Consider the following 124055-nt stretch of genomic DNA (forward strand, 5'->3'; position numbering starts at 1 on the left):
GTACTGGCGAACTCGGCTCAATCTTTGCTCGAATTATGCTCAAAATGGCCTAAGCTGCTAATCGAACTAGGCCGAGTTGGCCAATCAGGCTCGAGGTCCGAGCCAAGCTGAATTCAAGCTGGGTCGGCAAGTGGCCGAGTAGAGTCGAGCTATGGCATCTTGACTCGGTTCAACTCGTGTACACCTATATCAGAGTCAAGCTATGGCATCTCCACTCGGTTCAACTCGTGTACACCTATATCAGAGTCACGCTATAAAATTTTATTTTATTTTTAAGGCAATCAACATGTTGTCAGGTTGTATGACACCACACGGCAATACAATTCTCGATTTTATTGATTTGTTTAAACAACAACAACAACAACAGGGCATTTCGGTAATTCTTACTCGCCAGAAAATTCCATCCACAAAGGCATTATTTCTTGAAATAGGGATTTCTGAGGAATTTTGCCCTAAAAATCCCGACTTTAAATATTTAAATTTCTACCGCCAGCTAACGGCCATGCCAACTGCCAGTCTTCTCTCTGCAACTACCTCATTTTGTTTCTTTTTCATTTTTATCCCCAAAACCTCCATAAACACCACACCTGATAAAAATCCAATTCCCAAATACTCACCATTCCCAATCATCTCCTCTCCAATCCCAATCTCGGATGCTAATCGCTGATCCGCAAGTCGGGTAATGGCTATCTCCCTTCCGTTATCCGTTCTGTTTCCAAAGCTTACCGTATCTTACAGTTTCGGCACGTCTACCGTCGTCTCTCTGACGCTATTCTTCATCCTCCTATGCGCTTGTATCGTCATCGGTCATTTCCTCGAAGAGAATCAATGGGCTAACGAGTCGATCACCGCCCTTCTTTTGGTGCATCCTTTTAATCACAACTCCAGTAAATCATCAGTCGTTTTTTAATTTTTTTTGGTAATGAATGGAAATGATAGGGAGATCCTTGCGAAGTGGATTGTGGGTTTCTGTTACAGCACAGTGGCGAGAGGAAAATGGATGGTCAGGAAAAAAAGACCGACGGGCCTACCCGTCAAGTGGACCAGCCTGATTTGGCCCCAGTTGATGAAGGGGCCAGACTCCACATGTGTGCTGTGAAGAAACTTCAATCCTTTATTGGGGAATCTACTAATTAGGCCTGTTTGGATGCAACCTCTGCAAAAGGGGTTTCAGTGAAAAAGGGTTTTTCCAAAATTTTTGTTGGTTGATTTGCTGAAAACCAATATGATTTGTGTCCACTGCGTGGGCTTTTTAGCGGCCATTTCGATGAGCAGGGGATCAAAATAGCATTCGTGAAAGTGCATCCAAACGCACTTTGCAAAGTGGGGTTTGGCTTAAAACAGCATTTAGGCACCAAACGATTGTTTTGAGGGTACATCCAAACAGGCCCTTATGGGTTTTTGATCTTAGTACTCATTCCTTATGTAGTTTTCTTTTTCAGTGGTAGTTGTTTGGATTAAGATTTAGAGAATTGTATGTATGGTTATAGGGTTTATGCGCTGGAGTAGTGGTTTTGGTAGCCAGCAAAGGGAAGAACTCTCGTATACTCGTTTTCAGCGAGGAGCTTTTCTTCATCTATCTTCTTCCTCCGATAATCTTCAATGCTGGGTATGTCCTCATTTTGCAAAACTGGGTTTCTTGTGATTTGTCTTGTTAGTGAGTTTGAAAGAGGAAATATACAGATCTTGCATTTGTTCAGCTTGACAAGCTCTACATGTGGGTCCGTTTCTTGTGATCAAGATTGTTAGTTTGGTTGGCCTATGATGGATTTGGGACACTCCACCAAACCCAACTGCCAGATGCTGCTCCCGCTCTAATACCAATTTGATGGAGGACAATTAAACAATTGCTCTAAAAGCTCGAACTGATAGAGCATGGAGAATTAATCCCTTTATCTCATAGCCCAGGCCCTACATCGCATGGGTTAGGACTTAGGACCTCGGCCGAATCCCCCTCTTGGGCCCCATTTCACATGGATTCCGCTTCACATGAGCTACCCGCTTCACACGGGCCGCCCACCCCGAGTGTGCCCCTGCATCCCACAGGCAATCCCACTCCGGCCCGGTGTGAAAATGCCCCTGCATTAATATGAAATGGCAAGATCGTAGTCCAAAGCCTACAATGGTTAAGATCATTGGAAGGAGGTGATTTCAGTGGCATGCCAAATTGCCCTCCATTATGAGGCTACCAGATTAATAGTCTGGATCATCAAAAGATGGGCACCACCATCCGACAAAAGCATGTTATTTCTATTTCTTTATTCCAATACTATCCCATGTTTTCTTGCATGTACGCTATCCAATTCCCAGTCAGATGGTGATGGAATGTGAGGCCCAGTTCATCCCATCACCTGCTAAAATATTAGAGGTTAGCATATCAGGCCCCACACCCATTTCCATCCAATGACGAAACTGAAGGTTAGAAAATCTCACATGCTGTTATGATATGCAAATCAAACATATGTTCAGTCTCCTTTTTTGTTATACCTTAGTCACAGCTTTTTTGAATGCATATCATTTCAAATAAGTGCCATTTGAAAAGAGACATGCCAAAATTACATTCCAATGCAGTCAGTATAAGTTCTAGTGCTTGTTATTTTGCTTGTAAGTCCTAATGATCCTTGTAAAAGGAAAAATTTCAATTTCCAGATTTCTATAACATTTTCTTCTCACATTTGTTCAATCCCTTTTCCAACTAAAGTATCATATGATGCTTAATCATAAAAAACCAAATCATTTGTTTTACCTATAAAGGAGAAACATTGTGCCCACATTTTGTTAGTATAATATTTTGATCTGGCGGGCCCACCTTGGGATGCAACCAATGTTCGAGTTATCGGTATTGCTACAAGTGTTGCTGGCCGGAGATAAAGATATGATATCGTTATCGTTGATAACTGGAAATGCTAGTAAACATGGGGAAAATTGTGGAATTTTTTAATGAGACTTCATAAGATGCCTAAATATTAATATTTGCATATTTATGAATAAAAAAATTGTAAAAAGAATGCATATATAATAAAATTTCTTTTAATAAGGGCTTAACAGCATGTGCTAATGTAAGAAATCAGTCTAATAGTAACACAACAATCACTAAAATCTCATTAAACCAATTAACAAGCAAACAAACAGGCATAGTACATTCATACATTTTTACATCCATGCATAATTAAGCATATAATTTATAAATACAATACATATGCATGATGGTCTAACCATCATCCATCCATATAACCATCCAACCACCCATCCATCTATTCATCCCATTCAACCTACCAACCAACTATCCATTCAACCACCCATCCATCCATCCATCCAACCATCCATCCAACAATCCAACCATCCCATCCAATCTTCCATCTATTGATCCATCCATCCAACAATCCAACCATCCCATCTATCCAGCCAAACATCCAACCATCACATCTATCTAACTATCCAAACATTCACCAACCGTCCCATCCATCGAACTATCCAAACATTCATCCATCCATCACATCAAATCATCTAAACATCCATCTCATCCAAACATTCATCCATCCAACCCATTTTTTTGTCTAACCATCAATCCACCCCATCAAATCATCCAAACATCCATCCATCCATTCCATCTATCTATCCAATCATTCAAACATCCGTCAATCCCATATATCCATTCAACCATCAAACCATCACATCCAATCATCCAATCATCCATCTATCCATCCAACCATCCCATCCATCCCATCAAATCACCCAAACATCCATCCATCCATCACATCTATCCATCCAACCAACCATCTAGTCATCCCATCCAACCAACCATCCTGCAACAAGCACCTATATCTCCCCTGTCGGTTGAGCCTAGCCATCCAATGAAAATAGACAACTATAACAAATGGTCCAAATACAACAGAGGGAAAATCAGATGGTTATGATCATCTGAAGTCGAAGGTTTTTGGAGTGTTTTTCCACTTTCCAAAGAGCAACCTTTGCTACTTCTCGCATGAAATTAAGATCCTTTCTTACATAATCATGCAATTGAGTTTGACATTTTGAAACTGCAAACATGTTTCTAGTTTTCAGGTCAAGAAAAAGCAATTTTTTCATAACTTCTCGACAATCTTGCTATTTGGAGTGGTTGGCACACTGATATCTTTCTGCATCATTTCGTTGGGTAAGTTCTGCAATCTCCTCTAGTGTTCTGTGGATGCCTTTGGATGCATAAGTCAGTTGATTCCGTGGATGCGTTTGGATGCATAAGTCAATTGATTTGCAATTTTTCTGTTTATTTGAGTGAAACTTACAAAAGCCATTGATGTTTCAAAGTATTTGTAATGAGGGAGTAGCCCTTAAATTGCGTCTGATTCATTTTAATTCCAACTTGAAAGTTTTTAATTCCATTTTACTAGATTAATTATTGCAATTTAATTCATTAGCGCATCCAGATGCACCTTAAACTTATATTATGAGACTTTATCTCACTTAAGCATTGAAAAATTGTTGAACTAGTAGGTGAATGGGTTTTGGTTGGAAGTGTTTACTGCTCTCTGGGAGTATGAGACAATCTTTTTGATGTGAAAGGTTTGCTAGAAATGGATGCATGTCATGCTAAGAGGTTTGCTGAGCACGCACACATGTACAAGGCAGCTGTCTACATGCCTGCAAATGTGCCAGCCTGGCACATCCAATCCACCCATCAGTTGGGTTCGACTGTGCAAATGCTCTGGCCCAAAATCTAGTTGGTCCACTCATCAAGTTGCCCAAAGCATTACAAATAGGCAGACACCTCTGAAAAACCTTGGCCAATTTTTTTTTTCAGCCATCCAATTGTTCCATAAACTGCAGCGAACCTGATGAGTGGACAGGCCTGATTTTGGGCCAAGGCATCTAAACAGCGGGACCCACATGAGATCAAGCTCGGATCTCACACCCGTGACCTTGCCGGCACGTGCTGTTTCATTGGGCTGACTAATACACTTGTGTGGGCTTAACAAAGTTGCTATTTTAAAAGGAAATACAGGTTATTCTAGATAAACTTGCTTGTCCTGATTAGAAGGTATTTGTATTGGGTTAGAAACACACATCTACACAAAAGGTAGCAGACCAGTAGTAGCAGTGTTTTGAAAAAAAATGATAGTCCCTTGTGGTGAATGAGAGAAGTCGCCACATTAAGTCACTACAAAACCAAAGGCCCACCAACAGCTATGAACATTTGACAAGTTAAAGCAACAAAAAGAAAAGAAAAAAAGGAGAAGAATTATTTGAAACCCAAAAAGAAATATCTGAATTAACAAAAATATTGCCTTTGTGGGAGATCATGATGATTCATATGTTAGTATGTTGGGCCAACCAAAAATATAATGGGCTACAATGAAAACTGGTTTGACCGATCTGTCTGGCTTATGGAAAACTGGGAAACAATTTGTTTAGTTAAATCAGGACAGTCCCAACTTGTTTTCATAATGTAAATAAATAAATAAAAATACAATACAATATATTGTATCAAATGCTAATGATTATAATCACATATTCACCCTGTGGCATAGTATGAGGAATCGTTGATATTAATACATCAACTTCTTCTTCTTATTATTATTTTGTTTTGTTTTCCACACAGTTCTAAAACTCGGTGATTCAACTCAGCGAGATTTTGAGCCAAGTCACCATGAAACTCGATCGAAAGCTTGACTCGTCGAGTCAACTCGATGACTTGGTTGACTAAGACTGGAACTGATTCGCTAACTTTGGAAGAGATTTTTCAAAAAAGTAAGAAGTGGGCTTGGAACCCTGAATGCCTAACAAAGCACTTTCTCTAACCAAGACGCCAAACTCCATCTATCTGCAACTTCTTCCATTATTTTTATATTTTATCAATACATCACTATCCAAAATTATAAAAATATTAATTTAGTAGTTAAATATTAAGTTGAGTCAAGTAAAGACTCATCCTAGTTTTAGAGTCAACCTGATCCTGCTAAACATCGAGTTGAGTCGAGTTCTTAAGTTTTTGAATTATGGTTTTCCATTGCAATGACTTGCTCAGTTCTAGGTACTAGTAGGACTTGGATATGCTATGCAATTTGTTATTTCGAGCTACAGCTCTGAAGTACTGGGATGGCATTCTTTCTTCGATTAGTATGGAAGTGTTTGCATTCTTGCAAGAATCTTCCGTGACCCATTTTTGCTTTCTGAGATTGATAAAGACTAACATATTATAGCTTGCATTGATATATCTCAGTGATTAGAAATGCATAATATATAACTCCATTACAAAGTTCAACTTCATTTATGCTTCTCCCGAACTTTTGTAGGCGTGTTTTTTCTATTTAAAAAGATTGGTGTGTCATCCTTGGGGCTTCAAGATTATCTAGGTATGTAGGTGATTCATATATCAAGTTTCCTACTTTCTAGTGATTTTGCATCTGTGTATATTGAAAGTGATATATTTGCAGCTCTTGGTGCCATCTTTTCTGCCACGGATTCAGTTTGCACATTGCAGGTAATATCCGATTGATCTAAATGAGAGAAAAAAAAAAATATAATCTTTGAATTTCATACATATTGATTGATGCTTGTGGTTGACGTTTGATCCTTTTTCATGTTAAAGGTCCTCAATCAAGAAGAAACACCCTTGCTTTACAGTCTCGTATTTGGGGAGGGGGTAGTGAATGATGCTACTTCCATTGTACTTTTTAATGCAGTCCAAACACTCGACTTCAACAACTTTGATGCTATGACAGCCTTAAAACTGTTTGGGACCTTCCTCTACCTGTTCTTCACGAGTACTGCACTTGGTATTGCAGTAAGTTTGTAGTTCTTTGATTGTTTAAGTAGTAGTCTATAATCTGTGAGAGATGCATATAGTATGGGATTGACATACGGTCTATCATACATTTTCTATACATGTACAACACGTCTCTCTCTCATAATCATACTTCACAAACTTGCAGATTCGACCAAGGAATCATTGCTAGTCATCTCCGGTACCATATGAACTTGTCAACATATGTGTTGACTCAAAACTGAGTCCTGTATTTTTAATGATCAAAGCCTGACTCAGGCCAACTTGAATGTATTTGTTTCCCTATCGTACTTTTATTCGTGCCCGTAGCATAATGGTAGATGGAATCTTTCAAAAGAAAAATGTTTTACATAATACTTTCAAAAGGGATTTTTTTTTTTCCTTTATATTATATCGTTCTAATTTCAACCTTTTCTGTGTTTTGTATCTCTCATTTCTTTCCATTTTAAATTATTCCTAAACCACATTTTGTCATTTTAGTTCGTGAGTGGCAACTAGGTCATCATCAATACAGTTCAATTCAATTCCGCATGTCTTTCCATGTAGTTCACCTTTTGTTAAATATGTTTTACATTTATATAATTTTTTTTACTATTTTTGTAATACTAGAAGTGATTTATTTTCCTTTCCTTTTCCTTTTTTTGAACTTAACAGAAAAAGTTTAGGCCCTGTTTGGTAGAAGCCTAAAAATGAGTTCAGCTCATTTTAGTAAAGAAGGATTATGTACAATACATAATCTCTTTTTTGAATAAAATGAGATGAACTTCATTTTTAGGGGTCTACCAAACAGCCCCTAATATCTAGTATATATTTATTTAGTTAGGTCATGAGAATCATAATTCACCCAATTGTCCAAGTCAACAAGTCCCCTGTTTTACTCTTTGGATTTTGACAAACTAGAGTTCGACGATAGAGTTTGTGAACTTGTCAGAACATTTAAGTTTTATCGGTTGTATGGTACTTTAAAGTGTATGTTTTCATAACTTATGTTTGTGTGGAAGCATACACTCATCTAATTATGTCAATTGTTTGTTGGAATTGTTTCAGGTGGGTCTTTTAAGTGCATATGGCATAAAGACATTATACTTTGGAAGGTTTAATTGTGTGCTTTTACTTGCTATTCTAGTTTAATGTTGTTCTACTTAATTTTCATATAATTATGTTGCTCCTTGCTTATTTTCATATACTTATGTTGCTTCTTCTTTTTTTTTTTGGTTAGCTTGTTAGTACACACACTCCATGTTAGCCACACCCGCTAGGGATCGATACCAAGACCTCAAGTGTTGAAACGAGGTATCTCCACTTCTTGGTTATGCACCATTTCCTTCAAAAGGAAGATGTTGAGAGGAAATAAATACATCATATGTTTAACAATGCCATATTGCAAATCGACTTTGATAGGGAAATAAGTATTTTTGAAACAAAAGGACTACGTTGTCAGGTTTAAAGATGGGCATTTTCATCCTCGAGGTCTAACTAATCCTATTGTTAGGCGATAAATTTGATTACTTTACGTGCTTAATGTTCAGGTTTTTCACTAGAACCTCGCATTTTACTTATCCTCATGCAAATTCATTTTTTAGTATGAAGGTAAAAGCCCAAATGGTTAAAATGATTTTTAAAAAAAAAGGGTTTTGTGTAATTTTGCTCTATGGAGCATTTTAGTAATTGAATGACCAATGCATTTGTGATTAATGAGTCCCATGACCAGGAAGACTTATGGCACAAGTTTGAAGACATATTCGTAGATCTTGATGTAGGACAAGCTGAACTGATGGAGCATGGCGAATTAATCCCTTTATCTCATAGCCCAGGCTCCACATCGCATGCGTTAGGACCTCGGCCAAACCCCCCTCGTGGGCCCTACTTGTCATGCCCCAAAATCCGGGTACAGAGTGTGCACCTTCAGACCCGAGTTTAAGTTCGTAACTTGTACACAAAGTATACTAATTTAATTCCTTAATCAGTTTATTCAAAGATGATAATCATATTCAGTCTAAGTTCCACTGTAATTTCAATCACACATACATAACACTTAGCATCAATCAACCAGGCATATATAAATCTTGACAACCCTTAAAATAAAATAAACCTAAAAAAATCATTCATTTATTATATCATCGTACTATAATTATGTTTATTCCATACTAACATTGTGTTAATGAAATAAATCTAAATAATTTCTTAAAATATCAAAATCAATACCAATATACATTTTACGTTAATCAAACTATGCTAGCAAGTAATCAGAAATGGTCTTATGCCGCCACTTCATCTTCAGATAAGTATGGCCATGTTTCACATTGATCGTGTTCAAGTACGGTGTATCCTTCCGGTTCTTACACCACATCATCTGCTAATGACTCCTCTATACAGTTTTTCCATCAATAAAAATGTAAGCTGGCCAGGCTTAGTGAAATAACCCAGCATGGTTCATAATCATAGCAATTAAAATAACATAAAAATGTATGTACAATGATATGGATGCAAATAATGTATGAATGCATCAGATGAGATGATCGTCCATCTGCTTGGGTTGGAGGTCGTCAACCCGCATCCACCCATTGGGTAGGCTTGGGCATAGCCCGCATTTGGTAACGCTCTACCAGGATCGACATTTCTTCCAAGGAGGGCCCCTAGGATCGACCATGCATTATGTAAAAGTAATGAATGATGGATGATATGTAAATGCATATTTTTCATATTTAACATAGTTGTCTTGATCAAAATATTCACATATGAATTTAGCGTACAATTATCATAACAAAATACTCAAATCAGTATATCAATCAATCAAACAATCACAAACGATTTATTTTAATTTTAATGAATTATGAGACAAGTTGGGTTACTCACCTGAGTCTGGTAGTGTAGAATCCACAAGGTAAATGGGTTGGTTTGAATTCAGAGATCCTATCAGTTATATCAATAACATTATTATTCATCTAGTTATTTTACATGGTGGGGCTCACCTTTGATTAACATCCTAGGTGACCAGATCTAAAATAATCAAATAATTAAAAATTTTATTTTATATTTCTATCTTTTATTTCCTTTTTAAGATTATAAAATTGATTGAAAATTATTTGATCGGGGTGGCCCATCGGACGATCAGATCATTCAAATATTTGAGGTTTGGTTATGTTTTGCCTCTACACATTTGATAAATGGTGTGGATCTAACCACACATACACCAATGGCCCATCTCAACCTTCTACGCCAAGTGATACCAACACTTGTGCAAAAATCTAAGATTCTTTATTAAACATTTATAGATTTGACTAGTGTGGCCCATCTGATGGTTAGATTTATCTGAAAATTAGGGCCCTTGTATATTTTGGCCTTAGGGATCATATGATTCGTATAGATCTATCTTAACACAATCAGATTCCATCTATTTTATTTATTCTTAAAATATTACTAATTAGATCAGAAATCATAAAAACATCACTTTATTAAAATTGACTCTACACACCTATACGATGATGGTGTGGATCATCCACACCATCCATTATATAGATTAAGAAAAAATTAACAACATAATAAAAAATTAAAAAGATCTAACGATTAGGACTTCCCTAATCGAGCCTTCTTAGAATTTCCTCTTCCTTTTACTTTAGGGCTTCCTATCTCCTTCTTCTTCTTCTTCTTTTTTTTTTTTAAATTTTTTTTTTTTATAAATATGTAGAAACCTTCTGTATCCCTTTTTAAAGAAATTTCTCATAAGATAGGATGAGCACATCCTCCCTTATCCTAAATTAATTTTTTTAAAAAAAAAACATTTGATAAAAATTATTATTACTACTTCAAGAATTAATCCCTAAACCTCTCTCTCAACTAAAAACATCTTCACCAACTCAACTATTGACTTGTTTTTATTTTTTAAATTTAAAAATAAAATCTTTAAATATTTATTTTAATTTTTTTAAATGCACCAAAATTTAGGGTTGTTACACTACTTCACACGGGCCGCCCACCCCGACTGTGCCCTTGCATCCCACAGGCCACCCCACTCAAGCCCGGTGTGAAAATGCCCTTGCATTAGATCTCTTCTCTCACAAATGTGGCTAAAGCGATTACTTGCTCTGTACAAGATGTTGGATAGAGAAACTGTGCATCTACATGATTCTTGGATCATTAAAACAATTAGTGCTAAGTTGTATACTCAACTAATTGGAATCAAGGATAAGTTATTTCCTTTTCTCCAAGACTCGAAGTCTAGATCTGCCTGGGTTTTGAGTGCTATACCTGCTAGTTAGAATTTAGGTTGGACTAATGTTGGCTTTTATGCCCTTGAAAGCCAATCACACCATTCGCTTAGTCCATAATTGTTGAAATTGTTTCCAGCTGCATCTCATACATCATATGGGTCGTATATTGTTCGTGTATTGGTTCAACCAACATGTGTCCATAGGTTGACATTGTAGCCAACTAAGTACATTGGTTCTATGACAATGAAACATAAGATCTGGTTGGGCTATTCCTTGCCTATCTGGCATGATTTGCAACTAATGATAGATCTGGACAATCTGTTTATATGGTTGTTATGGGGCTTGATGACTGTTCAAGCTGTGTGTTAAATTTTAGCCAATTTGAGTGGTTTCTCAACATCAGTACATAGGTGGGTACATGCCTTAACATGGCACACCAAAGGTGATCATGAAGGAACGCTCTTTGTCCATAATAAATACATGACTGTTCAAGCTGTTTTACTTATCCCCTACCCGACGTTCGAAATGATCAATTGGCATTTTTATAGATGGCTTTAGTTCACTAAAAGTGACTCTTACATGGTTGGGCCCAATTTTTTCAATATCAGTATCAATGGACGTATCGTGCCCTTCGAATATGAAAATATATCGGGTATCATATCGGTATGTATCGCTGTTTTTGGGAAACATTGGGAAATTGGTTGAATTTTTCAATGAAACTTCAGGATATGTTAAAAAATACATCATTTCACATTTAGAACCCAAAAGATTACAAAAATCAAGCACACAATAAGTTTTGTTTGTGTAGGGTACTAAACTATGCGTTGTCAGATAGAAGTGATGCAACTGTATTAAAAATCAGTTCTTATAAAATAATAAATAAATAAATCACTAATATTACTATAATTCATATCACTTATTAGCACATTCAATGTATAAAATACTGACACTAGATATGTCGTACAATACATAGTGCATTTATTTAAAAGTATATTCTTTAATTACATTTTATGATTTTTTAAAAATAAATAAACAAATGTGGTTGATTTTAAGATCAATATACACTCATAAATTAAAAAATATATATATTAGGCATACATAACATCTGGTCAATCTAATTGTTTTCAGATAAAATTATTTTTAATTAAATTTCAACATTTTTTTAAGAGTTTTTTTTTTTTTTTTTTTAAATTTCAAAAAGCTCCGTTAATCTATAGATCAGCCTCCAAGCACTCTGATGTGATTTTTTCAACCTCTAATCACAAGTTAAATGGGTGAAATGGAGAATATTTTAGATTTCCCCTATTTTTCCAAATTCAAAAATCGAAGGTTGAAAACCTTGATCGAGCACGCAAAACATGCAAAATCATAAATTATGAACTTCATTCCATTAATTCTAAGGAATTTAAACTAGAAAAAAACTGTTCAAATTTGCAAAAACTCACCAATTTGGGTTATGGTACTGCACGCTCTCTGATCTTGATTTTCGCCACCAAATCCCTTTTCGTTTCTAAACAATTAAAAATGAGCGGTCGAAATTCCTTAGTAATGTAATGAAAGAAAAAAAATATAATAATAATAAATAAATAAATAATCTGGAAAATAGATTTTTTTTGGGATTTTTGGCAAACTTTTCAATATTTTCACAAAGGGGATTGGCGAACTTAAGGTATTGTCTATACATTGCAATACATTGCAATATATTGACCGTTACTGGAAAGTTTCCCAACTAAAGCCTAGTATCGTTTCATTTTTGTGTGATATTGTTAATATCGGTTGATATTATGGATATTGCAATCATTGGTTGGACCATAACTAAGTGATTTGGGTCATCAACAAAGAGACTTGGTTGTGTTTTCACAAAATGGAATCCACGTTAATAATATTTGAAAGCTTGATCACTAGTGACTATTAATCAACATGTTGATCATACACGTCTTTCAGGTCCAAAGGATGTTTTTGAAAGTATTTTTGGAAAGACCTAAGTTTTTGAACTTTTCAAGTTGTTTAAAGTATAATCGAGTGATGGTGGTAGATCTTCAAATCCTACATGTGTGGCCCACTTTTATGGCCTTAGGCCACCTAATGGAAGGTGATGTACTGTGGAGGGATGGGGTTTATTGAGAGCAGCAAATGGTTACATATGAAAGGACATGATCCCTCACTAGACTAAAGGGAGTGATGAAACCTTTATTTTTGAGAGTGGGCATTTTGGTCTTTTGACCATATTTCTCTATAAATATGTCCATAAGGACACATGTCGAAGCCTTAACCATTCCTTTTCCTCTCTCAAAATTTCATAAGGGAAAACCTTATGAGAGAAAAAAAAAAAAAAGGTGAGGATCATCACTCCCTTGAAGAAGAGTGCCGAAGACATTGGGTGTGACTTGTGAGAGTCCTTTGGGGGCTAGAGCTTCGATCACAAGGATTGCAACTTATCCTCATCCGTTCTTTCGATGAAGTTAATCTTACAAGTACAAATCATATTTCAGATTATGCTATTTGAGCATGCTCTCTCTCTTTCTCACACTTTTGCAATTGATTTCCATCCTAGATGCCCGTAGTGTTACAAGCTTAGAAATGGTGCCTCCAAGCCCACCTTATATTTTGAGTTCTAACCAATCACTATCATTGTTTGGAGTATCCCCAATATTATGGAAATATCCCTGATATTATCCATATCTCTAGTTTCGCGATACCGGTAACACTGGTAGTCTCAGAAATTTTTAGTATTGGCAATGTATCGCTAAGTATTACCAATATATTGATATCACCATTGTATTACCATTATTTTCAACTGTGTAAATTACAGGTATTGCTTGTATTGCCAATGTATCGATATCGCCAAAAATTTGTTTATTAAAAAAATTATTTCAATTTTTTATGGGCGCATGGTTGTATGCAGTTTCAAATTGTTGGCAATAATATCAATCATATTGTGATATTATCATTATTGCAACATGGGCGATATCGAGACCACGGTCATTTCCTTTCTAGTTGTCAACGATTTCTCGGCAAAATATCGTGTGTTGTTGATATTTTGAAATATCGATGGATGTTTAGATGGAAGGTTGGATGGATGGGATGGTTGGACAGGTTTCATATGAAAACACACGTTTTTAGGCCCCCATTATATGGAAATGTATTATGTGTGCATTCTTTTTGCAAATTTTTTATTCCTAAATATGCAAATATGTGATTTTACCATCTACCAAAGTTTCATTGAAAAATTCCACTGTTTCCCCAATGTTTCCCTGCATTTTCCATTGTCAGCGATATTATCAATGATATTGATATTGTTTCTGTATCCCCAGCCAGTGAAACTTGTAGCAATACTGATACTTCGAACATTGATCGCTCTTATGGTGTAGCAAGAGTTTGGGATTTAGAAAATCCACCAAAACCTAATCCTTGCGATATTGAATACTTGAACCCATAATTGGTTAACATAGTAGTGCGCATTTAGTGTGCATGCATGGGAACTAACCTTTCACTTGATGCATGGTTTCGCAACTCAAACCCTTTTATTAAATCTAATTTCCTATACTAATTCAAATTTGAAAGTGCGATTGCTCTTGGATGCCTCCCCCTTGGTTGCTTAATATATACTACTATGAAGTATGAACAATCCTAAGTTTACTCCACCATCTCAAGTAATGCTCAAACATAAAAGATCTTCAAACAAATACGAGGGCTTTCTTCAACCCTTTTGAAGGTTCATTTGCAGCCATAAAAAACTTCCTACCGATTCAATCCTTTACTTCACTCTGGTTTGAAGTACAATGTACAAGCTCATGTCATTGACAAATCAATTGATTGAAAATGTGACTCAAGTGACTAATTATTCTCTAACTTCAAAGAGTAATACATAGTGCAAGTATTAGAATTACACACAAAGAAAATGGTGAATATAGGGAACGTATATGGAAAATCTAAAAGTTATTATAGAAGATCTATGAAAAAGAAAGAAAAAAGAGGGAAATATGTCAGTGTATGAAAGGTGGAAAAAAATCGAACAATACCATATTTCCATTCAGAATAATGGAATTTGACTCAAATGATGGGATTGGGTAGGATTTACATGTAATTATTTGACTGAGGGTGAGGCAATCCAGTTTATATCTAGTTTCTTGCTCAAGTTAGGATGACTTGGAGTTTGAACCCATAGATTAGTTGGATGCAGCTCTATGCTGCAACCACAGGTCATGAGTTCAATCCGAACCTACCCATTAGAGAAAGAAGTTTACTTGACTTGGATGGTGTACAAGTTAACTCTTCAGGTTTTTAAATCTTATTTTGAAATCTGTATGTTGGGTCCTATGTTTTAAAAACCAGATGGCTAGTAATGTCACTGTTAGAGTCAGATCAGACCAATTTGGAAAACCATTAGTGGTACCTACCCCAATGAATCATTGATTGGTGGATGTCATGATTGAATTAGACTGTCTGGTTAGTGGGCACATATTGGATGAAAGATAGCCTGAGAATCACACTGCTTAGAAGTTCATAACTAATATGATATGTTACTCATTTAAGGATTGGTTCATAAAATGGAGCCGACTTTGGTATGTGGTATAGTAAAAGGAGAACACACACACACACACACACACAAACACACACACACACATTACTCATTTAAGGATTGGTTTATAAAATGGAGCCAACTTTGGTATGTGTTATACTAAAAGGAGAACGCACGCACTCACGCATGACGCGCACGCGTGCGCACATGCACACACCATGCTTAGGTCACATACAAGTTTGTTTTTATCATTTTATATTTCCTCAAAAAATGCAACAAATATACACATAAGTCATTGCGGTTTGCCGGTTAGCTCCCTATGTGATTAGACAATTGACTGAATAATAAATCATGATAAAATCAAATATTTACAAACGAACTATGTGACCATTGGTCCAGGTCAAACTGCATAAACATGGTGTTTTAATCTAAACTGTCCCGTTCCAAGGTTTATAGCTCAAAAGCTGCAAAAACAGTCCATGGAGGTTAACTAGATTGTCTATCCCATAGGTTCAGCTCAACAAAGTCTGACTGGCCACTCTGATCCAATTTTTATAAACTTTCTTACGTAACATATTCATCATAGTTTTGGAAAGCAGCTACGTATCAGCCATACTGGCTAATAAATAATGAAAGCAGTCATCCCTGTTATGCAATACACAGATGAATCAATCATTATGAAAGAAGGGGCTGTATTGGCCAATACATCTGACATTTTAATTGGTCGATACCTCTATTATAGATCCATATGGGGCCATAAAGGTCCATTTTGAACATTTTCATTTTCAATTTTCTTTTGTCTTTCCACTTCTTTCTTCATTTCAACCATAAAAGAAGCATAGAGACATTTTAAACTAGATCTAGGCATATTTTGAGGATCAAAACGAAAATTAGAGTGGGATTTGATGAATTGAAATGGAGTGGACCATTTTGGAAAATATCAGAAGAAGGGTTAAACCATCACTTTTTTTTTTTGTCGATCTTCTTTTTGGTGTATTTATAAGTCACAGGTCCTAATCTATCAAATCATGCTTGATTTGTGTTCGGTTAGGGCCTATTAGGTTGACTGTCAGCTGGTCAAGTTGACACTTCCCGACCAACATCCTTCTTACCAAAGAATGACTAGTTTACACAATCAAATACATGTCCTCAACAAAACAAAAAAAAAAAAAAAAAAAAAGAGAGAGAGAGAGAGAGAGAGAGAGAGAGAGAGAGAGAGAGAGAGAGAGAGAGAGAGAGAGAACATATTCGGGATTACATCTTTTAAAATCTCACCAATAAGTTTTAGATTTTCCCCAAAAAATTGGGCCATTAGGGGGTCGTATTATATCAGCCAACAAGCTAGCCACTACACAGGGCCGATGCCATTATGTAATACCTTGATATTCATAGATACAACAAATATATTTAATTGTTGAGGGAATATTTTAAAGGAATTTTCAAACCCAAACTCATTAAAGGTAGATTAAGAGGAGGGTTCCTGTTGGTCCAGAGATCAAATAGTTAAATTTGTTTAAATTCATATATTCACTTATGTATTTCTATGCATGTTTTAAGTGTAAATACTTTCTAATTAAAGAAATAATTCCATTTGTTGATTTAATTCACCTCATTATATTTAGGTTTTGGTCCTAATATGTTTCGTTAATTCTTTTTCAGGCATTCAACAGACCGTGAAGTTGCAATCATGATGCTTATGGCTTATTTGTCTTACATGTTGGCAGAGGTATTTGGCTTTAATTTTAATTATTTTTTCAAAACCCTAACTTGATAAAATTTTACTAATTTTTAGGCAATTTATTTTGCCATCATTCACATCTTTTTCTAAGTTTTTATGATGCGTAATAAATGTACTCCATTTCTCATCCATATAATTCCGTTAGAATTATACATGTATTTATTGTGCTTATATTTCAGTGCTCCTTTAGGGCACCATATCTTTGTATTATGGGTCATTTGGATGCCTATAAAATCCTTAGTTGTAAAGGGTTTATAGGTGTGTTTGAATGGCAAAATTTGGCTAAACACTTTACAAATGAACTTGCCCTTTATTTTCTTGGCAAAAAAGTATGTTTCATATTATGGATAAAGTCTTTACAGCTGAAAAGATATTATGAATAGAAGAACACGATGATTGATACACACTCATGCTGTATTGGGCCCACGGAGATGCATACAGTACTTCCAGTATGTCCATCATGTGCATCCATTGATGCTCTCCTACGACCTTGAAAATGCAACTTGATTGATCGTCAGATGGGCCACACGATAGGGATAGTTTGGAATGGTACTCCCACCATTAAAAACCTTCTAGATTATGTGGCTGCCTATTATGATGGGTGTTGGATTTCCAATCCATCTAGCATGTGCATACTTTGATGTTCTCCTAGTGCCCTAAAAAATCAAGCCCTTTTTATTTAATTGCAGATTTTGGCAGGTTTTTCCGTCCCAAGTTCTATGTGGTGTGAAGACCTATTTTATTTATTGTAAACACTTAACAGTTTAGCCCAACACATAATCTGTTTAACCTGTAAACACTTTACCACTTAAAAGCGAAAAATAATAGCATGTAAACAGTTTACACTTGAAATTCTTTTCAAGTGTTAAAGTGTTTACTACTTCAAACTTTATAGGCATCCAAACGACCCTTTAGGTTATCCTTAACAAAGTAAAGTTAGAGAGATCATTTTCTCTTTTACTCAAAAATTTCCCATATCTCTCTTTCTTTCTTCACATGATATCAGAGCTAGAGTGTTCCCAGTGCTAGTTAATAGTGTACTATGTCATCTCCTTTCTTCCCCTTCTTTCCTTCCCTCTCCACTATACCAACCAGCAACCACACCAACCAGTGTTGTAGCCTACAACAACAATACCAACAAGTGCCGCCACCAGAGAAAACTATGCTAGACGACATAGTTGCCCCTAGTGCAAGCACCAACCAGTGTGGTGCCTATAATGACAGCACTATCAACAGCTGCCACAGCATCAGTTGGCTAGGCCTCCTAGGTCAGGGTTGCGGAGCAACGTCACCACTTCTATGGGCAGTTTGTTTTGTCTCAGATGGGCTCTCCTTTGGTGTAGCCAGATCCCTCAGGAGAGCTCCACCATTGTCTGTCCTTCATTGGTTTTTTTTTTTTTGAAAAGCTCGGTGCTACTTGAACTCACAATTTGCTGAAGTTGTGATGCTTGTAATATAAGAAGCCATGGCTTCGCCTGGTATTTTTGCTGATTGTTTGTGATTCGGTTCCTATTTGTTGTATTTTCCCTAGTTGTGTATATAAGATAGTTTGGGAATGAGAGATTGAAAAGTTACCACAATCGTGGTGGTCTTTTCATTAAGATCAACATCTCGGATTCATGATTACAAAGGTGGAGTTAGTTGGAACAAACTACCTGTCTTGGGTCTCTTCTTCGGGATCTTGGAGTAGACATTTCTATGTGTATTCCTCTCTATTGTGATAATCATATCACCTCGAATCCTGTCTATCATGAAAGAACAAAGCACATCGAGGTGGATTGTCACTTCATCCATGAAAAGGTCACATGCAGGTTGTTGTCCATACCTCGTGTTCATTCCAAGGGTTAACTTGTAACGCCCTGAAAATCGGGAGTCGAGTAAAAGTCTAACTCCCGAGTTCCAACGCATCACTTATGCAACATATTTAATGATGATTAAATATTGTCTGTATTAGTACATAAAACATGAATAAGATTAAGTCAAATCAGCAAAACATAATCCAAGGACAGTTGTAATATGCAAGCAGAAGACTGACTCAAATATGTATAACTCTACAAATCAGTATAAGTCCCCAAAGTATGTATGTATCGCCAGGTCAATAATTACATGTATTGTTTCAAATTTCAAAATATCAAAATGTAATAGGCCACTACAAGTATGACCCTGAAGCCCCGTCGATTCAGAACGGTCTATGAGAACGCGCCTGAATACTGCATGTATGAGAATGCCTCCTCATCATCCTCAAAGTCCGGCTCCACCTTGCAGGCTACGCCATCATCTGAACCTACAATAGGGTCTGGTTGGTGTTCAAGACACCGTCCCGTAACGTGGGAGTGAGTGATCAACTCAGTGGAACAATAAAGCAAAGGTTAACATGTTATCAATTCAGTTAAGCAGTAATGATAAAGCAGACATATCAGACATTCCTAGATACTCTTATTAATGCAAGGATGAAATGTAAGCATGATGCATGCCCTCGCCTACACTTCCTCGTGCGACACCATCTTACGGTCGCGACATGCTTTCTTCCCTCTGTACTCTTCAACCCGGGGCACATGCAGTGCGATGGAATGAGCGTGATTATCGAGTTATTATTAGTCCCTTTCATACAACAGGATTGGGAATCTAAGGTACCTCCCTTGTATCATTCCCAAACAAGGATTCATTCTAGGGTCGTTAGTCCTAGTTAATCTCATACGATGTTGCGGTTCTAGGTTACTGCAAAGGGCTCGTCAACAGATCAGTGCAGGCTTAGTTATACTCTGATTACTACGGAAAGGTTCGCCGCCTCACCGCTAATTCAGAGTATGCTCAAGGTCACTACAAAGGGCTCGTCACCTTATCAGTGTAGGCCGACAGCTCGAATACGGTGTCCCATACCACCGTATTCGGCTCACGAGTCTGAGTTGCTCACTGGTCACTATGAGGAGGCTTGTCACCCCAGCGTAGGCCGACAGCTCTACCACGGTGTCCCATACCACCATGCCCAGCTCATGAGTCTTAGCGAATCGAGGTACCAAGGTTAAAGGGGTTTTCACTGGTGAGTTTGGTACCCTAGATTCAAGCAGTAGCGTCCATACATGGTGAACATTCATCGAGTCAATCGGGTTACTTGACGAGCTCGACTAGCACGAGCGCACATCGAATTGATCGACATGAAGTGCATGAGCACTCCGTGTGGCCTAACCACTGTCGACAACTGAAGTACGGCTCGGACTCATCGAACACGTCCTGTGGGCGAAAACAACCTCAGCCACCAAATCAGAACCTGTTACCGATTGCCTGGACTATTACATAGTCCCAACCACACTCAGTACCAACAAGAGTTCATGTGAGATAATCAAGCAGTAAGTAATTCAAATCCTACAACCATTTAAGCATTTTATGAAATACAATATAAACATGAATTCACACATATGTATTTCATAAGTAATCAGACAATATAATATATGGTACATAGAGGGATTTATACACATAGTTAAGGTAGTTGAGAACCTTATCTCAACGCCCATATACAATACAATTCACCAATTACTTGTTCATACAGACAATTTATCAAACACTTATACTACACCTATCGACATACATGACATATGTTGATTTTTAACATATACTTGGACAAATCCTTCCGACAAAGAGTTGTCACATACACCATCATCATGCACTTACATCCCATAGCCATGGTAGGCATAAATCATGATTTTATATTCATTCAGTCATTTCAACAAACACTTAAATTGCACCCTTCAACATACATGACATACATCGGTCATAACATGTATTTGGGCAGATCCTTTCGCCAAGGAGTTGTTACAAATGCAACTATCTCCTATCCATGACAGATAATCATGGCAAACACGAATCCCAATTCTACACGCATTCAATCATTTCAACAAATACCTAGAATACACTATAGTCAATATAGTTCATATATATCTGAAACGCAAAACAAACGACGCATTTGGCGTGTGAAATAGCACCCACGTCAGTAATAAACCATTAACAGACATTGAAAGCCTTGAAAACCATAAACTATACGTTTATAGTCCGCACCTTTCGCTGGTAAATGCGTAACGAACTCAGTTTAAACACTAAGTCTTTGTTTACGGCACAACGGCAACCTATAACATAAAACAGGTTAGCCATTTTACCATTTACTCTACCCGAATCCCTAAAACAGATTAGGGTTAGGATTTCTTACCCGAAAATAGAATCAGAATCACCGATATAGCGATACAGATAGGTCGATTCAGCACGTGGAGCGATGGGCTCAGATACCAGGAACTCTCTCCCACTTTTCTCTCACGTTCTCTCTTTTTCCTTCTCTCTTTGCTCTATCATCTCTCCTAAGATTGCAAAATCATATGAAATGAGAGAGAGAGAGTTTAAGGCCCTTATATAGGCCCAAAACTGATGGGAATGGCCCCAGGGCCAAGGTATACTTAGGTTATATTCAAAGGGCATCTATTTCAGCCCAACGGAGCACTTCTGGTAGCCACTTTTCCACGTGCGGTTGGACTTAAGCTCTCTGACATTGGATCTAGGTCAGGCTGAGCTTTCGTTCTGATCGGGTGTGCAGATCGACCGTGGCGGACCAGTTTCAGTTTAACGGTCACGGTCACTCGATCAGGGTCACAAGTACACCGACATGTGTGGGACATTTCTCCTAATCCGATGGTGTATTTGGGTCAGATTTTGATGGTCTGAATCCTTATATTTAGTGCGCAAGCGACACGACTTAGATTACTTAAATTCGGATTTTATTTCTAAATATTTTCATATTTCTCACACACTTCGCTCCAGGCTCAAGTTGTGCATTTTTAAATATAATTAAGACTTGATTTCTGAGAGAGTTGTCAAGTCTAGTAATGCAGTCATAACTGTATAGTTTCGTGATCATCGGACACTCGATGTGCGGTTCAGGTCCAATACGAAGTTTCAAGGTGCTCCCGAGAGCAACTGAGTTTAGAGATTGATCCTAAGTTTTAGGATATTGTAGCGGTATCGATTTTACTCGTTTTGGGTCTTGCAGTTTGTATTTAAAGTGATTAGGGCCCATTGCACAGAGAATCTAGTTTAACGCTAAATTAATTCTCATTTAGTTTCTAAAGGATTTGGTCCTATTTGATTTCTGTCTGAGGTGGTACTTGGCCCTTTGTAGTTTGTATAAAAAGTGATCCAAGCTATTAATACTTAACTAAATTACGTCCTAATTACAACAGAATAAGGTCTAAGGGCAGTTCTACGTCCAAGGACATCCATTGCCAAGTTAGGAAAAATCCGGGATGTTACATAACTAGTTGATATTCTCAGTAAGAAAGGTTGTTCAATCTTCTCACCTTCATGACATCTTGAGCAAGTTGGGCATGTGTGACATCTATGCTCTAGCTTGAGGGGAGTGTTAAGAGTATATGAATTTATTGTTTTTATGTTTCAGTGCTCCCTCAAGACACCATATCTTTCCATTAGGCTTATTCTTAATAAAATAAGATTAGAGAGATCATTCCCTCTAACTCAAAAATTTCCCCTAATTTCTCTCTTTTCTCTCTACAAATTTCTCTCCTCTCTCTATATTTACAACTTTATTTATATTCCTTAAATGCTCCTAGAATGCATTGAGCTTGCTTCCTCTGCAAAATTGAAGATTATAAAGGTTTGACTTCTAAGTGTGGGTCATTTCAGTAATCTTTATATCCCCTCTTCCTTGTGATTACCAGCCTCATTTTTTCGTCCTCCCATCTAACAATGATGAAAATGACATCTTTAAATCATTAAAAGCATCAGTTTTTCAACTTTTGTGTGATGCAGTTCTTGAATACTAGATGTTAATGATTAAAACATTTTTTGCAGCTATGTTCTCTCAGCGGGATTCTAACAGTTTTCTTTTGCGGCATTGTTATGTCACATTATACGTGGCATAATGTTACTGAAAGCTCGCGGATAACAACTAAGTACGCACCCTTTCTCTCGAAGCTTCATTTCTTATTAAATAATTTTAAACGGGTATACTTTTCCCTATTGTTCGCATTTATTTATAGAACTTCTTCTGATATTGTCACTTGTTGTACCTTGACATCTTGGTAAAATGTTTATATGGAATATTTGTTTAAGAATAAGTTGGGAAAACAAAGCCTAAATACATGTGTCATTTTCTTGCATAAGCCACATGGAACCCTTTGATTTATGCCAAATGTCACAGTCAAAACGACAATGGTAAATGATAAAGCATTTTAGGGCCTGTTTGATTTTCTAATTACAGAGGTAATTCAAGGTAAATGAGTAATAATTATTTACCAGTGTATTTCTGGTTGGATTTCCAAGGTGATGTTGACCGCCACCTTTCATTTATAACTCTCTTCACGTCACCCGAAGAGAAAAATGTTAAATCATGGGGCCCACCATGATGTGTGTGTCTTATCCACACCGTCCATCCCTTTAGCCAACTCATTTTAGGGCATGAGCCGAAAAATGAAGCAGATCCCAAGATCAAGTGGACCACAACACAGGAAACAATGGGAATTGAACTCCTACCATTGAAAGCTTCTTGAGGACCCCAAAAGTTTTGGATCAAACTGATATTTTTGTTTCCCCTTTATCCATGACTGTGTGACCATATGAACAGGTTGGATGACAAATAAACATCAATGTGGGCCCTAGGGAGAAAACAACTTTCAACCATTGACGTCTTAATGATCATTGTTCCTTAAGGTGTGGTCCACTTGAGCTTTTGATTTTCTTAATTTTTGGGTTCATGCCTTAAAATGTATTTTTTAAAAGGATGGATGGTGTGGATAACTCACATATTTCATGGTGGGGCCCACATATTTAAATCAGTAATAACAAATATTGTATGGACCGCTTTTCGAAACAGAATTCCGGTGAGTTTCAAACAGGTGGGGTAAGTAATAATTACTTATTTCCCTGTATTTACTGGGGAAATTAAAAATCAAACAGCCCCTTAGTGTTACATTTATTTTTTATTGTTCTAGCTATGCGCTTTATTCGACTTCTAATCTTGAATGACATAATAGACCTTTTATCTTGTAGAGAAATGCATGTGTGCATGCGTGTGTTTTTGTAATCCTGTGGAATGCCATTTTTTAGGTTCATGATAATACAAGAATGTTAGTTGTTGGGGCTAACATTAGTGGCTATTGTGCCCTAAAAGTCTTTCCCTTCTCTTCCTCTTTTGTTCTCTCTCTCTCTCTCTCTCTCTCTCTCTCTCTCTCTCTCTCTCTCTCTCTCTCTCTCTCTCTTCTTTCCACTTTCTCCTTTCTCTATTCATACTTTCTACTTGGTATCAAAGCCAAGCTTTAGTGTTTGTTGAAGGCGTTCTTAGTTGGGCCCACTGGCCATTGCTAATGTCATCACACCATATGGGTGACGTAAGCAGTGTACTGTCAAATGGCCAAATGAAGAAGAAAAGTGCAAGATCTAGAAGAGGATGAAATTAGAAGAATTATTGATGCAGGATATGTGATTTAATGCTAGCATGCAACGTGGAGATTATGAAAGAGTCCATAAAGTATTTCAATTAACAAAAGATGCTAACTTACCAAGTAATTAAGAGTAAACAATAGGAAATAAAATCTGATTTAACCTAAATCACATATTTGCATGCTAAGAAATTGCATAAATCAATTAAAACTAGGATCGATGGAAGGATAAAACTTCCAATTTAGCATAGGCACGTTCCACATTCAAGGGACAGATTTATAGGTTTTATGATTAGGGTTTGGATGGGGAAAATCTGAAATTTGAAGAACTAGGGTTCATAGGAATTGAGAATTTTCAAATTAGGGTTTTTTTAGAAATTAGGAAAAATCTATTAAAGTTAGGAATTTGAGGTTTAGGGTTAGGGTTTTAGGAATAGAAGAAAGGGGTTTTGATATAAGGATAATAGAAAGCCAAAAGGGGCTAGGTGGGATTCACACGTGTGGCTGTATGGTCACACGTGTGGCATGGGGTGGATGGGTTTAGGTCGGTTAGGGTTTGGATTGTGAATAAGTATGAGAAAGTTGGGTTTGTGAGAAGACAAAGATCTGAGATGGGGGAGAAAAGAGAAGATGATGTGGGGATAGATGGAGACCTCGCGGTTCTGTTGATGAAGATTAGCCTTGCACTAATCTTCCTTCCAAATCGCATGGAAATATCTTCAAATCGCATGAAGATGGGAGAAGAAAGCAATAGCTTTTCTCCTCTTTTTTTAATCACAAAATCCAATAAGGTTGGAACTCACCCCTATGTGCTTTTATTATTAAAAATTCGGCATAATTACAACTATGCCACTCACTTAAGTGAAGTGACCCATCATAAAAAATAAGAAAACTAAAATATATATTATCAATCTCAACCATCAAATAACTCCTAAAAATAACAAAAAACATAAAGAAAGCTAAATCAGAGTCAAGGGGCCCGGATCTAAAAAATTCGGTGGCCTGATGGCCTGATTGACAAGATCCAACGGTTGGATCGACACGAAATAGAAATCCTATGACTAAAATGATCTCCTAAGCATCCCACATGCATTATCCCAAGGTGGGGTCTTTCTGATGCACATCCAATGCATGTGGGGTCTTCAAAATGGCCCAGCGGGCCTCATTTGGAACTCGTCTCTCATCTACAAAGAAAGTTGCGCTGATGTGGGGTAGTCGTCTGCGTCTCTGGTACACTTGAGTAGGTCCTCCGATGTTCCCATTAATCATGGTGATTTTTTCTAGGTATTTTGGTAAGTATTTGGTGGTTCTATTTGAAATAGATTTTTTTTGGAAAAGGGGTCCGATCCGTTTTTTTTTTTTTTTAATGTTGTTCTTATGGGGTCTTTTCGCATTGGTTTGATGTGATTGTGCATGTAGTCTCTGGAATAAAAAATTGTGACATTTCATTGAGATTTGAGAGAGTTTAGATGATTTTTTTATAGAGGGAAGTTGACGTACAACCCATGTTAAAGCTCTTTCGCTAGTGTTTTAGGTTGATGTTCTCATATAGAGACTTTATGGTGTGTTCGGGTTGTGTAGGCTCCGATATTTGATTAGTTATGAGCACCTTATGCATATTCTTATGTAGTTTCATGTAGTTGGAGAGTTAACACAGCCAGTGTTCGAGTTGTCGGTGTCGCTACAAGTTTCGTTGGCCGGAGATAAAGATATAATATTGTTATCGCCGATAATATCGCCGATAACCGGAAATGCAGGAAAAAAGGGGGAAACATGGAGAAAATAGTGGAATTTTTCAATGAAACTTCAGGACATGCCTAAACACATATATTTACATATTTAGGAATAAAAAATTTACAAAAAGAATACATTAAATTAAAAGTTTTCATTTAATGGGGGCCAAAAAGCATGCGCTGACCCAATCAGCAAAATATCATTTTTGGAGCTTTCTATTTTTTGCCCAAAAATAGAAGTTGAGTAGAAATTTAAAGAAATTATCCCCATTCAACTGAACCAGGGCCTGCCTGGATGTTATTTTCTGATACAATGATTTCTTTCTAGCAAAAGTGTCACAATTGTACAAAATCGGTTACGTGCCAAAGGTGGACCACACCATGATGATCAACTGGAATGAAAATCAGATCAATCTACTCTTTTGGCTGGCACACATGTACACTAAGTATTCCATCAGCTGCCCATTGATTTTGAAGTTGTGGCCCACCCAAAAATCGGTTCATCTTGATCATCATGGTGTGTCCCACCATTTTCATGGATCTGATATACTATCAAAGACATGTTTACAGTAAAAAAAGAGGCGAGATGTTCATTGGATGGCCCCAAAAAGTTTTATGGGCCCCAAAAAGTTTTAAATGGTCAATGTTCATTCAACACTGTTTCCTGTAATGTGGTCCACTTAAGATTGGGATATACCTCATTTTTGGTCTCATACCGTAAAATTATCTATAAAATAGATGAACGGCATGGATGAAACATATACATCATGGTGGGACCCACAGTGCAATGGCTGGTGGCAGGGGAATAGCCAATCCGTTTCCAATCCGCGCAGACGCGGCTTAGATACTGACAGGTTGAGTAGCGGTCGGCTGCTGAGGTGACGTCACCATGTTCTGTAGGCCCCACTACGATGTATGTGTTGTATCCACACCGTCCATCCATTTTGAGATATCATTTTAGGCCATGAGCGAAAGGACCACAGAAAACAGTTCAAGAGTGATTCCTACAATTGAAACTCTCCTAATGCTGGCCATAACGTTATTTGAAATCCAACCCGTTCAAAAGTTAAAAATGACACGAAAGAAGGGAAAACACGAATATTAGCTTGATCCAAAACTTACGTGGCCCTCCAAATATTTTTCAACGGTAGACATTCAATTCAACTATTTCTTATGGTGTGGTCCATTTGAACATTGGATATGCCTCAAATTTTTTTATATAAAGGCCTGAAATTATCTTTTAACGTGTATGGACGGAGTGGATAAAATAAATAAATCATGGTGGGCCTTACATGCGGTGGCCGGGCTGCCTTTATACACGCGCAGATTGTTTTCCGCGTAATGCGTTGATATATGCTCACTGCGTTCGTACGTAACTGGTGCGAACTTTTTGGTGGGCCATCATACATGATGGGAGTATAAAATCTGAACGGTCCACGTGATGCAGAACCCCATGAAACCTGTAAGGCCCAACTTTTACTTTGATCCAAAACTTTGGTGGGCCATGAAAGAAGAAAAATGTTTCATCTATTGATTTGCATTTCTCTTTTCTATAGCCTACCAGAGTTTTAGATCGGTATGAAATTTGCCCCTACGAGGTTTCATGTGATTCCGCATCACATGGACCGTCCGGATTACACTCCCATGACACGTGTACAAAGGTGCGCATGTGCGTAGGTGCGCATGCCTCATTAGGCTGGTAAGAAAAGAAAAGAAAAAAAAAACCCGATATCTATTACGGGTTTTTCTTTACGAAAAGCAAAAAAAACCCCAAAATTTCGTGGAAGAGATATCTCCGCCGAAGAAATGAGATATTTGAAAGAGGGTTGATGCAGAAAGGGGATTTTCAAACCTGAAAATCCGAACGGAATGGCACCGGGTGCTGTTGATCGATGCGTTCTTCCGAGCTCCAACTTCCGATCCGATCAACAAGTAGGCAATCTTCTCGATTCCGATATTTTTTCCGAAAGATGGGTTTTCTTATTTCCGATATTTTTTTCGATTTTTTCAAAGAGGGGTTTTCTCACGGATTTATGGGTTGTTGGCCACAGTTTTCCCGTGATAGGGATCGTGGTTGGTAGCTACAGTGCGAAAATCTCGATATTATCGGCGATAATCCAGGATTTTCGCCGATATCTCCGATTTTTCACCGATATCTGCGATATTTCGCCGATAATCCAAAGAGAAACGAAATAAGGGGGTTTCGGTATCGCAAGACTAGCGATACCGATATTATCGGCGATATTTCGATAATATCGCCGACAACTTGAACACTGAACACAGCAATATGGAATGTACTTCTTCTCATTCAAGTGATAACTTAAGTTCTTCGATGATTCCAAAAGGAGTCAGTGTTGTTAAATTGAATGATTTGCATATCACCACTATTAAGTTTGATAGTAAAAATTATTTGGCATGGTTTAATTCAGCTTATATGTTCATTAGAGGCTGGAGGAAGCTAGGATATCTAGATAGGACAATTTTGGAACTTGAGAAACCTAATCCTACTCATGAGATTGGGTAGCTGACAATATGATGATAATGGTGGTTACTTCACTTGATGAAGCTTGAAATTAGTGACATGTTTATGTACTGCAACTCTACTACCATTGTAGCTACATAAGAATTTGGCATCATTTGTCACCATTTGTAATAATATATCAATTTAATCTTCTCCTTTTGGAGTTTAATAGGAATCATAAAGCTTTAACTCCTTTTCCAATTTGGCATGGTATCATAGTAGGTTATCATTTGATCTTTGATATATATGTAGAATTCAGAGGCTTTGAGTATTATGGTCACCCCTCCCTCTCTTATGTCGGCTTCATGTCCTCGGACCCATGTGTATAATCATGTATATATTTTCATTTAAGGCCTCTGAAGTTCTTTAAGAATACACTCCCAGGCCTAGTCTTGACTGTAAGCCCCAGCTTTTCATCATTTTAAGCGCCTAATCAAGATTATCAAGAAGTTGGCTATTGATCAAATGACTACGCTTAATCAAACAAAAGATCCAAGACATCAATAAATTGAGAATTCCCCTATGCGGATACAATCTTCTTGGGTTGCCAAGCAATGAAGGCATCCGGGTTGTTTGATTGGCCCCATTGAATTTCACTCAAGAGAGGAACCTTATTTCATTGTTTCAGCTAGGTTTGTTCATTTTGAATTTTCTGAAGATTATGACATTGCATCTATAATTCACCAACTTCACATAATGGTTGGGTTTGACGAAATTGAGTTGAGGTAGCATCTATCTAGAAGACATCTAGTTTTTGCAATTATAGAAATACGAGACGTAGATTACTTCCTTGAAATTGGCATCGCTGGTTCAAATAGTAAAATTTAATGAATAAAGAACATATAAGTTACGTACTATCCCAGTTCCTAGCAGGAACTTGTCCATGTCCAGTGTAAGGGACTTGAACCTAGGCAACCAAGCATGAATCAAACCCAAGCCAGCCAAAGGCCATAGTCATAGGGTCCATGTCCAACCGATTGGAGGAAAAGGAAACCTACCCAGCTTAACAAAACCTGTTAATCTTTTTAGTCTAAGCCTTAGCCTGACCTAGCCCAAATCAACCTGAATCTAGCCAGTAGCCCTGTACCCTATCAAAATCCGACCCTGAATTAAACACAATAGTCATACAATATCTATAATTTAATTAACTGTATTGTGACCAAGCTATGCCATCAGATTTTAGCATGCATCGTGCAAACCTAGCCTAAACCTGGCTTGGTTAACAACTGAGCTCAAAAACCTAGGCTCAATCCCAATCCACGGATCTAAATACCTAGCCCAAATCCGGCAGTAGGCAGACTGGACCCAGGCTGGGCTTGGGATAGCTAACCCACTGGCCACCCTGCTAGTGCCACATCAAACAAAATCACATGCTATCTAAAGAGAAGGGTGAGCCAACTGAAGATATTTTCATGCACAAAAAACTTGTAAGAGGACTTTGTATATCTCCTGTAACTCATCTAGGCATATAATAGTCATAGTAAGTCAATTCATGGCAGCATCCAAGAAGCCACATATAAATTCTTTACATGCAAAAGCCTTTTTTTTAAGGAAAAAAGATGTCTTCCTGTTGGCCAAACAAGATTTGAATATTAGCACCAACACTGCAGATTTTGTAGGATAACCTAGCAATAGAAGGTTTATAAAGTTATTATGCCTTTCTGGAAGCGATTATACTCTCGTTGAAGTAAAAGAAGCAGTTATCATTCATGTCTAAATCAAAGGAAAATGAGAAATAACAAACCATCAAGCTTCTTTTGAATCAGATACCATATAATATTTTCTAATATTTGAAGCGCTATTCATATTATCACACATCTAATTATTTTTGAAATAACAGCACACGATAAGGTTAATATTCAATTTGTGATAGATGAACTCATTTCTAAGGAAACTATCGCATTTCCCATTGGAAGTTAACGGCAAATGTTGACATGTTCACTAATAAGTGTTGGAGGAACTCCCAAGAGTGAATGAATGATGTTCATGCTACAAAGTGAGTGAAAATGTTAGATTAAGATGATAAGTTATGCTTACGCATTTATTTATTTTTAATTATTGTTGATTGCTTAATTAATTAATTTGATTTCCCTTTACTTGATTTAAGGTACAATTATATCTTTAGACTATGGGGCTTCAATGTTAAGCTTTTAAATGGGAATGTTGATTTTTTTATTTTTTTATTTTTTTATTTTTTTTCTTTTGAGTAAATTTAGAGAGCTTAACATGCAAAATGACAACAAAATTGCATTGCAAAACAATATATCTAAGAAAAAATAATTTTATGTTATGATGACATATTGCTCTTGTAATATATATATATATATATATATTGTATATGGAAAGATGGTTCCCTTTCTTGTGCAGAAAAGAAATTATTTCACTTGAAACTTCTTTGCCTTCTACATTTATGTGAAAGTAATTCCTCTGTAATTTGATGAACACAGGCATGCATTTGCGACAATTTCATTTATTGCGGAAACATTTATTTTTCTATATGTTGGTATGGATGCCCTAGACATCGACAAATGGAGAACAAGCAAGGCAAGGTAATACAATTTAACACATTTTTTTATTTTAAGTGTGAAAGGCAGTAGGTGATTGTTAATTGGTGGAAGTTCTTTAATTTTTATTAAACTTTACCATTTCACTAGTGGATGCACATGGTTTGAGTTTTAAATTTTGATGAAAGCTATCACTTTGAGAGCTTTTTGGTCCAATATTGGAAGAATAAAGTTGAGAAAGGCATGTTTTATTTACTAACAAGGTATTGTTATCGTTTGTAAAGCAAAAAAAAAAGGTTTGGAATGACCCTTCAAAAGATATCATCATTGTTTAAATGCTTCTTCAAGGCTTTTTCTATACTTCCATCATCACAACATTTCGGTAACCTAGACATGTATGTTGTTGTGGCAGTGGTATCTTTTGCATATATGTTCATTTTGATTCTTTATTGGAGAATGAATGTGGTTGCGGGTGGTTGCGTGCATCCACAAGGAATAGTCTCGCCTTAAAATGGGGCGGGGACACCCTGGCGTCATTAAAAAAAAAAAAGGAAATCAGTTAACTAGCTTCTTTCTACTATGTAGTTTTCAATGAAGCTAAGAACATAAGTTGTAGGCATAGCCAGTAGTCACCCAATTACTTTCATCTAACAACTGTTGTGTACTTTAATTTACAAAATACGTCACATACCATATGTTTAAAAAGAAATGAAAATAAATGTGTTGAAGATGCACAAATCCATCATGTTTTTTTTTTTTTTTAAATAAAAATTTTAATTTTAATATATCATGTTCCTAAAACACTACATCATCATCTAAGCCTTATCCCATCTTCCTAAAATACTACATATATCTCCTAATGCAGAGGCGTTTTCACACCAGGCTCGAGTGGGGTGGCCAGTGGGATGCGAGGGCACACTCAAGGTGGGTGGCCCGTGAAACCCATGTGATTTGGGGCCCGGTGGCTTGTGTGAAGTGGAACCCATGGATTTGGGGCCCACGAAGAGGGTTCAGCCGAGGACCTAACCCATGGATTTGGGGCCTAGGCTATGAGATAAAGGGATTGATTTGTTATGCTCTATCAATTCAAGCTTTTAGAGCAAGTGGTTAATTGTCCTGCATCATCTCCAAATTCCAGTCCCTCACTAATATGATTCCCTACTTTTCTCCATGTAAAGAAGTACAGGTAAACTTGTTATTTCAAGATAGAGCATGAAGTAATCGAATTTTTACACCATGAGGCTTAGTCTTCTTTTTAATAATTCATAAGACTATTCCCATCTAGAGTAATAGAGCGAATAGTATGGTTGTAGACATCATAATTTTGTATATATTTCTTGGACCTTTAAACTTCCTAGAATTTGGCATCTTTAATATCTCAAAAACAAAAAATCAAAGTGAATTCCTTGATCAATACATACAACTCCAGGCGATTCAACCTTCCCAAGACAAACCTAATCTTTACCCCACCAAACTAGTTGAGCATTCATTTTATTTCTATCACGTATTCTTAAAATGGGGTCCATCACATCATAGTTTCTTATTAAATATTGGCAAGTAATACCTCATTGGGAATGTTTAAAGCCTAAACTTGCATGTCTCTCTGATGGGGACATCACGTGCACACGCACACGCACGCCGCCCCCCTACGCACGTATGCAAGGAGGGCCCCACCGTCAATCTGGATCGATGACGACGTCCAGGGAAAACCTTCTAGTTAGAAGACTGAGTTTTGGTTCGTTGGAGTGGGCCCGATAGTCAAGTAAAGCCCATCATGGGTTCTCATGATCGTGGCCCACTAGTCTGATTAATCTCATATTTTAAGTCTTGCTTATTAATGTTATTTAGAATATCATGGACGGTTTAGATTACTTTGATTAGTTATTATTTTTTATTACTTCATCGCGAAGTAATAAGTTGCGCACATGGCGTGAGTTTTGGGGTATAGTGTTTTCTTATAAATAGGCACCCCTTGTAGGTTTATTTTCTCATTGAATATTAATAAAAATTCTACGTTTTTTTTTACTCCTCTGAGTTCTTGAGTTGTGGAAATCCAATTGGGTGCGAAGCCCTCCTTTCATCGAAGGGCTTACTACTGTGGTGCGAAGCCACATCTATCCTGATTCGCCCCCATCCACTACCATCTCTACTTCTCATCTCCTACAACTATCCGCACTTCAAATCTATCCGTTATCGCAGCAATTTTCCTCTCTTCAGCAGAATTTCATAATCTGGCTCTGCAAGAAGGCTGAAACTTTGGTGGAGCACCACGCACAGACCGCGCATCCGATCAACACGAAACTCGGGAGTTTTGAAGCCCTCCCCTGGCCAACCAGAGCCAAGGAGGCGTTTTCCCCATTCGGGACCCCCTCGCACGTGCGGCCAGGCCTGACCCGCTGTCCGCGCACGTGGACTATCGTCGGGTTCAGAATTTCCGCTTATTTTATCGCTCTCATACCTCTTTTCTATAATCCTAACCCTAGATTGCATTATTTCAATTTGTTTGCCTTTTTTTCTAATCCTAGGGTTCTCTAATTGAAACTGGTGAATCCTTGGATTAGGGACTGATTACTGTGCATGTGTGGATGAGTTTTACTTCCCTTGCTTGAACGTTTGAACTTTTGTGTGGGATGTGAAAAGTTTATGTGAATGTTTCTGAATTAGTTTGATCTAAAGCCTGAGATCTTGCATATCATAGTTAATTTTCATGTCCTGCATCAAATTTGGTATCAGAGCACAAGGTTTTTATAGGGGAATGCATGACATGTTTAAAGTTTAATTTATTTGTGTCCATTATGCATTAAGTATCATCATATAGAGTTGTTTAAAGGTCCATAATTTTTTATATAAGCTGCTAAATTTTCTGCTATCAGAAAATCTGCATATCTCTTTGCTGGATTTTCTATTGATAGATTTTTTTGACAGAAAGGTTGCTGGAAATTGAGTAGTATTGTGTCGTTTTCTCTATATGGAGTCCTATGGGAGCATTTAGTCATATCTAGGCGCATATAGTCGTAGTAGAAGGTCCTCAGATTGAGTTAGTGGTTGTATGCCCACACGTACGGGTCATGGTTTTGGCTTGCACCCTACACTAAACATGGAGCAATTGCAAAAGTCAATGAACAAGTTGACCCACCCAGCAGTTTAAGTCTTTGGGTAGGCGCGTGGAACAACGTATGGACCAACACTTTAAACAGCTTGATGTGCACATTACCCAACTAGAGACCTCCGCCAGGGCAAACCCCACCATTAGGGAAGATGCCCAATCTCGGGCAGGTGGTCAGGAGGATAAATCAAGGAATGGAGGTAGCCAAGGAATCGGTTATGGGCGCGCACCCGTGCACCCACCCCGTGAGGTACATCAAGACCACTATGACCTCGATGCGCAACTTCTTAAAGAAGTTAGAGTAGATGCCCCCACGTTTGATGACCACTTAGACCGTAAAGTTTTTCAAGATTGGTTAACAGAAATGGAACACCTTTTTGAGTGGTACGACATGTACGGCCTTGTGGCTAGAGAGAGTGCACCAGAGGCTAGTGTAGAGTTACCTACTGAGGCCATTCCGGTAGTGGATGAGTTTCGTGATATCTTTCCTGATGATCTATTGGATGAGTTTCCCCCTATGAGGGATATACAACACATCAGGACGTAGGACACTGTACTACCTATCGCTGAGTTTGCATTTAATAGTTCTGTCAATAGATCTACAGGTCTAAGTCCTTTTGAAGTCGTTACTAGTTATAAACCTAGGAAACCTATTGATCTTGTCCCTATGTCACTGTCCCATAGGTCGTCAGAGCCTGCAGAGTCTTTTGCGCATCACATTCATTCATGGCATCAAGAAATCAGGCAGAAGATCATGACTAGTAATGAACATTACACACTTTCTGCAGACCAGCATAAATGTTTCAAGGAATTCAATGTAAGAGACTCTGTGTTGGTTCACATTAGGCCAGAGCGGTACCCTCAGGGAGCCGTTCATAAATTACACGCGTGTAGCGCTGGACCATTCAAAATTATAAAATGAAACGATCTCAATGCGTATGTGGTTGATCTTCCACCTTTCATGGGAATTAGTTCCACATTCAATGTGGAGGATCTAGTTGCATTTCAGGGGACTACTGATACATTGTTCAGCCTGTCACCTAACTATCTGATTCCCCAAACCTTTCCCTTAATCCATGGCCCCCTCCCGACCCATCTTCCCAGCCTCTACCTCCCATACCTACCCTTCCCACACCCAGAGAGGAGATAGAAGATATTCTGGACCATCAGATAATATCTACGTCGGACGGTGGGTTTCAGAAGTTCTTGGTCAAGTGGAAGTCATGCCTAGCTTCAGACAGTATGTGGCTCACTGAGGAGGAACTTCAGAGACTTGATCCTTACATCTTGGAACGGTCCAAGAGTTTTATTTCGCCAGTGGCGAAACCTTCGCAGCCGCGGAGAATTGATGGGGACATTTCGCGCACATGCACCCCCCTTCTACACACATACGCAAGGAGGGCCCCACCATCGATCTGGATCGATGACGATGTCCAGGGAGGGCCTCCTAGTTAGAGGACTGTATTTTGGTTCGTTGGAGTGGACCCGATAGTTATGTGAATCCCACCATGGTTCTCATGGTCATGGCCCACTATTCTAATTAATCTAGTACTTTGGGTTTTGTTTATTATTGTTATTAGGAATATCATAGACGGTTTAAATTGCTTTGATTAGTTATTATTTTTTATTACTTCGTCGTCAAGTAATAGGTTGCGCACATGGCGCAAGTTTTGGGGTATAGGGTTTTATTATAAATAGGCACTACTTGTAGTCTCTTTAATTCATTGAAGATTGATAAAATTTCTACGTTTGCGCACATGGCGCGAGTTTTGGGGTATAGGGTTTTATTATAAATAGGCACCCCTTGTAGTCTTTTTAATTTATTGAAGATTAATAAAATTTCTACGTTTTCCTGCTCCTTTCTGAGTTATGAAAACCTAATTGGGTGCGAAGCCCTCCCTTCTTCGAAGGACTAACTACCGTGGTGTGAAGCCACATCTATCCCGATTCGCCCACACCTTCTTCCATCCATATTTCTCTTCTCCTACTATCATTTATGCTTCAAATCCATCTTCTATTGCAGCCGTTTTTCTCTCTACAGCAGATTTTTAGATTCGGGACCTGCAGGAGGGTTGAAACTTCGGCGGAGCACCACGCACAAACTGTGCATCGGATCAAGCTGATATTTGGGCATTTTAGAGTCCACCCCTCGCCGACCAGGGCTAAGCTGGCTCTTTTTTGAATAGTGGGCCCCACACACATGCGGCCGGGATCACATGCACGTGCGTCTAGGCCATTGCTGTTGTCCACACGTGCGGTACTTCTCTGGTTCGTCTTTTTCCTCTCTTTCACTCCTCTTTCACCCAAAATCCCTAAACCTAACCCTAAATTATTCAAATCTCCAATTTTATGCCCTTTCTTCAACCTTAGGGTTCCCTGAATTTAAATTTATGAATCCCTTGGATTGGGGGAATTATTTTCGTCCATGTATGGATGAATTTACCCTCCTTTGATTATTGTTTGGTCTATAATTTTGATTGATCCGGCCCTAGTATGTGTAGGCCTGGATCCACATAAAATTCCCCTTGATTGAGTGTTTGAACTTTTGTGTGGGATGCGGAATTTTGTGTAATTGTTTCTGAACTAATGTGATCTAAAGCCTGAAATTCTTGCACATCATATTTGAATTTCATGTCCTGCATCACTCTCACTAACCCATATTTGAGAATGGGATTGAAGTTTAGTGGCATCTTTGCAAAATTATTCAAACATTGAAAAACATGCATTTTTGTCATCCAACGTTTCAACCTCGTCATTTCTTATTCAAACATTGGTATATTATAGGATTTATGTATATAACAAGTCAATCATCTCATAACACTAGTGCATCTATAAAATTTTCCTATAAGATTAAGATTTTCTAACAGCAAAATGTGAAGTTAAAGATGCTAGGCCCTATGGCAAGGCAAACAAATGAATGAAACTTCAAAATTTTTATTATAACAAATTAATGAAAATAATGAAATTAAGGATTGAAAGTAAATGAAAAAGGTTAAAAACTTAGGATTTATAAACAATAAAAATGAAACAACCATGAATTAAAATCCGGAAATTGTTTATTTCAACCTTTCGATGTCAGCTAAATCACTCTAGAATGTCATTTGTTGAATTTTCCATCTGTTAAATGGTGTATATTACAAACTGTCAGACATGCCTGTTCTTGGGACACATTTATCGTATTTCCTGTAAATATTTCCACCAAAATAATGTTCATCATTGTTTGTAACTATTAAATTAACAACTACGATAATACAAATTATATCAAAACATCATCATCTAATCCCTACCCAACTAATTGGGGTTGGCTACATGAATCCTTTTCTGCAATTCCGCTCTATGATTCAAGGGCCATAACTTCAGTTAGACCATATATAGGTCATCAAATCTTTTCTTACTACCTCCAACCATATCCTTAACCTGCACACAAATTGCATGAAATCAAGTCTAAAAACATGCATAAATATCAATAGAGGTTGTACTAAAAGACCTCTTTTATTTGTTGTATTTGTTAATATTTTTACTTGTATTTGTTTGATTCAGCGTAGGAACTTCAGCTGCTGTTAGTGCAACGCTACTAACTCTGGTTCTAATTGGGAGGGCTGCCTTTGTATACCCTCTTGCAATTATTGCAAATTGTTTTAAAACCAGAGTCAGCACAATTGTTGATCTCCGTCAACAGGTAATATTTTTAGATAATTATAAATAATTCAACTGGAAGTTTATCATAAGGAAGTTATACTTGAATGTTACTTACTACTCCTTTCACTATTTTAATCAGTTTATAATTTGGTGGGCGGGCTTAATGAGAGGTGCAGTTACTATCGCTTTATCCTACAACAAGGTAGATCTTAAAATGTGTCAAGCCCTTTCTTATTGTGATTAGTTTTTTGGGTATAGGAGATTATGTGTGCGTATGGATGCGAGTGTGTGTGGAGTATGGGGCTATTATTGCTCATGTGGTGTACAGTTTTAGGCTTTCCTATGGAAAACCATGTTATTTGGTTGTTAGATTTTTATTAGTAATATGCGAGAGAGAGAGAGAGAGAGAGAGAGAGAGAGAGAGAGAGAGAGAGAGAGAGAGTATCTACATCCTTTTAGAGAGAGAGTATCTACATCCTTTTCTATCCCACACCTTTCTCTCTTTTCCCTTCAACCTAGCATGTAATCTAACATGATATCAAAGTAGGTTGAGGAATAATAACCCTATACTCCACCATACACTCACATCCATACATCACATACACAATTTCCTACACTGAGAAATGCTTAAAATTATTTTGTTGATTCTATAATGGGTGATGGGTGCAGTTCTCTTCATCTAGTTCTTCAACAGCACAAGATCGTGCACTTATGATTACCTCCACCATAATTGTGGTCCTCTTCAGCACAGTGGTATGCTTGTTATTGCTTTAATTTGATTTCCAATCTATCACATGTGCTTTTGTATGAATTTGGTAAGCTTATAAAGGAATTGGGATACAAAGTGGATTATATTTTGATAATCTAATTACATGAATACTCCCTTTTACCATTTGGTTTTGATAGATCATACTTTGTAAGTGTTACTCTAGATTGAAATTTTACAACATAACCAGTTTTAACTTTTTTATTATTCTGAAATGTCAATTTGCTCAATAAATAAACAGTGCACTCTATTCATTTCACATTACTTCAAACAATAATACAGATTGTCCTTTGCCTTCTCATGTATTGAAGGCTATATGAAGTTCTAAATTTAGCAATACAAATGTCATTTATTTTAGTGATGACCAACAGACTGTTTTGCATTTCTCATAACACAAGTTAGCTATTGTTTTAGTATGTTACTAATTATAATATGTATGTTTTTACTATTAATTTCATTTGATCTTTTAAGTAGTTTGTCGTTTTATTAATTTTTATAGTACACGCAATATTTACCGTTTTGACATACTTCCTTATATGTATGGTTAACCCTTTCCGTTTTATTAACACAAATTTGACTTTTAATTAGAGTGGATTGACAGAATGGGACTCGTGTAGTCGACCACAATTAGTTGGGATAAGGCTTGTAAATGATTTAGATGATGATGACGACGATGATAATTTGTGACTTTTAATACAGTTATCTGAAGTTAACATATGTTAAAGTGAATAGCTAATAGTTATATGTATGATATCGTTTCATTGTTGATTTTTTCCAAGGTTTGGTGCACTCAATTAAATTGTGTTCTATGGACAGGTGTTTGGGTCAATAACAAAGCCTTTGATTAATGCAATGTTGTTTCGACGAATGAAACCAGAAAATCCAGATTCTGAACCAGCCAGCTTGGAAGATATACGACTCCTATTTCTCGAAAGGGAAAATGCAACTGCAGCTGGACACCCATTACCAAATCCTATGAGAAGTAGCTTAAGCTTACTAATAAGACATCCCACCTCAACTGTTCACTACTTTTGGAGGAAATTTGATGATAGATTCATGAGACCCGTGTTTGGGGGACGCGGCTTTGTTCCATTTATTCCTGGTTCACCAACTGATGCTGCAGATGAGAGTGTTTGAAATTGAGGGTAGGCTAAATGCTTTAATTTTTTGTTATTATTTTAGTATAGGGAGGCCATGTTTTTCATACTTTTTTGGTATTGCTCAACAATTCATTACACTGCATTATTATAAAATGAGGTTTGTGATGCCATACTTGGAAGAGGCTTATGTAGAATTTTAGGTGTAAGTCCATGGATCAAGGTTTTGTACAATTCATTTTTGTATCATATCAAATAAGTCAAATTCTTCAAATGGAGCTTTGATTATATTGATTAGGTTTCTTTGCATCAAGATAAGTGATGCCCATGTTTTTTCTTTTAAAGAATGAGCAGCACTAATTTGTTAGCAGTATCCAAATCATATTCAAGTTCTTAAGTTTTGTTGAAGGACCATGAATTTCTAGGAAGTAGCATATAAATGATTATGCATATATGTGAATTTTTGTTCATCTCTTAAGGATCAGGTGTTGTGATAGTTCTTCCTTGGATATTCATCCAAGTTTTTTATACAAACCACACGGATATGATCTAGATTGTTAACCTAATGAGCTCTACCATGGATCACATACCCTAAAACCCATATCTATTGGATATCATAACTATCCAATTGAAGGAACATATAAATGAACCCATGATTTTCATGTTGATAGATTTTATTTTTTTTGGTTAACTGCTTGGCATTAAAATACTTAGTATGATTCTCTATGACAAGTTGCAAAACGCTTGCGCAAAGAATTATAGCTTTCTGTTTGATAATCCACACACATTAATACGTGAATGTCCGATTAATCAGAATTGTCTGTTGTACATATGTATCAAATAGAAATACCCTAAACTAACCACAAATAAGAGTAAAACATTTGGATCTCCGTTGATTTATATGACCCATCAGATGATCGGATTGATCCGATCCTTGAGATCCTAACATATTTCGATATCAGAAAATTGATGGATTGTATGGATTGATTCATCCAGGTCCAAATTATAAGAGAGAATCTCCAACACCAAATGCCAAAGACACTTGCACAAAAAACCCAAATTTCTCTACAACAATCACACCAAGGGATTTCACGTATAAGAGTATCTCTTCATTATAATTACTGAATAGAGCAATGCAATGAACGTACGGCCAATCCAACCAGTTCATTGCAGAGATCTAATAAAAATACCTAAATTAACATAAATAGAACTCATGAAAAAACTACTGGAATTGAGCTCTCTCTCTCTCTCTCTCTCTCTCTCTATGTTCTCTTTTCTTTTCTTTTGTTTCCTTCAGTTTTCTCTCTCTCAAGCCTTCTCCTGTAGGAAAGAGAGTTTGTTGGAGAAAGGAGAGATACGAGGGAGATAGAAATAGGTTAAGAGGGATGAGAGAGAGATAAGGAGGATTCTCTCTCTCATTCAAATTAAAGTTTTACGTTAAAACTAACATTTTTTTTTCTTCAAAATATAGGGCAGTTACAATTGACATGGATGATGAGATTGATACAGTGATCTTTGTTGTTAATTGATTTTATCTTTGGTAGAAGGCCAATAAGTTTTTTAATTTAATGTTTTAAGATTTATAACTTTATATTAGTTAATTGTGTTATAAAAACTACAATCTTTTACTTGCCTAGTTTTTTTATATCGGATTTTTTATTTAATTTATTTTTTAACTCTTAACTAAATGTTGATGGGATTTCTAATCATTCAAATAAGCTACTTCTTCAAATAATATCCATATCGAGCTTCTTTGGATAATATCTAAATCTGTATTCGTATCTAATGTTCAAGTCAAATATTAGATGACATTGGACATGGATATTGCAACATTTTACCTAACCTTATCTAACCCATTTACAGCCCTAAAAAACCATCCAAACAGTATATGAAAATATAATATAAATTGCAGATTTGCTTGAATACATTTGGATGTATTGCAATGTAATATATTGGGACTTTAGCCTTTGAATCTGCATAGTCTTCTCATGATCCAAATTGTTCACATGATGAGAACTTGTTCGATGGATATATGATAAATAAAATCTCTTAAATTCAGTTATTTTAACCCATGAAATTTGTGTCTCTTGCTTCAAAAATCTATAACATTTGTGTAATCAAAAGATTGAAATATTCCATCAGATAAACTTTTCAGGCATCCCATGGGAAGACCTACCACGTAAAAAATTCAATTTGAATGGCGAAAGTCTCACACATCACATTGCAATACAGTGGGATGTATTTTATCAAACCTTGGTAAATTAAGACAAATCTCAGTTAATCATACGGTTGCGAACGTAAAATGAAATCCACCCCATCCATCATCATCACACCCATTGTTTGGCCTTGATTCCAACAATCAGGCTGATTAACAGTCAGCTAGCCACACAAATACGTTTAAAAACCTCTCAATTCATATGGTGTGGTCCACCTGAGTTTTGGAATACTATGATTTTAGGGTAAATATTTCATCGTGATGAGGCACATTAAATGAATGAATTAGATGGTATCTAAACACCATGGTGAGGCCTGCACAACAAGTGTTAATGGAGGCATCCCATCCCAACTTTTTCCTAGCGTGTGACCTATCCAAGTTCTGGATGGTTATGATTTTTGGATTCTAAGGTGAACATGAGACGGCCTACATGATGGACGGGATGGATCTTATCAAAAGTTCTACCCAAATGGCTCTTCTTGTGCTATGTACAATAGAAAAGAAAAAAGAAAAAAGAATCACCAGATATTACTTTTTCTGCACAAATCCTCCTAACCGGGCGGTAAGTAATGGTGTTGGAGTACACATGTTGTGCGTGTATGACATCCAAACCGTCAAAAAGCTGAGCCCCACCAGGATGTGCACTTAACTCAAATATCAGGCTAAAGTAATCATTTAATGGGCGACAGAATAGATTACAACCGTCCAAAAATACCAAAATTCAAGAAAGCCGTGTGGCCCACCATGACGATGACATGGCTCAGAAATCAGAGCTGATGGAATCATAAGTGGGTGCACCACTTGAATTTGGAGATTTTCATGCATTTTTCATTTTTTTTTTTTTTTATGATGGGCCCACTTGATGACTGGATCACCACCACGCGTCTGTCGGACGCGGATTAGCTACTGAGAAGTTGAGCAGCGAGACTCCGTATTGAATGACGTCACCAAGTTCCGTGGGCCCCACAATGATGTATGTGTTGTATCAACACCGTCCATCCATTTTTAGAGATGATTTTTGTGCATGAGAAAAAGAATGAGGCAGATCGAAATCTGGAGTGGACCCCACCACAGAAAATAATGGGGAGAGTGATGCCTACCGTTGAAACCTTCCTAATGTCCACCGTGATGTTTATTTGAGATCCAACCTGTTATTAAGTTAACATAGACATTAAAGAAGGTAAAACACTAATATCAGCTTGATCTAAAACTTCTGTGGCGCTTAAAAAGTTTTTAAGGGTGAGCGTCACTCTCTCCACTGTTTTCTGCGGCGGGGTCCACTAGAGCTTTGGATCTGATTTATTTTTTGGATTATCCCTTAAAATGATCTCTCAAAATGGATGGACGGTGTGGATACAAAACATACATCATGGTGAGACTCACAGAATTAGGTGACGTCACTTCAGCAGCGAGTCTCGCTGCTCAACCTGTCGTAGCTAATCCGCGTCCGCGTCTGTCATCTGGAAGCGGATTGGCTGGTGTACCATACACCACTCACCAGCTATATAGCTGCAGTAGGTACGTGTCGTGCGAAGACGAGCATGCTCTTCGAGTTCCAGTTGTACGGAAGGTTCAAAGGAGATCAAAGTTACATGGCCTCACAATGATGTATTTATTATATCTACACCGTTCATCTATTTTTAGAGATCACTTTATAGCATTGCCCAAAAAATAAATCATATCCAAAGATCATCTGGACCACACTACAAATAGCAGCGGAGATAATGATTTTCACTGTTAAGCAATTCATAGGGCTCACCATAATGTTTATTTTCCATTCAATCTGTTCATAAGGTCACAAACACCTGAATTATGAGGAAAAACAAATTTTATATTGATCCAAAACTTCTGTGACACCAAAAAGGGTTTCAATGGTATATGACCAATCTCCCACTACTTTTTGCACCGTAGGCCACTTGATAGTTAGATCTGTCTTATTTTTCGTCTCAAGACTTAAGATGTTCTAGTCAAATGGATGGACGGTTTGGATATAACACATAGCTCATGATCAGACCCACAGAACTTGCTAACGTCAATAAATCGGATATATAGGTGGTGTGAGGTACAGTAGCCAATCCGCTTCCCATCCGCACCCCTATGCTACGCAGACGCGTGGAGATTGCCCATAGAGTGGGGAAGCTGGAAGTTCCTGCGCTGGGAAGATATGTGGGGCCATCGTGATGTTTATGTGATAAATCCACTCCGTCCATCTGTTTTGCCTATTCATTTTAGGGCATAAAGCCAAAAATGTAGCAGATTTAAAACTCAAATAGGCCACACCAAAGGGAAATTTGAGTAAAGAAATGCCTACTGTTGAAACCTTCCAAGGTGCGGCCCCAGCCTCACCCAAAATGGTGCGGCCCTTAACATCGGGCCCAGCTTGATGTATGTATTCTATATCTATGCCGTCCATCCAGTTTTCCATATCATTTTAGGCATGAGCTCAAAAATGAAGAAGATCCCGACTCAAGTAGACCATACTATAGGAAACAGTGGTGATCGAACACCCTACCATTAAAAATTCTTAAGCCCCACCTCAACGTTTTCGTAACATTTATTTGCCATTCAACCTGTTTACAAGGTCACATGAGCATAGTCCACCTGGGCTAACGTTTATTTGCCATTCAACCTGTTTATAAGGTCACATGAGCATAGTCCACCTGGGCTAAAATGATTTGGAAAAATGAATGGACAATGTAGATATAAAATACATACATCAAGGTGGGCTTGTAGTAGGGCCCCGCCTAATCCATTAACGTGATCTATGTGTATCCAGTATACTCACTGGATTTTTATGAGCCTGAGCCGGACACTTTATTCCCCTTAAGAAATCAAGTTTGGCTTAGGTATCACCTTCAACTAGTTAAATTCGAGCTAGTCAAGTCCATGTAGGGTCCATTAACTTAGACCGGGTTAAAATCGCGTCATCTGGTCAAATTATTAAGCAAGTCGGGTCTGATTAGTTTTAGTTTTAATATTATATATTTCAAATATATAGTGTTTTGTGCCTTAAAAAGTTAATATGATGATCGTTATTGTTGAATTGATGGTCATGTATGCGGATTATGATAACCATGAAGCCTATGTGGACATGTTACTAATGACATAGTTTATTTGCAAATTTATTTTAAACATATGTAAACATGTGTTAAAGAAAATGATTTCCTTTGTTGTCCATGGGACCCTGAGTTTCTTTACCGTGGTTATTGACCAAGTGAGAGTTGTGTTCACACCCTAATCTATGGCTAAATTGGTAGATTGAGTGAAGATAACAATGTTGCAACACTGATGTCTTGGTATCAATCCCCTAGCGTAAATGGTTGATAGTGTGGAGTATACAAAAAAACTAACTAAAAAAAGTGAGAGTTGTGGTTAATAGATCTCAATATTTTATTAGTTCACGATCATTTAATAGATTTTAGGACAAGCCTATGTTTATTCTCAAGTCGGCATCCTTTATGTGGGAATTGATGAAAGATCTCCATCACTGGGCTGATGACAAGTTGGTGCTACTTTTATCTTATTCTAAATGTAAGTGTTAGCACCATGATATGAGATATTGTTATTAGACTTATTAGACACTTATATTAAATGATCATTTCAAGTCTCTAGATTAGAGTGCATGCAACTTGTGTATGTATTGGCTCTGACTAATTTGTGGACTTAAGGACATATGAGAAGTTTAAATTTTTTATATATTGTGCCTTTGTTCACCTGAGTCAATTGAAGTGACTCAAATGTAGGTACCATTGGTTACATGCATTACGATATAATTAAAGTCCAAATGATCTATCAAAAGATTTAACGGTTACCCAAGGCCATTATTATAACTTAGATTTAAGAGACTAGACATTCCATTAAGTTGTTTTTCACCAAGCCTTACAATGAAAAAGGTTTGAGATTATTTTATGAATGTTTTAAATCTTTAATCTTTTGTTTTAACCATTAAAAAATTTTAAGTACACTTGATAGTAATTTCAATGACTGAGATCTTGTGGTCTATCACCTTTTGTTTTAAATGTGTATTAGATCAATTGTGGATAACTATAGTCAATAGAATGATTGAATTAATTTTGGTACATGAATAAGTTGGATTGCAGACTTTAGATGTAATATGATATATTAAAATTAGTAGGATAGTGGAGCACCACACAAATATCTCTTTGAAACTTTTGACTAATTATAAATAGATTTTATACTAGAAGGAAAATAAGAGAGAACTTTAAACATGTTAGCCTTTTGGACATTACCACTAAGGAGAACTTTAGACATTTTAGCGTCATTGGCATTACCATTATAGAGAGAGAAAGAGGAGTGAGAAGAGGGGGGGGGGGGGGGGTGTTGGACTAGTGTATAGGGTCCACCCTAAATTTCTTTTTTGTGCATTGCCTCAATTTGTTCCTGAGTTGACATGTTGACTTCTCTTCCCTCCTTATTAGTAATAGATATAGAAGTGTTGGAGTAAATCGGCTCGTTATCACACAATAATAATGTAAACTCGAACCACAATAAACTTGGATTAAACTCTAGTGTCAGAAATTTGGATCTAATACCACTACTAATTTGTGCGTTTTGCGAAACATGATAAATGAAGATAGAACAATATAATAAAGTAGATGACCAAACTAAAAGCAAAACAATTACAAACACACGATATTTTAATGTAGAAAATCTTTGTGAGAAAAAATCACCGCACACAAAAATCTCTACTATAATCAAAACCTTAGAGTTTTACAAACTCACCTTTTTCGATCACATGATCACCCAATTTTCCTTCGCAATACGCATCTTTAAAAATTTCTAGATTCCTTGAGAAAATCTATTCTCAAACCCTTGCGTAGAAACCCCTTAGCAAAACTCCTACATCTTAAGAGAAAACACTCGTATTATTGTAACGCCCTAAAAATCAAGGGTCGAGCATAGACTCAACTCCCGAGTTCCAACGCATCACTTATGCAACATAGATAATGAGATTTAATGTTGTCTGTGTTAGTGCATTAAAGATGAATGAGATTAAGCCAAACAGCATATCATACTCAAGAGACGAATAAATTTGCACAAGCGAAAGACTGTGATTGATAAATATAACGTATAAGCTGTTGTAGATCTCCAGAATGTGAAAATGTCACCAGGTTAACCATATACATATATACTCCCAAAGTGATCAAAATGAATATACAAGTGTGTCCCAAAATACAGAACAACAGTGCAATGGCATTTAGTCAGTGTCCCTGTAGCCTCGGCGATCAGGTCACAGCTCACATGAACCCGCCCAATAACTGTATGTAGGAGAACGCCTCCTCGTCATCCTCGAAGTTTGGCTCCGCCTCGTAGGCATCGCCATCACCTGCAGCTAAGATAGAGTCTGGTTGGTGTTTAAAACACCGTCCCGGAACGTGGGAGTGAGTGATCAACTCAGTGGAACTATAAAGCAAATGTTAACATGTTATCAATTCAATCAAGCAGTAATGATAAAGTAGTACAACAAACATGTTCTAGATACTCTTGTTAATTCAAGAATGATATGCGATAATGATGCATGCCCTCGCCTGCACTCCCTCAGCATCTTCATCTTACGACGCGCATGGCAACCACCCGAAAGTGCTCTTCCTCGCCAAAGCACATGCAATGCGGTGCATGCTCATGTTAGCCAATACTTAATTAGATTTATTCATACAACAGTTTTGAGAAGCTAAGGTACCTCCCTTGTATCATTTCCCAAACAATGATCCATTCTAGGGTCGTCAGTCCTAGCTAGTCTCATAGGATGTTGCGGTTTTATGTCGTTACAAAGGGCTAGTCACCTGATCAGTGTAGGCCTAGTTTATACTCTACTTGCTATGGAAAGACTCGTCGCCTCAACGCAGTCTCAGAGTATGCTCGAGGTTATTACAAAGGGCTCGTCACCTGATCAGTGTAGGCCGACAGCTCGAATACAGTGTCTCATACCACCGTATTCGGCTCACGAGATGGTGTTGCTCACTGGTCACTACGGGGAGGCTCGTCGTCCCAGTGTAGGTCGACAGCTCGACCACGGTGTCCCATACCACCATGTCCGGCTCATGAATCTTAGTGGATCGAGGTACCAAGGTTAACGAAATTTTCACTGGTGAGTTTGCTACCTTAGGTTCAAGCAATAACGTCCATATATGGTGAACATATATTGAGTCAATCGGGTTACTTGATGAGCTCGACTGGTATGAGCGGACGTCAAGATGATCGACATAAAGTGTGTAAGCACTCCGTGTGGCCTAACCACTGTTGACAAACTCCGTGCGACTCGGATTCCTCGAACACATCTGTTGTGGCGAAGCTAACTCAGCTACTCGTTCGGGAATCGTTACCGATAGCCTGGACTACGTAGTAGTCCCAAACGCATGTAAATATAACAGGATAACACATGTGGTAGGCATATCAAAGTTAAACAATTAATTCAAGTAACATAACCAATTGAACATTTCACAAAATACAAGGTAAACATAATTTGCACAAATGCATTTCATGCTTAATGTAACACTCTGAAAATCGGGGGTCACGCATACGCTTAACTCCCGAGTTCGCGAGAGCCACTTTTAACCTATTTCGTTAATGCGCTTATTTAGGTTAAGTTGCGCAGCTTGGAAGTTCCTGGAGCATGAAACATAACCACACCAGTCTACTGAAATGAGCGAAAAATAAACATACATTCATATACAAGTCCAAAAGTACAAAAGGGGCACATGACGCTACCCAATCAATATCTAAAAGAATAGTAAGTCCAAAAGAATAGAACTGAGCTCCCCCGCTTAGTGACCCAGCTCCGCCAATCAAGCTGGCGGAGAACCCTCCATCAGCTGGAAGTATGATAGCTCGTCCTCCTCATCCAGGCACACCTCGCCAGGCTCCTCCAATCCCAAGTCACCTGCATCTAAGAATAGGTCTGGTTGGTGTTTTAAAACACCGTCCCAGAGTGGGAGTGAGTGATCAACTCAGTGGATACTATTAGTCTCAAGTTATCACAGGCATCAATTATAATATGGTCTTAATGAAAAGCAGACAATCACATACGTCAAAGTAATCTTATTAATGCGCATGTATGCAGCATGACATGATGCATGCCCTCGCCCCAACGCTCCCTCGTGCGACACCATCTAACGATCGCAAATGCCAACACTCCCTCAGTACGACCTCGACTGCCGAGTCGCCACCCTAACTAGTGCGATGCAATGCGATCGTATTAGCCGAGTTATTAGTTAGGTCCTTTCATCCAGTAAATTGGGGATTCTGATACACCCCACGTATCAACGCCCTAAACTGGTTGCGAGGCCAAGACTCCCCAATGCGTGAGGCCGAGGCCCCGCGATCCATGATCTCGTCGGGTTCCTCATCCCCGACTTCAAGCACATGAGGAGTGCCAAGAGAAAAGGGATCGCTCGAGGTCACTACGGGGAAGCGCGGTACCCCAGCGTAGGCCGATAGCTCGGACACAGTGTCTCATTCCACCATGCCCGGCTCACGAGGCTGTGGACCAATTTCAAGTGGGTTATTGATGAGCTACAATGGTTTTAGGGTGTCCCAAGTTCCATACAAGTGTGAGCAAACAGGGTTAATAATCAAGGTTGGTCAGATAGTAGGTTAGACCGCACGAGCCCAGGCAAGCGCATGGCGGAACGACATCAGGTGCAAGCAACCCATGTAATCTAACTACTGTCGCCCACACTCACTCGCCCAAATCCACAGGTTTAGCCTCAAGGCGGTCCTACCAACGGGACCGCCTTAACTCTCCTTATTTTCTTGACCAACCCTAGGGTTTGGATGGTGGTCCACAACATGTCAACGGATAGGGTTATCAACTAGCAAAATCATCATCATGTTCTTACACCTCAACATATAATTCAGATTCTTTAAATAAGCAAGCTAACCCAATTTGTGAGCAATGGTGCATGTGTGTTGTGGGTGTTGGTGAGGAAGTTACTCACTTCCTACAACTCATGGAAACAAATTACACAGGAATTAATAAGGCACGCATACTATAGGGCATCAACATATGAGCAAATCTAACAAGACATCAATAAGTGATCATCAAATTTCACCAAGCCATGTAAGAAGCAAGAACAACATCATGTGAGGAAATCAAATAAAACATACAATTCCATACCACTCTAAATAAACATAAATTCCTAGGTATTCTCTGTATCCTCTAAATGCATCAACCAAGCAATCAAAATCATTAAACTCATATTAAAATTGGTGCTAGGCCACCTAAGAGTAATAGTCCGCACCTATGGCTCGTTGGAGATTCGAAAAACGCCCAAGGAAAGAGGGCTTTCGGGTCGATCGGCCGGAATCCCTAAACCAAGCTCTTGCATGTTAGAATCTCAAACCAAACCCACCTTCCTATGTAGATTTCATGAAGAATGGGTGAAAACCTTACCTAGGCAACCCACGGTCGATTGTAGAAGTCAAGGAGGAGAGTTTCTCCTTGTAAGAGAGGCAAGGAGTTGGAAGGGTTGGCTCACTTGGGGCCCCACCTTGATCTAGGGTCCACCTTGGATCTCCTCCTTCTCTTTCTCTCCTCTTTACTCTCCTTCACTCTCCTTCTCTCTTGGTGGTTGTAGCAAATGAGAGAGAGAGTTATGAGAGATAGGGTTTATTCCCTAGACTTGGGCCCTTTGGCCTTAAGTTCCCTCAAATTCCCAAAATAGCCAACTATGACTCATTTTTAGAGTTGGAGTGACCCTAATACTCCTTTGGCCACCAAATTTGGTGGGTAGGTGCCCTATGGCCCGATTAGGGCCTGTGTAAAATTTGGGAACAAATGGATGGACGATTGTGGGGTTTGAGTCAACGGTTCTGATTTTTAAACGGCCCTATGGGGTCCATTCTGGTGATTGGAGTAATTCCGGTGGTCCTCTGGTTATGAAATTTCTAGGATGAGTGCTTCATGGCCCGATGAAGGGCCATGCAAAATTTGGGAACGATCGGACATGGGGTTTGGTCGTATGGGTCCGATTTGTGATCGACGGTCACCGTCCCACGATCGGGTCCCACAGTTGGTGGACGGGTGTAAGAAAATCCATTAGACTTCCATCGTAAATATGGAAGAGATCCGATGGTTGGACAGCCTGGTATCTCGATTTCATTTGCAAGCGCCAGATTTTGGTCCTGGCATGGGTGGGGTGCATTTAGTCAGTGTCAGATCCCGCTTTTGGGTGCCTGCTGGGTCCGTGGTCCGCGATAGTCCACAAGCCCAGTGAGCTCTATGGTTCCCTAAATTTTTAGATTTTTCTGACCTTCCCGCGTTGCGGTACAGCCCGCACGGGCTGTAGCTCAATGTAAATGGTCATCCGGCTTGGCGGCTCGCACTTGGCCTTGTCATGGCCTGTCTGGTTTATTCAAATGGGCTAATCCTTGGTTAATTAGCTTATGATACCCCCATCGCGTATGTTTTAATCGTTCGGTCCCGTGAAAAATCCTATGTGGACGCCCCAGGACACTGCACTAGTTGGACAGGTTGTTACACTTAATCACACAAATTTAATCTAAATTACATGAAGGGATATATACACATAGCTAAGGTAGTTGAGAATCTCACCTCAACACCTATATAACATACACTTTACTAAATATTTACTCATCCAGACATTTTTACAAACACTTAGACTACACACATCAACATACATGATGTATGTTAATCACAACATGTATTAAGGCAAATCCTTTCATTAAGGAGTTGTCACGAATACAACACGCATATGTCCACGACAGATAATCATGAAAAGTAGGGATTCAAATTCCATACTCATTCAATCATTTCCACAAACACTTAAACTACACATTTCAACCTACACGGTACAACTCAGTTATAAGCTATATTAAGGCAAATCCTTTCATAAGGAGTTGTCATGTATTCAACAATCACATGTTCACTGTGAACAATCATGGCAAGCACAAAACCAAATTCCCGACATATCCCGTCATTTCAACCTATACATGGAATAGCCTATATTCGACATAGTTCATATATAATCGTAAAATGAGAAAAACAGCGTATCTAACATGTGAAACGGCAACCCAGTTGGTTATAAATCATTAACCGATATTGAAAGCCTTGAAAACCATAACCTATACATTTATAGTCCGCACCTTTCGTCGGTAAACTCGTAACGAATTCAGTTTGAACACTCCGCCTTCGTATATAGCACAACGGCAACTTATAGTATGAAATAGGCTAACTATTTCATCATATACCCTATCTGAATCCCTAAAATAGATTACGGTTAGGATTTCTTACCCGAAAACGGAATCAGAATCGCTGGAATAACAATAAGATAGTGGTAGCTAAGTACGTGGAACGGCGAGATTGAGTCCCGAGAACAATCTCCCAAACTCTCTCTCTGTTTCTCTCTCTTTCCTTCTCTTTTCTCTCTCTTCTCTCTCTAGGGTTTACAAATTCATATGTGAAGGGAGAGAGAGGGTTTAAGGCCCTTATATAGGCTCAAACGTGAGCTCAATGGCCCCAGGGCCATGGTATACTTATGTTATAGCCAAAACCTATCTGTTTCGGCTCAACGGAGCACTTCTGGAGGCCCATTTTCTGCATGCGGTCGAACTTAAGCTCCCTGACATTGGATCTAGGTCAGGCTAAGTTTTTGGTCTGATCGGATTTATAGATCGACCGCGGCGGACCAGTTTCAATTCAACGGTCACCGGTACTCGATCAGGGCCACAAGTACACTGACATGGGTTGGGAATTTTTCCTAATTCGAGGGTGTAATTAGGTCAAATTCTGATGGTCTAAATCCTTAGATTTGGCCGGCAAGTGAGACGACTCAATTCACATAAGTTTCAGTTCTCTTTCTAAAGGTATTGGCGTTTCTCACACACTTTGCTCTGAGCTTAAGTTGTGCGTTTCTAGATACTATTAGGACTTGATTTCTGAGGTGGTAGTCAAGTCCAGCAAGGCGGTCATAACCGTATGATTTCGTAGTAATCGGACTTTCAACGCGCGGTCCAGGTCCGATACGAAGTTTCGGTGTGCTCCCGAGAGCAGCTGGGATTAGAGATTGATCCTAAGTTTTACGATAATGTAGCGGTAATGATTCTACACGTTTTGGATCTTGCAGATCATATTTAAAGTGATTAGTGCTAATTTCAAAGGTACTCTAGTTTAGCATTAGCTAATTCTCGCCTAATTTCTAAAGGATTTGGTCCTGAGTGATTTCTGCCTGAGGTGAAACTCGGGTCATTGTATGGATTTTTTCGAGACGTTACAATTATGAAAGCCTTAATCTAACCTGGACTTGAATACTCTTATTTGTGTAAATCCACACGCAATCAATGGTCGCACCATGGTCTACCAGTAGTCGACCATGAACTTCCTAACAAGTCACGGTTGACCGTATAATTTCTTAGTCAACCCAGAACTCTGCACCAGCATAATACATGGCATCCTACACAACAAATGAGAAAACCTTCAAGTTATAGTTCGACATCAACAATCTATACAATCATAAACAGTGGCAATCTACAAATAATTCTAATGCTGACTTTCGTTTTCTTATAGTAGAAACTTAGTAATATTTAGAGGAGAATTCGTCAAATTAGATTAATAATAAATTTAATAAAATAAATAAATTCTATTACATATTAAAATATCCTAAAAAAATATGTACTGATTATTCTGGCAAAAATGTGATGTTTCCTAAGCTACCACACACAATTCCCGTTCACACAAAGATGCGTGTGTGAAGGTGGTAAATGTGTGTAATATCATCCATCCATTGGGTGGGCTCGACCATGTAAATGCTTGTAATTGACTTAAAACCTAGATCCAAATACTCAATGGGTACATAACGGTACCCGAATTCGGGTTTGGTACTTTGACATAGAGCTGGGCATCGGACCGAGTCGGATCGGATTTGGTCCAACTCGGTTAGGTCCAAAAGCTGCCTGGACTGATCCGAATCCGATCCGATCCAGGACCGAGTCCGGAACACCTTACCCGAACAGATCCGTTATGTGCTTGGCCTGACCCGAACCGAGTCCGACCTGGTCAAGGAAACTCAGTCGGATCGAATTGGGTAAGGATCGAATTTTTCAACGATGAAAATCATTTTCCTCGCTGCTATTCTCGGTGTGATCCATTTGAGCTCTAGATATGATTCATTTTTTCTCCAAATGCTTTAAAATGATCACAAAAAATGGATATAATAAATACATCGTTGTGGGGCCCATGTAATATGGATCTCATTTGAGCCATTCGTACAACTTGGAGCTCGAGAGTACAGCTGACCTGTATTTACGTGCACAGCAAGCTAGCAGGGATGCGGATTTCCTGTGGAAGCCTTTCGCATAAAGTTCCTGTGCTGGGATCGTAGGTGGGGCCCACCGTGATGTTTTTGAGGAATCCACTCCGTTCATCCGTTGAGATCATTTTAGAACATGAGACCAAAAGTGAACAGGATCCAAGACTTGAGTGGGCCGTATTAAAGGAAAAGGTGGTTAGGTAAATTCCTACCATTGAAACCTCCCTGGGTTTGACGGTGATGTTTACATGACATCCATACCGTTAATAACGTCATTCCTACTGGGATGAACTGAAAAAACAAATATTAGCATGATTCAAAACGTCTGTGGCCCCACGAATATTTCAACTGTGGACGTTCAATTATCATCTTTTCAGCCCACTTGCGCATTGGATACGGTTCATTTTTAGCCTCATGTACTGAAATGAACTCACAAAACGTATGGACGGAGAGGATTTTGCACAAACATCGCAGTGGGTCCCACGTGGGTTCCCAGCGCAGCATCTTCCTTTTGCAGGAAATCTGCGTCCGTCTTGGCACGACACATACCTACAGCTAGCTATAGCTAGCTATGGAAGCGGATTGCGTACTGAATAACTCAGTACGCTGAGTAAACCCTGTGGGCCCTACTGTCATTCATACATTTCATCCGCTCCATCTATCCATTTTACCAGATAATTTTAAGAGTTCAGCCCAAAAATGAAGGATATCAAAAACTCAAGAGGAACACACCGCATGAAAAAGTGTGAATTGACCATCTACCATTGAAAAGTTCTTAGGGGCCATAGAAGTTTTAGATCAACCTTATATTTGTTTTTTCCCTTCATCCATGTCTTTATGATCTCATTAATTGGTTGGATGACAAATAAACACCACAGTGGGCCTTAGGAATGTTTCAATGGTGGAAATCAATACTTCCACTATTTCCTGTGGTAAGGTCCACTTGAGCTTTTGATATATTTAAATTTTGGTCTCAACCCTTAAAATGATTTGGAAAAAAGATGGACGGCATGGATAAACTACATGCATTCACGGTGGGCCCAACAAAGTTTACTCAGTACGATAAGAGCATACTGAGTAACTAAGTACGCAATCCGATTCCAGCTAGCTATATAGTGTTGCGTGGTACACCGGTGAATCGTCATATTATACGGAGTAAACTTTATTGAGGCCCACCCAAACTTTATTGAGGCCCACCCTGAATGCATGTGATTTATCCACGCTGTCCATTCTTTTTTTCATATCATTTTAGTGGTTGAACCTAAAATTGATGCATATCCGAAGCCTTAAAATGAGCTCGCCAAATGGATGGACGGTTTAGATATAAAACATACATCGTGTATATCTCTCTCCCGCAGATAAATCCAATCGCTCTCTTTTGGGCCCTCATCCCAAATCAACAAACCACGACTATCTCGCTTCACCTGCTAAGTCGCAACGGAGAAAAAACGAACTCCACCTGCTATATCTCTATGCAATCTCTCTCGTCTACTCTCTCTACTCTCTCTTTGGGGAGTAGTGCCCATGAGTTGCCCAAGATGGGAGGTGGGGCGATGCCATTAATGACATTTGTTGCGTTTGCCTGACACAATCCATCCGACCTCATTTTAGTCAAAATCTTCTTCTTGCCTTCTTTTTCAACAGAAATAGAGAGCCAGATATGGAGAGAGAATCACAGATATAGAGAGATAGAGAGAGATAGAGAGATAGAGTTGATGGGATTGGGCGGAATTTTTTGCCGCCGAACGTAAAACTCAGGCGGTAAAAGTATACACACACACACACACACATACACACACATTAATATATACGGTCCGAATTGGGTCGGTCCGAATCAGATCCAATTGGATCGGGTTTCGAATCGGGTCGGTTCGGAACAGAGCCTATTCGAATTCGACTCGAAAAGAATTCAGATTTAGATTACGCTACCCGATCCTAACCGATCCTGACCATCGGTTCTGTTCGAATCGGGTCGGATCCACGGTTCGCGTATGAAATGCCCAGCTCTACTTCAACAGTGGGCCTGGGATCCGTCGCAAGATGAACCCAATTATCGCGGGTACGGGTAGTACAGACCCCAACCCGAACCCGAGAGTGGACAGCCCACCTAGAAAAGCACCTTGCTTCGTCGTTTCGCATCGATACCTGCCTCTCGTCTCTCTCCGCCATTTCCATTTCCATTTCTAGAGAGAGAGAGAGAGGATGTACGGATTCACGAGCGTGGCGAAGGGTGATCTGGAGGAGGGGACCCTCTATCCAGGGCTCAGCTACGGCGAGAACGCGCTCCGATGGGGATTCATCCGCAAGGTCTATGGAATCCTGGCCGTCCAGATCCTCCTCACCACCATCGTCTCAGCGGCCACCGTATTGTACGCTCCGATCAACGAGACGCTGACGGGGAGCCCGAACCTCACCCTCGGTGTTGCGATCCTGCCCCTCTTCCGTAAGTGGGACCCATTCCCAATCCTTCTCAATCATGTCCGTTGCTTTTAACTATTTACATTTTGGTGGTGTGGGCTCTCTTTCTTCGAGTTTTTAGGGTTATCGTTTTCGATCATCGTCGAATGTGGTTTGGGGTTTGTTTTGGCAAATGGTGTTGATTATTTATTTATTTATTTAATTATAAGAGGAATGGCACAATGCTTGGCCCGAATTACTGGTATCCTCTTTCGTGACCGTATTCTGTGCAGGTGGGGCCCATGTTCTACGATCTGGATTGTGCATCTGGTAGGCCCCGCGATGGATGGGGCATGGATCAAAAACCGGGTGTCTTCTTTTGTGACAGTATTCTGTGCAATTGGGGCTCTTGCCTTACGATCTGGGTTGTGCATCTGATGGCCCCCTCGATGGATGGCCGATGGACAAAAAACCGGGTGGCTTCTTTTGTGTAATGTTCATGTGGGGCCCGTGTTTTACAATCTGGGTTGTGAATCTGGTGGGCGCTGTGATGGATGAACCATGGACCAAAAGCTGGTTGTCTTCTTTTGTGACAGTATTCTGTGTAGGTGGGGCTCTTGTTTTACTATCCGGGTTGTGCATGTGGTGGGCCCCATGATGGATTGGTGATGGGCCAAAATGCAGATGACCTGCGGTATCTATCAGTAAGCTTCTCCCGTCGCATTCAGATTATTGGCTATATTTTGTGACTCTCCTTACCAGGCCAACCATCGGATTGCGAGGGCTGTCTGATCGTGCATTTCTTGAAGCATTGGCAGTCAATGGTGGGACCTGTGTGGGTCCCTCATGTACAAAATCCTGGCTCCAATGAAAAGATTGGTAATTTGGATGTACAGTATATGTTTCGTATTGAGATTTGTTTTTGCTTTTTGGGTCTCATTATCTTTGTTGCGTGGGATTTTGGATTTGTTTTGTTTGTAATTGATTGTTACGATTTGCTTGGTTTGACGCTGATTATTCAAACTTTAAGAGTTCAACAAAGTGTTTGAACTGTTTTTTTTTTTTTTCCCATTATTTTCCATGGTTTGTTGTTATTTTGTTCAATGTTGCATGCTTGGATTGTGAATTACAATTGTAATGTATTGTAAAAGTGCCATCATTATGATTTTACAACACTTGTTTAAACACGTAATTCAGCGGTCAAATGCAGATGTAATAGGAAACAAGTGAAGGAATTTGTAATTATTACAATTTTACATTATATTGCAATGGAAATCTCCTATCCAAACACACATCGGTATATTTTTCCTGTTGATTTGACATTTCAGTAAGTAGAAGTATCATCATTATGAATTTATCACACCAATTTCAGTCAAATTATCTGTTTTTCAGGAGACAAGTATTGTAATTTGTAATCATTGTACTTTTACAGTACGTTACAGCCGTAATTCACTCGCATGGGTGTAACTTCTCCATTTGATTCAAAGTTCTATGTTTGATGGGTTACAAATCCAGATTTTTTGGTAATATTGATATTCATTAAGAAACTGAGAGTTTTCTGACAAAAGCACAAGTAGGCAAGTCTATATTTACAGCCCAAAAATAAACTCCGGATGCTCCTCAGCCCATTTTTCATACTCCCTTACTGCTGACGCAGCCAAAAGGTTAGCAGTGGCATTAGCTTCCTTGTATACACAACTGGCGGACCACCTATCCATTCTTCGGAACTGGAGCTGCATGTTCTCCACTAGTACACAGATTTTCCATGGCTTCTTTCCCTGACAGGATAAAAGGCATCAGTGATTGGTTTAGAGTTTCCTATAATTTCCGACCTTGGAATGTTTACCTTGCATACATGCCATATTGAACCCCCATGGAGAAGGTGAATGCCTCGAAGAATTCCTCAGCCCCCATGGTGGTGGTTGATCTCAACGACAAACATCCAAGTTTAGTTTATGGAAATGAGGTTTTGGGGGAACCCATTTGACAAGGGCGATCCTTTGGTTTGGAATGCTAATAGGCCTTTGATTCTTTTGTTGAAGATTGAACTGTTAAAGAATGATGGATTCTGGGACTGAGTATGCCAGTTTTGGCTCTATGTTGCTGACAAATTTTGTGGTCATGAATTTGATTTTATATATAATGTATTCAACTGCAGAGTTTGTTTCTCTGAAAATTCTGTGGTTTCTCTCATTCTAGACAAACCTAATGGTATATGGGAAAATGGCTTTCTAAATAGCATTAGAGTATCCTTTGGCTTTTTGCAAATTCTTCCCTTGGATAAGGGCATCTGTGGGCGAATTTGTTCTCATGAGAGATACTCCAAAGAGCTTAGAGAAGAATCTCCACATTTTGGATGCAAATGAGCAATTAAAGATGGGTGTTTATGGTTTTCATCGTGTCCATTGTATCGAACATGAATAATGGGGTATGCCTCATTGATTTTGTGAAGTATATCCTTCTAAGAGCTCCGGATTGAAGTACAGTCGAAAGACGTACTTTTGGGATGCAGGGTAATGCAATTTCACATTCCTGTTGAGGCCATCCGGAGTACACACTGGACTGTGTTGAACAAGGTATTCCATATCGGTAACGTTGGCCATAACGGTCACCACCATTACCGATATGAGTATCGACTGTAATGGCCGATACGGGAGCGTAACGGCTGTTACGACCACCGTAACGGTTGAAAATTTTCTTTGTCCGAAAAATTCTAAAAAAATATTTAGAAAATCAAGAATAATGTAAATATTCCAAATATGTATTCATTTTTTGTTTTGAATATGTTTATGGTAGCGTAACGGTCCACTCTTTGGTGAGAGTGTTGTATCGAGCTGTTTAGTGAATTTGTGAACATGATTATATGTATCTAATGTTTACACATCACAATAAAGCATTAAAACTAGAAATAAGAAAATTTGCATAAATACTATTTTTTCAAAAAAAAAAGGCCATTGAAGCTTCTATTCGCTCAAATCACTTCAATCCATGCTTTTAATATTAAAAACTATAGTAAGTGTGGTCGAAATCTATTGTAAAATGATCTAGGAGAGTTTTTGGAATGAGAAAAGTAGAAAAAGGAGAGAAAAATGGATTTAAATAGAAAAAAAGTGGTCGTTTTTCAATTGTTACGGGGGTAAAGGTCGTTATGCCCCGTAACGGCCTTTACGGCTACCGTAACGACCGATACGATCCCAAAAAATCAATTACCCTGTTTCACCCCTGTATCGCATAACGGTCATGGCCGTTACCTATACGTATCGGCCTTTACGGGCGTATCGTAACGGATACGGAACACCTTGGTGTTGAATCTTCCAAAGGTGGTGATTCTTTGAAGGATGCAATTGTCACAATTATCAAGGGCTTCCGGGTTTGAATAATTTTTTTATTGTGTCAAGAAACCAAAGGGTGTTTATTAAGGTGGAATTCTAGAAGATGTTTTAGTTTATACTATTACAAATGGCCCAGAAGCAGTTGCAGATTCTATCTTTAATTTTAGTGTGTTTTTCCAATTTGATGCCATCGTAATTACTTTAATTGCAATCCAAGGTTTATTTTTGGTCTACTTTTTAGTATTATTGAGCTCATAGATTTTCTGGTTAATTGATAATTTTCCTAGTTTCAATTAAAAAAGCCTTATTTGTTTGCTTTGTTATTTTAATCACAAGATCTCTATCCCTCATGGGTTTACAAATTAATTCCATTTACTCAAGTTTTTTATATGATTTTCATTGTTATTGTCCCATAGAATATTTCTTTGTAATTTTTCCAACCCATTCGTTATTTTTGCTGGGATTTGCATATTGTGACATTATGTAGTTTGGAATTTCAACTTTGATAGACTTGATTATGGTGATCCTTTCTGCAGTTGCGAGAACTTTTAGTTTCCATCTGGAAAGCCGGTTTTGTATCATCTTTATTAACTCTTTTATTAACTGATGCCTAGGTCTATTTCCTATAATAGAAGCACCAAGGTAATTGGAAGGGTCACAGGTGATTTTGGGTCCAGTGGTTCTGGGCCTTCGGGCTATTAGTTCTTTAATTCTACAATGTGTATCCATGGAGAAATAATTTTTTGATTTGTTATGGTTGATGTTTTGTGCAGAATTATTACAAAAAAGCTTCAGAATATCCATGATAGCAGTTTAATATTCCGTCCAAAAAGTAGAATTTCATCTGCAAACATCAAATGATATATTTTGGGACCAGATTTTGGGATTGTGATGGGCTTTATTGATTTATACTGTTCTGCTTTAATGATACATCTTGAAAGGTTATCAGTGCAAATGATGAAAATATACTGAGGTAAGGGGTCACCCTAATAAAGGCCTCTTTTTGCTCAGACAAAATCAGGAATTTCAACTAATTAAGATCGAATAAGTGGGTGGTGTAATGCATTCCATTATGAATAAGATCTCAACATCTGAGTTGACTGAGGCCCTCATTTTCCTCATCAGTGATAATTGGGACACTTTTATTATTATTTCAAAGTCCGTTGTTCGAGAAAGCTGTTTAAAATGATTTATCATTATGTTTTCAGTTTCCCTTCATATGTTATGTTGGTTGTATTTGGAATCTTAGTACGTCTGTTTTTTTTTTTTTTTCTCGTGTTTATTGTTGAGAATCTTGAGATATGAAAAAAAAACCTTGTGTTTCTGTCTCCAAATTTTAGCGATTGACATCAGGGCTTTTGAAACCATAAGATTTCTTGCTGGTTTATAAATTGTGGTGTTTGGACGATAAATCTCGTCACGAATATATTGATCAGTAGTTTTTTATTTGGATTTAAGGACTTCTGAATTTGATTGTGATTTACTTTTCTTTGATTTGTTTGCTTTTCCTTTCCACATTGCCAAAAGTTTGTTTATTCCGACTGATAAGAGTTTTTCTCACATTTTTAATACAATGGCTAAACCAGAATGCCAATGAACCCCATAATTACACCTACAGTTTTGTTGCATGGTGTTTCTGAAATCTGGGTGGTTGATCTAGATTGCCTCAAACCAGAACAAGGGTCTAGCTCTGAACTTGGTGGACTGTGTAGTTATAAGATGGGGGAAATGTTCCAACACAATCTTAGGGAGATTGAGTTGAGTAGGTACCTTTGGGTTTGCAGTTCTCCTTTCCAGGTTAGAGCGCAGTCAAGTCTTTCTTTTATGTTTACTAATCCAGACCGGCAATTATCCCAGGTAATGGGTTTCCTCAAAAACCGATGTCCTTCAGATTCATGGTTTTAAGACTTGATAGGGTCATGTGCGACTCATCTGAGGTTGGACCTGATTCATTCCGGCACCACAAGTCACCCCCTATTCGGGGTAGTCGGGCTGATTCAACCCTGACTCAGGCAGGTCGTGACTCTAATTGAGATTGGCCTAGTCTTTTAACCATGATCAAATTGCATTCCTTGATGGCTTTTCGAAAATTGTGCTTTGATCTGTAAGGTATATTTGCAGGGGTGCATGTTTCTGATGGGCCGAGGATTGTGTTAAAGTCTCCTATGAGGATCCACGGCCTCAAATAAGAGTTTGATATATGTCTTTAGTTCTGCCACATGCAGTTTCTTCCAATCGAATTAGGACAACCATAGATAATCATAAGGAGCCATTAATGGTGATTAGATGTGTATCTTGCTTTATGCAGTTCATAATATAGATCCCGATATCTTGTTTAAACCAGAAAAAGCCAAATGCTTCTTGCATATCCATTGACTGGAATCACCTGATGTCCCACAGCTAAGTTCCTAAAGAATTTGTGTATCTGGTAGGAATATTGTGCATAAGGGTTTCATTGACAGCTTGCAAGAGGGGCATATCTGAGAGTGCCCTTAACATTCCAACTAACCATCATTATTAAGATTAAAGAAGTTAATAATTGAAATACTTTTCTTGCTCCTAGTCTATGGACATATGTTGCCAGCTTTCTTTCTGATCTTGCACTAGAATTCCTTTCCCTTGGTAGACCTGAATCTTTGGGCCATCATTGAGGTTGGCTTAACCTTTGTGATACTAGTCACTCCTTTACCCTTCTAGGCTAACTTCTTGAACTTGTAGCATTTGGTGCCACTAGTCTTTTCATCCTTGTAGCAGATCTCCATAGAGGTAGAAGAGAACATATAGGTGTTCTCCTTCTGATGCAGGACACATGATTTAATGCTAACATGCAACGTGAAGATTATGAAAGAGTCCATAAAGTAATTCAATTAACAAAATATGCTAACTTACCAAGTAATTAAGAGTAATTAATAGGAATAAAATCTAATTTAACCTAAATCACATGCATGCATGCTAAGAAATCACATAAATCAATTAAAACTAGGACCGATGGAAGGATAGAACTTCCAATTTAGCATAGGCATATTCCACACTCAAGGGACAAATTTGTAGGTTTTATGATTAAGGTTAGGAAGGGAGAAATCTAAAATATGGAGAATTAGGGTTCATGGGAATTGAGGATTTTGGAATTAGGGTTCTTAGAAATTGGGGAAAATAAGAAATTGAAGATCTAGGGTTTAGAAGGTTGTAATGGAAGGGAAAAGAGGAAGATAAGAGAATAAGAATAATACCTTTCGAAGAAGAAAGATGAAGGATGTAAAACGAAGAATACCTTTTGAAGAAGAGGAAGAGGAATGATGTACCTTGGAATCTATCACCGAACTAGCTTCTACCCTTCCACAATTTATTTGGAAGGGAAGGTTTTTTTTTTTTAATAAAAAAACCTAGAAAATAAGGAGGAAAATTCCTTTACACAAGAGAGTTCCACTCTTTTTTTTTTTTTTTTCTTCTCAATAACATCACTAGGGTAGGAATTCCACCCCTTTTGTGCTTTTATAATTAAAAATTCAGAATTAAAATCCAGCATAATTACAACTGTGCCACTCACTTAAGTAAAGTGGCTTATTATCTAAAATAAGAAAACTAAAACATATATTATCAATCTCAACCATCAAATAACTCCTAAAAAAAAAGCATAAAGAAAGCAAGATCAGAGTCCAAGGGCCCAAATCTAAAAGATCTGGTGGCCGGATGGCCTGATTGACAAGATCCAACGGTCGGATCGACACAAAATAGAAATCCTATAACTAAAATGATCTCCTAAGCAGCCCATATGCATCTTCCCACGGTAGGGTCTTCTTGATGCACATCAAATGCATGTGGGGTCTTCAAAATGGCCCGACGGGCTCCATTTGGAACTCGTCTCCTATCCACAAAGAAAGTTGTGTTGATGCGGATGATCATCTTCGTCTCTAGTACACTCGAGTAGGTCCTCTGATGTCCCCATCACCTTCCCCGGTAGCTGACCAATTCTCCTTTGAAACATTCAGAGGTTGCGAGAGCTCAACCTGGCTAGTAAAGGTGTTAAAATATCGCCAAATCAGCAGCAGATGGGCTGAATAGGATGATGTCCTTGCAATCAAGGTGATGATTCTGTGCTGCAGATGAGTTCATCTTCTCATAACTACTTCCTTCTTCTTTGTTCATGTTTGTTGAGGGACTTGTTGCGATGGTATGGTGGACAGTTTTGGAACTATCAGTTGTATGGATGAGAGAGGAGGGATAGGAGAAGGATTCCCAGGTCTTTTTTCCAGGGGGCTTCAAAAGGATGGGTAATTACATCAGAGTTGTTATCTTGATTAATATCTTTCAAGAGATTTGAGTTGGATTTGGTGTGAAGCCCCCAAGGCGTTGACTAGCGGTGTTTGGGTTGGTTTTTCTTACCCAAATATGAGCTCTATAGATTTTTTACAATTTAAGTTATGCCATTACTTCCATCATGAATCCGAACAATATGACATTCCAAATGATTGAGTGGAAAGGCGAAATGGGATTCATGTAGCTGACCCCAATTAATTGGGATAAGGCTTAGATGATGATGGATGGGGTCATGATGAATAACTTTGGACATTGATGGTAAGAATCCACGTCTGCATGAATTGTTGGGATTAGTGTCAAGATTTGGCCGTTAGGTTGTTGCATAAGAAGTTAGGTTGTTGCATAAGAAGTAAGGTGAGTATTGCTGATGTCATCATCTCCATTTACTCAAGTGTGCTTCCCTCGAGAGCATGTAACCATAATTTGTTCTCCATACACCACCATTGATGCATCACTATTTTTCCTAGCATTCCTTGTGGCTTGATTTTTCTTTGTATTTTTGGGTATCCTTGTTTACTACGTTTGGGCATGGATTGAACCACCATAGGGGGCACCACCTTCACCCCTCAATGCTCATATTATTTAGAGCAAGGACTTGGTTAGAATTCTATCCTCCCCATTGTGGGTCCCTTTGAATTATTTTGTAGGTAGTATTTTGAAGATGCCCTATTCTTCCACAATTGAAATAGACACTAGAGAGGATTCATATTCAAAGGGTTGCCAGAACTTAAAAGTCCCTGAATTGAATCGTAGCACCTTTAGGGAGGGATCTTCCCAAGTCCCAACTCAACTTCTACATAAACCCCTGGCAAAGTGGCCTTCTATGAAGAATAAGAAATTTAGGGCCTGTTTGGTTAGTTGTAAATGCATGTAAACGGTGGTAAATAAGTAATTATGACAAATGCTCATTGTTTCACCTCGAAAATCAAGGAAAACTCAACCTTGTAATAGGTGGCCCGTGGCCCCCACCATGACACATGTGCTATATCAATGTCGTTCGTTCATTTTTTTTTCCAGATCATTTTAGGGCATGAGCCAAAAGATGAGGCAGATCCAAAGTGCAAGTGGACCACACCACAGAAAACAAGGAGGATCAAATGCCTACCATTGAAAACTTCTTGGGGGTCCCTATAAATAGGCACCCCTTGTAGCTTTTTTTGATGCCATTGAAGATTAATAAAAATTCTGCGTTTTCCTACTCTCTGAGTTGTGAAGCCTAATTGGGTGCGAAGCCCTCCCTTCATCGAAGGGTTAACTACTGTGGTGCGAAGCCACATTTATCCCGATTCGCCCCATCCATCGTCATCTCTACTACTCATCTTCTACCATCCATTCCTTTCATTTCACCACATCATCTACACTTCGAATCAATTATCTCTTGCAGCAATTCTCATTCCTACAACAGAATTTCAGAATCTGACACCACAGGAGGGCTGAAACTTTGGCGGAGCACCACGCACAAACTATACATCGGCTTGAGCTGAGATTTGAAGGTTTTGGAGTCAATCCCTGGCCGACCAGGGCTAAGGTGGCCTTTTTCTGAATAGTGGGCTCCACACACGTGCGGCCGGGATCACACGCACGTGCGTTTGGGCCATTATTTTTGTCCACGCATGCGGTACTTCTCTGGTTCTTCTCTCTCATCTCTTTTACTCCGCTTTCACCCAAAATCCCTAAACCTAATCCTAAATTACTCAAATCTCCAATTTTATGCCTATTTTCTTACCCTAGGGTTCCCCGAATTGGAATTTATGAATCCCTTGGATTATGGACTGATTACTATACATGTGTGGATGATTATTTCTTATTTTTGAGTATCGTTTGGTTCATAATTTTTATTGATCTAGCCCTATCATGTGTAGGCCTGGACCTGCATAGATTCCCCTTAATTGAATGTTTGGACTTTCATGTGGGATATGGAATTTGTGTAATTGTTTCTGAACTAATGTGATCTTAAGCCTGAAATCTCGCATATCATATCTAATTTTCATGTCCTGCATCAAATTTGGTATCAGTGCCTAGGGTTCTTGTAGGGGAATTCATTACATGTTTAGGGTTTGGTTATTTATGTCCATTACGCATCAATTCTCATGATATATGGCTGTTTAGAGGTCCTTAAACCCTGACATAAGCTGCTGAAATTTTCTGTTATCCCCTTATTTGAATTATTTTAGAACTTAGTTTTCTATTTCTAGGTTTAGAAAGTTTCCTTTTATGTTTTTTTTAGAAACTATTTTTTTAGAAACTTTCTTAATCTGTTTTTAGAAACTAATTTCCTTTCCTTTTTCTTTTTTAGAAACTAGTTTACTTTCCTTTTTTTTTTTTTTAGAAACTAACTTACTTTCTATTTTTAGAAACTTTCCTTTTTCTTTTTCTTTAGAAACTAGGTTGTTTTTTTTAGAAACTTTTTTAATTTGTTTTTTTCTTTTTTAGAAGCTTTCCTAATTTGTTTCTTTAGAAACTTTCCTAATTTGTTTTTAGAAACTTTCATTTTTCGTTTTTAGAAACTATGTTGCTTTTCTTTAGAAACTTTCCTAATTTGTTTTTTCTTTTTTTTAGAAACTTTCCTAACTTGTTTTAAAAAACTTTCCTTTTTCGTTTTTTAGAAACTAGGTTGTTTCTTAAAAAAAAAAAAACTTATATTTTGACAATTATATTGCTGAATTTTGGTTGGCACCTTACACTAAACATGAAACAATTGCAAAAGTCACTAAACAAGCTGTCCCAGAAGTTAGAGTTTATGATTAAGCGCTTGGAAATGGACCAATGCTTTGAACAGCTTGATGTACGCATTACCCAATTAAAGACCATTGCCAAGACAAACCCCACCATCGGGGTAGATGTCCAATCTCAGGCAGGTGGCCTGGAGGATAGACCAATGAATGGAGTTGGTCAAGGAATCAATTATGGGTGTGCACCTGTGCATTCACCCCATGAGAGACATCAAGACCACTATTTTGAGGGGTACAACATGTGCAGCCTTGTGGCTGGAGAGAGTGCACCAGAGGCTAGTGTAGAGTTACCCACTGAGGCCATTCCGGTAATGGATGAGTTACGTAATGTCTTTCCTGATGGTCTACCGGATGAGTCTCTCCCTAAGAGGGATATAGAGCACACCAAAACATGGGACACTGTAATACCTACAGCCGAGTTTACGTTGAATAGTATTGTCGATAGGTCCACAGGTCTAAGTCCTCGTGAAGTCGTTACTGGTTATAAACCTAGGAAACCTATTGATCTTGCCCCCTATGTCACTGTCCCATAGGTTGTCAGAGTCTGCAGAGTCTTTTGCGCATCACATTCATTCATGACATCAATAAATCAGGCAGAAGATCATGACTAGTAATGAGCATTGCACATTTTCTGCAGACCAGCATAAACGTTTCAAATGATTTAATATTGGGGACTTCGTGATGGTCCGCATCAGCCCCGAGCGGTACCCTTCGAGGGCCGTTCGTAAGTCACGCGCGTAGCGCTGAACCTTTCAAAATTATAAAACGAAACGGTCTCAGTGTGTATGAGGTAGATCTTCCACCTTCCATGGGAATTAATTTCACATCCGACGTGGAAGATTTAGTTACTTTTCAGGGGACTACTGATACTTTGTCTGGCCCTTCGCCCACTCATCCTGATTCCCCTTATTATCCCTTGAACCATGACCCCTTCCCGACCCATTTTCCCAGCCTCTACCTCCCATATCTACCCATCCCTACCCATTTTTTCAGCCTCTACCTCCCATACCTACCCTTCCCAACCCATTTTCCCAGCCTTTACATCACATAACTACCCGTCCCGACCCATTTTCCCAACCTTTACCTCCCATACTTACCCGTCCCAACCCATTTTCTCAGCCTCTACCTCCCATACCTACCTGTCTTGACCCATCTTCCCAGCTACTACATCTCATACCTATCCTTCCCGACCCATTTTCTCGGCCTCTACCTCACGTACCTACGCTTCCTACACCTCGAGAGGAAATAGAGGATATTCTGGATCATCAGGTAATATCTACGTCAGATGGCCGGGTTCAGAAGTACCTGATTAAATGGAAGTCACGCCCAGCTTCAGATAACACGTGGCTCACTGAGGAGGACTTTCAGAGACTTGATCCTGACATCCTGGATCGGTTTTGGAGTTTTATTTCGCCAGTGGCGAAATCTTCGCAGCCGGGGAGAATTGATGGGGACATCATGGGCACACTCGTATGCATACCACCACCCCTACACGTACGTACGTAGAAGGAGGACCCCACCATCGATTTGGCTCGATGACGACGTCCAGGGAGGGCCTCCTAGCTAGAAGACAAGTTTTGATTCAAAAAAAGTGGGCCCGATAGTCAAGAAAAGCTATCATGGGATCTCATGATCGTGGCCCACTCGTCGGATTGATTTCATATTTTAGGTTTTGCTTATTGTTATTATTTAGAACATCGTGAATGTTTTAGATTTCTTTGTTTGATTTTTATTTTAGTTTACTTCATCGCCAAGTAATAGGTTGCGCACATAGTGCGAGTTTTTAGGGCATAGGGTTTTCCTTATGAATAGGCACCCCTTGTAGCTTTTTTTAATGTCATTGAAGATTAATAAAAATTCTGTGTTTTCCTACTCTCTGAGTTGTGAAGCCTAATTGGGTGTGAAGCCCTCCCTTCATCGAAGGGTTAACTACCATGGTGCGAAGCCACATCTATCTCAATTCGCCCCATCCATCGCCATCTGTACTACCTATCTTCTACCATCCATTCTTTTCATCTCACCCCATCATTTACACTTCGAATCAATTATTTATTGCAGCAATTCTCCTCCCCACAGCATAATTTCAGAATCTGACCTTACAGGAGGGCTGAAACTTCGGCGGAGCACCACGTACAAACCGTACATCGGATCAAGCTTAGATTTAGGGATTTTGGAGTCAATCCCTGACCGACCAAGGCAAAGGTGATCTTTTTCTGAGTAGTGGGCCCCACACACACATGCGGCCGAGATCACACGCACGTACGTCTGGGCCATTATTGTTGTCCACGCGTGCGATACTTCTCTGGTTCGTCTCTCTCCTCTCTTTCACTCCGCTTTCACCCAAAATCCCTAAACCTAACCCTAAATTACTCAAATCTCCAATTTTATGCCTATTTTCTTACCCTAAGGTTCTCCGAATTGGAATTTATGAATCCCTTGGATTAGAGATTGATTACTATGCATGTGTGGATGATTATTTCTTATCTTTGAGTATTGTTTGGTTTATAATTTTTATTGATCCAGCCCTATCATGTGTAAGCCTGGACCCGCATAGATTCCCCTTAATTGAATGTTTGGACTTTCATGTGGAATATGGAATTTGTGTAATTGTTTCTGAACTAATGTGATCTTAAGCCTGAAATCTCGCATATCATATCTAATTTTCATGTCCTGTATCAGGGTAGGAATTCCACCCATTGTGCTTTTATAATTAAAAATTCGGAATTAAAATCCAGCATAATTACAACTATGCTACTCACTTAAGTAAAGTGGCTTATTATCCAAAATAAGAAAACTAAAACATATATTATCAATCTCAACCATCAAATAACTCCTAAAAATAACAAAAAAAAAAACATAAAGAAAGCAAGATCAGAGTCCAAGGGGCCCGAAATAAAAGATCTGGTGACCGGATGGCCTGATTGGAAAGATCCAATGGTCGGATCGACACGAAATGGAAATCTTATGATTAAAATGATCTCCTAAGCAGCCCACATGCATCATCCCATGGTGGGGTCTTCCTGATGCACATCCAATGCATGTGGGGTCTTCAAAATGGACCGGCGGGCTCCATGTAGAACTCGTCTCCCATCCACAAAGAAAGTTGTGCTGATGCGGATGATCATCTTCATCTCTAGTACACTCGAGTAGGTCATCTGATGTCCCCATCACCTTCCCCAATAGCTGACCAATTCTCCTTCAAAACATTCAGAGGTTGCGAGAGCTCAACCTGGCTAGCAAAGGTGTTAAAATATTGCATAATCAGCGGCAGATGGGCTGAATAGGATGATGTCCTTGCAATCAAGGTGATGATTCTGTGCTACAGATGAGTTCATCTTCTCATAACTACTGCCTTCTTCTTTGTTCATGTTTGCTGAGGGACTTGTTGCAATGGTATGGTGGACAGTTTTGGAACTATCAGTTGTATGGATGAGAGAGGAGGGATAGGAGAAGGATTCCCAAGTCTTTTTCCAAGGGGGTTTCAAAAGGATGGGTAATTACATCAGAGTTGTTATCTTGATTAATATCTTTCAAGAGATTTGCGTTGGATTTGGTGTGAAACCCCCAAGGCGTTGACTGGCGGCATTTGGGTTGGTTTTTCTTACCCAAATATGAGCTCTATAGGATTTTTTACAATTGAAGTTATGCCATTACTTTCATCATGAATCCGAACAATATGACATTCCAAATGATAGAGTGGAAGGGCGAAACGGGATTCATGTAGCTGACCCCAATTAATTGGGATAAGGCTTAGATGATGATGGATGGGGTCATGATGAATAACTTTGGACATCGATGGTAAGAATCCACGTCTGCATGAATTGTTGGGATTAGTGTCAAGATTTGGCCGTTAGGTTGTTGCATAAGAAGTAAGGTGAGTATTGCTGATGTCATCATCTCCATTTACTTAAGCGTGCTTCCCTCGAGAGCATGTAACCATAATCTGTTCTCCATACACCACCATTGATGCATCACCATTTTTCCTAGCATTCCTTGTGGCTTGATTTTTCTTTGTATTTTTGGGTATCCTTGGTTGCTACGTTTGGGCATGGATTGAACCACCATAGGGGGCGCCACCTTCCCTCAATGCTCATATTATTTAGAGCAAGGACTTGGTTAGAATTCTATCCTCCCCATTGTGGGTCCCTTTGAATTATTTTGTAGGTAGTATTTTGAAGATGCCCTATTCCTCCACAATTGAAATAGACACTAGAGAGGATTCATATTCAAAGGGTTGCCAGAACTTAAAAGTCCCTGAATTGAATCGTAGCACCTTTAGGGAGGGTTCTTCCCAAGTCCCAACTCAACATCTACATAAACCCCTGTCAAAGTGGCCTTCTATGAAGAATAAGAAATTTAGGGCCTGTTTGGTTAGTTGTAAATGCATGTAAACGGTGGTAAATAAGTGATTATGACAAATGCTCATTGTTTCACCTCGAAAATCAAGGAAAACTCAACCTCGTAATAGGTGGCCCGTGGCCCCCACCATGACACATGTGCTATATCAATGTCGTCCGTTCATTTTTTTTCCAGATCATTTTAGGGCATGAGCCAAAAGATGAGGCAGATCCAAAGCGCAAGTGGACCACACCACAGAAAACAATGAGGATTGAACGCCTACCATTGAAAACTTCTTGGGGGCTACAGAAGTTTTGGAATTGCCTCATTTTTGGGCACATGTCCTAAAATGATTTGACAAAATGAAGAGACGATGTGGATAAAATACATACAGCATAGTGGGGCTCACAATGTTTATGTGATTCTCTTTTCAAAATCCACACTTGTCAACATCCTTATTGCGGGAAATACCAAAGTAAGTCATCATTACTTAGTTTCCACCATTTACATGCATTTACAACTAACCAAGCAATCCCTTAGAGATTTCTTATAGATAAATTCCAAATAATGAGGGCCTTTTGCTAGGTTTTGTATTCTTGGGTTTGGGTTGAGGGACTTTCTTACATGAGCAACGATTCTTGGCAGTTTCTCACATTTCCAATATTCAAACGGAAGGTGGGAGAGTCAGACCTAGATTGTTGCTCTTAGGAATGCGCTTTATTAGCTTTCAAGTTGCTTTGCCATGATTGCAGCATCAAGGTTTGATCAGCCAATCTCCAAAGGCCGTTTACATAAACTTTGAACATGTCTGAATTCATCATTCGAGGAGGAAACTTTGGGCCCATTTGTATTCGTGGAAGAAAAGGAGGAAATGGTTTTTCTCAGGAAACGACATTTCTATGGAATTGTGGGAAAGGAAAAGTTGTTTCCCTTGATTGTTTTTCAATAGGATTTTCTTGAAATTTTTTCTCTGTTCCTAAATATGTTGTTTGGAGAAAAGGAAGTTTTCATGAAAATTTACTTGAAGATAGGTGGCACATGTGTGGTGCTGATGATGAATTTTGGCAAGGTGGCACATGTGTGGTGTTGAATATGGATTTTGGCACATGTGGGCTGGTTGAACATGGATGGTGGCACCTGGTGCACATGTGGGGCACGAGGCACTTGAAGATGGATGCCGACTCATGTAGCATGTTCACACATGCAAGACGCTTGAAGATGAAGAGTGGCACATATTGCACATGTCATACATTGGCACATGTGGAGTATGTGAAGATGGACAGTGGTACATATGGCACATTGGCACAATTGCTCATGTGGGGTGCTTCAAGATGGATGGTGGGACATGTGGGGTGCTTGAAGTTGGATGGTGTCACATGTAGCACATTGGCATTGGGGTGCTTGAACATAGCTGTTGGTACGTGTTGCACTTGTCATCCATTGGCACGTGTAATTTCTTGAAGATCGATGGTGATACATGTGGCAGATTCACACAACAGCACGTGGCATGTGAGGTGCCTAAGTATGACGGTGGCACATGTTGCACATGTGGCACATTGGAACACATGGTTCTTTAAGATGGATGGTGACAACACATGTTGCCCATGTGGCACTTTGTCACATGTCTGGTGCTTAAAGATGGACAATTGTGCGAGTGGGGAGCTTGGAGATGGATACTTGCACATGTGGGGAACTTGAAGATGGTTGGTAGCACATGTTTACCATGTAGTACACTTTGTATAGGGATGGTTTCCTCTCTTTTTCTTTAATTTCTTGGAAATTATGTTTCTTGAGTATTGTTAAGGAAGTGACAAAGGGTATTTTCCAATAAATTAGGGAAATGGAAATGGAATTTTCATCAAATTTATGAAAACAAATAATAGAAACAATTTTTTTAATTGGAACGATGTTTTCATCATTTTAAAAAAAAAAAATTTTAATTTTTTTTTAGCTTTTCTAAATTGATGTTTTCATCAATTTAGATCTCATCAAATCCGAACAGGCCCTATTGGTAAATTCATGCAAAACTCCCTTAGCTTATTGCATTTGAATGAGAAATTATTGGTAATGTTGAAAGTTAAAGGTGAGTTCTTCATCATTTCAAACCCCCCTTTGAATGATTTCATTGTATTCTATTTCATGGTAGAATTCAACATGTTCAAAGTTTATATTAATGGTCTTTAGAGATTAGATTAGACCTTGATATGACATTTATGGCAAACTAACTTTCAAGTCACAAGCGTGTTAATCTAGGCCAATTTGCCTTATCTCTTGTTTAAATATTATAAGTGGGAGAAATTGTCAAAGATTGTTGCTCATGTGGGTAAGCCGTGACAACCATTTGAATATTAAGTCTCTCCTTAGTGTATGTTTTTAATGTGGTAGAATCAGTCATTTACAGAACAAATACATGTTCAACCAAATTGAACCCCCACTAGATCAAGGCTCAACCCCGAACCAGGTCCTTGGTTTGAACAACCCGAGCATTGAGGATGCAGAGAATTGCATCCCTTATGTCAGATGAATTCATGGTCCGAGTTGGCACCCAAAAGAATAATTGATAGCAAAGAACCATGGTAGTGAGAGGAATGTCCGGAAAAATAGTGATCAATCACCAAAGGTGATCAGATAATGGTTTCGAGTCTACATGAGTCATGGAGAACCACACTAGATGCAAGTGTGAGGATGTAATCTACAATGCCGACTTTATTACCCATGCAGGATCCCAACAATATAAATCCTGATTCCACACATGGATCCCTGTTTTCTATATCCAAAATGGCTCATCATTACCCTACCCACCTTCTAACCAGATTCAATAAAGGTTAGATTTTAGGTCAGAAAATCTAACCCAAGTACCCTACTCAATGCCTAGAAATCCACACCAAATCCAACCCAAATCTTCCTGAAGTGATTAGCAATAATGAGACCCTACGTGATCATACCCATCATCTAGATCCCTCTAGTAAGAAAACCTCGAGAAATCCGTTTCGTATCCATCCTCACACATACATTTGGTACCCTCACCATTTCCTCAAAGTAAACCCCTAGCTGGGACGGACAAGACCTAAAAGGACTCAAATTGAGGTGGTGAGAAGGCATATGAAGGCTTGCTCACTCGTAGAGAACCAGGCCTTAGGATTGATTGGCAAAGCAGGATTGTAAAGCGGGCCAACATATGTGGAATTCGTTAAGCGGGACTCTCTCTCTCTCTCTCTCTCTCTCTCTCTCTCTCTCTCTCTCTCTCTCATACTCAGAAATGAAGTCAAGAGAAACATTTGTTTCATCCAGCCTCCTGTCCCATCCATATAGATGCAGGCCAGGCTTCCCAGATAATTTACACCCAGATAATTTACACATTTTAAGAAAAATCCAAATATTGTCTAGTGCTCTGCATCCTAAATTAATTTGATCTTCATGGAATGTCTTCTAATATCCAATCAGCAAGTAGTTAACATACCTCACACTCTCCAATGTGCAGTGTTGTGCCCCTTGTATTCATATCGGCAGAGTCATCCATTGAATTTTATATTCCTTGTATTTTAAGAAAAATCCAAATATTTTGTCTAATGCTCTGCATCCTAAATTAATTTGATCTTCATGGAATGTCTTCTAATATCCAATCAGCAAGTAGTTAACATACCTCACACTCTCCAATGTGCAGTGTTGTGCCCCTTGTATTCATATCGGCAGAGTCATCCATTGAATTTTATATTCCTTGGACTGTTCACACTTTGCCTGAGCATAAGCGTTGGAATTGCCTGTGCTAACACAAAAGGTTTTGATCATCTCCCCCGTTGATCTATAATTTTCTTTCTCTAAATTAATTTATATTATAGAGGTTTCCAAATTCCTCATGCATGTAGATTCCAGGCTCTCTACACTCGCTGACATGTCCCAACATAGCACATGTGTGCAACATCCTAGCCATCCATGAGGCTTACCTCACCTTGTATGCGACTGGACCCAACAGTCACTCCAGTCTACTCATCAGGTGGGGCCACAATGTAATAAACAAATGGATGGCTAGAAAAAACTTGGCAAGTTCTTTAGCCATCCATCTTTTTTTCATTACACTGAGTGGACTGGCCTGGTTTCTGGACCAGGGCATCTTAAATGGTGGAGTCCACCTGGCATTGACAGCTTGGATGCTCCATGCAGATGCCAGCTTGATTCGATGGAGTCCACCTGGCATTGACAGCTTGGATGCTCCATGCAGATGCCAGCTTGATTCGTGTGGCAGCATGGGGAGGGTGCTGGGATCTACACATGTTTTTGAATTAGCAAACCTTTATATTATAATTTGTCATTAATACTCGTGGATATTCAGTTCTTTCCTTGTTGGTATTGCAGGAAGAATTGTGCTTGAGGCATTGATTTTAACATCAGCTGTGGTTTCTGCCTTGACTGGCTATACTTTCTGGGCTGCAAAGAAGGGCAAGGACTTTAGCTATCTTGGACCCGTTCTATTTGCAGGACTTACTGTCCTTATCCTGACTAGTTTTATCCAGGTTGGGCATCTTCAATACATTCTGATTATCCTTCTCTCGGTGTTTGACAAAATCCTGTACTCATGTCATCGTTCTCTTTATCGCTTCTCATCTGCTCAATTACATGTCTGACGAGCTACATGTGCCAACCCTGGACCATCTGTAGCACATACAAGCTTGCAGCAGGTGGTCCAACCATGTAGATGATCTGCTCTAAAGATTGCCTATGGGCTGCATGCAACATATGCATGTGGTCCAAATGATGATTGGATCAGCCTGATTTCTTGGACAGGTCATTTCAACAGTGGGCCCCACCTGATGTGTGGCTCAGGTGCAAGTCATGTGTTTGGCATCGTTTTGTGAGGTGTGTTTTAGTGTCTGAAAGTGAACACTTCTCCTCGGTGTGTAAAAGAACTGTGGCTGTTTATTGAGTGAATGGATAAACTGGTTCATAAACAGATATCTGGTTTGAGTTTTCTATCAGATGTTCGATGACCTTTGCTTGCAGCTGAGAATGCACGCATGTTTACATACATATACACAGGCATATACTAACCAGCCATGGGTTTGATTTTTCACGTTATGCAGATATTCTTCCCACTCGGGCCTATGTCAGTCGCCATCTATGGAGGACTGGGAGCCATCCTTTTCGCTGCATACCTCGTGTATGACACAGACAACCTGATCAAGCGCTACACATATGACGACTACATCTGGGCGTCGGTTGCTCTCTATCTGGATATCCTCAATATGTTCCTTCACCTGTTGCAGCTACTGAGGAGCTCCGATGGGTAGAGTTGCACTCACCCTCCACTCCACTCAACAGTATTCTTATTCCTATTATTGACTTGTAAGTAGCACCATCTACCTTTTAGATGCTTGAAATTGTAAACAAAGTCGAATCGGGCCCCACGCATCAAGACCTAATCAGGTTTGTCAGTGTCATGTGTGAGTGGAAAGACCAGACCTTCGCTGTCTGTTTGTGTATGCTTAGTCTCCAGCTGTGAAAAGGAAACTTGTCCTTCGGAAAAGGAATATGTTGTTTCTATATGGAATTGCTCCCCCTGTTTCACTTTTGTTTTCTGTTAGTCATATAGCTGCTTTTTACATGTTGGCCAGTGTTGCTTTTTCGCATTCCCTGTCATATATTTCATGATTAGATGAAGAACAACAGCTTCAGATTTCAACGCGCACAAGTAGTGGAGTTGGTGCACATGATTTCTAACCATTTGGAGTTGCTGGAGATGCTCAAAATCTGTTTGTGGTCCACCATATAAAAATGGTTGGTAGATTCTACCCGGCCTGAAATGGTGTTTGGACTCCTTGCAATTGTTTTATGTTGTAGATATTGTGCTCAAGGATATTCGATACCCTGGCAGCGTATGATACTTGATATGCAGGCGCTCAAGAGTTGTACACTGGCATACATTCTCACTCAAATCGAACTGCCTAAATTGTGGAACCCACTGTTAGTGTTACTAGGTAACAATCTGAAAAATCTGATTCTTGCATGCCTTTATTTTTGCTGGAACCATTGGCTATTTTTTACTTGGACCATCTAATAAATGTCCACCATATCTTGTATAGTCAAATAAGGGGGCCTGTGTATCATACATCATTCTCTGATAGAGTATCAAAGCTTTCCTTTAAATTGATAATTGAGGTTTCAGCTAACTGGTGTCAAAGCTGTGGGCTCCACCATGTCCATTTTGTCAGCTCATTTTAGGGCATGAGCCCAAAAATGAGACAGATACAAATCTCAGGTGGGCCACACCACAGGAAACAGTGTAGATAAACACTTAATGCTGAAAACTTATTGGGGGCCGCAAAATTCTTGGATCAAGCTGATATTTGTGTTTTATCTTCATCTAGGTCTGTGTGATCTTATCAACAGGTTGGATGGCAACTAAACATTGAAGTGAGCCTAGGTGGTTTTTAATGGTGGACGTTCAATCAGTACTGTTTTCCTGTGTGGTCCACTTGAGATTTAGATCGGCCTCATTTTTGGGGCTCATGCCTCAAAATGAGCTCACAAAATGGATTGACGGCGTGGATTAAACACATACGTCATGGTGGGGCCCAAGGAGCTTTGACACCAGCTAGCTGGCTGGTGTTGGGGTCACTAGCCAAACCACATCCATTGATTAGGCGTGCGACCATTTGTGATTTATTACAAAAAAAAATGGCCTTGAAACCTTAAACATGGTGGACCAGACCCAGCCAAGAAGCCCGGCCAAGCTCACGGGTAGAGTTTGTATTCTTATCACCGTTCAGTCCTGTGATGGGCCATATGAACATCCAACGGCTATCATACCTGGTCCTTCTTCCTCATGTGATGTGATGCGGCGACCGCTGGATCTGGCTGAATTCCGGATGCTTGGACATTGCCATGCTCACCGTTCACGCATTCGTAGCTAGTCATGATTGTAAAAGTTCAAATTTATAGTAGATTTTGCGATGTGTGCCTTTGTTATTCTCAGATGTACTTGCTGTGATCTTGGGTATACTCGTATTGGAAATGATTATCCTGTTATGAAAATCCTCCTTGTAGGATTCCAGGATCGGAACCTGCCTCAGGAGCCGAGACTGGGGTACTATGGAGGCTGTTACGGCCAGAACCGGCCATCGGGTTCCTTGTGATTCTGGTTACCGAGGCTGGGGCGTGACAGGCTTGCTCCCAAAGGTATTATTGAATGAACCGTATGAATTGATGATTTCACATAATTTTAAATTGTTTAGCCAACCTGAGTTTCAGATGGAGCTGATTTTTGTGATATCCCATAAACTACATCATGATGGGGCCCATGGAGCTCAGCCTCATGGATAATTCACTTGGAGAGAGAACTTCCAACCTTTCAATGTGCTTGCAATATCTAATCCATTCAATAGGTTGGACTCATCATGAGGATTACCTTGTGCAAAAATTAGCCACATTCACTCATTGGACCCAATCTTTGATGTGGATTGTTCATTGTGTGGGCCCCACCTTTGATGTGGGCCATCCATCATGCGGGGCCCACCTTAGATGTGAACCATTCATCATTAGGGGCCAACCTTTAATGTGCACTATTCACTAGGTAGGACCCACCTTTGATATTGGTTATCCATTATATGGGTCCACCATCAATATTATTGTCCATCATGTGGGGATCATCATGTGGGGATCGCCCATCATATGGAGCTCACCTTTAATGTGGATTGTCCATCATGTGGGCTAACCTTCAATGTGGGCCGTCCATCATGTGGGGCTGCCTTGGATATGAGTCACTCATCATTAGGCTGACCTTTGATGTGGACCATCCATCATATGAGGCCCACCTTGATGTGGATCATCCATCATGTGCGGCCACCATTATTAATTGCCTATCATGTGAAGCCCACCTTTTATGTGGGCTGTCCATCATGTGGGCTCCACCTTCAATATGGGTTGCCCATCATGCGGGGCTCGCTTTAGATGTGGGTCATTCATCATTAGGGACCAACCTTTGATGTAGATCATCCATCACGTGAGACTACCTCGATACAGGTGATCATCATGGGGGGCCTTGTTTCAATGTCCATTGCTCATCATGTGGAGTCTACATTTGATGTGGATCATAAATCATGTAGGCCCCACCTTTGAAGTGGGTCATCCATCATACTAGCCCGCTTTGGATGTGGGCTATTTATCATTATAGGTTGACATTTGATGTGAATTATCCACTATGTAGGTCCACATTAATGTGGGTCATCCATTGCGGGGCCTACCTTTGATGGGAACAGTCAATGTGTGAACCCCACCTTCAATGTGGACAGTCCATCATGTGGGGCCTCATGTATGGACCATGAGAAATAGCCTCCCTTGAGGTGACAAAATATATATAGGGAAAAGGTACTATGTGCCCGAGCTGATGGGACCGTCCCATGAGGTCGAGCTGTGTGGGCCCCACTGTGATGTGTTTCGAACATCTACCCCATTAGTCAGATGCACCATTCCATCATGGGCATAGGTCCCAAAAATCAAGTCAATCCGTGACTTGTGTGGGCCACACCACATACAGAAGTGGGGAGGGGCCGTGCACCATTAAAACATTCATAATCATTTTTTGGGCCCACCGAGATGTGGTTTGCCAATCCAGTCCATCCATTATGTGTGTCCCACTTGGATGAGGGTTCAGACCAAGTTTTAGTAGCATTCAAAACTCAGGTGGGCCCCACCAAGTGCTTTTATATGTTTTTGGCATGCCTTCACATGATTTTAGATGGTATGGCCCACCTGAGTTCCGTATATGGCTGATTTTTGGGATATCCCATAATTTAGAGGGGACCCATCAAATGCACGGTGTTGATGGTCGACACGCATCACGATGGGGCCCACACAGCTCGACCTCACGGGAGCTTATCGTGAGGTCGAGCGCATAGTACCTTTTCCATATATATATATATATATATATATATATATATATATATATATATATATATATATATATATATATATATATATATATATATATATCTATCTGAATGCTTAGCCGCGCGCTAGTTTGCATGGAAGTCATGTGAACTTTTTTGAGAACTCATACCTTATATGACTCCAAAATTTGAACAGTCCATGTGAAGTATCACCTCATGAAACCCCCTAGGCCCAATTTTTACTTTGATCCAAAACTTTGGTGGGCCATGAAAAATGAAAACAATTTCCTCCCTTGATTTGCATTTCTCATTGCTATGACCCACTAGAATTTTAGATTAGGGTGAAATTTTGTCTCTAAGGGTTTCATGGGATTCCGCATCACATGGACCGTTTAGATTATACTCCCATGACATGTGTGCAAAGGTGTGCATATAAGTATGACTATATGACTATATATATATATATATATATATAGAGAGAGAGAGAGAGAGAGAGAGAGAGAGAGAGAGAGAGAGAGAGAGAGAGAGAGAGAGGCTAATTTTTATGAGCCATAGATCACATTCTTAGAATCACCCAAGTAAAGTATTACTTTGGAGTCACAAGCAATACAACCATTGATTAGATGTCTAAGATAAAGTTAGACATCTTTTGTTTCTACGCTCAATCCACTATCCATTTCCCATGCTCTTAATCATATGTTTAAGATCATCCTAGGGGTGTGATTTTTCACGGTGGCTTGCTCCCAATTGTATGAATGAACGAATGGCCCAGATCAATCAGTGGACATGCCACATGTTACTTACAAATATTAGGGGCATTGCTAAGGTCACATGAAGGTGGAACCATAGCAAAAGTATAATATACATATATACTAATATAGGGTGACAAGGAATGACTTATTGTCCTTGCAAAAATCTCGTATGATTCTAAGCTTTCGAGCAAGATTGATCCGAGAAAACAAAATAAATCCAATCATCAACTTGAAACATTTAGTAGATGGATCCTACTTTGTATTTCTTGTAATTCTAAAGTAACACTTTAATATGATTATTCCAATCATATGATTTATGGTTAGTAAATAATGGATGCTTGTAACAAATTATTGACCTCATACAAAGGATTAGGATCATTAGATCAGAAATTAGCCCCATATAAAGGGTTAGGACCATCGGATTAGCATGATTCTTGCACCATGACTTGCTCCTAGTTATATTAATGAATGAACAATTCAAATGGACAATAAGACATGCATGTGCTATTTAAAAGGTTCAAAGACACTGCAAAATAACACACCACACACACAAACACACACAGAGAGAGAGAGAGAGAGAGAGAGAGAGAGAGAGAGAGAGAGAGAGAGAGAGAGAGAGAGAGAGTAGCTGTATAAGTCTAGGGCTGTACACGAACCGAGTTAGCTCGGTCTCGATTCGACTTGGTTCGAAGCTGAGTTCGAGCCAAGTCGAGCTGATTTTTGAGGTCGAAAAACTTTCGAACCGAGTTCGAGCTTGCCCGAGCTCGACTCGACTCGGATCAAACCCTAACATGAATCGAACTCAGATCGAACCAGTTTGGTGACTCAGTTACTTTGATATTAATGTTGCTCACCAAGTGTTTGATGAAATGACTCAATGATGTGTCAGCTGGTTGCAAGGAAGGTATGTATATGAAACAAATACCCTTTTTTCTTTATTTTGATATTGCCTGCAAGGTGTTTGATGAAATACTTGTAAAACCGCTGCTGTTGTTTTACATACACTGAGAATTTGAAGGTACAACCCATGTGTTCCTAAAAATGTTGCATAGGCAAACTCGGCTCGATCTTGGCTCGAACTCAGCTTGAACTGCCCGAGCTGTTGACCGAACCCAGCTGAGCTACCCAGTCAGGCTCGAGGACCGAGCCGAGCCCAATCGAGTTCAAGCTGGGGTCAACTTCGAGCTGTGCCAAGCTCGACTATTGTACACCTCTATATACGTCCAACTAGTTGTATGTGAGGCCCACCAAGATGTCCATTTAACATTCGATGTGTCTAGCAAGGCAGTCCCACCGTGAAAATGACATGCCCCAAAGATCAGGTCGATACATATAAGGTGAATGATGCTACAATGAACCGCTATATATATATATATATATATATATATATAGGGAAAAGGTACTATGCGCTGGACCTCACAAGACCGTCCCATGAGGTCGAGTTGTGTGGGCCCCACTGTGATGCGTTTCGAACATCTACCCCATCAGTCAGATGCACCATTCCATCGTGGGCTTAGATCTCAAAAATCAAGTCAATCCGTGACTTGTGTGGACCACACCACATACAAAAGTGGGGACGGGCTGTGCACCATTAAAACATTCATAATCATTTTTTGGGCCCACCGAGATGTGGTTTGCAAATCCAGCCCATCCATTATGTGTGTCCCACTTGGATGAGGGTTCAGACCAAGTTTCAGCAGCATTCAAAACTCAGGTGGGCCCCACCAAGTGCTTTATATGTTTTTGGCATGTCTTCACATGAGTTTAGATGGTATGGCCCACCTGAGTTCCGTATACGGCTGATTTTTGGGATATCCCATTATTTAGAGGGACCCATCAAATGCACGGTGTTGATGGTCAACACGTATAATGGTGGGGCCCACACAGCTTCACCTCGTGGGAGGTCGAGCGCATAGTACCTTTTCCCATATATATACATCCAGTGGTTGAATCCATCTATATTTGGGGCATTCCATTTTCATAGTGGAACTATCTTGCTGGACAAGTCGAATGTCATGCAAACAATTAATTAAACATACAGCTCATTGTACATGAACATCTCTCTCTCTCCTGTGTGCGAGAGACAGTCTCAAGTTCAACTGATTGGACCATAACTTCTAATCTATAATGTGTGTGATATCCAACCCATGCACTCCATTGTTCTTATCATGAGAATCACCCAGTGCAAAAATTAGCCACATCCATCCATCAGAAGATGGGACCATCATGTCAACCTCCATAGACGGCCCTTGAATGGTTTTGGTTTGAATGATGTGCCACATCTATAATGGCCACATGCATACACATGGATAGTTACGCTGTGCCAGCGTGGCAATAGCTCAAAAGTCGACAATCAGGATCAGGGTTTAGTTTTCTGATTCGAACTATGCTGGTGGGCCATGCTTGTGGGTGATTGGAAATGTTCATGAGGTGGGTCCCACGGTGAATAGCCCTTGGAAAGATAGGGTTAGGATCATTTTTACATTAAAAAGAAGAAAAAAAACAAACAAACAAACACTGGGCATGGCCCATCCAAACCGCATACTACATTTGGAAGCGTATCTTACACAAATCAATTTCATGTGCGGGTGGATTTCATAGAAAAAGAAATTTCTCTTTTTCAATTTGATGTCTCCTGTGGTTTGGATTACAAAGGAAAACCATGTGCTCTGGAAGGTAACCATTTATCTCGTCTACATAAGGTCACATGAAGGTGGAACCATAGCAAAATAAAAAATCATTATATATATATATGGAAATAGTTCTACACGGTCGAGCTCATGGGAACTTCCCATGAGGTCGAGCTATGTGGACCTCACATCTACCAAATCAGTCAGATGCACCATTCCATGGTGGGCCTCCGGCTTAAAAATCAAGTCAATCCATGACTTTTGTGGGCCACACCACATACAAATGTTGAGAGGGGTTATCATCCCATTAAAACATTCATAATTATTTTTTGGGCTCACTGAGATGTCGTTCACAAATTCAGCCCATCCATTATGTGTGTCCCACTTGGATGAGGGGTCAAACCAAGTTTCAGACGCAGCCAAATTTCAAGTGGGCCTCACCGAGTGCTTTTATATGTTTTAGGCATGTCTTCGTATGATTTTAGATGGTATGGCCCACCTGAGTTCCATGTACGGCTGACTTTTGGGATATCGCATAATTTAAAGGGGACCCATCAAATGCATGGTGTTGTTGTTCAACACACATCATGGTGGGGCCCACATAGCTCATATATATATATATATATATATATAAAGAGAAAGAGGAATGATCACCTGCACACCTTCGCACATGTGTCTTAGGTACAAAATCTGAATGATCAACGTGATATAGGCCATGGAAAAAGGAAACAGTTTCCTCCCTTGATTTGCATTTCTCTTTGCTATGGCCTACTAAGAGTTTTGGAAATGGCTGAAAATTTAGCTGGTAATGCGTCAAGGGGTGCCGCATCACGTTGATTGTTCAGATTTTGTGCCTAAGATACATGTGCAAAGGTGCACACGGGTACTCACGTAAGAATGTGTTGGTGAGCATTCCTCTACATATACACACACTAATACAAGGTGACAAGGGGTGACTTATTGTCTATCCAAATCATTCATTCATTCATACAACTGGGAGTAAGTCATATTGCAAAAATCATGCCAATCGTATGATTTTAAGCTTCCGGGCAAGAATAATTGAAGAAACGAAATAAATCCAATCATCTACTTGAAACATCTAGTAGAAGGATCTTACTTTGTATTTCTTATGATTCTAAAGTAATGTGATTTATGGTTAGTAAAAAATGGATGGGTATGATTAATTGATCCCATACAAAGGACGAAGATCTTCTGATCAACTTGATTCTTGCACCATGACTTATATGATGAACAATACATCGATGATAGGCTACACTTGTGCCATTTAAAAAGTTTGGAAACTAAAGTAGGGATATTAGCAAAACGTACATGCGCACACACAAATGAATGGAGAAAGATTATACCCAAACACAACTAGGAGTGTGTCCAACTAGTTGTGTGTGAGGCCCACCATGATGTTCATATAACATTCGACCTGTCTACCAATGCAATCCTACCATGAAAATGGGATGCCCTAAAAATCAGGTCAATCTACCTATCAGGTGGATGATGCTGTAGAAAACAATAAATGACCATGGTAAAATCTCAACATTTATATGGGTCCCATCTAATGGTTAGATACAATACTTTGGGCACCTCATTTTTATTTTTTATTTTTGTGGGGATCTATCTTGCTAGATGAGTTAGTCCAACTGGTTGGACCATAAGTTGTAATCTATCAAGTGTGTAAGATATTTGACAGTTGGGCGGAAGAGTGGGCCCATAGGATCTGACAGTCTGCATGATATGAGACTACATAAGTCGATAATGAACGCCACAGGTCTAGTGGCCTGCCTAACTATTACAAAAGCAAATGAGTCTGATCACCCCTCTAATTTTATAATAAAGATGACCTTGGATTACAGTTTATGACTTAGATCGTTTAAGAAATGGGCCAGATGGACATATAAAGGATACAATAATTCTATCTCTACTTTCGGTCTAAGATCTTGTAATTTAGTATCGTTTTCCGGTAGAACCTGTTTATATGTAAAATAAAGTTTTAGAGAGTTTAGATGAGGCGGGAGGTTGTCCAGTCTCATTCGATCTCTCCCTCATCAATAATGCATGACAACTCTCATGAGACCTGCTCATAAGTGGTTGCCCACAAGTGAGCCCCACAAGCCCATGTCTAACAATATCCAAACGCATCCACTGCATTATTCTCATCACAAGGATCACCTAGTGCAAAAGCCAGCCACATCTATCCATCAGGAGATGGGACCATGGGACCGTCATGCCAATCTCCGTAGACAGGCCCCCAAGTTGGACGATTTTGGTTTGAATTATGTGCCACATGTACAGAGGCCACATGCATGCATATGGATAGTAACACTGCGCCGGTGTAGCAATATATAGCTCGAGTTGACAACCAAGATCAGGATTTAGTTTTCTGCAGACTATAGTACTGAAATCGAACTCTACTGGTGGGCCATGCTTGTGGGTGATTGAAAATGTTCATGAGGTGGGTCCCACAACGACATATGGTTAGGATCATTTTTATATTAAAAAGAAGAAGACGAATAAAAGAACACTGGGCATGGCCCATTCAAACCGCATACTACATTTGGAAGTGTATCTTACACGAATCAATTTCATGTGTGGGTGGATTTCATAGAAAAAGAAATTTCTTTTTTTTCAATGTGATGCTATCAGTTGTTAGGATTATAAAAGAAAACCATGTGCTATGGAAGGTAACCAACTAACCATTTGTCTTGTCTACATAAGGCCACATGAAGCTGGAACGATAGCAAAATCATCGTATAATATATATATATATATATATATATATATATATATATATATATATATATATATATATATATATATATATATATATATATATATATCCGAATGCTCAACTGCGCACCAGTTCACACAGAACTTGTGCGAATTTTTTGAAAACTCACTAAACTGCTAACTCTCTCTCTCTCTCTCTCTCTCTCTCTCTCTCTCTATATATATATATATATATATATATATATATATATATATATATTTGGGTTAGCTTGTTAGTACACACCCATGTCAGCACACACACTCCATGTTAGCCACCCCCACTAGGGATCGATACCAAGGCCTCAAGTATTGAAACGAGGTATCTCTCAGTCTGTCAGTTGAGCTATGGATCTGGGTGTTTTATATATAAATATGGGAAAAAGGTTCTATACAGTGGAGCTCATGGGAACTCCCCATGAGGTTGAGCTGTGTGGGCCCCACTATTATGTATGTTGAACATCAACACTGTATTTGATGGGTCCCCTTTAAATCATGGGATATCCCAAAAATCAGCCGTATACGGAACTCAGGTGGGCCATACCATCCAAACTCATGTGAAGACATGCCTAAAACATATAAAAGCACTTGGTGGGGCCCACTTAAAATTTGGATGCATCTGAAACTTGGTCTGATCCCTCATCCAAGTGGGACACACATAATGGATGGGTTGGATTTGTAAACCACATCTCAGTGGGCCCAAAAAATAATTATCAATGTTTTAATGGAGGGTAACCCCTCTCAACTTTTGTATGTGTTGTGGGGCACACAAGTCACGGATTGACTTGATTTTTAATCCCTATGCCCACTACAGAATGGTGCATCTGATTGATGGGGTAGATGTTCGACATACATAATGGTGGGGCCCACACAGCTAGACCTCACAGGGAGTTCCCATGAGCTCGACCCCATAGAACCTTTTCCATATACATATATATAGAGAGAGAGAGAGAGAGAGAGAGAGAGAGAGAGAGGTGTAGCAATAGCTCGTGAGTAGAGCTGTACACGAGCAAGCTAAGCTCGGGTACTTGATCGACTTGACTCGGAATACTCGACTCGATACTCGACTCGTCTAAGTTAGAGCCGAGTACGAGCGGGTTTCCACGACTCGTTTACATTACGACTAGAGTACGAGTCTAGAGGTACTCGACTCGGTACTCGACTCGTACTCGACTCGTACCCGTATATATAAGCTTGCCCAAAAAAAACCCTACCCCACCCACCTGTCATTTTCAACCAGCGAGCAGCCGAGCGCCCAAAAAAAATCCAACCCCACCCACCCGTCATTTTCAACTAGCGAGCGCCCAAACCCTTCTTCCCTCCCCACCCCGTTTGAAAAAAAAAACCCCTCTCTCTCTCTCTCCCCTCCCTGTCCCAGCGCCCGTCCGGACTTTGGTCGTCCCTCTTCTTCCCTCTCTCTCTCTCTCTCTCACTCGCCTGTCCCCTATCCGGCGATGCTAGACCCTGCCGCTCGTCCCTGCGGCCTATCTGGTGCCCCTGTCCGGTGATGGGGCTCGTCTCTGCCACTCGTCCAGTGCCGCAGCTCGTCCCTGCCAGGCTACCACTCGTCTGTCATCGCCTTGCCCTGCACGCAGCTGCCGGTCGTTCCTGCCCAGCTCGCCCGGTAAGGTGTGGGGTTGATTTTTTATTTTTGATTTTTGATTTTTAGAAATTGTTTAATATATGTTAATATAGAAATTTTTTAATATAGATTTGGGATTAACCTGATATTTGTGTTTTAGAGTGAAGTGTGAGCTGACAGTGGGTGTGGGTGTACTAGTCTAATGGGCTAACCAGAAAAAAAATAAAAATAAAAAATCATAATAATAATAATAATAATCCCAAATCCCAGGTATAGGGACTGCATAGTTCTATTCCTTCTAAGTCATAATAATAAAGTAGCAAGCTTTTACATTTGGTGGGGCTAAAGACTGCATAGTTCTATTCCTTCCAAGTTTGGGAAGGCAAGGTATTGTATGCTCGTACTCGAATTCACCTCGAAAACTAGGACTCGACTCAACTCGTTTACTACTCATACTCGGCTCGTACTCGGGCGAGTAGAGTACGAGCAGGGAGTCCATGCTCGTTGGCTGAGTAGAGCCGAGTACGAGCAGCACTCCGGCGTTAAGAGCCGAGTACGAGTAGGGCAATACTCGACTCGACTCGACTCGTGTACAGCTCTACTCGTGAGTCACAACCAAGATCAGGATTTCGTTTTCTGCATACTATAGTACTGAAATCGAACTCTACTGGTGGGCAATGCTTGTGGGTGATTGGAAATGTTCATGAGGTGGGTCCCATAACGACATATGGTTAGGATCATTTTTACATTAAAAACAAGAAGAGAAGAAAAAAGAAGAAGACCGGACATGGTCCGTCCAACTCGTATGCTACATTTGGAATTGCATCTTATCCAAATCAATTTCATGTATGGCAGCATTCATAGAAAAAGAAATTTCTCTTTTTCGATATGATGTTTTCTATTGTTATGAAGCAAAACCATGTGTAATGGATAGCTGTTTGTCTCCTCTATTACAATGAAAGTTTTCTAATGAGAAATATATGGTGAACATTTTTTTAAAGAAATTGGGAATTTTCACTAGTGCGGCGGATAGGAACCCTACAAATGGAATTAATTTATCAACGGTGATTATGAAAATAATCATTTTGTGTCCCATGTCTTTTCTCTAGATTTTCTTTCTCTAAACACACCCTTCAGTCCCTTTGGAAGTTAGTCTTAGGTGCCATGGCCCATTGGGTGGGACTCATATTGCATAGTGTAGCACACAATGCACCGGTATTGGTACTATGTGCTGCTAGAAAAGCTTTGTGGCCCCACTATGATGTATGTGTTTTATCCACACCGTCCATCCATTTTGCTGGTTCATTTTAGGGTATGTTCCAAAAAATGAGGCAAAACCAAATCTTAGGTGGACCACACACTATAGGAAATAACGGTGATTGGATGCCTACCGTTGGACAACTATAGTGTTTATTTGCCATCCAACATGTTGATTATGTCACACCGAAGGGGATGAAGGGAAAGACACAGATATCAGCTTGATCCAAAACTTTTGTGGCCTTAAGAAGGTTTTAATGATGGTCATTCAATCACCACTATTTCCTAGTGTGTTTCCACCTGAGATTTGGATCTACCTCATTTTTGAGGAGCGGATTAACCGGGTAATAGCTTAGTGGTTGTTACCCACACATTATGGGGCCCACCGTGATGTATTTTATATATATCCATGTTGTTTTTATGTTTTTCCATCTCATTTTAGGATGCGATCCCAAATTATAAGAAGATTCAAATATCAGGTGGACCATACTAGTGGAGACAGTGATGAATAATCATTAAAAACTTTTTATGCCACAAACGTTTTGGATCAATCTGATCTTTCCATTTTCCCTTCATCCATATCTTCTTGTCATTATCGACTGGTTGGATTTCAAATGAACATTATGAAAACTTACGACAGGCTCTTTGGAATTTTTAATAGTAAGGTACTCAATCACCATTGTTTCCTGTGGTGTAGTCCACATGAGACTTAGATCTGCATAATTTTTGCGACCCTTTTCCTAAAAAGGGCCGGAGAAATAGATGAATAGTGTGGATATACAACACATTATTAAGGTGGGCCCTATAATATGGGTAACCCTAGAGTTGGGCACGGGACTACTTGACTCGTCTCGTCCGACTCATTCAGACCTAACTCGACCTGAACCGAATGGGTGAGTCAATCCGAACCGAGTAGGCTTCACCCAATCTAAACTCAAACCGAGTCGAGTTCAAGTTACCTAGTAACACAACCCGACTCACCCCGAAACTTGATCCGGTCAGAATCAACTCGATCTGAAAATTGGAATTGTAACTGCAAATGGAAGTGGGTCTGCTAGCTGTGATGCTGCTGAAGGATCTAGGACTAGATACAGGTCTCAATCTCACTCTATAAAGTCAAGTCTTTAGCGCGCAACAGTTTTAAAGCTGGTCTAATTGACTGGACTCAGATTCAAGTGTGTGTGTGTGTGTGTGTGTGTGTGTGTGTGTATAACATAATTTTTAAGTATCTCTAACCTATATGCCGTACCCTATCCCAATCTTGACCCCAACCCGAGCTCAAACTCTCTCTCTCTCCCTCCCTCATCCTCCTCTTCTAAGCCTGACAACCACTCACCACCATCACCACCCTCCTCATATCTCTCTCTCCTCTCCACTCCCTCCCTCCCTCCCTCCCTCCCTCCCCCTAGCTCCCTTGCACATGCACCCTCCTCCTCCTCCTCCTCCTCCTCCTCTCTCTCTCTCTCTCTCTCTCTCTCTCTCTCTCCAGCCTTCAGGTACCAGAAAACCACCTACAATGTCTACAGGGTCAATGAGACCGGGTACGACAACTGCACGACGGAGGGAGCATTGGGAAATTGGAGCAGCGGCAAGGATTTCATGAGTTGAGTCGAGTTCGAGTCAAACCTATTTCAAAACCAGATCAAGTTGGGTCAACCCTAAATCGGTCCAACTTGACTCGATGCCCATAACACCCACTAGGTTGTTACCCTAGTAACACCTAATTGGCTCCCCATTTATGGATTCATGCCCTAAAATAAGCTGAAAAAATAGATATGGTGCAGATAAATAAAACACATGCATCATGTGGCCCCATAGAGCTTTACTAGTAGCACATAGTACCCACATCAGTGTTGTATGCTTGTACAATCCAAGTCCCATCCAATGTATGTAATACATTTTCTTAAATTTAATGTTTTTTTAATTTATTTTTTGGATTGCAAAGATAATCTAATTTTTATAAAATAATCATTAACTTTATTCATAGTAAAAGCCTTTTTTAAAGAAATATGAGAAAACCCTTATTTAGTAAAGTCTATTTCTGTTCACGAAAAAAAAAAAAAAGCCCTGAAAATGAAATCCGTTTTCCACGTCCACACGATTGGAATCCTTGCATCCAAACAGACCCCATGTCCTTCTAGAAGCATCCTAGATCCGGTGCATCATTCTCGTTCTTTCACACAACGCACGTGACTAGTATCCAAATTGTCCACTTGGTATTTACAATGGTGAATGGGCCATAGTTCAAAGATTACACTTTTTGGACGATCCTGACCCTTTAATCGGTATTATGCAAATAAACGTGGAATGTCAATTCATCAGCGGCTCATATTTAGTTGGAAAATGATCATTTATTAGATTTATAGGATCAAAGCATCAAGGGTGGCAGGCGCAGTGGGGCCCACTGTGATGTATATGTTTTACATCTATGCCGTCCTTCTGGGTTCTTATATCATTTGATATCATGAGCCCAAAAATGACGCTGATCTAAAGCTCCAGTGGACCACACTTGGATAATGACAGCCACTGTAAAAACCTTCCTAAGACCCACCTTGATTTTTATTTTCCATCCGACCTGTTCACAAGGTCACACAGACCTGAAGAAGGGAAGAAAACAAATATCAGCTTCATCCTAAATACTTGTGGACACCAGAGAGTTTTTAATGGTGGGCGTTCAATCACCAGTTCTTCCTATGGTGTGGTCCAAGATCTTTCGATCTCCTCCATTTTTGGTCTTATGCTCTGAAATGAGCTGCCAAAACGGATGGACGGAGTGGATGAAATAAATAGATCACGGTGGGCACCACAGGGGACCAGGCAATCCTTGCCAAGATATCCGGATGATCCTAAAGGGCTGCCTAATGAGTAAACTGTGGGGCCCACTGTGATGTATATATCTTATCCATTCCGTACATACGTTTTATCAGCTTATTGCATGGCACGAGCCCAAAATTGAAGCCTATCCAAAGCTCAAGTGGGCAACGTCATAATCAGTACCGTTTCATGTGATGTGGTCCACTTGATCTTTGGATATGCTTCAATTTTGTGTTCTGTACCTAAAATCATCTGGAAAAATGGATGGACGGTGTGGATAAGACGTATACATCACAGTGTACGGTACAGATTGGTTCCGAGGTCTTTTTTAGGCTTTTGAATCGACGTGGTCGGACTCACGGGATGCAGGGGCCATGTCGTGTTTGCATCACATGATGGTGGGCCCCAGCACAAGATTTCTCACGAGTGTCTCATGGATGACCGTCTAATACTGTCATCTTTCCTGCAGAGAAATGATCCAGTGCTCTATAGAGCGCTATAAGTTACAGTACGCCTAGTTGAATCGGAACTCTTAGACAGTGCAATCAATCAATCCGAACCGTCCATTAAATCCAGACGACACTTCACGGGATACCATGCAAAGTTCTTATCCATTGGTTGATCGCCATCCAAGCTATGAATGGCATGGATGCTAACCTTAGAATCATAAGCATTCCATGAGGGGGCCCAACAAATAGATGGATCAAATTGATTTTTTAACAAGTGATCGCCGTTCATAGTATAGGATATTGATTAAATGGTTAAAATTTTCAGTTCGTTCCGATTTTTGTACGGTAGATCACGAAATATGTGTTGTGCCTAATGAACGGTCTAGAACGATCAATCTGATATATTTTCCATGTATTCACAAGATGCGATGATTCCTAGAAAACTCTGATACTCTGACAGAGTGTGATGGATGATAAGCAGGCAATCAAAATTTGTACACGTGGCACGTGTATATCTCAAATTGAACCACCAAGATAGTGGGTCCCACTTCAGGTGGTTTATAAAAACAGCAACTATGTCAAAATGATGCCTTAAACTGATTGATTAGTGTATATCTAATGGACAGAATCCATGGTTTGAAATCAACAAACAAAATTACATAAATCAGATATTTCAATCATCTTATTAATATCATGTTGGGATCATAATCTGACTATGGATGATTTTATTTTATTTTTGGACAGTTTAATTTGAATAACGTGTATGCCATATGCACAAATGCAGGTGCCCGTGTATCATCTATCACACTCCATCAGAGTATCAAATAACTAATCCAGTATCAGAACAATCAATTACATTTATTAAAAGGATTGCTTTTCACATTAAAACCAGAAACACATGTGCCTAACTCAATAGAAGTCTAACTCAAATCATGCCAACCCAGTTAGGATGGACCTATGGCCTAATTCAAGACATCCAGACCCTAAAATATTATCACATTGGACGTCTACTAATCGAGGAAATCTAAATTCCATTCCACCTAAAAATAATAACTTTTTAAAATTAAGAAGTTTTCAAATTTTGTAGAAGTGAAAACTCAATTTTCAATGCCACCGTTTCTCCTTCGAAAGTTGTTAAGTATCCTTGCAATCAACCGCTAATCAATGAGATGACGGGATTTTATCAATGATAGAGAGTGAAAATTAGATTTCTACTCCTAGCAAGTGTTGCAAAAAGTTGATTTTTAAAATATATACTAAATATATTAAATTATATATATATATATAAAATAATAATAATAATAATTGAAAAAACACCTTTCTTGTGGGTTTTGGGAATAGTTACACATTGGAAAATGATGAGAAGAAAAAGTGGTTTATATGAGAGTGGTGGTGTATTATAATACTTACGCACTGGAACACCGGCGCGTGCTCACGCTTGGGCTCCGGCACGGGCACGGGCACGGTGCAAGGGCGTGGGCATGTGAGGCAGTGTGGCTGTAGAAGCACTAATGGCGCACTTCGCACGTGTCGCAGAGGGTCGCTCCCTTTGCGAGACGGATGCAAGTTGCGGTGTGAACCCTCTTGCATTACCTAGAAAGGCCTTAAACACTCCTATTTATAGTTTAGGAAACTCTCTTTCGCACCCCTTGCGAAATCGCCTCAGATTTCCACAATCTGTATAAGATCCGAACTCGAATCTACGTAACTTTGACTGGTCGAGCGGCCCACTCGACCGGTCGAGCACCTCCCTCGACTAGTCGAGCACCACGGAGAAAACTCATCAGATGGTCGCTGGACTTTGAGTCGAGCCCCACTCGACCGGTCGAGCACCACCCATGATCGGTCGAGCAACGTGGTGAAATACTCCAAAATTTCAACCCGTTGCACTATCTCTCCTCTGAACTGAGGAGGAAAACTTCATTAAATCTCTCCCTTTCCGACTTAGGAGGAATTTACTTTCTTCAAGCCGACTGGTTTCTACAAACCTCGAACTTGCCCTTGAGCAAAGCTTTGATCATCATGTCTGACCCATTATTGTTCGTGTGGACCTTCTCAAGCTGTAACATTTTTTGTTCTAAAGTATCCATGATCCAGTGATACCGAATCTCTATGTGATTCGACTTGGAGTGCTGACTTGAATTCTTACTCAAGTGTATAGCACTTTGACTATCGCAATAGATCACGTGTTGCTCCTGCTTCAGACTAAGTTCATATAGGAACCTCTTCATCAAAAACATCTCTTTACATGCCTCCGTGACTGCAATGTACTCGGCCTCTATCGTCGACAATGCTATGACCTTCTATAGCTTGCTCTGTCAAGAAACTGCTTCCTCTTCAAACATGAACATGAATCCCGATGTAGACTTCTTGGAGTCTATGTCGCTTGCTATATCTGCATCTGTGTAGCCCTCTAACACAGGCTTTCCTTCACCATAGCATAGGCTCCACCTGAATGAGCCTCTTAGATACCGCAGTATCCATTTCACCGCTGTCCAATGCTCTTTGCCAGGATTGACAAGATACCAGCTGACAACACCAACCGCATATGCTATGTCTGGGCGTGTACACACCATAACATACATCAAACTTCCTACTGTTGACGCGTAGGGTATTTTCTGCATCCCATCCACTTTTGCTTTCATCTTGGGACACTGTCTGTCGCTCAATCTGAAGTGACCATCAAGTGGAGTACTGACCGGCTTCGTTGCATTCATATTGAACCGCTCTAGGACTTTCTCAATATACCGCTCTTGTGACAGCCAAAGGTTCCTGCTGCCTCTGTCACGGGTTATCTCCATTCTTAAGTTCTGTTTAGCCGAGCCCAAGTCTTTCATCGCAAACAACTTTCCCAACTCCTGTTTCAGCCTGTTGATCTTCTTGATATCTTTTCCCATGATGAGCATGTCATCAATGTATAACAGCAGAACTAAGAAATCACCATCTGAGAACTTGCGCGTGAACACACAGTGGTCCGACTCCGTTCTGTCATACCCATGCTTCAACATAAACGAGTCGAACTTCTTATACCATTGCCGTGAAGCTTGTTTCAGCCCATACAAGCTCTTCCTCAGCCTACACACCATATGCTCTTTGCCCTTAATTTCGAACCCCTCTGGTTGGTGCATGTAGATCTCTTCTTCCAGGTCACCATGGAGGAAGACAGTTTTAACATCTAACTGCTCTATCTCCAAATCCATGCTAGCCACCAACCCAAGCAACACCCGTATGGATGTCATTTTCACCACTGGTGAGAATATCTCCTCGAAGTCTATGCCTTTCCTCTAACCAAACCCTTTCACCACAAGTTTGGCCTTAAACCTCGTCTCTGAATTCTTCTGCTCAACCTTCTTTCTGAACACCCACTTGTTACTCAAAGCTTTCTTACCCTTAAGCAATTTCACCATATTATAAGTGTGATTCTTATACAAGGATTCAATCTCCTCTTGTATAGCTTTCAACTACTCCCCTTTATGCTCGTCGGTTAGGGCCTTAGAATAATCTTCTGGCTCTCCTCCATCAGTCAACATAATGTACTCATGCGGCGAGTACCTCTTAGATGGCTGTCTGTCCCTAGATGACCTCCTCACCTGTGGCTTAACAGGTACAAATTTCGAGGATAAAATTTATTTGTAAGGGGGGTAGATTGTAATAACCCATCCAACCAGTACAGTGTCCTGGGGCGTCCACGTAAGATTTTCTGCAGGACCTAAACCATGCGCGGTGAGGTACTACAAGCAAATCAACCTAGGATTAGCCCATTAGAATAAACCGGTCAGGTCATGACAGGACCCGGTGCGGGCCGTCGAGCGAGATGACTCATTTGCCCTTAGTGACAGCCCGTATGGGCTACACCATGACACAGGAAGGTCAGAAAATTCTAAAAATAAAGGGAACCATAAATCTCATTGGGCTTGTGGACCATCGCGGACCACATACCAAGCATCAGGACCGAAATCTGGTGCTTGCAGATGAAACCGAGATACCAGGCTATCCAACCGTCGGATCTCTTCCATATTTACGGTGGAGGTCTAATGAATTTTTCAACACCCATCCACCAACTCTGGGACCCGATCATGAAACGGTGACCGTCGATCACAAATCGAACCCGTATGACCAAACCCTAGACGCGATCATCCTCAAATTTTACAGGTCCCTTCATCGGGCCATGGAGCAGCTATCCTATGAATTTCATAGCCAGAGGGTCACCAGAACCACTCCAATCACCAGAATGGACCCCATAGAGCCATTTAAAGATCAGAACCGTTGACTCAAACCCCATAACCATTCGTCCGTTTGTTCCCAAATTTTATATGGCCTCTAATTGGGCCATAGGGCACCTACCCACCAAATTTGGTGGCCAAAGGAGTGTTAGGGCCACACCAACTCCAAAAATGAGTCCTAGAAGGCTATTTTGAAAAATTGGAGAAACTCAAGGCTAAAGGGCCCAAGTCTAGGGAATAAACCCTATCTCTCATAACTCTCTCTCAATTGTTACAACCACCAAGAGAGAAAGAGAGTGAAGGAGCTAAGAAGAGAAGATAGTGTGAGAGGAGGAGATTCAAGGTGGATCCTAGATCAAAGTGGGGCCCAAGAGAGTCAACCCTTCCAACTCCCTACCTCTCTTACAAGGAGAAACTCTCCTCCTTGACTTCAATAACCGTCTGTGGGTTGCCTAGGTAAGGTTTTCACCCATTCTTCTTGAAATCCATGTAGTAAGATGGGATTGGCTTGGAATTCTAACATGCAAGAGCTTGTTTTAGGGATTTCGGCCGATCGACCCGAAAGCCCTCTTTCCTAGGGTGTTTTCCGAATCTCTAACGAACCATAAGTGCGGACTATTGTTCTTAGGTGGCCTAGCAACAATTTTAGTATGAGCTTAATAATTTTGATTGCTTGGATGTTATATTTGAAAGTCTAGGAAAATCCTAGAAACTGTATGTTGGTTAGAATGGTATGGATCTACATGTTTGGCTCTCTCTCTCTCTCATGATGTCGTTCATGTTTCTCACATGATTTGGTGTATGGATGATCATATGCTCATGCCATGTTAATTTTCATATGTTGATGCTTCATATTACGTATGATTTCATTACTCTTGTGTACGTGATTTTCTCAACATGGAAGAAGTGTTAACTTCCTCACCAACCCACACCACACACATACACTTTATTTATGATACTAAGGGTTTGCTTGTTAGAAAAATTTGAATTGTATGTTGAGCAACATGAGGACAAGGTGTTGAATATGCTTGATGTTGCATTGGTTGTTGGCATGCTATGAGTCACTATTCCTACCCTTGGGTTAGTCAGGAACTTGACGAGAGACGGTAGTCCCATCGGTAGGACTACGCTATGGTTGAACTTGTGGGTTTGGGCGGGTGTGATCGGGTGGCTGTAGTTCGACTACATGGGACCCTCGTGCCCGATGTCACACTCCTCACGCTCGCCTGACTCGTGAGGTCTAGCCTACCGTCTGACTAACCTTGATTATTAACCCGGTTTGCTCACACATGTTTGGAACCTGGAATACCCTACAACCATGGTAGCCCATCAATAACCCACTTGAAATTGGTCCACAGCTTCATGAGCCGGGTATGGTGGAATGGGACACTGTGTCTGAGCTGTCGGCCTATTCTAGGGTACCGCGCCTCCCCGTAGTGACTGCGAGCGATCCCTTTCTCACGGTACTCCTCATGTGCTTGAAGTTGGGGATGAGAAACCCAACGGGATCACGGACCGTGGGGTCTCAGCCTCACGCATTGGGGGGTCTTGGCTTCGCAAACCCGTTTAGGGCGTTGATACGTGGGGTGTACCAGATTTTCAAATCTGTTGGATCAATAGACCTAACTAATAACTCGGCTAACACGATCACATTGCATCGCACTAGTTAGGGTGGCGACTCGGCAGTCGAGGTCGCACTGAGGGAGTGTTGTCATTTGCGATCGTTAGATGGTATCGCTCGAGGGAGCGTTGTAGGGAGGGCATGCATCATGTCATGCTGCATACATGTGCATTAATAAGATTACTTAGACGTATGTGATTGTCTGCTTTTCATTAAGACCATATTATAATTGATGCCTGTGATAACTTGAGACTAATAGCACCCACTGAGTTGATCACTCACTCCCACTCTGGGACGGTGTTTTACAACACCAACCAGATCCGTTTATAGATGCAGGTGACTCAGGACTAGAGGAGCCTGGCGAGGCGAGCCTCGACGAGGAGGACGAGTTATCTTATTTCCAATTGATGGACGGCTCTCCATCGGCTTGATGGGCAGGATTGGGATTGCTGGGCTGTGAGCTCAGCCTCGTTATTTTTTGACACAGTATTCTTTTGTTGTTTTGGTTGGGCAACGCTTTGTGCGACCCATATATATTTTGGACCTGTATATATGATAGACCTCTTTCATCTCAGTAGACTCGCTTGGTTATGTTCATGTTCTAAGGAATTCCAGGCTGCGCAAATTAAACTGGATTAAATGCTCATTATTGAAAGTCGGTTGTAAGTGACTCTCGGGAACTCAGGAGTTGAGCGCACACACGACCCCCGAATTTCAGGGTGTTACAAACTCCCTTGTCCTCTGCACTTTGTTGTACTCCCCTGTCATCAGGCACCACGGGAGGAATAATCAGATCCATGTCCTCTAGCTCACCTAAACTAGGTTGGTTCTTCTTTGGCTTATCATGTCTTTTATACACTGGTCTTCAAGGAAAACCACATATTTGCTCCTGACGAGCTTCTTCTCGGTCGGATCCCATAATCTGTAACTGAACTTTTTATCACTATACCTTAAAAACACACATTGCCTGATTTTTATATCGAGTTTGGACCTCTCGTCCTTTGGTACGTGAACGGATGCCCTGCATCCAAACACCCTAAGATGACTGTACGATGGATCCTATCTAGTCCACACCTTCTCAGGCACTTCTCCATTCAACGGGGCTGATAGAGATCTGTATATCAGATACACTGCTGTGTGCATTGCTTCTCCCTAAAACGTCTTGGGTAATTTCGTATGGAATAACATGCATCTGATTCTCTCTACAACGATGCGATTCATTCGCTCAGCCACACCATTATGCTGGGAGGTCTTGGGAACTGTTTGTTCATGCCGTATACCCAGGAATTTACAATACTCATGAAAGTCACTAATGTATTCATCACATTTGTCTGTGCGGATGCACTTCAATGATCTACCTGTCTCTCTTTCGACCATAGCATGAAACAATTTAAACATAATAAAGACTTCGTCCTTAGATTTGAAAGCATAAACACAAATCCTCCTACATGCATCATCTATAAAAGTGACAAAATACAGTGCCTCACCCAAGATTTTTATCTTCATAGGACCACAAATATCAAAATAAACCAAATCTAATGCATACACTTTATTAACATGAGAAGCAGATTTAATAAATGAAACTCTATATTGTTTCCCTGATAAACAATCAATACAAGTTTTGAGAGGTATACTTGTCACGTCTGGAAAGAGCCGCTTCCTCGCCAGTACCAGAAGCACTTTTTTACTCATGTGGCCTAGATGCATGTGCCACATGTCAATAGCTGAATTTTTTGCTGCATTCAATCCACCCTTGCATACACTAACACTTGCCTTGTAAAGGGTGCAACACTTCTTTCCTCTGGCTGCAATTAACGAACCCTTGATGAGCTTCCAGCGCCCACCAGCAAACCGGCTTTCATAGTATCATCATCCAATCTTCTGGTCGACATCAAGTTGAGGCGAAGGTTAGGGATATGCCTCACATATCTAAGAACCAATGTGTAGCCCACATCGGTCTTCACACAAATATCACCGACCGCTATGATCTTCGATATGCCAGAATTTTCCATCTTCATGGTCCCATAGTCACCTGACTTGTAACTTGTGAAGAAGTCCTTACATATAGTCGCATGAAAAGAAGCTCTTGAGTTAATCACCTAGTCGGTGTCCTGACTCATAGTCGTGAGACAAACATCATGATTTGCTGAAAGAATAAATACAATGTCACAATCTGAAGTGACTACAGTGGCATTTGATTCATCTTCCTTCTCATTTCCTTATCATTTCTAATCGTTCTTATTCTTATTACATTCATGCTTATAGTGGCCCTTCTTGCTGCAATTCTAGCATTCAACATCCTTCCTGGTACTCAACTTGCCTCTTGATTTATTTTGGTCCTTCCCGCCCTTCCTATTCTTTCTTCTCTCCCCGTTCTTGTGTCACAAGGGCCTCTTTCTGAGTAGACCCCTGAGACTTTCTCATTATCTCCTCATTGAAGATACAGCTAGTAACCTGTTCCATGGATACCTTTCCGTCTGGCGCAGAGTTACTTAGAGACACCACCAATATCTCCCAACTATCAGGCAATGAGCTAAGCAATAGTAAAGTCTGTAATTCATCATCCAGAACCATCTTCATAGCGGAGAGCTGGTTCAATATATTGTTGACCTCATTCATGTGCTCGGCCACAGAACTACTATCTTTGAACTTGAAATTCACAAGTTGTCGTATCAAGAAAATCTTATTGTCGGCTGTCTTCCTCTTAATTTCAGCCATACGCTAGCGGCTGAGGTCTTCGTAGACACATGGTGGAATACGGAATCGTCTAACTATTGTCTAATAAATCCCACCGCCTTCCAGTCCAATTTCTTCCAATCATCATCTGTCAAATCCTTTGACTTTGCTGATATACATTGAATTGGAGAATATAAGTCCTTGTAATAAAGCAAGTCCTCCATCTTAGCCTTCCATATGGTCTAGTTAGAACCATTGAGGCTAATCATCCTTGATGAGCCACCTTCCATAATTCAGAACCGATCCCACTCCGTTCAATAAACCTTGCTTTAATACCACTTTGTCGGAGACTTTGCACAAAACCTTAGGATCTAGCCTCCCAAATCAAACCAGAATTATGGATAATAAAGCAATGAAATAAATCAAAGCATAAACCAAACCACACAAGAGATTTTTATGTGAAAAATCCTCAAAGAAGTAAAAACCACGGGACCTCGTCTAGATCAACAATTTATTATGAAGTAAAACGTTACAACCTTCTTCAGTCACGCAGGAGTGGATAAATAATAAGAAAATAAAAGAAAAACGGGGAGATCTCACCGATCACGAGAACATAGAAGCGCTAAAATGTCAAGTGCATAATAGATCACCTCTATGAGCATAACCTCCTTTCTACAAGCTTCCTCTCTTTCTACACCTTTGATAACCCTAAACCATTTACCAAACCCTTGCAAAACTTTAGTAAACCCTCTTGCATTACCTAAAAAGGCCCTAGGCACCCCTATTTATAGTTTAGGAAACTCCATTTCGCACCCCTTTTGAAACCGCCTCAGATTTCCGCGGTCCGCATAAGATCCTCGAATCTGTGTAACCTCAACTGGTCGAGCCGAGTCCTCGACCGGTCGAGCGGCCCACTCGACCGGTCGAGCACCTCTCTCAACGGGTCGAGCACCCTGGAGAAAATTCATCAGATGGTCGCTGGACTTTGAGTCGAGCCCCACTCGACCGGTCGAGCGCCACCCACGACTAGTCGAGCAGCACGGTGAAATACTCTGAATTTTCAACCCGCTGCACTGTCTCTCCTCTAAACTAAGGAGAAAAACCCCATCAATTTGGCACCATAGATTTAGGGGTATTTGATGAAATTTCAAATTCACCGTAAAGTAACGGGAGGTTTCAAACCTAGGGAGTTTCAAATATCTTCATAGAGGGGGTCTAAAATCCATAGTAAAAGCTTAAATTATATCTAAAATCCTTCTAAGAGTTGCATGTGTAACATGTGTGTCACTAGACTATTAATCTATTGGACACATAGCCCACTAATGATATCCCAAAATAATTAGATTATCAATTGCATCACTATAATTACTTTAATATGATGATCAACATTGTCTAAACATTGTCCATGTAAATCAAGGTTAAAATCATTAGTTAGTCACTCAGACGTGATCTTGCGCTTGTGGTCCATCCGTGACTTAGAATTTCATCATTTTTGGGCAAAGTATATATTTTAGAGGGCTTATTACAACCATTGTATCAAACATTACATACGTTTACTAATTAGATATATTAAAGTTGATTTCGTAATTAAATTCAAACCGCTGTAAATATATTACACATATCTATTTTTAGATTAAAGTTTATTCTGAATCCAAGGTGCCAAACACAACAGGAGGATTTCAAATCTAGGGGGTTGAAAATCCACGCTCCCAAACAGGCCCTTAAGCTATCTTCTCTAACTAAAGTATGTTAATGTTCCTCCTTCCCTGCAATTTTATAGAGTAAAGTTGAAGATGTAAAACCTTCGATCATCCCTTGAAGGAGTGTCAAAGTTCTTTCTTTTCTACATATATTTTCAGGCCATGGACCACTTCAAACAACTCATTCACTGCTTTCATATATATATATATATATATATATATATATATATATATATATCCAAACAAGTCATTTACTCCAAACAACTCATGCCCCTATTGCTATATAGACTTACTTCATTTCTTACTCTATTCGTTTTTCTTTTTCCTTTTTGTTAGCTTGTTGGTACACACCTCATGAAGGAGTGTCAAAGTTGTTTCTTTTCTACATATATTCTCAGGCCATGGACCACTTCAAACAACTCATTCACTGCTTTCATTTATAAATCCAAACAAGTCATTTACTCCAAATAGCTCATGCCCCTATTGCTATATAGAGTTATTTCATTTCTTACTCTACTTTCATATGTATATCCAAACAAGTCATTTACTCCAAACAACTCAGGCCCCTATTGCTATATAGACTTATTTCATTTCTTAATCTATTCGTTTTTCTTTTTCCTTTTTGTTAGCTTGTTGGTACACACCTCATGAAGGAGTGTCCAAGTTCTTTCTTTTCTACATATATTTTCAGGCCATGGACCACTCCAAACAACTCATTTATGCTTTCATATATATATATATATATATAAACAACTCATTTACTCCAAACAACTCATGCCCCTATTGCTATAGAGTTATTACATTTCTTCCTCTTATTCTTTTTTCTTTTATTTTGTTTGTTTGTTAGTACACATCTCATTGTTAGCTACACCCCACTTGGAAATCCATCCGAAAACTTCAGCATCGAAACGATGTTATCTTCACTCAGTCTACTACTTCAGTAATAATTTAGTTTTAATTATTTATTTATTTTCAAGTAATAATTTACAACTGAAATTCCAAATAATTTCAAAATAGAGACCGTACATTTGTACCAATAACAACCGCGTTGAAACGCATTTTATCTGCCACAGAGTCATGGGAAGGGACTCAGGTGCCTCACACCTCTCTTTCCCATAACCAACACGATACCCAGATGTCTACAAACAGGGCCTGCAAAATCAGAATTTTGTATAGAGCCCGACAGCCCGGCCTGAAACAGTTCAAAATCCGAGCTGAGACCAACCCCAAGCCTGGCCCGTTGACAACCCTAGACGCAGACCACACGGAATCATTCAAATCCAAACCGTTGATCTCGACCCCTATATCCTCACGTTTTACGGGCACTAATCCATTGTAAATTCTAAGATTTTGGGTTAGTTGCATCTCCATCAAACATTTTCATCTCTTTGTTTCGTACTCAACGCCTATCCCATCTACCCATGTTCTGCGACATGATCAGGTGCCGATGGTGCCCCAACACCACAAGCTTACCATACCAGGCATTTTTCCTACCAAATTATCATACATTTAGGCCATCCGATCCGTTAAAAATATTACTTACATAACATAGTTTGCATGATGTGAAAATTGGGTTGGGCCGTTCATGATTTAGTCCAAACCTGCATGTTGGGTCAGATCATCGTCTATTCATTAATGTTGATGGTGTGTCCCACTTAATGTTTGTATCAGCCTTATTTTATCACCAGGTGATCCTCATGATGAGGAGAACATTCTTAAAGGATTGGATTTCCTACACATAGGACAAGCTGGCTGGAAAATGATGTAGTACGGTAAGCTTATGGTACAGAGAAGTACCGGATCGTTTCTCTAATTTACTCTTTATAGTAATGTTCCTCATGGGTCATGACATGAGTCCGTAAAGAGTATCTAATGCTTCCCAAAGCAGAGCTTTATTGAAGATAAATTTGGACGGTCCAAAATCATTGTATGGGTTGTCAGGCTTAATCTTGGATCGTCCAATGCCACAAAAGTGGGTGGCATGTGCATGTCCACCTCACTTTGGAGAATAATACAAAAAAAGAGGGGGTCGATTCCCTTTCATGGAATAGGAAAAAAAACAACTTTAATACTCTGCCAGAGTGTGATTGACGACACGCAGGTACTTTCAGGAATTACTCAGAAGTTGCATGTGTGGAATACAAGTAAATCAAAGTAAACTGTCCAGATTATGAGGCCCATTTTAATGGGTCATGAAGCAAAAAATTTTCTTTTTTTATTATCAGAGATCAACTGATTGGTGGATATATGTCAAACGGTTGAGAATGAGAATATCCAACGGTCATATTTCAACAAACAAGTGGCCATAAATCAGAGGACAGCACCGTTCAAATAGTCTGATTTTGGGTATATAACTTATCTACAGTGGAACCCACGGTTTAATCGGTTTGTTTTGAGTAGTATATGCTACATGTACAGGTTCTATGTGCCTGTGTATCAGGAGTAATGAGCTGCCGGAATATCAAATAACTCCTTAACACGTCGTCTTGGTGAGTTATTTGATACTCTGGAAGAGTGTGGTTGTTGATATGCGGTCACTCAGAAACTGTATAGTCGAGTGTACAATCTAAATTAAGCCGTCGAAATTGTAGATCCCCCTGAAAATAGTTAATAATACAAAAATTCAAGTTCATTGAATGATCCTCGTTTCTGATCAATCGACATTGTTTTGTTTAATTGGGGCCGTTCATTTGTTTTCATCTCAACCGTCCACTGAATGTCAATCAATCGATCAGTAAAAGTTTAACTTTAAAGTCATCACACTTGGATGCACGAGATTTAATGTTTTAATTCAACTTATCTGTACGCCACATCAGCAATTTGTTAGGGCCGCGTATCAACCATCACACCGCCAGAGTTTCTCTCTCCTTTTAAAATTGTGCTGACATTACAACCCTGTTTTCTTACACATGCACCCCCATATCTGCCTTTTTTAATTTTTGCTTGTAAACGACAAGAAAAGGTAGGGTTTATGGGGAAGACACTAAGCTCTGTGGGACCCACAATGAAGTATATGTTATATCTGCACCGTTCATCCTTTTTACCAGCTCATTTTAGTGTAGACATAAAAACATGGAGCAGAACCACATCTCATCTGGACCACACCAGAGGAAACAGTGGGGATACGGCCACCATTAAACACTTCTTATGGTCCCCAGAAGTTTTAGATCAATCTGATATTTCCGTTTTTCCTTCATCCATGTTGGATTAACCTTATGAACGGATTAGGTGGCAATTAATCATCACGGTGGGCCTTAGGAAATTTTCAACTATAGGCGTCGATATCCCCACTTTTCCTGTGGTGTGGTCCACTGGACGGTTGGATTTTCGTCATGTTTATATTACTTTTCCTATCATGAGCTTACAAAACGGATGAACGAAGTGGATACAATATATACATTATGGTGGGCCCCACAGAGCTTGGGGTTGCAGGAATCCTGCTGGTCCGGATTTGTATGTGTATTAGAATCATCATTTTCCATGCTAAGCTGTGATTAGTAATTCCAATTAAAGGATGTATGTGGACACTTTGATTTCCAAAATATGATATTTGAGGATTAATAGGAAGTATATATGGTCCTCGACCTCAAGAAATGCATACTAGTTTGTAAAAGTGGGGTCCACTGTATATGATCCAGACCGTTGGTGTGTTAGGCCACAGTTCTGATAGACCATGCTACGGAGAACTCCCTTGATGGGACAGCAATAACCCAGAAAATTGTAGAATCCGAAAAGGCCGTTACATGGAGATACAGTAACGTTCCACCTTCAACGGTTGAGAACCCCCAAGATCGGTGGCTGGGATTTTATCAGCCTTACCTGTCTACCTTCGGTCACAAGTAACCAGTGGTTTTGGATCATTGAACCGTGGGCCACACATGTCCCGCGAGATACTGTGCATACATCTGGGCGAGGATCACATAACCCCATCTGAGGATGAGAAAAACTTGGATACTCTGGTAAAGTGTGATAGTGATACGCAGGCGCTTAGAAATTGCACACGTGGCTGCAAGTAAGCCAAAATATGTTACCAGATTAGATGTATCAAGAACAAAAATTACTGGACATTAATTGGACGGTTGAAAATGAAGAATATCTAACAGTCCTATTTCAACAAACATCGTCTCGAATCAAAGGTTACGATTGATCAAAATCTGATTTTGGGTCGACTTAAAGACAGTGGCTTTCAGAATTTAGTCGGTTTAAATTGAGTTAGTGTGTGCCTGTGTATCAAGTTCCGTACTCTACCAGAGTATCAAATAACTCCACTGTCAGGGTATGTAAGACTTAAATAGCGTCACTAGACACGTGTCACAATCTGAGCCTTTAACCTCTGCCTCTCATATACACCTTGACTTTTGTTTAGAAAAGGAAAAGCAGAGGAATCACGCTTTTGTAAGTGGGACCCACTTGGGTCAGAGCTCCGGTCCAGTCCGTCGGCTTGAGACCGAGCTGCGTTAGCCTTCTTAGCTAAACCCAAAGACCGGCTCTATTTTAAGGGTCTAAAAGCACTGGCATCTCTTTGGTATGTGGTCCACCTTCCTCCACGTGACAGTGATTTCAAACGTTCAATCAGTGGACAAGACGATAGATATGCAATCGACCACCACCGATTTCCTAACCATCCAATCAGTGGTACCCAAATGGACGGTCAAGACAAAAATTGCCAACCGTTGATTATGAATCTGGGTGTTAGTTCCTTGTCAGGAATAGATTTGGGCCGTTGGTTATACAAAAGTGGTCCCACAAGACGAGCAGTTGTTTTGATCACCACATGGACCACGTGTGCTGTGGAGATTATAGAAGCAAAACATTTAAGTGGCTCGGAAAGCTACCGATCTTCTATCTACGCATGAAGTCTGGTGAAAATGATTCTAGTCCGTTGGAATATTCGCACTTTAAAAGGACGGTGGACATCTGGAGTAAATAGTACATGTAGAGCACTGATCTCTTCCGATGTGGGGGTGGTTAACATGGAGTGTGTGAACACACATGGGTGTGTACTAACAAGCTAACCCATAAAAAAATAAAAAATAAATAAAAAATAAATAGTACATGTAGAGCACTGATCTCTTCCGATGAGTGGGGCCCATTTTTCACAATCTAGACCAATGATCTGTTACATCCAACTCTAGATGGACCATATCCAAAAAATCTCCTCCACGAGATGATCCTATCACCTACAAAATACAAATAGACAGTTAAAAAGGCATGTTACAAGTATGATATTATGCCCCAAACTCGAAAATCGGACTCACAAAATTCTCGATCACCGAATTCGGTGTCGATAGCCTTCGTAATACCCCATTCTCGGTTCCCAACGTCCATGCGCTAGATTCCGATCCTGAGATCTTATAAGGAAGATTTTCCAACGTACATTTAACTCATAATAGCATAACCACAATTGTACCCAAATCACAAAGGCAACATCATTATCATCATCACATATCCACTAATATAAACAGTTGAATACAATGCTGAAAGGGAAATACATAAAATATATATATATATATATATATATATATCAAAGCTCCAGAAGACAACTGTACGCTCCAAGCTCAACGCCGCTGCGACCTTAACGCCACCTGCACGCATTTATCATACATAAGCTTATAGAAAATTTAGAGGGCGGTGTAAGTGTGTGCGATGTACATGTCAAGCATATAGATATCAGAGTAAGTGAAAATACTGGTAATTCATAAATAGTAAAATATCAGAGTAATGCGGAAACATACTGGTAAGTCTATAAATACCATCAGCTTTTTCCATGCTATGTGATGCGAAAAGATAATAAGTTAATATCATATACTGAGGAAGCAATGCAATATACAAATCCTGACAAGTCCACGAATGTCGTTTACCTCATTTAGGCCATATAAATACAGAAACGTAGAACCCAGAATACCGTATGCCGCGGATGTAATGCAATATGTGGTGCAAATGAAATGACAAACTGGAGTGTGAAGTTGGGATGATAGTACGTAGTATCGCAGGCTACGGTATCTATCACAAGGGACTTCTATCCAAACTAGTCTCATACCTAAATTTGGATAGATAGGCTCAATGTGGTAAACTCCTGATCTCAGGTTGATCGCGCGCCCCAACCGAAATCCTGGCCATTACGAGGGTCCACATATCAATTAGTTGCGAACCACCAGCCTGAGTGAATAGTAAATGAATGAAAAAATGCTAAGTATACAACTCCTGTTCAATAAGTCCACATATCAGTGCTGTATATCTCTAGGATCATTACCGGGGTATATTACACTCTATGTCAGCTTGCCGCCCCTATCCGAGCGCACAACTGGGTAAGTGGAAGAGACCTCACTATCCGCCCACCAATATCGGGCTCGGCTCATCAATAGCGGACCCATTCCTCAAGCTGGTCAAACTGAACCTAGATATTGCCCCCTCACTCAGGCGGGTAAGGTCACACCCCCTTTCAACCGACCACGACACAGTAAGAGACGTGGCGTACTGGTATACGACCCCCATGCGCTCATATATATTCACTCGGTCTCGACGTTGGGGCGTCTCCTGGCTACAAAGATTTAGGAATTTTCACCCAGGGACATCTATGGCGCCCGCATGCTATAACCAAACATTTACAGTGTCCGATCTAGCCATCCACGATATACATGTGGAGGCCACGGCCCTGATGTCGTTAAGACGTACAGTAATCACAACACACAATGCAAGATGCATGAATCATACAATCCGGTCATGCATCAATCCTACGCATACCGTGCCCTCATGTGAGACAATCTCCGCCTATCAGGGAGTCCCATAAACAACTTGCCCTGCGGCATATGCAATAGTCATCCACATCTCATAACAAACATGCAGATGATACGTATGGGCATGTATCATGATGTTATGCTGTCACATACTTATAATCAGTATCGATAACCGGCATCGATAATCGGCATCAACAATCAGCTTAACAAATGGCTTAAGGGAAGGTCACAATGTGGACATTTAACCATCATTGCCCATTAATGTGGACATTTACCAATATTGCTCCTAAGGAGTGGCCCACATAGAACCAAACGTATAGTGGGGCCCATGGTGTAAGCCCCGTATCCTAGACCGTACCGTTCCATAGGCTTCCGCGGTCTTCCCGGTCGAATTCTGGCAACCTTCGACCCTTAATCGGTATTTGCGCGTGACCTGGATTCTCGTGCCGTCAACCTGAGTTGACTCAACCCAGGGCTTGTACCTTAGCGACCGCGTCGTCGCCGCGGTTCCGATGCCGCGACTCGCGCACTGATGCGATGCTCTGGTCAGGAGTTGTGGGCCAGCGTTCGGTGCGAGGAAACGCCGCGCATGCGAATCCCGAGAGAATCTCTACAAGGTGTCACATCAATCAATCAATCCCATCAATCCCATCATGTCAAGTACACATCAACTTCATCCTTTCCCAAGCAACCCCCAAAGTCAAAAAGCTCTTACACAAACCTATACCTCTCTTACACCTTTTGCCAAAAAAGTCAAAAAAGGCTTCTTACACCCATCCCTTCTCCCATCCATCACTCCATCACCCATCACTCTCTCTCTCTCTCCCTTACAAGTCTCTCTCTCATTTCAACTCTCCCATAAGCAAAAACCTCCTACGTATGAGCCTCTTCCATTTCCTCCCAAGCTACATGTGTGGCACACCTTCCCATCCTTAGATCTCTCATCTCAACCATCCATTTCTCATCTTCCTCCATTAAAGAGAAGCACAAGGAGCTAAGGAAGCCAAGGGAGCAAGAAGATCAAGTGGTGGGTGCCTTGATAGGGTAGATTTTGATATTTTTAAGATGGGCCAAGTGAAGCCAACCGATCAATGGTTTGGATCTCACTTTGGACCCTAAGATGTGGCCGATGGCCCACTTGGATCATCATGATCATTCCATGATGGGGCCATTCTCCATGGACCCCATCATGATGTTTATTTCTTTGCATGCTTAGGGTTATCTAGACCGTCTAATTTAGTGGAGAAGGGATCTCCACCGTTGGATTTAAATTTTAATGGGCCCACATGTAATGGGACCCACTTGATGTATGATTTAGTGCAAGGGAGGGCCCATAGTACCGGGGTCCCTCCATCACGCGGGTCTCACTCTCTATCTCTCTCCCTTTTATTTTATTTATTTTTGTTAATAAGGTTATGTGGCCCACTTGAATGGACCCCACCATGAGGTAGGTATTTTATCCAAACTATTTATAAGTGGGGCCCACCTTATATGTGTAGAACCCTCACCATTCATCAGTGGTGGCCCACCTGAGCAGGCCCACCTTGTATGGCAGATCGTCCAGCGTCCCTGGACGCTGGACGTTTATTTGGGAAAACACAAATACTAGCTTGGTTTGAGGCTTTGGGTGGCCCACTCATGTAGGCCCCACCTTGATGTATGTATTAAATCCATGCCATCCATTCCTTTTCCAAGATTGTTTTAGGCGTTGAGCCAGAAGATGGGACCAATCAGACTTCCAGGCGGGCCATATCATGGCAAACAGTGAGCATACCATTGAAACATCTCCTATTACTTCTATACACTGAAACAGGCCCAATATTGGGCTTGTTTTGATCGATCTTGAGCCATGGAAGCAATGGCTGGCTCAGATTCACCGGATGTGGACCCCACCTGTAAAATCCTCGAATTTTCTCAAAATAAAAAAATACTACGTTAACACAGCCGCCGCTGTGTCGACGCAAGAGCCAAGACGGCTGGCCGGCGGACGGACGTAGCAATGCCACCACACCTGAAGCCGTGGGCCCCACCTTGATGTCTATTTACCATCTAAACCGTCCATAGGGGGGCCACTACCCGACGTGGGCCCACCCCAAAAATCACCCTGATCCAAGACTGGTGGCCCACATCATAGGGAACAATGGGATTGAACCTCTATCATTAAAGCCCAATATTCGCATGGTATCGCATGAAATTTGTTTTTGCCCTTCACCTAGGTCCAAGCGACCTTATCAACGGTCTGGATGGAAAATAAACGTTATGGTGGGCCCCACATGGAGCCCACATAGATGTATGTGTTTCATGTCCACCGTCCGCCTGGACAGTGGAGCCCACTGTGATGGTTGTGTGCGTGCGTGTGTGGGTCTGTTGTGTGCGTGCGTGTGTGCTGTGTGCGTGTGTGTATATTTATATATATATATAATATTATATTATATCATATTATATGTATTATATATATATATATATTATATTATATCATATTTAATATAATGATGGTGGAAGGCCCATCTCAATTAATTTTGGCCCGTGATTGAGGCCCACTTTGATTTACATGTAAGGCCCATGGGTCAAGGCCTATTTGATGTGCTATGGGCCCATGAGTCGAGGCCCATTTGATGTGTTAGGGGCCCATGGGTTAAGGCCCGTTAAGATGTATTAGGACCTATGGGTTGAGGCCCATTTGATGTGCATATGGGGCCCAATTGGCGAGGCCCGTTTAATACACATAAGGCCCATGTGAGTAGGCCCATTTGATGCACTCTTAGGCCCACGGGTTATAGCCCATTGCAATGAACATAAGGCCCATTGATATGGCCCACTTAATGAATATAGGCCCATATGATACGGTCCATTTGATGTATTGAAGGCCCAATGGGATATACTAAAGGTCCATTGCAATGTGCAATCCCAACATGATTTATGACAGTCGTGCCTTGGGAGCAATGTTGGTTTGACGTCCACATTGCAAGTATAATGTTGGTTAAATGTCCGCATTATGCCTTTCCCTAGGGCCCATTGTTGGGCCCATGCGTGTAATGTGTAGGCCGTCTAGGCCCATCTTTATTATGAACATCATCTATTCCATATAGCATGTTTAGTTCCATGATTCATGATCATATGCATCATACGTATGCCTGATATGAGAAATGACTGATCATAGCATATGCCTTTGGGCAGATTGTTTAGGGGCTCCCGTACAGGGGGTGTTGCCCTACATGAGCGCACGATACGCACAGGATTGCTGTATGACTGGATAGTGTGATTCATGCATTTGCATTGTATGATATGGTTACTGTACGCCCTAGCGACATCAGGGCCATAGCCTCCACAGAAGCATCGTGGTTGGCAGGATTGGATACCAGAAATACTGTTCTACATGGGGTGCGATAGATATCCCTGGGTGAAAGTCCCTAAACCCTTATGGTACCAGGAGGTTGCTCCAACGTCTAGACCGAGTGGGTGCATGAGCGCTGAGTGCCGATTACCAGACGGTTGCGCTTTCCACTGTATCATGGTCGGTTGAAAGGGGGTGCGGCCTTACCCGCCCGAGAGTAGGGGGCAATGCTAGGCTGAGTCTGACCAGCTCGAGGAATGGGTCCGCTATTGACGAGCCGAGCCCGATATTGGCAGGCGGATAGTGATGTCTTTTTCACTTACCTTATTACGCGCGATGGGGCGGCAATCTGGCTTAGAGTGTACTAGACCCCGGTGATATTCCAGATTTTGAGCTGTATTGATATGTGGACTTAGATGAGGATTTACATGCTTGAGTTGCATTTCGCATTGCATGGCCTTGGTATGGCCGACATCATTCTTTGCACCGCATGGCCTTGGTACGGTTAATGGTATTCTTCGCATTCATCAGCATGTTCCGCATTACTCTGATACTGCTAGCTACATCACCACCTTGAGCATACATTTTCACCACCCTCTAAGCTTTCTATAAGCTTATGCACGACTGTTGCGTGCAGGTGACGTTGGATCGCAGCAGCGCTGAGGCTTAGGCGCGTGGCAGATCATTTTTGGAGTTTTTTTCATCTTCATTGTATTTCCCTTATGCTCATTGTACTTGTAAAGTTTTTGATTATAGTGAAAATGTGATGGAGTTTTTGGTTGTTGTTTGTGGGTCATGCCTTTGGTTATGCTTATTACGAATTAAACTGATGTTGAAAATCCTCCTTGTAGCATCCCAGGATCGGAACCTGGCGAATGGGCACTGGGAGCCGAGAATGGGGTTCTTCGGAGGCTGTCGGCGCCGGATTCGGCGATCGGGAATTTTGTGATCCCGGTTTCCGAGTTTGGGGCGTGACACATGGCCTCACATAAGGGCCTTATACACAACATAATGGGCCACATACAATCTCAACAGGCCTCATACAATAATAATGGGCCGAATCACATGGGCTTCATATACAACACATTGGGCCTTATCATATGGGCCTCTTATACATCAAGTGGGCGTATCAACAGGTCGCACCAATGGGCCTCATATACATCAAGTGGGCCGCATTAACGGGCCGCACAAATGGGCTTCATAAACATCAAGTGGGCCGCATCAACGGGCTGCACCAATGGACCTCGTATACATTAAGTGGGTCACATCAACGGGCCGCACTAATGGGCCTCATAAACATCAAGTGAGCCGCACCAATGGGCCTCATATATGGCCACAATGGGCTTTACATACGGCTAAAATGGGCCCCGCACATACAACAGGTAGGCCCTACGTGTACAGCAGGTGGGCCTTGTGTGTACAGCAGGCTGGCCCTACATGCCCAACAACATGGACGGATGGTGTGGATATAAAACACATACATCATGTAAGTCCCACCATCCATGGCTGGACGGTGCGGATTACAACACATACATCACATTGGGACCCACGGCCACTGGACAGCGTGGATGAATTACATAACGGTGGGTCCCACTTGGATTTTAGATCTAACTCATTCTCTCTATAATGCCATTAAACGATCTCTACAAATGGTTGGACAGACAGGATGAAACACATACCATGGTGATCAGGCCCACGGATTTGCAGACATCCGAATATATGGATGGTTAAGATATAACATAGACTGGATGATCAGGCCCACAGACCTCGCTGACGCCAGTACATCAGCTATACTACTGGTCCCATGGAGATGAATGGCCATAGGTAAAGCACATACTTGCCAGGGTGGGGTCCACATAGATGGACAGTTGGATGAAGCTCATATAGCATATGGGACCCATAGAACTGACGTATGCAGCATTTTCCTGCTGGTGGTGGGGACCATAAATGGACGGTGTGGATAAAACCCACACAGCACATAAGGTCCATGCGGATGGATGGTGTGGATCAAACCTGCACGACTTGCTATCGTCAAAACCACAGCGAGATGGGGTCCCCAGTGAATGGATGGACGGTTTTGACAAAACACTTACATCACAGTGGATCCCACCGTCCTTGCTGGATGGTGAGGATTGCCACATGCGTGGAGCCCCACCGTGATGAATGGTATGGATGTAAGGTACATATAACACAGTGGGCTCCATCCAAATGGACAGACGATGTGGATGGAATCCACGCATCAGGTGGGTCCCACGGAAATTGTTGACGTCCACAGCAGCTATATAGCTGGTGTGGGACGGAGCAGCCAATCCGATTTCAACGACAAGTGGGTTCCCACGTGGGGCCCACCAGATTTGCATCTTATATCTATATTATATTATATATATACATTTATATTTATTTATTAATTATTATTATTATTATTATTATTATTATTATTTTTCAATATAGCCTAGCGTCTAGGTGGGGTTCCCACCGTCCCAATAGTGGACGGTGTGGATCTCCTCAAGTGGGACCACACGTGTGGGGGTCCACACCCAACCAGATGGACGGTGGATGTAAAACACATACATAACTCGGTGCCCTACATAGACGGTGTGCTCCGCCCGAGACTTGAATCTGTTTCATTTCCGGCTTGGATGGACGGTGTAGATTCATACGCACATCATGGTGGGCCGCGGACAGTGTAAAAAAAATACATGAATCGGGTGGGTCCACACGTGTGGGCCCACCAGCAGCTTGTTTCAAAGCTGATATTTGGGTTTCCCTTCATCCACGCCAGTCGGCAGCAAGGTGGGCCGTTGCTGCTGGACAATGGGCGGTCCACAGCTGGACATCCAGCCCATCTGGATTGTCCAGAAATTCTACACATCGACGTCCCAGGCATGGATCATCAGGTGGGCCATATATATATATATATATATATATATATATATATATATATATATATATATATATATATATATCATAAACACCATTAAAGAGAGAGAGAGAGAGAGAGAGAGAGAGAGAGAGAGGGAGAGAACGGCGTGATGAGGGAGGCCACTATGGGCCCCTCTAGGATCTACAACACATACATCAAAACGGGTCCCAATAACAAGTGTGCCTTACATCATAATCAAGATATAACGTTATGGACACCCACCGTTTACACTCCTTCTTCGTCCCTTGGCTTCCTTAGCTCCTTAGCTTTAACTTTGATGGAAGATGATAGAGATTGAATGGCTAGGATAAGAGATGAGAGGGGTAGGAAGTGGGCCACACCTAGCTTCTCCTCCTCCCTTGAAAATGCATTGGACGTTTGGATTACTTGGGATGGATTGAGAAATGGGAGAGGGAGAGAGAGAGAGAGAGAGAGAGAGAGAGAGAGAGAGAGAGGAGTGATATGGCTGAAAGTTGGGCGGGTTGAACCCGACCGACCCGTGACTGACCCGACATTGGGTTGGGCTTAGGCAGGATGTATAGAGTCTGATCTCAGGCTTGGGCTATACAAACACCAACCCGATAAAACTTGGGTCGGGCTCGGGTTGAGGTCTTGGGTTGCCCGACCCAACCCGAACCCAATCAATATAGAAGTTACTTATAGATTATAATTGAGTGTGGATCGTATGTGTTGAAGACATAGGAAATTTCATTGTTGTCGGGTCTCATTGGTCCACATCATTTTCGATGACTCAAGCTAACAAGAAATGCTGGATTTCTCTCTCCCAAATAGATTGTGTGCTACACAACACGACGTTTAAATATGTAGTTGTCCTGTATTTTAACTTGTTTGTTTAGAATAAATGAAGTTCTTTATGATAAATAAGTACGTATATGATTAATAAAATTATAGATATAAAAAATAAAACTTGTATTGAAATATAATAAACTAATGCAATCATTAAAATATTAGCATGTATCTACCCGACCGACCCGACCGAACCGACCGAACCCGCTTGGGTTGGGCTAGGGTTGAGAATTCCTAACTCGAGGTTGGGTTGGGTTAGGGTTGAGGTACAAGAACCTTGGGTTGGGCTAGGGTTGAGTACCAACCCGACATGACCTGCCCGACTTTCAGCCCTAAGGAGTGATGTAGTAAATGAAGGGTATGGTGCTTGTTGACTTGTTGGTAAGAAAGGAATGGGATGAGTAAGGGTGTTGTTGACTTTGGGTGAGAGAGAGATGGGTAGAGTATAGGTTGTACTTGACTTGATTGATTGATGGATTGATGTGATGAGTTATAGAGATACTCTTGGAATCCGCAACGCATGACATTTCTTTAGAAAATACACGGGCCCACAACTCCTAGTCTAGGTATCGCATCGGCATACGAGACGCGGTGTTGGAACTGCGGCGACGATGCAGTCGCTAGGGTACAAGTCTCAGGTTGAGTCAACTCAATTATACTAGATGTGGCTCAGGATCGCGCGCAAATGCTAGTTACAGATCACAGGTTGCCGAAATTCGACCGGGAGCACCGCGGGAGTTTACGGAATGGTCGGTCTAGGATACGGGTCTTATATATGATCTAACTGAAAAATTGATGGATAGTATCTTATGATCTGAGATTTCTTTTTCCATTAAAATCCATTCAAAGTAGGACAACCAACTAATGGTTTAGATTAGTAAAAGGTTGGCCCACTCTAGTAGCGACTCACTACTGGATGGTGCTTCATGGGCCACCATGATGTATCTTTTTTATCCATGCCATCCATCTATTTTTTATGATCATTTTAGGGCTTGAGCCCAAAAATTAGGCATATAAAAAACTCAGGTGGACCACACCACAGGAAAGAGCGGTGAATGAACACCCACCGCTAAAAACTTAGGTTGGGCCACATAAGTTTTGGATCAAGCTGGTACTTGGGTTTTCCCTTCAGCCAGGTATTTGTGATCTAATCAACCAGTTGGATGACAAATAAATATTATAGCAGGCCATAGAAAATATTTAATGGTGGGCGTTAGAGCTGGGCATCGGACCGAGTCGACTCGAATTTGGCCCAACCCGACCAAGTCCGGATTTTACATGTCCCAACCCAAACTCGGACTAAACCGGGACCGAGTCTGAGTCAGCTAATTTAGTCAGACCCGAACATGTGCTGGTCTGAACCGATCTGAGTCGGATTAGATTGTGCAAGGTTCGGATCCGATTGTTGAACATTCGGTGGCCCCAGGAAACTTTTAATGGTGGCCATTCAACAACCACTGTGCAATAGAGAAATGAACGGCGTGGATACCTGTCAAAACAGATGAACGGCATGGATACCTGTCAAAACAAATGTTGGGTCTAAGCCACTCTAAGAAGTCGCAGCAATTCTCCATTTCAATAAAGCTGATCCCTTCTCCACTCAAAATCTAATCAACATTGAAAACGAAAATAACATCAATTATATAAACTTGTATTCACAATCCCCACCAAAAAAAAAAATGTTTTGCAAGAAGAAGATCGGACTGAACCCATTTGAATTTCGAGGTCAGAAATGCCCACTTTTTTTTTTTATCATAAATCCACAAACAAACTGGAATTATTTCATCAGTCAATGCTTCCACATTGAAAAGGGACTAGCATCTATTTTGCTACATAGCCGGTGAAAGCGGGGAAAAAAAAAACACAAAACAGATGGGATTCTTGACACAAATCAACCTTTGAATAGCCCCATCATCAACCCTGCATCACCGCAATAACCGATCAATGCCCGCCGTGCTCCTTGGCGTGCTGCTGGTGCTCGAGATGGCGGCGCTCCTCGGGGAGAGCGATAAGGTAGGAGAAGATCATGCCGCCAATGCAGACATGATAAAGAGGTTCGATGGAGCTCGTCTGTATGTACTTGGCATGGTAGTTGTCCAAGCCCCGGCTGATCGACTTCTTCACGTAATCAATCGACAACATCGACTTTATATGGGCCGACAGATCCCTCACTTTCAGCCCTTTGATCTCGCTGTAGAAGTTCCTTCAAGCCATTGGAGAGAGATCTGAATATCAGAAACCCTAACCTTAGCTTTTCTTCTTCTTCTTTTTCTTTTGCAGCAACAAGAGAGGAGAAATCAAGCGCGGAGAAATGTCAGAAATGCCCAATTGATTTTCCTTCTCTGCATTTGGTTACCACACACTCTCTCTCTCTCTCTCTCTCTCTCTCTCTCTCGGGCAGGAGAGTTTTGGGGAAAATCTCTCTCTCTCTCTCTCTCTCTCTCTCTCTCGGGCGGGAGAGTTTTGGGGAAAAAATCTCTCTCTCTCTCTCTCTCTCTCTCTTGGACGGGAGAGTTTTGGGGAAAAAATCTCTCACTCTCTATCAGGTGGGAGAGTTTTGGGGAAAAAACGGGTAGGGTAAAAAGAGTTTTAGGTTTTGGGTGAAAAAATGGGTATTTATAGGTATACCCCTCCGGGTCGGGTCTCTTCGGGTCAGTTCGAACTCATTCAGTCCGGGTATTCGGACCGGATCTGTCCGGGTACAGTGCTATCCAAACCTGACTAGAAATTAAATCGGATCTGGCCAATCAGAATCGATCAAACCCGATCAGACCATCGGTTCTATTCGGAACTGTACCGAGTCGGGTCAGATCCACCGGATCAGGCCCAAGTTGCCCACCACCAGTGGGCGTTCAATCACCATTGTTTTCCTGTTGTGGTGTGGTCCACCTGATATTTGGATGTGCGTCATTTTTGAGCTGATGCCGCAAATAATTATCCAAAATGGATGGACTGCGTGGATAAAAACACATACGTGATGTACGGCTCACAGAGCACCATCTAGTATCTACCTGGCTACTCGCATGTCAGTACGCAATCCCTGTCCACAACCTTGGGTTTGGGGTGGGCCCCATCACCAGTGGAGGATGATGAAAACTCATGTCATCGTTCGCACCGATCGTCGTTCGCACCGGTCAAGAAATCCTAACCGTTGAAACTATGTCCATCAAATTGGACGGCTAGGAAGAAGGGTCTCAGCCGTCCAAGCTTTGACAACGAGATTAGATGGTTGAGATTAGGGCAATACCATAGCATTGATATGGTGAACTAACTCATAACTACCAATGTGTAACAGGTGCGCACGCATTATCATACCAACTCATACGTACGACGAAGATGTTTCTCTAAAGCAAGGACAAGACTCCCTATTACGATAGTCCACCACCATTTCATGAATAGTCGGTGCCCCATCCATCACGTGTTACAACATGTAAATTTATTGCTGCCAATTCAATCAAACGAGGCCATACCTGTAAGCAAGGGTTTAGATTGATTGTTCAAGTGAGGGTTAGATGTCTAGGTGTGACAAAGTCTACTCTACTCAGAAGGTTTTGATTGAATCATTAGTGTCCCAGTGTTGAGATGAGCAAATCCAATCTGAATCGAGATCCGGTTACCATCTCAACCACCGGTTTATACTCTGCTCAAGGATTTGTAAAATGGTAGAAATTAATCTTCGTACCGAGTTGTTTTTATCTTATGACAATAGACGTAACTCCACAACCTTAAGAATTTTTTTTTTTCTTTTCACAAATCTTTAGATTTGTATGCCTCTAAAATAAAGAATAATATAAAAATAAATAAAATAAGGTTAAAGGATATCAACTATATTAATATTCAAATTGTATAATTCATTAATTAATTACGTAAATAAATGAAATAAAACAAAAATAAATACATTATTCATCTATTAGAACAGAAGATCAAGGAGGTAGTCAGTGTGATGTGATCAGCTTGGTATGATCAACCAAAATCAAAACTTAGTTGAACATGATATTACAACTTAATGTTGAGGAAACTTACTATTACTCCTAAAGTATTATAGTGGAAGTCAATATGAAGTAGTTATTTATATTAAATTAAAGAAAGATAAATATAAAGTAGATAAATATGTTTGACATGGAGGCCTTGAGCTTTTTTTCGTATACTCCTTTTATAGTTTATGGAGGCAATGAAACCCCTCACAGGGCTTCCCTATTGCTTTTAAATCCTTCGAACTCATGTCACAATTCTGGATACAGAAATTTCCTTGGTTGATCCGGAATTGGCTACTTGAATTGGAAAGAAAGGACTCCAGTCGAATCTGTACTCGCTAATTTCTCAAGTCTTCTTCTTATAGTTGAACCATTGTGAAAATGTTCATGACCCATTAAAAATCAAGTTTGGAACCACCAAAGTTTCTATAATGAAGACAATTAGACTAAAACCTGCAAACCTCAATAGCTAGACCTGGACCAAGCATGGCCAGTCAACGTCTTTGTTAATGGCCCAACTTATCAAATCGAGGTGTTGGACGATCCATATCAAACAACCTCTTGCATTTTACCATCTATAAGGTGATGGTTTAGAGTAAGCTGGGATTGATGCCTGATACTGATTTATTATCGGGTCAGGTAATTCTCTCATTCTCTTAATGTTGATTAATGTACGGAATGAGAAACTTGATTAAACTGAGGTGTCTTTCTCTCCCGATGTAGGTTCGAACCACGCTAGGTTGGCTTGGACATAAATCCAATCTCCTTATTTTCAAAACCCTCTTGAATGTTGCCGGTTCTCCTAATATATCTAGAAAGATCTCTCACTTTGGAAGGACGGTAAGAGACGACCTCACCGAAAATATTATCACCAAATTCTTAATTAGATTCGTTCTCTCAAAAACTCTTTTATAGCCATGCCAAGTATATTGCCTCATAAATATGCATGTTGGTCATGGGCACATAGCATGCTATAATTTATCCCTCTAAAAGCATGCATAAAGGTCTATGCCATCACGTTAATAACGGAATGTGTAATGCCGAAGGAAAATCAACTGAATATCTCTTTAGACGTGAGTACATTTTTCGTGTGTGCCAAATACATAATGTCACCACATGCCAATTTTCTATTGGACCACATCAAGGCACCAAAAATGGGTGTAGACAATCATTGCTTGGTTTATACTACATTTGGATCCAAACAATTAGAAAGTCAATTAGTGACGAAGTGCCCTCCGAGGCTTAATGACAGATTAGATCTCTCTTCTCTAAATCCGCCCATTATTGATTGGATCCTTCTCACAAGCTCTTGAAAGCAAGTTATTCTTGTAGGAAAGTGGCGAGCAAGGAAAACACTCAGCTAAAAGCATGACACCCAGGCTGCAAACCAATAAGAAAAGCAATCCAAACACTAGCACGAAAAACAGTTCCTACTGCCGTGTCCGCTGGCCTAACAAATTCAATCTTTTAGTAAGCATACATAAGCAATTGTTTAGTGTATAAGCAACTCTTTAGTCACGCACCAGAACTCTATATACTCTATAGACAAATTGACATTCATTAACCGTCAGGTCACTTGGCCAATTGCACCTTTATTCTTCTATGCGGGCATTTATCTTCTTAACCGCACTAATCAGAGACTGGAAATGTTAAATGCTAGAGAAGCTAATGCCTATGAGTCCAAAGGTCAGGAGCCCACAATAAGGAGCTTTATGGGGCCACCATCATATCTATGTCATGACATCCACACCCTCCATCAGCTACCCAGCTCAAGCTAGGACATGAGCCTAAGAATCAAGCAGATTGAAAACTCAAGTGGGTCACATGAGAGGAAATAAAAAAGATGGGACACCCACCACTAAAACTTTCTTCAGCCATCTATGTTTTTATATGCCATATAAACCATTCATAAGGTGAATCCCACTTATACCGTCTACTATCGTTCTCTCACACGATATCGATGTGAGAATTCCTCATAAGATTTTTAAATTTTGAAGTTTTTCTTGAGATATTATTAAAAAAATTTCAAGAAAAATAAAAAATATTTAAAATATTTATTTTAAATTATATAAGTGTACACACAAGTAATAAATTCATTAAAAAATTTCGCTATCAGTATGTGTAGTCTAATTTATTAATCATGCCATTTTTGAAGTGATAGGGATATTTGTCACATCAATGAATAGAAAAAACAAGCATGCTGGTGATAAAAACATTGGCTTATGTTGGAAAGGCATTGATGGTGAGTATTCCATTCTCACTATTTTTTTTACGAGTGTAGTTGGCTTGAATTTTAAATGATTTGCATGATTAAGCTTATATTTTGACATAAATTAACAAAACTAACATATGCACATTACAGTGGACCTAAAAAGGATTTATTTTATTTTGTGGGGCCCCACCTCAATGTAACATCCACCCTACTCATCAGTTTCTCCCGTTCATTTTAGTAGGTGGCTACTACATTCTAGGGCCCGGTGTTACGTTTATTTGCCATCCAACCCGTTTATAAAGTCAAATAGACCTGGATGAAGGGAAAATAAAAATATCAACTTCATTCAAAACTTTCATGGCTGACAAGTAGTTTTTAACCATCAATCACTTTTTGTTTCACATGGTGTGGTCCACTTGAAATTTGGATATATTTCATTTTTGGGCTCACGTACGAAAGTGAGTTGAAAAAACGTATGGATAGATATACAACACCTACAACAAAGTGAGCCTACGGTCACACCTGACTGAATCCACACCCCTTGGACGGTGCATGATGTTCTCGACCATCCATATCATGGTCCAGGTTTCCCGATTAATATGAATTAGCTTCTACTTAATCAACGGTCTGGTCCATGATTTGGACGGTCTGAATTGCCACGTGTAAGATACCACCACCACCTGAGAAAAAGGAGTCTAAAAGCTACTCACCCTAGCCAAGCTCCTAAAGTATGGGATGGAGCCGAGCCGAGCCGTGCCGAGAGGTGATCAGCCGCCGTCCCTTAGCTGTCGTAACGTCTCACCCTTTTGCTGGTGGAAAGGGGCATCGTCTTCATGTGCGCTTCCGTTTTGGTGGTCACAGACACCCATGTAGAGGTGGGCCCCACCCAAACCAACAATAGCAGCCGGTGGGCCCCGCGCACCAACGACCTTAGAGATTATTGCTTTCTTAGGTGGGTCCACAACCCACCGGAAAGTCGGAAGCCGATCGGCTGGTGTACATCACACCAGCTATATAGCTGCTGTATTGACG

The 124055-nt window shown here is 40.2% G+C and overlaps 2 protein-coding genes and 1 pseudogene across 3 annotated transcripts; 2 read left to right on the forward strand and 1 right to left on the reverse strand.

Moving 5' to 3' along the window:
• Nucleotides 1–381: 381 nt before the first annotated feature.
• Nucleotides 382–40354, forward strand: LOC131226152 (sodium/hydrogen exchanger 1-like). 2 transcript variants are annotated; one of them, XM_058221869.1, is made up of 14 exons: nt 384–862; nt 1491–1609; nt 4059–4156; nt 6294–6353; nt 6435–6481; nt 6590–6784; nt 7832–7878; nt 17177–17243; nt 23106–23206; nt 31393–31494; nt 38096–38234; nt 38334–38396; nt 38864–38947; nt 39777–40354. In XM_058221869.1, the coding sequence occupies exons 1-14, from the start codon at nt 683–685 to the stop codon at nt 40095–40097; spliced, it is 1623 nt and encodes a 540-aa protein (XP_058077852.1). In that variant the 5' UTR covers nt 384–682; the 3' UTR covers nt 40098–40354. The 2 variants fall into 2 exon arrangements, with proteins under 2 accessions (XP_058077853.1, XP_058077852.1); XM_058221870.1 differs by lacking the exon at nt 38864–38947 and having other exon boundaries at nt 382–862.
• A 16361-nt stretch (nt 40355–56715) lies between these two features.
• On the forward strand, nt 56716–77238 carry LOC131226153 (BI1-like protein). Its single transcript, XM_058221871.1, has 4 exons — nt 56716–57002; nt 75340–75453; nt 76029–76186; nt 76754–77238. The coding sequence occupies exons 1-4, from the start codon at nt 56762–56764 to the stop codon at nt 76958–76960; spliced, it is 720 nt and encodes a 239-aa protein (XP_058077854.1). The 5' UTR covers nt 56716–56761; the 3' UTR covers nt 76961–77238.
• A 41354-nt stretch (nt 77239–118592) lies between these two features.
• On the reverse strand, nt 118593–119066 carry LOC131225538 (uncharacterized; annotated as a pseudogene).
• Between the last annotated feature and the right edge of the window lie 4989 nt (nt 119067–124055).

The sequence above is a fragment of the Magnolia sinica genome, chromosome 14 (genome assembly GCF_029962835.1).
Source record: "Magnolia sinica isolate HGM2019 chromosome 14, MsV1, whole genome shotgun sequence".
Classification (NCBI taxonomy): Eukaryota; Viridiplantae; Streptophyta; class Magnoliopsida; order Magnoliales; family Magnoliaceae; genus Magnolia; species Magnolia sinica.

Bases quoted from the DNA above. Each gene is read 5' to 3' on its own strand.
- LOC131226152 (XM_058221869.1), top strand. From the start codon at position 683: ATGGCTATCTCCCTTCCGTTATCCGTTCTGTTTCCAAAGCTTACCGTA. The intron at 863-1,490 runs GTGCATCCTTTT...GTATGGTTATAG, and splicing joins CGATCACCGCCCTTCTTTTG to GGTTTATGCGCTGGAGTAGT. The intron at 38,397-38,863 runs GTAGATCTTAAA...TGATGGGTGCAG, and splicing joins TCGCTTTATCCTACAACAAG to TTCTCTTCATCTAGTTCTTC.
- LOC131226153 (XM_058221871.1), top strand. From the start codon at position 56,762: ATGTACGGATTCACGAGCGTGGCGAAGGGTGATCTGGAGGAGGGGACC. The intron at 57,003-75,339 runs GTAAGTGGGACC...TCCAATGTGCAG, and splicing joins TGCGATCCTGCCCCTCTTCC to TGTTGTGCCCCTTGTATTCA. The intron at 75,454-76,028 runs GTTTTGATCATC...TTGGTATTGCAG, and splicing joins TGCCTGTGCTAACACAAAAG to GAAGAATTGTGCTTGAGGCA.